This window comes from Dicentrarchus labrax, unplaced genomic scaffold, assembly GCF_905237075.1.
Source record: "Dicentrarchus labrax unplaced genomic scaffold, dlabrax2021, whole genome shotgun sequence".
Taxonomy (NCBI): domain Eukaryota; kingdom Metazoa; phylum Chordata; class Actinopteri; family Moronidae; genus Dicentrarchus; species Dicentrarchus labrax.
In genome coordinates, this window is record NW_026136708.1 from 2226716 (window position 1) to 2349285 (window position 122570).

Consider the following 122570-nt stretch of genomic DNA (forward strand, 5'->3'; position numbering starts at 1 on the left):
AATGTTGGGATTTTTTTTTACACAACAATAGTTTTCTGTTAAAACTGCCATAGATTTCACCTACAAAAGGCTATGTGCTTGTCACAGAACATTGACTGCTTCTTCAAGGACAACATCACATAAGTCAACTCTCGGGTTGTTTTATTGAACAGAATCTCAAGCGGAGTTGTTTTTATGTCCTTCTCTGCCCTGGTGCAGGGTGTGTAAAGCACAAATAAAATCAAACTATGTCAGTGAATTCAGTATATAATAAGTTGTTCAGTGTGTTCCCTAAGTAACAAGTTCAACTTTAACCTGCACATTTGTGCTGTTGACCATTAAAGCTGACATTTAAGGGAACTGACTTTATTGCACCATTCACTTTTATATGCATATATGCATATTGCAGCACAGTCTGCAGTTGATCTTGAGACATGTGTCAGTGGTACAGATGTGCCTGTTGAACTGTGTTATAGGCTGATAAGCAACTGACCAAGCTAATTTGCAGACTCGCAGACTGGCAGGCCGGCCATTGTGACTGACAGCATGTTAGCAGTTAGCTGGCCAGCAACAGTAGCTCATCAACTAGGCCCGTAAGTAGTCAGTAGATCCCCAAGTCTCCATCTGGACCTCTTTTATGAGGACAAGCACGCTTAAATAGGAAGATGTATTGGCAGAATATGGAATATGATATACATCATTATGTTTTCATTGGTGTATAATCACCTGAAAATAAGAATCGTTGGGTTTTTATTACCTTAGAATGAGCCTTTTATATCTACCAAGGCCATGGGTTGAGGAAGTTCCAATCTGCAACTGCATTGGTAGATGGCACTAAATCCTACACGCTTGGCTTTGATAGATGTGTGTTACTGGAAAGGAGAAGATGGCTCAGCTTCTCTTCAACTTGCCTCATGTTTTACTGTGAATGATCTCTATCAATATCAGAAACTTGGAGCAGAAAACAGAAGCAGCCTATGGTGACCAATCACAGTTGTTGCCGTCTTCACTAACTCTGTAATTGCCATAGTTACACATTTGAGGAAGCATATACCAGCTACAGCACTACCTACGGCATAGTTATGAAGCCCACACACATAGGTACACTGTAACCCCTTAAAACCCAGTGTGTAACATTGAAGAGGATCTTTTGTCAGAAATGGAATATAATATTCATAGGTATGTTTTCATTAGTGTATAATCACCTGAATTTAGGAATCGCTGTGTTTTCATTACCTTAGAATGAGCTGTTTTTATCTACACAGGGAGCAGGTCCTCTTCTACAGAGTCAGCCATATTGAACCGCAATGTTTCTACAGTAGCCCAGAACAGACAAACCAAGCACTGGCTCTAGATAATAATCCTTTGCCATTTCAGTTGGTTGCAATTTGAAATTTCACCACTAGCTTTTACTAAATCATAAACACTGGACCTTTAATATGAATCCAGCTTACCCCTTACTGCTTGAGGTTGCTCCATCACTCTAACATCTTTCCCAAACAAGTTCATTCCTATAGTGTGCATATTCTGGGGCTATGTCTGTAAAAAAAAAAAAAAAAAAAGTCTTTCAGGTCTGAATGTTGACCGTTAAATTGTAATATCTTTTTATTTAAGTGTGAACATGAAAACTGCAAGCAATTTAGGTTTTGAAGGTTATAAAGAACACTAAAAAGACATTGTGATTAATAAATGACTGCCCTCAAATGTCACTGTGGTCAAACACTGTGCAGTTTCAACTATTATTGCAGTGCTCGGTTTTATCACTTCCCCAGTCTGCTTGGAGCAGACAGACCTTCAGAGTCCACAGTCACTCCTGCACCAGTTGTTCTCTGGGTTTCATGGTTGGAGCCTCATGTGGGGGTGCCTCATTCCTCAGTAATCCCCCCAGCCCTAGTCTGAGCCGTGACCCTCAGTGTCTTCCACTGCCATGTGATGAGCACTGCAAGGACTTGTGGGTGCAGGCGCTGTAAATCATGGATCCCAGCTGCACTGTTGGATCAACTGGAGGACAAGCAGGCTTTTGTATAGTGTCTCTAACCGATTTCTTCAGGGTGACGAACACACTGGTTAGCCTCTTCTCCGGTGCATGCTCGGGCTGCATCGATTTTCACCAACTTGTAACAAGTCACACACTCTTGGAGACACCAGCACAGAGAGGTTGAGGTTCTCTTGGACACATGTTGCGATTCACTTCACGGACATGTGTTTTTTTCCATGGTTTCTTAGTTTTGTTTTTACCAACTCAAGATTTAGACTGTGAGGCAGGCAGCTGGAGCTCATCATTTCAGAGTCTAAAGATAATAACAAAGACGTCTGGTCCTGGTCATCCCCATTTATAGCCCCCTTCTGACAATTCAGGCCATAGACTTTTAATCAGCGTACAATACATTACTATTACCTGATATGGTGTATTATAAACTGACTTTGATTTACATGAGAAGTTTGAAATTTTCACTTTAAAGTATGAAGCAACTAAAGATTAATCTTCTTACAGTGCTGTGCAAGTCTTTATACTGCTGCTCAGTGAGGTAGATTTTTCATTCTGCTGTTGAATATAATCCAGCATTTGTTTTGTAAAACCAAACCAGGAAACCACATGTCTAAAATGATGATCCCCTGCTGCAGCTCCTCTCATTCCACATTTATTTGTATAATTTTTCAACTGGATAAATAGTTTCTCAGAGCTGCCTGATTTTGTTATGAATGACTGGATTTGTGTAAAACCTACTTGGCAGAATATCAGCATGTGTTCAGTTTGTGAGCAGCCCTCCATTACATCTCCATCAGCGTACCACAGGAAGGATATAGCCGACATGATGCTCAGAGAACTCAGTCACAGGAGTAAAAATCTGAGGTTATTGTTGAGGATATACCAAACTAATCAACCTGACATTAAGTGGGATATCAAAAGAGTATTCCATCTCACCAGACCCATAGTCCATGTTGTGACATGGTGTTACAAATACTATTGTGACATGTTCACATGTGACATCTATCAATTATTAGACCAGCAGAGCATTCTGTGATATATTTATGAATAAGATCCCAATGGCATAAGCCTTTTAGGAGTTAAAAACATGATGAGCAATGAAGAAACATTTTTTACTTTTATTTTCTGGTGCAAGAATGAGAAGTAATCGGACAGAAACTAATCCATGATGTTGTTTTTCATGGAGTTCCCCTATTGATTCGACAGCCAAAGGGTAATTCTCTGCCTGTTCAGTGGGACTTCTGCTCAGAGTTGTTCTGAAACCAGAATAAATTAATCAGAACTTCACATTGCTGCCTGGCCCCTGAGGAGCAGCCGGTGCTATAATCAAAACAGGACTCAGAGGGGTGCACTGTGTTTCCACAGGATCATCAGGAAGAAATCAGCATCTCCACTTATCACACCAGTCACAGTGGAGACAAAGCCAGCAAACTCCAATAGACTTTCCTAACTGGGTGATGATGCAGGCGTTTTGGAACGGCCTCATTCCATTGTGTTAACCAGTCTTCTCTCCTCAAAAATACTTTTTGTATGACACATAATGATGACTACATTTTTTTTTATCAACTTTCATATTGAACATATCTGCAAACTGTTGACTGCTAATCCTAAGTATTCACACTCTAAGTATCAGGAACATTGACTGTCAACATACAGTACCTCATTCATTTGCTTACAATGCCCGCTTGTGACAAGTAAATCATAATAAACAGGTTTATGGTTATATTCAAACAACTCAAGGTTCTTAATTGAGGATGGGGGAAGATACAAATGTACAGAGACAGAAGACATTATTCACTATTTCCCCAAAAATAATTACACACATTTTGGGAAAGACCCACAAGAATGTGGGAGTTACCAAATTTATGCTGTGATGTAAAACTGCTTACGAAACTGTTAGCATTAAGAGTAAACCATGTTATAAAAAGCATTATCCACCCAGACCAAACAGGGTTTGTCAAAGGTCTTAAATCATCTGATAACCTCAGTCATCTCTTACACATAATGTGGAGGGCCGAAGATCTTCCTTCCCATGCTGAGAAGGCCGGTTGGTTGGGACTAGGTGAATTGGAGCAAATCTGAGGTGATGCCTATCACCACAGTGCCAAAAAGAAGACTTGAATGAATGAATGAAGATTTCAATGGGTTTATAAAAATATGAAATATGTCGGTATACTGTCAAAGCCCAGGCTCGTCAGCATGATAAAGGATAACTGTGACCCACTCCTACAGAAGACCTAGCTTCTCTTTGAGTATTGGGATAAGCCTCTAATCTCCTTGTGGGTCTTCAGGTTATAAAAACGCTTACCGCCCCCAAATTAATCTGCTCCATAGGTATGCTGCCCTTGATCCCACCAAATATCTTTAAATTAATCGATAATATGGCAATTTATATAGTATGGGAAAAGAGCTAGAATGAAACTTGGCAGACTGCAGGCCTCAACGATGTCAATATTCAGTACTACCAGAAGACCTCAATAGGTGCCCAGACAGGCTCACTCTTCTCAGAAAGCAATGACAGACCAGTATGGGTCGACATAGAAGAGGAACTCAACAGCCCCTTTAGAGCAGCTGACTATTTAAGCCAAAGCTCCCAACTGGACAACCCAATGCATACTAAAGCCACATGGCACAAGATGCACACAAGAGAGAAACCCTGCTCCTTTTTAATCAAATAAGAATCTCCATGGAACAACCCTTTACTGACGATTGACGGGAAATCATTCTTCTGGAGGGACTGGGACAGCAGGGGTATCAGAAACATTGGATGTCTCTACCAGGACACTTGAAGGGTCAATCTAATTTGCAAAAAACAGACTTCTGGAGATATCTCCAACAGAAAGTGTCTACTTTAAAGTCTGTAAAGCTCAATTCAGACTCCCCATGTAGTTGGATATAGACAGCCAAATTGAAAGATTTTATGATATGCTTCATACAGTAAGCTTAATCTATACTTATCTTATATGCCAATAAAGCGTACGCACTGGAGGTTTGAAAACAGCATGGGGGAGAGACCTAGGAGTTACATTTGACAACGATGAATGGCGTACACTGGTAGAGCAGATGCTGCATCCTATGAGAGACGCTAGACCAAAATTGATTCAGTATAATATTCTGAACAGAATCTATTTCCCTGCAGCAAGGTTACAGGTGATGGGTCTGATACCATGCGGTCTATGCTGGAGATGCAACTGTAGTTTAGGTGATTTAGTGCATAGAATTTTTAGTTGCCCCTCCATGCTGATTTTCTGCCTTAAGTTCAAGTAGAAGATCAGCAACAGTCTGGGGACATTGATAGCTATCAATCCAAGCTTATGCCTCTTGAACATTACAAAGGGCATCAAAAGCGTGAGCGCAGAACATGCAAAGTAGTTAAAAGTTGCCATTGCCACTGGTAAGAGGGTCATACTAAGACACTGGAAGGAGACTGAACCTCCAAATTATTAAAAATGGCTTAATACCCTGGCAGAAACAGCTTTATATGAACGCCTCATCTATAAAATAAACAATAAACTGTATGCCTTCTCGGAATTCTGGGAACCGTTCCTGACACATTCCAGGGAGTCCAGCACACCTTAGTGTCCAGCTTGACATATCTTTTACACAGATCAATTACACATAGTCACAGTCCAGTGCTTCAGAGTGGTTTGGGGAAAGGGGGTGGGAGTAAATACAAAATATTGTCTCCTGTATAGTTTGTCTGCAACCTCTATTTTATTTTGTTCATGTTGATTTATGCTGTATTTAATTAGATTAGTCTGTTTTGTGTTTTGGTTTTTGCTGTTGTATTATCCTTTTATTTATTTATTTCTCAGGTTTAATCTACCCTTTTGCAAACACTCCTTTAGTTTGCCTTGAGTGTGCGGCATGTTAACATCTGTGTGCATTTGATAATGTGAGGGTTTTTAGCCTAACATCTGTAAATAATTTTATAAGGAGTATGGCCTATAGACCAGGGGTCTCAAACTAAAATTGTCTTGGGGCCACTGTTGGTATTGTCATTTCATAGGAGGGCTACTTCAAGTGCGACAAGAAAGGAAGATATTTCCATTACTAACATCTTACTTAATATAAAATGCAAACTGTATTTTCTATATATTTTAACAGTAATTTATATCATCATGATGGCCCTGAAACTTGCTCTCTTCTAATCAACCCTCTGTACACATTTAACACCTTATCCATTTTTGCACCAAACAAAATACATTTTTATTTTAATTGTATGTGAATGGGTAGTGTAAATTGATATGAGACAGTTAGATAAAAGAAAAAAGGCACTTTGTGATCCCTGGTCCAGACCCCATTAGTGCCCTGAGATAACTTCTGTTACGTTTTAGCTCTATATAAATAAAAACTGAATTGAATTAAATACAGTCATTCATGAGTGCATGATTAAAATCTTTCTACCATAGTTACATTAATATGAAGGCGTAAAAGCAGAATTTGAAGCGTGAAAATACAATGTACTCTCTATCTATCATATTGAAAAGCTCACCATTGACCTTGGATGGAGTCTGCCGTGATTAATATGATTTGTGCCATTATTCCAGCATGTCGTCAGCTCCTCACCCCCCATTAGTGGAAACAGATAATGAATCAGGAGTCACTCAGAGCCAAAGTCTCTTTTCAGTCCAGGAACAAGCAAGCTATTTAACGGCACAGACACGCTTGTCTGCAATGATGAAGAATGTCCTTGTAATCCTAGCTCCTAATTACACCAAAACATAAAGAAGATATATGGCTGTGCTGAACAACAAGCAGAGCATTCTCAGACACAGTCAAACACACAGTGATATGTGTGGCACTGGTGATCACTGAAACACACTCTCCAGAGGACTGCACTGACATTGTGGTGTAAACCTACTTCAACACTAGTTCAGAGACATAATGGCAGTCATTTATCATCAAACAATGTGCTACATGTTGCTGCTTGTGAGTCTGTCTGTGTCATATATATAAAGGGTACCAAAAAGTACTGGAAACATTATAAAAGAGGGGTGTAAAATGCCCTCAGTAATTAGGCGTTCCAAATGTATTTTCATTTCGTCCTGTTCATTATTTATTGAGTTGTCAAATATTGATGCATGGAGAAATCTACTGCCAACCTGGAACCATATGTGGTTTATGGGAATTGTTTCCAATGATTTCTGGGCCAGAATATGGAGCAGTTTTCATTCAAGAACTTGCAGTCTCATGCAGTAGAAAATATGTCTAATAGTCACGCTGTAAATTTGAAAATGAAACAAATCTTGGGATGTGGAGACAGAAGTGAGCTTACTAGACCTTTGTTGTAAGAGTACAATGTTAAATCTGTGGAAGGTCCATTGGTGTAAATTCCTTTTTATATACTCAGTGTTCATCAGGAGTCTCTTGGATAGTTGTAAACACTATGCGTTTAGGTTATGGTTATTGCTTTTAATTATTTAAACATTGTTTCTTAGAAGTCCTGATCTCTCCATTGGTTTATGTATGACAACTGGCTCTAAATACTACAATACCCATGGTATGGAGAAGAGGCCAGTCACTGGTGTGTATCAGAGCTGTGATAATCTCTCATGGTTTTTGTCATTGCATTGGGAACAGACCACAACACCATAACTGCTGAATTCATTTGAAAATGACCCAGAATCAGAACATGAGCTGATTTAAACTGATAACCGTATTATTAGATTTCTGCAAATCGTTGTCTTTAACCTCTGCTTGCTGTTGCCACACATCATAGATTATGTGGGAAGTACCCAGAAGTAATAGTGAGCACCCAAAAGGAAATCATACTGAACAGTGGACACATCCGGAGAATGATAACATCATGCAGTTAAGATAAATAAAGAACTGGACAAAGTGTCAAAGCAGTAACTGAAATAAACCTGCCACTCATTGTTTTACTTAGATTTCACTTTCTTGATTTTGTGTGACAGTCCCCCTATCTTTCAACTACTCAGTGGTTTCATATAGACAAACTCTGTCATTTTGCATCCTATGAGCTGACCTTTGTACCTTCCAGAGAGGTAGGAACCTCACTCAACTTTCTCCTTTCCTGTACACCTTTTTTTTTTTACATGAGCCGCCTTACTTGCTGCCTTATTAGTTTGGTTGGTGAGGTTTAGACATGAGGAATGAAACTTGTTAGGGTTTGGCTGAGAATGTCAGGATAAGCCAATCTGAGACCTAGTAGGGCGGGTCAAAATTTGCGGCCTAGCACATATCTAAGTACAGGAAAGAAGAAAGTTGACAGAGGTTCTGACCGAGGGTTGCTCTACTGTTATTTGAGCACAGAACAAACAGGGGCAGGACTTAGGAAGGGTCACTAGGGGAATGACCAGTCAGGTTACACCAGCAATGCCAGTGAGTCAACAGTGAGTAAGCCTATAATGGCAGCCTGTAGATTGTAGACAGGCTGTATAGACTGTAACACATCCTGTATCTTACTGGAACAAAATTGTGATTGTAAATTGTGATGGTAAAAATGAACAAAAAGCAAAGCAAGCATTGCGCATGTATCGAGAACTTAAGGAGTATGATCACATTATTGAAGCTACCTGTGGCACACAGAGTCGTTCACCATCCAGCCCTCAGGTGTCATTTGTTTGAGGCAGAGCCATTAGCTCAGTCAGTGACACAACACGGCAGTGAGTCTCCCGAGGGCAACTTGGGACCATATGGCTGATGACACCGGTCCCGTGTCGATTGTCTGAACCTGTGAGGGAGCGTGGTTATGCTGGCCTTGTTGTTATCTGAAGCCTTGATAAGAACACTTTAATATCCTCCTCCCATAATGGAGATCAGAAAGGAGGGGAGAGAGAGAGAGAGAGAGAGAGAGAGAGAGAGAGAGAGAGAAGGCTGGGGAATAGTGGTGGTGGGGAAGAGGGAAGGAGAGGGTTGCCAAGGCAACTGGTTACTCAGCGACAAGCTCACCATAGAAGTACACTCATGTTACATCAGTCTTATTACTCCACAACTCCCCTCCCCCATCATTTCAGACTGAGAGCTGTTTTAGTGAGCAAAAATAAAATGCGTAATTAGAGCCTTTAATAAGCCTTCATTTCTTTTAACCAACCTCATGTATTTATACAGAAGCCTCATCAGACACTCCCCACTTTGAATAGACCATGACTCCAGCATTTACTTAAAATATGCTGCTTCTTTATCTTTTTCCACGAGCTTTGAATCAAATATTTGGCATCTGAGATTGACAAATTCGAAGCGGCCCTCTCTCAACAGTTGTTTTGAAGGCACTGCATTTGTGGCATTCTTTGCTTTGAAGAACAGAAAACCTGCAAGGACTGCTTTGCTTGCAGGGGTTGAATAGTATTTAGGTTACCATGGAAACTTTGGGAGCAAAACTGAAATAAAGGGAGTGGAGCGCAGCGGCCCTTCACTGGGTGACAAGGGAGTGATACTCTCTTTGTAGAGGAGAGGAATGTGAAAGGCAGCCTCATCTGTATTCTGGCACATGAACCAATCCAAAGATATCCTATGCATAATTGTAGTCGCCCAAGGCTACTTTAGGGGTAGTGGGATTCTCTGCTTTCCACCCTGCTCCATTTAAAACTTCAACACCTCATCTCAAGTTATTTTTCCAGTAGAGCTCTTCCTGGACAATTAACAGATAGAGTAACAGCCCCACGCATAAACCTGAAACTTGTCACAGAGTGAAAAACAACTTCTCCAGACGTCAAGGGTACAAGCCACTGAGCGGAATAATGAAGTGTCTCGGTCCCTCCCTGGAGTCTCGCCCGTTTAGCCGACAAAATGTAGTCCCAGCCCTGAACTTTGCTGAATGGTGCCTGTGCGGCTAATTGGAACATTATCGTGGACCAGTGCCATTGTTAGTTGGATCTGAGTCACCTTAGTCTGAGCCCTATAAAAACCCAGAGCCCTATAGTAGTGATCTGACTGGATGAGGAGCTGCATCATTTGGATTCCACACTGTTGGCACACATGCATAAAAACTGAAGTGTCAAAACATCTCACCATGCCAAGAAGCCCTGCTTGTTGGTGTAATTAACTTTAGTGTGACAATAATAAAACATTGTTGACTGTGCAGATGGCAAATTGCTGACTTTGGTCTGAAGATGAACTTGATTGCATTAGCATAAGAAAGCATATTTCAGATGGGTTTTACCAGCCAGAGCCCTCTTACTGATCATGTCATTGGCCTCATTTCAGTATTTTTATTTGATTTCGATATGTTCTCATTTTAAGAGTCAGTTTACTCAGAATATAAAGAAAACATACCTCTATAGTAAGCCTTTTATTTGCCCAGTTTTTGAGATATCTATATCTTAGATTTCTTTACCACAATGGAAGTGACTGAAATTAAATTTCTGGTGCTAACAGTACTATAAAATGCCATTTTGATAAATTCAATAGCAACATCTCATTACAGACACAGTGTAGCAGTTTAAGATATAATATGTAATATATCTCTATTAAATGTTTCCAACAATGTTCCAATCCATAATTTTATTCTGTGGTGGTAGAAGCTTAGTTAGTAGTGAGGACTCACAACAGCTCTTCAATCTAGCTAGATTTGCTAACCGGCTAGCTCAGATTGATAATGGAGTAATAGGTTCCCAAAGAATCCAGCTCCAGCACTTTGGACCTCCCTTCTCATACCTCTCTCCTCAGGCCCGTCTCATACGGGATATTGTATTTTCTTTCAGAAGTCAATTTCCCAGTCATATAAGTAATACAATATTATATGAAATATACAAACTATGTTATATGACATATATGACTAGTGACTTTCAGCAGAATGGTTGCTTGTAGTGACGGCAGATGTTGAAAACACTAATACGTAGCCTACCTGTCCTCCTAAAAGCCTTTAATTACTTTATTCAATTTTAAATACACACTCATCTGTGTTTAATCTAAGCTAAACATTAATGTATGTTAAATTGTGCTCAGCAAGATTAATTCACAGAGATAAACAAACCGAATTCACCTGTATTATAGGGTACGGGTGAATTCCAGACGCATTCAGCCGAAAGCCATCAATTAACACACTCACTTTTTAAACCATAACACCGTTAGTGCAGTAGTGCCCTTACCTCATGAAAGTGGGAACAAACCTAAACTAGGCCTTTTAGATCTAATATGAGTGAAGATTCAGCAACTGGATTGCTTCCTTCTAGCCTAAAATGTTTTCTGAATCAGATTTTAGGTGCTGAGGTAAAATAAGTTACTCAGCTCACTCCATATGGAACTCTACTGATCATACACAAACCCCATTGGCTCACAGAAGTAGGGGTTTCAGGAGGGAGGACGGAAATTGAACATAGGTTCACATGGTTTACTCAAGATGTATTTGTACTGTCAATACCAAACTCTGTCTATGCAGTTTATACGCTGGCAGAGGAAGTTTAATCTTAACAGAACGGTGCAACAAGGCTAATGATTTGAGAGACTTGGCTGAAACGAGCAGCCTATCTGGTATGGATAATGTACTTTGTACAAGTGTCATCAGAGTAAAATGGCTGAGTCCTTACTGCAGAGGCTGCAGATCAAATCTGATCTATGGCCCTTTGCTGCGTGGCATTCTCTCTCTTTCCATCCCCCTTTCCTGTCACTCTACATCTGTACTATCAGTAAAAAATGCTCTGAAGCTCTGTTCTGTCAATAGTTTGCTAAATTATATAGCAACTTCTGATCAACCTATATCAGTTTTAGGCCTAAATTAATTAATTCTGTTTACCCATGCCCATTTTCAGTTCAAGCCCCGCCCATTCTGACTATGGATACAGATCATTTAGTTGATTGAACAGTATGTGTGGCTCTTGGTGATTGCCTACCCATGTAGTCAGACAATATATATAGCCTAAGTTATATTTTTGCTGTACTACATATTTGAGGCTGGATCATATGAAATGAAACCAAAATATTCTTCAAAAACCACAGTTCACCGGAACTACTTTCTACTGAAGAAATAGTCCCTGTTACAACATTGAGGTCTGTGGACTATCCAGAGTGACAGGGACACAATTACTGGAACGAGATGATTTTTCATTGTGATTATCTTAAACTGCGATCACCACAAACAAAATTCCGTTTCACAGTCTCATATTAGGGGTGGATGCAGTAATCTGGTAGATAGATATCTAAAATCATGGCAGGGCAGCGTAGTATTACCTCAGCTAATCACATTATTCAAATTACTCCGCCTTCCTCTTAACATCAAGCAGCGCAGACCGCACTGGTCTCCCATTTACTGTACACTCCCAAGCTTTACTAAAGCTACTGTAGAAAGAATATTCATTTTCACATTCCTTCCCTGGCATCAGTGCGCCACAGCCAAACAAAAGTGAAACTGGATCAAAGTTGTTCAGCAGACGTGTAATAAGCCAAAATAAACAGGCAGGAATTGGAGCCACTTGAAGCCAGCAATTGTCCAGGACCAAGGGCGGGTCATGTGAGATCTGTGTTTGCAAACTGTTGCAATTTCACCAATGCACAAGGCTTTTAATCTTCCTCAATTATTGTATTTCTTCGACCTCACATGAGAATTGCGGCAAAGAGAAACTGCAGGTATTGAGTTGTGAAGAAAATAATCTACTTCCTCCAGTCATGGTAAACACAGCCTTGGGAAGGGAGCCAACTGTGGAGAGAAAGCCAAGGCCCAAACAGGAACATCCATCCCGGAGATAACAGCGCACAGATGCCTCCAATTCCAAATATTTTCAGTATTAAATGGCTGCATTGACGTCAGGGCCACACATGCATACTTATCTCCTCCTGTACCGACAACTGGAACTGCTCTGTCCTGATGTTGCACTCCTCCTCCTCCTCCTCCTCCTCCTCTCCACTCTCCTTTCCCTGCTTTTTCACTTTCCCCTCTGCCCCCAGCTCGTGGTTGACCTACAGGGGGCAAATGGGTGACCCCTCTACTTTCTCTGGACACAATAGCCTTTGATACCCGATGGTGGGAAAGGGAGCAAACGGGGGCTCATTCCACATTCAGACGAATTTGGGCAGCCGGGGCCGGAGCGCTAGCAGCCCTTAAATGGATGCTGCCATTGATGGTTAAATCAATTTGGGATGGTGACAGCGTAGCAAGGCCCCAGACTGTAACAATTGCAGATTACAACAGTACTACACCCCTCCCCCAACACACACCCACCCTCCTCCTCCTTGCGCTGCCTTTTTAGATGAAGTGTGGGGACTTCAGAGGGGTTTAGGGGTGGGGTTGGAGGGCGAAGGGGGACTTTAGACAGGCGGGGAGGGTTTAGAGTGACAAAAGAGAAAAAATCTCCAGTGAAAGAGAAGAGGGCGAGCGGAGAATAGACACATTCGGTGCAGCTGAACGCACAATGCTGTTTCACTCTTTTCTGAAGAAGAGAGAAAAAAAAAAGCCGGCGCGAAACATTACTCAGTGATGAGAGAGAGCTGCTCCACTCAGCTGCTCTCTGTCCTTCTCCTCCTCCTCCTCCTCCTCCTCCTCCTTCGCTTTCCTTCCCCTTCTCGCTGCTGCGCACATGCATTCATGCATGCATACCAGCACACACACACAAGCAGAATACTTTTTTTTTTTTCAGTAGGTGATTTGACGGGTGGGGGTGGGGGTCAGTAAGGTTTAAATCCCAGCCAGGGACTTTTAGTGCTGGATGGGTGGTCCTACATTCATAGTGTGGGTTGTGACACAGCAGGTTTGCGTGGATTTTTATTTTTTGACAAGAATTGTCAACAGGGCTGCGCGAGAAAAGGCTCAAGCCTGCCCTCTTCAGATAAGAACAGGGGAAAACAAATGGGAGTTCTGCATTGCCATCTCAGCGTTCTTCCATCCCATACTCTGGTGCATGTGGTGTTGGAGAGAAGACGAAATGGTGGAACAAGCGTGGCTTTTACTCAAACTGACGTGTTATATTTAATAAGACCACATTAAACATTTTTATGAAAACATGCTGAAATAAATTCCTTTCCGATGCAGAAACACACAGTCATGCTACAAAAAAGCAAAATGGCAGTGTGTGTTTGTAAGGGGGTATTGGCTGACAGATGCACTAGAAGCCAGAGGTGGTCCATGGTTGCCATGGCAACTGTGTGGGCTGAAGGAGCTGTGAGCATATTGAGTATGCAGAAACTGGTCCCCTGAGATCTCTGAGTGGATTTAAGATGGCTGTCAGAGAGAGATCTGACTGGGCTTTCATTTGCTGTGATGACGGCACGAGGAGACACACTACAGAAGTATTATAACTTCATTTTAGTTGGATTTTGGGGCACTGTACAGACAGTGGCAAGCATATGAAGCCTTGTTTCCTTTTTAGTGAAAGATCTGTTGACGAATCAAGTTTCCTTTCATCTACAGGCGGCTCTTTATTTCACCGCCTCTCAGAAGAAACGTAGCTCAACTCTTGTTGAACGCTGCCTTTGCCCAGACCCCTGTTGCCATGGTCACAGTAACTACGTGACAAAGCAAAGGAAGTGGATGATATCTTCTCCAGATGTTGTCTTTTTCCTAACAGGCAGGAAATGAAAAGCAAATATTTCAAATGTGCTGATTTTCAAAATAATAATAAGAAAGAAGTGTGTTTACATACCAAAGAAAAGTCAGTGCTGTGTTTTCCTCTGATTCAGAATGAGCAAGAAACAGCTTGCGAGAAGTTGAGCTTTCAAAGCAATTTTGCTATGATTTACAGTTTCTTTGAGCAGTATATGTTTCATTTGATCTTGTAGTGACTCACAAATGTATTTGACTCAGAGGCAGATGTAAGTATACGGGAAAAAGGTATGAGGAAAACAATGTAGTTGTGGAGATATGTGATGGAAAACACATAGAGATGGAGCTTCACTGATACATAAACATTCATTCATGGTGTGTGTGTGTGTGTGTGTGTGTGTGTGTGTGTGTGTGTGTGTGTGTGTGTGTGTGTGTGTGTGTATTTCAGTCTGTGAAACTTGCCCATCCCCTGATAGCTAGCTACAGCTACATTCTCCAGTCATTGCTGAATAGCATCGCCATCTTGGCAGTCCTGACTCTGCCAGCTCCCGGCTAATCCAAAAATAATCCCAAAAAATGGGATTTATGGAGATTGACTCACTTTTGGAGCCAGCCTCAAGTGGCCATTAGAGGAACTGCAGATTATGTTACTTCCATGTTGGTTTTATTTGCTAGCCATGGAGGTTGCAGCTTGGTCTTTAAGTAAGTTTAAGTTATCTTATGGTTTTTGTATTGTATTGTGGACCATGTATCTAGGTATCAATTGCTGAGAGATAGAGAATCATATCCCTTATTAAAGAAACCAAATACTAGGCAATAGGCTATATTAAACAGAGGACACAAATCTAGGCAGACCAATTTTGTAGCCAACATCATTAGCAGCTGTGAGCATTATAGAAACACAATAAGGACAGAAAATATAGGCTATAGAAAGAAAATCAGTCAGTTGATCAAAAAAGAACCAATGTGTGTATTAAGTCATATTCGAAATGTAGGCTTTTCAAAATAGTGTACATTATATACAAAAAAATGTATATACTTGCAATGCTAGCTGCTGATAGAGGATTTTATTGCGTAACGTTCGTTTGCGTAATAGACAGTCAGAAATAAATCCTCTGTAGTTCCTGATAAGCCAGTTCACAATAGCAGCCTATTCATTTTTCTCATTGGTTGAGTTGAAAAAGTGCAATGTCCTTATAGAAACATGGTGTATTTGATCTTTCTGTAATTTAGGGGATAAGATGCTATCTGCTGGCTGAGAGGGCTCTGTAAGCTTTCATAGATGACTGCCAGTGAAAGTAGAAAAAAACGCCATGAAAATTCAAATTGATAATAATTAAAAACTGATTAATAATGACATTTCCTAACAGTATTTGATGTCTGCACTGTCTGCAACTGAATTTCCAGAGACAATTCAACGTGAAGATGAATGTGTGTGCATTCATCTGACATCATCAGGAGCTGCTGACAGGAGCTCTGCTGCCACGGAGACGCATACACCCGGGCAATAACCTCTATGTTAGCAAAGGCTGCCTCTTACATTCAGCTTCTTGGCAGCAGTCAGAACCAGAGCTACACATCAAACAGCCTGGCCCCCCATTCAGCACGGTCCACACTGTTATACTTATGAATTCATTAAGCCCCTTTTCAAACGAACCACCTCCACACCACTTCACATGTTCTCCAGGACTGTTTCCATCTGATCAGAGGGGTGAATGTGTGTGTGCATGTGTCTTCTTTCAGAGCAGGACGGTGAACAGATGTGGATGAGATTGAAATTTGTGCCAAGTAATATACAGTAGTTGGAGCATTTAGGCTTTGCTGGAGATTGAAAATGCAGGAAGGGTAATTTTTTTGGCCCTTTGAAAATCTGGATGGGGTGTTCTTTGGTTGAAATCAGGCCCCGCTAGGCTGGAGAATGTTATAAATGAGGTCCCTTGTGGCAAGAACGAGATAAGTCTGGGAGCACTCCACTTTGAACTTGAGAGAGCTGGAGTCGAGCAGAGCTACAGTGTGACAACAGAATGTCGGCGTCTCTGGCGTAGTTGTGTCTTTTAATTTGCTTCAAACACTTGAAACCACATGTAAGAAAATATTCTTCATTGAAAAGTGCATGTGTAATGATGCAAGCACTCCTCAGAGCTTGTTTTTACTAAGGCCAAACGTCTTATGTTATTCCAATTAGAAAGTTCTATTTTGGCATTTGAAAAGTTTCCACTCAGAAGATTAACACAACGCCAAAATAGCTGGTTTCCCCCCTGACATTGTGTGCCAACCAAGGCCACCTGGATCTACCTCCCCTGAGTTCCAGTCTGCTGCAAGTGGCCATTTTTACAGCACACAAGGATCATGAAAGGGGCCTTTCATCTGCAGGGTCTGTCTTGAACATGAAAAAGTTGCATTCACACTTCTGTGCATTGCTAAAACAGCTGTTAAGTTATGCTTTTGAGAAGAGCCTCTTTGTATCGGCTCAAAGCTCTCGGACACAAAACCGCACTTCCCTTTTATAGAGGGCTTGCGGTAGACAGAAACTTATTGAGTTGAGTACTCTGAATCCTTTTCTTCCTTCTGTTTGTCTGCCCTGTCTGCCTGTTAAGAAGAGCAAAGTACAAGCTTTTAAAATGTAGATTAAAAGCTTCATGTGAACCCTTCCTGCTTATTATCACTCCAGTATCTAGAATTAGGCAAGTGAATGAAAGATAGCAACGTTTGGTTCTCACATTCATCACTTGTCAGTGTGTCTGTTTTGTGGGTTGAAGGAGAGATTACTCCCAGTCTTGTGGTTTTTCCTCCAGGATAAAGACCCCCCCTACCTCCGTACTGACTATCTGTAGTTCCTCCCTGGATTCCATTCCACTTACCAAAGGTATGTCTCGCAGGGCATAACTAACACTACCTAAGCTCTCTGAGGTGTATACGTTTACTAAGGCATTGTTCATGGATCATGTATCATGTTAAGTGCCATGGGCTAAAGTCTGTTTGGCTCCTCTGCTCTGGTGTTACATACCTCTCAGCAGTTAGAATTATTTTGATGGTTTTGAATAGAGAAAAACTGCGACTTCTTATGCTTCTCATTTGGATTGTTTATTCAACTCTATATCAACCCTATAGCTACACAAGACCATCAGTACTGGACAATTGACCTGTCCTACGTCCCACCACTTTTTGCTCTATTCAATGTGCCAAATCAAAGTTATCAGAGACTTTTCATATAGAGCAGGTCTAAAATTATTTAGATACCCAACAATTCCCACCCTGAGCAAGAACTTGGTAACAGTGCCAAGGAAAAACCTCCATTTAGGAAGCAGAAACCTCTAAAATTGCTAGCTAACTAGCTATCTACTCCACGATGAATTGTTAGCTACATCTGATAGCTAATGTTAACAAAATGCTAGCTAACTAGCTAGCTAACTTACATCTATTGCTAGTTATCTAGCATTTATCTAGCACCAATCATGCAGTCTTCCTCTAGGGCTGTATATGGCCCCAGAAAGCTCCACCAAGAAGGTAGGGCAGCCTGTATCTTGCCTGAGAAGCAAAATTCAGGGCGAGCAAATTTTATGTACCACATGCTCCTGCTTGTAAAGCTTCTATCTGAAGGCGACTCATATGACTGCATTAACAGCCAGAAATAGGATTTGGATAGAGTTTCGTACTTAGAAGTGCTACGGATGTTTCCTCTGTAGGAGTTTTTCTTGCTTATAAATGACATCTCCATATCCAAGTAACGAGAAATAGTACTAACACTTCCACAACAAAAATGACTAATTCTGTGCTCACACTGACAAAGACCCGTTTCATTGCCCTGTTTTACACCAAAAAATAAGTGGATCTAGGTTTTCCACTAACAGTTACATAAAAGCTTCCATCCCAAGTATTAAGGCCACAAAACTGTCCATGATTTAATTAAGCAAAGGAACAACTCCCCTCTGCATTTGGCAGCACTTGATAGCCCATGGATACAGCTCATTAGCAAGAGAAATCTCCATGACATTGGAGAAAAATGTGCTTTCATAGGCCCAAGGGCAATGTTCCTTTTGACTGCTCTCACATAGTCAGTTCCTCTGTCCACCCTTTCAGTTCCTCTCCGGTCTCGTCTCAGCAGACAGCAATAAGTGGTCATGACAAATATCACATCTACATATCCATAGTTGCTGGTTTGGCTCCTTTCATTGTATAGACTAAAGATGGGCACTGGACCGTAACATTTGCAGATTGCGCTTTTTCCGGTCATCTCACCTAAAGTCTAGTCCAGGCTGAGAGTCAGCATTAGAAAACCATGAAACTGATCAGAAAAGAATGTATTGTAGCCTTAATACTGACTTGTAACTCCAATCTGACATCAAATCATCTGACCTTAAAGATATAGCCAACATGTTAGCATGCAACTGCCTGTTGAACACAGAAAATCATTTGCAATCAAGCCCAATATTCAATCTAGTTTTAGCTCAGTTTTGGTCTCCAGCAACTCCTGAGAAAAGTATTTTGCTCTTTAGCTGCTAAATGCTTGACTGCGTTCACCAGCTAGTCACTAACTTTATCTTTCCATGGTTTAGTCCTGAGCAGTTAGTGCTGCCTGATACAGCAGGAAATGCCGTTGGTAAGAGCAGTTTGCCGTAAAAACCAAAACAGTGGGTTGTTATGTTGTATGTTAGCTAGCTATAAGTTAGTTATAAGTTAGCTGGAGCTGACACTGTAGGGATGCAGAGAGTGAAGGTACTTGGGAGCTTGAATAAATGTAACATCCTGTGAATAAATCCGTCCACAGGTGACTGATAAGTTGGGGAAGGTCTAATTTTCAAGTTCTATCACAACTCGTTCACACATTGGCAATGAATAGTGATAAATAGATAAAAAAGAATACTTTAAATTCCTATGGAACCTGTAAGGATTATACCCTTGTAATAGGCAGCTTGTTTAGTGGAGCACTGTCCCTGTCACAGTGGTGTTAATGGGAACTGTTGCCTGTGTTGATAAGTTCAAATGTAGGCTAGCTGCAGTTACATGCGAGTTAAATTCCTATGACCCAGTAGTAAAAGCTTATTCAGTGAAAAACACATCTGTTACTGTGTCAAAAATAAGCCTCATCCCTCGTTTTTAACTTTTTAGTTAATTCAAATGCCAAAAGGTTTTTTATATTTTTAAATTTGTGTTTCAAAGTGCTTATCAAGAGTTGTTGCTTCCAGAAAAAAAGATAACTTTTGAAGAATCTACAGGGTCATTCTTCACCCTGGAAATAGCAGCTTGACTAAGAATTTCTCATTAAAAGGTCCATAACTTATTTGTAACAGAACTCAGGCATATTCAGTTGTTATCAAGCCTATAAGAAATCGAGTTAAATTATTAACGTAGAAATACAATTTATAATTAACACCACACAGAACTGCAAATATTATGTATAATACCTGGAACAGAAGTGGATCCAAAATGGTTCCAAGTAGAACAATATACCCCGATCAACCATAACATTATAACCACTGAGAGGTGAAGTGAGTAACACTGATTATCTGGTTATCATGGCTCCTGTCAGTGGGTGGGATATATCAGGCAGCAAGTGAACATTTTGTCCTCAAAGTTAATGTGTCAGAAGCAGGAAAAAATGGGCAGCGTGAGGATTTGAGCAACTTTGACAAGAACCACATTGTGATGGCTAGACGACTGGGTCAGAGCATCTCCAAATCTGCAGCTCTTGTGGGGTGTTCCTGTCTGCAGAGGTCAGTACCTATCAAAAGTGCTGCAAGGAAGGAAAAGAACCAGAGACAGAGTCATGGGTTGGACCACATGGGCCAGCCATCACTTCCCATGTGCATCAATGAGCCTTGGCCACCCATCAGACAATCAACTGTAAAATGTTCATGCTGGTTCTGATAGAAAGGTGTCAGAACACACAGTGCTCACAGTTTTCTGGTATGAAAATTAGATTATATAGATTAGATTTTACAATGTATTGACAGTTCTCAGTCCAATTTAAGGTGTTGTTAGTGTGCTGAGAGAGATAATGTGATAATATGAGATGATAATATATGAGCCTCATTAAGGACACAACCGATACAATTTTCCTTAAAAAGAAGATACAGAAATAATACTGTATTTGGACCCAAACCCAGACTGATACCTGCTTAGATTGGAGTTTGAAAGGGCTTCTCAGTTAGAAATGAAATGAGTGTTTAGGTGTTCAAGAAGCTTCCCAAACATGGTAGAGAGCAAGAGATAGCGAAGGAGAGACCACGGGTCAACGCCTTCCTCCTCCCCCCACATCTGTAGTTGTGGTTCTGCAGGCTAGTCAGTTCCAGGGCCTCCCTGCTTCCTGACCCTGAGAGTCAGGGAACTCCAGGCTGCCTGGGTGGAAAGAAAGCACTCACCCACTGTGAAATATCTGCAAAGTATTAGTATTGCCCGGCCACAATGGCAGAGGCCCGCACACAATGCTGAGAAGTTCTGCACAGCAGTGCGAGATGACACATCCGGTGTGGGCCAAAAGAACACATCATCCCATTGTACGCTATCATTGTGTGGCTGGGGGGTGCTCTTAGGGGAAAAGAGGCGATGTGTCCCCTTTGTCTTTATCTCTAACTGTCTTAATCCTTGCTCTTTTCACAGGGAGGCTGAGGTCCAGCCTGGGCCTGTGGAACAGTGAAAAGAACTCGACCGTTAGCAGGCAAGAAACTGGCTCCCAGACTCTATTCACCCCCTGTCATGACTTCTACTTTCACTTACTTTTCTTTTGAATCTGAGCCAACCTGAACTACCGTTTCATCTCGTCCCCTCCTCCTGAGCTATATTGTACTGCATCGCCAGAGAGAGATAACGCGCTGTAATAAAAAAGCTATTTTCCTGGCACTGTGTCAGTTTGGCCTCAGGTCAGGTGGAGATCCTGCTATAACAAGCTCTGCCACTTAGATAGGACACTGCTTGCATTCATAATGCATCACTAACAGTTATCATTATACAGTTAAATTCACATAGCACATATTGATCTGCAAGTCAGAGCCAATAGAAAGGTCCATCTGTACAGAAAATATTTAGTCACATCCTGTTTGTCATCACAAGACAGTACTCGGGCATAAAATTTGAGGGTGGTTCAGGATCCGGTTCAACAGGTAAATTAATGTGTCAAATGAAAACGTGGGAAAATTACACCCATGTCTCCATAAAATTGTGCAACAACTTTGTGTGGCACGGTTTCACACACTATAGGTTGCGTGTACATCCATGTGCGTTGTGTGGAATGTTTTTTAAGCCTCTTGAAATGTGTACATGTGGTAAAGCCCTTAGTGTAACTGGAACATTAACAGGAAGTGAATTATAAACTCCTCTTCCTGACAACACAGTACCAGCCACCTGCAAAAATCCAACTCGACAAACTGGAGCAAACAACAAAACTGTTAAACAAGTGCAGACGGGGCTGTGGGGTGCAGAAGGTTTGTTTCAGGCAATATCCTGGCAAGGACGAAAATACACAAGATACTCCACTCAGAGTGAACTGACGAGCATGTTATATAATAACAGAAAATGCAGCCTAATTCATTTGACATGCAGAATACCTAACAGCTGATGGATAAGGAGTCATTATGTTTTACTAAGGGAATGTTTAATATGGAATGATATTACATTATTAGACTTTTAATGTTGGTTCATGACCAACCAAGATTAACTACAGTTGCTTTAGTTTGATTATCATGTGTTTGACCAAAACATCTCAGATAATATGCAAACCACCACGCTGCATATATCTCTTAAAGGTCCAGTGTGTAGGATTCCCTGGCATCTAGCGGTCTAGTCTCTCGCTTCACCCTCCCTTTCCAAGCTCAAGCCAGAAATTACAGTGGACATGAACATGCAAACAACTAGCACACCCCTATCTAGAGCCAGTGTTTGGTTTGTCCCTTCTGGGCTACTGTAGAAACATGACAGACTCAATGCAAAGCAACCCACAGCGTATGTAGATGAAAATGGCTCATTCTAAGGTAAGGATTACTGCAAAGTTGTATAAACTGAGTGCTGATCCGGGCATCACTAATGTTTATCCATATAAAATTCCGTGGCATATTGGCCAGGACATAACTTGCACTGGACTCTATGGACAAAGACAGATCAGCTTTTTATGTTGCTATATTGATAATGTTAAGATTATGTCTCTGTAAAACTACAGAAATTTTATCAGTTTTGTTACATTTCCCCATGGTCCCTGAAAGCGGCTGATAAGGACTTCTTTAAACACGGACGTTTGCTGTGGGTAATGTAAGTGTTAAGCATTGAGTTGCTACTCTATCAGCATTTGGCCACACTGCTTGGTGCTGCACTCTGTCCTGCACTCTGAGCTATGCAGTCACGGGTCAGTAGAACCCTGTGCTACTCAAGTAGATGGCCTGGCCAGCCTGAGCGGGAACGCAGCCAGAGCAGCCCGGACGGCCGGGACTCCAGCCAAACATTGTGGCCAGCTGGGTGCAGCAGGAAAAACTAATTTCTCGCCTGTTTTGAATCAAACCCAAAACGGCCAAAGTTCTCCTGTTCTCCGACGAGGATTCAGTTCAAAGTCATTGTAGTGACACAGATGAATGGTGTTGTCGTTGGTGCACCTGTATAAGCAATGACGCTGTAACCAGAGACGGGAGAGAGCGCTCTAGCAAAACAGAAAATATGCTCATCAGCACGTTCTCACAATGAGTCAGCTATCAGGTGAATCAATGCTGTGATCTGTCTCAGTTATTGCCTTCATCATGTTTATCCTTATTTGACTTAAGTTCAGTCTCAGTAAGTGGTAGTTGAGTAAATATTCTATTCAGTTCAGTGATTGTGATTGAGCAGTAGGACAAATCTGATGACGTTAACATGGCAATCTAGCATGATGACTATATGATATTGTTTTGAATCTCTTAAGAAGAGAAGAAGGTCATTCTTGACCTTGCAAGGTCCACTTTTGACTTTGTCCTGAGCTTTCAACCATATGTCAAGGTCCGCCTAAGCTGCAGAATTATAATCAGTTTTACTTTTATGAGTGCTTTAGGACTTTACTCCTGTGCTGGCTTAAAATTTGAACATTACTATCCACTTAGTAACTTTTCTGGAGCTTTCAACCACATCTCAAGGTCTTCCTCAATGGGTAGAGTTGGTGTAATCTTTGAAGTAGTTTCAGGACTTAAAAATGAGGCGTGAAAATGAATTCTTGAGTATAACATTTGACACATTTTAACACAACATGTGTTAAAGCCATGAAACAGGGGAGGAATTTCACCATAAATCATGATGGCCATGGTTGGCCTGTCCCCTCAGTTTTACTTTATGCCCCAAAAAAAAGATATGCCCTGCAGCCATAGTGGTCTTGGTGCCTGTATTGCCTCAGCTGAATTTGCCATTTTCTACTCTGCCTCTTCCTGTCAATACTTTCTTTAGACAAAAGTGTCTTTTTTGAGATTCTGAATTCTTATCAGGCAACATAAAATGAAACACTGCGCACATAACCAGTGGTCAGTTAGATTTCGAGCCTGGTACAAACCACTGAAAAACGAATCACCAGAAGACTTTGACCTCGTCCTGATGTGCCAATGGCACAAAGCTTTGACTGAGTGAACTTCTGAGAGGAAGTAAGACAATTTGATCAAATTTCAAGCAATTAGGATAAGAAACTCACTTATATCACTACAATTCCTTTTTTTTAATTTAATGGCCTTTCTGCCCTGGCCTTTTTGCCACCTTGTGGGTAATATCTTTTTCCGCTCTTAATTAAATTTTCCCTCACAATTACATTTGGGACCTAAATAGCTACAACCCCATGTTTTTGGCTGCTGGAAGTGTGTTATACTGTTAAAATGTGAGGTGTCTTGCTTAAGGCTTAGCAAAGGTTTAACTGTCTGGTGGAAGAATCTGGTGTAAACTGTTACCCATGCATGAGTACAAACAACTTTCTGCTCATTGCCTATGTACTGTATTTGAAGTATTTATCTCAGCAAGCCCCGGAGTCCAGCCTCAACCTCCCCCTTTCAGAAGCAGAGGTCTCCTCAGGTGGTCTGTGACTGACAGCTACCTGCTGGCCCTGGCTAGACTCCACAAGCATCCAGGCTGCACCAGAAATAATAATATGAGGGATATTGATCCTCTCCCAGGCCATGTTTTCCTTCCACTGAGAGGATCTTCAAACACAGACCTCACAGCTGTCACAACAGAGCGGATCAGGAGAGGGTTCATATCGAGGTAAATGGACAGTATGGGCTGTCAAGGTGCCTTTGGGCAAGGTGAGACTGTCCTCTCCAGAAACAGCATCTGAAGTGTGTTCAAATGTTTTAAACAACGTTAACATGTTCCCCCCGAAAAGCAGACTCTTCTTATAATGCAAATAGTGACTGTCCTCTCTCAGAAGCAAAGGTAGTATCTAGCATGCAGTTGACACCTCTGCAAAAAGTCTTTTGACTACACAATATTTTTGCCTTTCAAAATAGTAAAAGAGAGAGTAAAACATTTTTGTCACGACTTGGCAGAGAGACATGGCAGACTACATGTTGGACTCAACCGATAATAGCTTAGTGTCTTTCTTCACTTGTGGGGCATACAGAGATGAGTGGTAAGGAGGTGGTGGGACCAACATCAGCCCTCTTCCACTTTGTCATGTTGTGCATAGATGATTGCTTGCTGCTGTGTGTCAGTGTCACAGAACCTGTCGATGTCAAACTAGTATGGCACACTAGTCGTTTTGTCGCAATGTCAGGTGAAGACCCAATCCCAGAATGCAGAATCAGTTGTTTTCCACTATGACACACTTCACAGGATAAAATTAGCAATTTTAACACCTTTCACATTCCCTCTCTCATCTTCAAGATCATCAGATCTTCATCTGTCTGGTCAGGCTAATATGGTGCTGACATCATGCGGTCTAATCACAGCATTAGGGAAAAAGTGAGGTGAAGCACATAGTGCCTAGTGTAAGCTATTTAAGTTTTTGTGCCTAATCTTAACTAGACTGCAACTGTTTTAATACATTAACCATGCAAATTATATTTTGAAAGACGACACATACTTGTTCTTGATAACTTGACTGAAGAGCCGGGCTCGTCCAGTGACCAAGCTGCAGTGTTTGATGAGTCGGGAGTGAGAACGTGTTGGAAGGCAAAGCAAGTTTTTTGCTAAAAAGAACATACTGTATGTTCTTTGCAAACTTGTCAAGGATAACTAAGGTTAGGAGTATGTCCAAACAATTAAATGATACATGTAATAGTTTATATACTATTACTATTACTTTAGATACTGAAGGACTCTGCTACATCTGTTAGGCAGTGAACTGTCTGCTAATAAGCTGTTTGCTGTACTGTTTGTGGGTTGGCGTTGGCGGGGAGGATTACAAGGAGAAGTGATAAATTGTCATCTCAACAGTTTCAGTTGTGTCCAAACAGCTCTGGACGAGCCCTGTAAGGAGAGAGTAATTGCTCTCTGGTGATTCTAGTGTCAGTGTTCAGACAGCCGGGAAGTGTCTCCTCTGGGAGGCAGCGGCTCATACAGTCGACTGCAGCTGGAAGTCTCTCTGCTGTCAGTCGACAGAGACCACTTCTCACTTTCTAATGTCTGACTTGGCCAGAAAAGAGAGATGTGAAACTGCTCAACACTTTTGGCTCAGTGTTACAGTACAGTACAGACTGTCTGTCTGTTTGCATTGTTTGGATTTGTGGTCGGACTTATGCTTTGAATTGTGTTATCGGCATAGAGATGGATACACCTTCACCTTATGGCTCTTTTTACTGTTTAACTCAGCAACCACACACATTTTCAGAAAATGCACTTTTGTCAGTGCTGTAGCTTTATCATCATCATCACCACTCATCGCACTTCACATTATAGCAGCGTGCTAGTGATAGAAACCAGGTGCTGTTTTCTTACATTAAGCATTAGCCAGGCAAGCCCACATGATTAATGGATAAATTTCCTTTCATCAACACTAGGATGAACCCAGGGAGTTATGGGAAATTTTGAGGTGGAGACAGTGACTGACCATCTAATGTGATTTCCCAAGACCAGGACAGTACATACGCCTATGCACAGTAAAATGTCCTGCATGTGGAGTTTTTTTTCCTCGGTTTTCGCCACCTCCAGTGTGATGTATCATGAAACATATATTTTCCCTCCCTTCCCTCTCCAGCTGTGAAAATATTTTCTCTGTCAAACATCTGTTGGAGGAATGTGGGGACAGAGCCGGCCTGCTTCCTGTCAGTAAAGCTGCCGAGTGGTACAACCCCCCACCCCCACCAGCCACCCTCCCCTCCGTTGGCTGCTTCCCATAGTGGGTTCCCAAACCTGCCACATACAACTCCCATAATACTCATTTATACCCACATATAGTTTCATATGTATGTAACATACTGTACAGAAGTTTGAACCAATATGACCACAGTGTGCCTGACTCAAATCAAGAATATGCCCTTTCTTTTCACCCAACAAGGGAAGCAGAGAACTGTCGTATCAAACACGGTCATTATGGGGACAACCAGTAAATTTTGTTTTCATGTTGACTATGCTCCTTTACTACAAAGACAATAATTGAACAGTCCATCTTTACATTATGACAATGTGAAAAGGTTAGGCAAATAAAGTAACTTTGGCAACGTAAAGATGCTCTGATCAATTTTTTTATTTCTAACGGATAAAACCACTATGTACTATGAAAGGTGACAAACCCAAACCCCACATCACCATACTCTGCGTTACCTCTCCGCTCTGTGGAGGTTCCCTTCCATTCAGGTCAAACAGAGTCATAGTGGTGCTATTGACTCTTCCTAAGTCCCGCCCCTTTTTGCCCTATGCCCCAGTGATAGTTGAGCAAGCCTCGGTCAACTTTACTGTACTTAGATATGCTATATGTTAGGCTTGTTTATATTGAAGGGACAACTAAATTTAGTAAATGGTTAAAGTTACAGATATGTACTCAAATCTTAAGTTACTAATCCTAAATCAGACGTTAGCTAGCTAATTAGCTAGTGTTGTGATAATATTAGCAAGCTTTCACTCCCTATGTGCATCAGTGACCCATGGACACCCATAACCCTGTCTCCGGTTCTTTTCCTTCCTTGCAGCACTTTTGATAGGTACTGACCTCTGCAGACAGGAACACCCCACAAGAGCTGCAGGTTTGGAGATGCTCTGACCCAGTCGTCTAGCCATCACAATGTGGTTCTTGTCAAAGTCGCTCAAATCCTCACGCTGCCCATTTTTCCTGCTTCTGACACATCAACATTGAGGACAAAATGTTCACTTGCTGCCTGATATATCCCACCCACTGACAGGAGCCATGATAACCAGATAATCAGTGTTATTCACTCCACCAGTCAGAGCTGATCTGTGTATACGGTCAATGGTTGGCTCACTGGAAAGACTGTGCTACACTAAATGGAACATTAATTAGTATAATTGGTAGCACCTGTGTTTACCCTATTATATCATGTCAAAATGGCCGCTGTGAAAAAGGTCTATTCGGTTTTCCAACCTTAAAGCTCCACTCTCATTAAAGCAGGAAGGTGTTTTCCGGAAAAGAAACACTCTAATAAACCTACTGTGATTAAGTTAGCGATTAGCTGGTGAACATAATTTAACAGGTAAATAGCAAGTTGAAAGACCAAAACAGACAAAAAGAGAGTGGGCTGCTGGATGTGTAAATAGACAGCTCTTTGCAAACAACTTGTCAATGCTTGTTATTGCAAGTGCAAATAGAAAGAAAAAAATCAGTAGTGCAGCTTTAAAGTTAATTGTTAAGTTTCCATGACTAAAACATCAGGTTGGGTTAACAAGAAATGTCGCTCTATACTCATATTACATACTTGTGGTTTAAACACAGTGTTACATCAGCTAATAATACAGCAGGGGACTCTCAAAGTGAAAACTACTGAGCATAACCTTAAACTCCTTTAATCCCCCAAAAACTGTACTGACAAAATATTTTGTCACAATATGTGTGTTGGTAGGCTCCACTTACTGGGAGCAAATAGCTACATTATAGGCATTTATTTATTTTAATTTTACTTTTAAAACGGCTGTGTGTTTTTATAGGAGTAGCTGACATTTTGAAAGGTTAATTGCTCATGTCATTGAGGCTTTAACTTAAGGCAAATAAACCAAATTTTCACCACGCCCACCCACAACCTGTTGACTGTGTCATAGACCAGGCTGCTAATAATCAAAGACAATATATGGAATTCAAGTATATTTGCCATAGATGTTAGTGTTAATCTGTTTGCCCGAGAGCAGCCTAAAATACTGTATCAAAGAAGTAAAGGCATGTGTTACCAAGCACTACTTACCAATACATACCCTAACCCTCCACCCTTCCCATTCCTTGTAAGGTAGATAAATATACTGTCATATGGAAGTAATCCTGTTACACCTTTGGGCTTTTTGTCACTAAACATACGCTGCAGGTAAAGGTTTCAGGCAAAGTATAAACACGTTTCAGTAATCTGATTTCCCTCAATGGGGGGAGCCATTATTGAACCATAATATTTTGTAGCCCTAGTCTAACAGTCTACAGCCATGCTAGTGGCTAGCAGTTTAGAATGCTATCATTTGCTAATTAGCAGTAAACATGAACTACAGCTAAGGATGATGTGGATTTCATTAGTTTTGAATCAATCAAAGTTTTTGCCAAATGTTGACCTGATGATGCCGCTAGACGAAAAGTTAAGGGATCACCAAATTTTATTTATCCTTAAGGGGAACATGAATATGTGTACCGTATTTCGTGGCAATCCATTTAATGGTTTATTGTTTTCACTCAAAACAATAAATGTCAACTTCATGCTGGCACTAGAGGAAAAGACAGGGAATCAGTCAGAAGGATTCATCCTCTGGGAATCATGAATACCTGTATTGAATTTCATGGCAATGCATCCAATAGTTGTTGAGACATGTTACCAAACTATATCTACACATAAGACTGCAGGAGCTTTCAGGATTTCTACAAAAACAAAAACTTAGACTGTAAGAATAATACAACAGTGGAAAACAGTAATATGAACATGATATAATCACACAAAAGTCATATATTTTGTCATTTTCTCTCAACATGGACTTGACTTGAAGCTTGAAGGCGTGTTGATGTTCAGTCTATGCACGCTGCTGCAATAACCCTGGAGTCATGAAGCACAGACAGTTTCTGTCAGTCTGTGCCATTCACACACTGACAGCTCTTGGCACTTTTATCACAGCAGGTCAGTGTCATTTGACTTTCTACCCACATGATCTGTCTGCTCATTCTGTCTCTGGCTTTGCTTCTCTTAAAACCACTATAGGCATGTATACACAGGGATTTGTATAGTGTATATACATTTTTATTTGCATGATAACCAGGTTATTCTGAGTGGCAAGAAGAAGGAAGTAGGGCAGTGGTTATAAGAACCAACTAATTGGAAACCAAAGGTATAAAGAGCTACATTTCACAATGACATTTTGTAAAATAGGCCTATGCATGGATAATTACATAGATCTTACTATTCTGATTGGGTTATTATTGGGTTAGATTTCCTGTTTCAGGTGTGTTTACTTTCAATTTTGCATGTAAAGTAAGTGTAACCTGCCTTAATTTAAGAATTATAATTTAATGTTTGGCAACTAAACACTTGCGTCAGGGTAAGTCTCTGGATATGGTTGTGTGTACTTCACTTCATAATGTTTTTATAGAAAAATGTCTGTCTTTTGTATGTATTTTATCTGTTGTGCATAAACCTTGTAATTGACACCAGGCTCTGAGATAGCTACAAAGTCCAAGTATCCCTTGCAAGGCTAAACAGAGGTCTTGCATTCACAGCCACTGCTCTCATCTTTGGCCTTACTTCCATTGTCTGAGTGACCTCCAAGGTCAGGCGGGCCAGGAAGCAGATGGGCAGGGGTCTGAGCTATCGCCACATGCTGTGGTCAGTTGTGATTGGCCACGTTCCTGTGTGGCTGGAAGATAACACAGTGTGTTATCAGAGAGTGTGAGGGGCCTGCTGTTTGGCTTTGGCTGTGCTGGGGCCTGACAGGAGCAGCTGGGCCGCTGCACAGGGTTCCCATTATTCATGTGGGGTCCTGGCGTTAGCACTCCTGCACACTGCTGCACTGGGGGTGCTGTACCAACTGCCACTTACTGTACAATTAAGTCTGTGGAAGGACATGGCGAAGGAGAGGGCAAGCCTAACCCTTTCCCGCCAAGAATGCTGAAAGACGGCCATGATACTCTACTGTATAAAAAGTAGTAATGCACAACATTAACTTACACTTATTGAACCTACGTTACAGCAGTTGTAATTGGCAACATTTACATATTTTTACCTTATAAAGTAGGTATTTTAAGCGTTTTGGCTATTGTTTTTCTGTGAGTGACCCACCTGGTGGCAGAAATGAACTATACAGTAATGTTGTGTGCTGTAAAACCAAAACATTGAGCTGAAAGAGTCTAAAAAGCTCTGTAGATTTGTGTGCTAATTCTTTGAGATTGTTGAGTTGCTATATGACATAACTGCCATACAGAGAACCTTTTAAGCCTAGTGTGGTTCTTCTGCGGTTCCTTTGGATGGTTGAGGTGCAACATAGCACCACTGCTGTACAAATAACGTGTTAAGCCCCTATGTGGTTCTTTAGTTGTTCTTTGCTGGTTCTTAGCTGAGTTTAGTTAAGTTGGATGGAATGAAAAAACTATTTGTGGATTTCCTGAGGATAAAACATTGAAGAAGTGGTTCTTCAGTCACACTTTTATAATCACACATAATCATCTGATCTTTTGTCTGTATAGTGCAGCTTTATTTTTGGTGGTGGCTGTGGCTCAGAGGTAGAGCATGATACTGAACTGAATTGGTCCCGATGCTGTGTCATCGGTCACCGGTGTGTGAATGTGTATGAATGAGTTAGTCTGTTCGATGGGCTTTGCCATCACTGTTTGAATGTGTGTGAAAGGGTGAATGTGGCATGTAGTGTAAAAACACTTTGAGTGGTTGGAAGACTAGAAAGGCGCTGTGAAATTACAGTCCATTTACCATTTACTTTAAGACTTATCAAACCAGTAATCAGTATGTTGTTGTACCTGCCAGTCTTTCCTTATATTGTAATGAAAACAGCCTCCTCTAGTAGCCACCAACAGGGTTTCATGCTGTTCTTCTGTGTTGTTCCTTTAAGGCTGAGCCTGCCGTGTCTACATATGACTGTAATGACTGTGATTCCAAGGATTTTCAAAATAGACCTCATCTCTTTATTGTCCTTGTTACACAACAGCGCAACTTACAAAGCCTGAGCCCAGCTGCAGCATCATCTATTCCACAGGGGCCCTGACTGATTACAGTTGTTGCCTCCTACTCTTCCTGTCTGTGAAGCACCAGCACTGGTCGGGCTCAATTCGTTGAGCAGCTTGTCCTCCCTTTGCCTTCCCCCTGGTGGGGTGATTAGCGTTTAGATGTGGACAGCGAGGATATGGCATTAAATCGGGGCTAATCACCACTGTCCCTCTCTTCTGCTCTCTGCACCTCAGCTCAGGATAATAACCTCAGACAGGAGTTATACGAGGATCCAGTATATCAGAGCACACTTGTAAAAATAATCTTATTACAGGGCCACTGAGCACATTAATTGGTGGAGCTGGAGTCCTTCATACCATCTAATCTCAAGTGCAGCATGGTGGTGATTGTCCATGGTCGGTGCCACAGTAATGCCATTTCGCTCTACTCAAACGCTGCATTATTTGGTTCGGGTGTTGTGGCACAGTCACAGTAGGCTGAGAAAGCTGCAGCACTATGTCCTCAGGGTGAGGGTGAGAAGAGAAGGTAAATCCATAGAATTCAGGGAAAGGTTAAGTAATGCTAAACTTTATAGAGTATGTCATTCTGAAATCATAAATCATGTGAATACACAGCAGAAAATTCCCTTCTGGGCTACTGTAGAAACACAGCGATTCAATATGGTAGACTCCATAGCAGAGGACCCACTCTCTCTGTAGATAAATTCCAAGGGAATAAAAACACAACGATTCCTATATTCAGGTGATTTTGCTCTAATGAAAACATACCTATGAATATTATATTCCATTTCTGACAGTAGATCCTCCTCAGTGTTACACACTGGGGCTTTAAAGCATTAGTTTTATTTTTTGATAAATATGCGTACTCATTTTCAGAATCAGAATCAGAATCAGACATACTTTAATAATCCCGTGGGGAAATTACTTAATTACTTGTCAATACTTAGTTGAAAAGTTTGAAAAGATTGTTTAGTAATCACAAGGTTCCTACTTCAATCCCAAGCTACTCCAGAGAGAGTGTTGAAGTGTCCTTGAGCAAGACACTGAACCCGTAACGGCTCCTGATGGCACCTTGCATGGCAGCCTCTGCCATCAGTGTGTGAACGTGTGTGTGTGTGTGAATGGGTGAACGTTGGCATGTGTTGTAAAGTCCTTTGAGTGGTCAGTAGACAAGAGAAGAGCTATATAAATGTAGTCCATTTAAAAAGAGATAGAGTGGTATCGATCTTCTCATGTAACTCTCAGCAAGGAAGTCAATAAGCATATTTTCCATGTCAAATTATTCATTCAACATTAAATATTTATCAAATAAAGGGGTGTGTAACAGATAAAAATGTTGTCACTGATGCATTTGGGTTAGAAGCTCCTGCAGTGAGCCATAACTTGTTATTGGGTAACTGCAGGTGGGGGTATTTTCAAATGAAGGATACCTTATTTTGGAACGAAAGTCTTTAGTTCCCTGTTTTGAGTCATGTCATAAAACAGGGTTAATGTTTATTCAGAGACCGAGGGTTTCTAACCAGAAACAGCTGTGTGTGTGTTGATTATGCCCCAGTGAATAGAAAACTGCAGTGGCCTCTGGTCAGTCCAACAGCTGGCCGTACTGTACTCTGTTCTTCAGAGAGAGTCAACTATTGAGGAGATTGTCAAGAACCCTCAGAGTATTTTGAAAGAGTTCTATCATTTGCAATTATGAACTAGCTCATGTTGTGTGCAGAAGTCTTAAATCTTTGCTCTTCAAGGTTACGTGATCAAAGCATTTCAGCTGGAGTTTGGCTCAGTATCGGACAGTTCTGCTATTGTGGCTTTTTCCAACTCCGTGTTTTAAATTGAAAAAGTGCTCCGAGTGTGTGATGTATTAAATGCATTTAATCATTCAAATGTCAACTTTATTACACATGACCTTGTCTGACAATGGGTTTTTTTACATGAATAGGAGTTAAAGGTGTATGGATTTTCCATTTGGACTGGGAGTGAATGGAAAAATGTGTCCCATCTCTGGTGAATTACAGTGTAGCATAATTTGTGCGGCTCTTGTACAAAACCAGTGTTACACAAACTGGAGAGCTGAGGAGCAAGAGGCAAGTCAATCCATCGCAGCAGGTTGCAGGGAATTGGCCTCGTTTCAAAAACTACTTGATTGAATAATGGTTCCGTAAATCGCTGTTTTGTGGGCATTCTGTAGTAATGTCAACACTGCACTAACCATGTTTTACAGCCTGCCTCCTCTGGAGAACAGCACACTGGGGCAAAACAAACTGCCTGACTGGCACAAAGGAGCAAGCACTATAAAAATGACTGATAAATTAAGCATTAATGTGGACATTTGATTGCTTATAAACTCATAAAATATGCGTGTAATCCTCACATGCTTGCAAGAATGTATGTATTTAGAAAAGGGCAGGAAGCACTTCAGACTCCAACCCCCGATACACAAAATGGCATGGACAAGATGCGCATGTGGGTCTGTTTAGGCTACATTGGGTGCTTGCACATATTCACACATGCAGATTCAGGTTATGTCAACCCCACATACACTGTAAATAAGAAAAGTCAAACTCGAACTTAAGCCCCAAAACGTTTTTGTCAACATATAATCTTTTTTTTCTGTGAACCTGATTTTTCATTATTAAATGGTTGCAATTGAAAATACTACATTATTAACTATTTTTGACTTTAATAAGTTTGACTTAAAACTCTTTGTAAAAACAGAAACTAACATTCATACACATTCACACACCGATACACGGCATCGGGGGTTTCAGTATCTTGCTCAAAGATACTTCGACATGTGGCACCAGGAGCCGGGGATCGAACACACAACCTTCCGATTGTGGAAGGACACGCTCTGCCTCTGAGCCACAGCCGCCCCAGAATCAGTGTGTAAAACACACTGTCTAACGCAATACCCCCATGTCCTCTTTTATTTCCTGCCATACCTTTTTTTTTTACCCAAAACTCAACATTTTTGTAGGTTATAATTATGTAACTGTGGGAACAAAAATGAATGAATACATTTCTACCATTTTTCTCTCTCTTCTTTCTACAGTAAAACTGACTTCATGAACACCTCCTGACGATGCCTTTGGAAGCCTGTCGCGGAGGTTGATATATAGTTGCAAAACCAGGCAGAAAATGTGGTCAGTGCATGCCACTATGGCCCCCACAACTGCTCAGTCAGCCTAGTACCCAGAGGTATTATGTCCATATTGGACAATTGCTTACCTCCAGTGCCCTATAGAGCTGCAGGAAAGAGTCCTAATACCCAGAAATTAGTTAGCATTTTTGCACTTCCGGTTCCCTCATCTTGAAGTCAGTGGGTTTTCTGGGTTTAATTGGTTAGATGTCTGAAATAAGGTCTGTGGTTAACACAAGTTTAAATGATTTTCAACCATGTGTTCTTTAACATAAAATATTTCAGTAAATACTCCAACTGTGAATTGTGAAGCTTTTACGTCTTTTTACAGAAGACAGTTGCTAACAAGTGGCTGAATGAGACTACAGAGGTTGTCATCTGGCTGAACACAATGTAAAGAACATAACAGTATCATGAATGTTTGAGTTTATTTTCTGCAATAATCTCAAATCCTATGGTCCACTCTAAAGGTGTGGAGGTTTTAGTGGTCGAGGGTCATGTAACATTTCTTACTCTCACACCAGAGACCAGAGTTCATGTTCCGTAAGGGACTTGATTTAAAGTGCGTTGTTATTAACTGTGACCATGATCATTTGCTAAACATAAAGTCTTCTAGTTGCATAACCCTAACCTTAACCAAGTGTTTTAGTTGCCTCAATCATTGTTTTTGTCTGGCAATACAATTGGCTCAGAGGAGCTGCAGTCTTTCCCATAATGGCCTTACAACTCAGCATGACATTTGCACTCAGTTGCACATTTGGTGTGAAAGCAGGGTGAGACCCTGCTACTAACGAGTCATGAACAACACATGCAGAGTCAACATGTGCAGAGATACATACAGTTGCATTGTTACAACTCTTAATGAGTTTTGTATGACCGTGAAGGAAGGAGCATATTCTCACATTAACAAGCGCTGGCAGTTGTGTAATACTGTAATGAATACACTGTGGCAGAGAGTGCAGGAGTAGCAGTAGGTGAAAAAAGAATAATTTCTCACTCTTTGAAAAAAATCTCGGCAGATAGAATAACCTGCAGACAGGTTCAAACAGAAAGAGAACGAGGTTCAGTGCACGGCAAACAAGGCTGCTTATTTGAGGACCTTCGACTGACTGTTATTACTTTGTCTTTTGAGAGTAACGCAGTGCAACTCAGGCAATTATTACAGCAAATATTGCATTACAGTCCCACTCCAGAGGCGATTTCTGATCCCAAGTCTTTGTATTTACGTGTCTTTGTATTTTGTTTCTCTCAGACTATGTGAGGACAGCCGCTTGTCTTTTCTACAGGTTTTGAAAATGCGGTTGATGTTGGAGAGAGAGAGCTGGAATACTATTCATTTTCTGTGTGTGGAGAGCCGCAGTAGCGTGTGGAGTACGACAGCAGCAGTTGTGTCTATGATCAGCGTGGAAGATTTGATACCCATGACCTCTGCAGTCACAGGGGAGGGGGTCGCTCCAGGGGAAAGATTAAATCTCCTCTCACATGTCGGACGCAGGAAGCACGAATGTACACAGCCATCAATTTGTTGTCGGTGTGAGCGGCGAGCGATTATACCTACAATGCTTTTTGCTGAGGTTTGTTGTTTTTTTTGCACCCACTGTCTTTACCACATCTGGCTGAATATGACTGATGCCTAAAATTTGAATATTGTATTATCATGGTCGATATTTCATAGCGCTTGCTTCCAAGTCAACCTTGACCTCCTCCCTTTCTCCTTGCGGAGTATTAGAATACAGATTAGACAGGAGCGACGTTGAGGGATGTATTCGTCATTACATGTCAGAGCTGGGCATCAGCACTGCAGAAAGTGTCCTTCTTCATTACCACTGGGTGTGGTTTTCCAATAAATCAGAGTTTTAGACTCACCAATGGATGAAATCACATGCTTGGATATTTGAGACGGACATTTTCTTCAGTGCAGGGTCTGTGACCTGGAGGAGCTTGGTTTACAGCTCAAGGAATCGGGAGAGGGACAGGCATGATGGGTTACATACAAGATTGATTATAAATTACAGCCCAATCACATGAGGATAGCCCCGCCCAGCCAAGCCCTCTTACAACATCTATCTGAATTCAATGAATAGACCCTTAAACGCAGATGCACAGTTTATGCACAGGTAGCTTGTTTGCAATCATGTGGAATTCAGATGCAGTGCTGGATCGAGTCAGTCTCAGACTTGTCCGTCTGCACTGCAGACATTTTTTCTGTTTCTAACTCGTTGGTATTGGCACTCGGACTTCGCCATTGGTTTTACAAAATATTCTAGTTGGTCTCCACTGAGTCTAGCAATATTTTTTTTTTTTTTAGGTAACTTCCTCTTTTAAAACAAAATCACAGATAAGGAGACCTCTTCAGAAAGCTCCTCCAGGATCCAAAATTCACTCAGGTTCTTCTTTATAAACACGCCTCACTAGAAACCCCGAAATCTTATATTCAGGTGATTATACACTAATGAAACATATTAATGTTAAATTCCATTTAATAAATGTTACACACTGGACCTTTAAAGACCTTCAGAATCTAGAATACACCCATATAGCCCTCCAGTCCTCATCCAGAGTTCTAGTTTTTCCTCAGAATGTAAAATATACCTCTGTAGATCTCCAGGGTCTAGAATAGAACTCTACAATCCCTTGAGGTCCATATGGAAGTGTAGAGGAATGCATTTGTTGTGCTTGGTTATCATTTTGCAGTCTGTACAGACAACACAGTCGGCTACAGATAAGGTTATCCATTGTGACGCTTTAACAAAAACCGGACCTTCAGGGAAAAGGACATCTCAAAGAATACACAATACATAATTCATAGTTTGAATACACTGGGCTTACTCAGCCTCCCAATGACTGGGCGCAGCATGCTTTCCTCATCATCTTTCATTTCTATGTAAAGCAGCAACACGACAGTTACACCTAGTGTGCCCTTTACCCCATACGACACCCCGAGAGGGAATAAAATGCGTCTCTGTTGACATAATTGCTGTATAGCTGCAGCCATAACACTCAGTAAGTGAGCTGTGCCAGATCTGCAGATTTGTGATCTGTCCGCTCTGCCACACAGGGGTTTTTTTTTGGTTTCACTCAGCTGGCAGGGGTCCCATCCTGCAGCAACAGGGAAACAAAAGAGGAAGAGAGCCTCCTTCCTCCACGCCAGGAGGCCCTGGGGAGACCCTGCAGCTGGTTCCTCTGCTTCAATCTGAGAGCAACACTGCCCTCTAGAGTGTCTGCTGCTGCAGCTGCAGCTTCAGAGGAGGGGGTGGGGAGGGTGGCAGACAGCTGGCCTGGTGTGTGCTGCCATCGGGGTGGCGGTGCTGAGGAATGCTGATCATGACAAATCAGATTGTTTATCCCCACTGGGTCTGATTTAGTGCTTTGTTTTCTCATGCAGATGTTGACTAAGCAGCAGCAACAGCGTCTTTGTGTCTGTGTCTGCATGTTCGGGGGAATGTACAGAATGTGTGTGTGTGTGTGTGTGTCAGGAGTGTCCACGGTGCAAATACCCCGTGGGATTTAGATTTTAAAGTTGCTCATTAGCGGAGATCGGGAAATTCTGAGGTTAATTGTTCATTAAGGATGATGATGATGACACACCGTGAAATAATTTCAAGGCGTGTACAGGGTTTCAATCTCAGCTCACCAGCTGATTTCCTCTGATTGGGTGACAGTTGTACACTCATTAAGCTGATTCAGTTCTCTTGTTTACAACTTCTACCAATTTCTTAAAATGCAGATTCAACCTTCAAGACTGATTTTCTTTTCTTCAAATGAGAAAAAACTCTACCTGTTTGACAGTTTAAAGTGTTATAACAACAGTTATAAATGTGTATTCTTGATCCATGAAAACTGTAAAGGTGTTTTCAGATTCTTAAAGGATGAAGAGGTTCATTTTGGATCCCAATAACTTGTGCCAAGTGCAGTTTCAGCTCTTTCTGGAACTTTAGGAATGAGTGATAGTAGGTTGATGCCAGTCAGATTAAGGTAGATTCCTACATTTAAATGACTCCACTGCCAGATATTTGTCACCTGATTAAGGAAATAAGATTCTCAGAGCAGACACTCTGTCCGGTTACGTAGTAGAACTGATGTTCTGATGTGCAAATAAATCCAGCTTTATGGCAGGGATTGACAGAAACAGATCAATACTCTGAACCTGACATTTTTTTAGTGGGAAATAGAATCATTTTTGTTCTATGTTTACATTACTTTGTCTTTAGTAGTTTAGTGGCACTTTATTTTGTTATATAAAACTTTCCATTTCCCATTCCAACTACATCATCAGTCATATTTCTGGAAATTTGGGAAATTCAACCATGTGAGTGACTTTACAATCTTTGAATTCACACATTGTAAAGGTAGATTCTAATATATTTTACATTATATATCTTAATTATCAGCAGAATATAATTTTCAGTTCTGTGTTTATCATATGTGCATTTACAATACACTAAACTGAAGCAGTCGTTGGCAATAGAATTCTTATTCTCAGGCTCCCTCCAACAGCACTCATACAGTATGTACAAAAGAAAATCACAGTAAGAAAGGGGGGGTTTTTTTTTGAAGTGATGGAAAGATGCCAGGTTTTATTTCATGGGTCAAGTTGCTGTACTCATCTCCAGTAGCATCTGTACAAACAAACAATATTGTCTCACCCCCTTTTCAGCTCCACCTTGGCACAAGACAAGGGTGTCCACTTTCACCTTTATTGTTTGCCATGGCCATTGAGCCACTGGCCATTTGGTTACGATCTGAGGAGAGGTTTGAGGGCATTTCTCGCCAGGGAGCAATACACAAACTGTCACTGTATGCGGATGATTTACTTCTTTACGTATCAAGTCTAACTACATCTCTTCCGATAGTTTTAAACATTTTGAAACAATTTGGTCAACTATCCGGTTATAAACAAAATTTTGGGAAGAGTGAATTATTTGCAATTAACAATCTACCGGGGCGATTGCCAGATAATATAGTTCCTTTCAAATGGGTGGATGAGGGATTTAAATATTTGGGAGTTTTCATTTCTAGGTCCCTATTAGATACTTTTAACAACAATTTTGTTCCTTTGCTCAAAAGAGTCAAGGAGGATTTTGGCATATGGTCTAATTTACCATTGTCCTTGGCTGGCAGGGTAAACCTCATCAAAATGTCGGTCCTGCCAAAGTTCCTTTACCTTTTCCAACATATCCCTGTACTTATTTCAAAAAGGTTTTTTGCCAAAATAGATAAATCAATATCAGCCTTTCTATGGGCCGGTAAGCCTGTGCGTATGCGGAAAAAGATACTGCAGCTTCCAAAGCGGGCTGGGGGGCTTGCCCTCTCCAATTTTTTACATTACTATTGGGCTGCTAACAATCAAAAAATGTTGTTCTGGACCGTCAAATCTACTATCTTGCAACCTGCCTGGGTCCAAATGGAATTTTCTTCCACTCAGATGTCATTGCGGTCATGGTTGTGTTCCCGGCTTCCTGTGTCTGTTACCAATGTCAGCACTAGCCCAGTGGTCACTCAGTCGCTTAAAATTTGGTTGCAATTTAGAAAGCACTTTGGCCTACAAGGTCCCTCTACCTTAGCTCCAGTGTTCCACAATCACAACTTCAAACCATCTACTATGGATTCTGCCTTTCAACTTTGGTCTGATAGTGGCATATAATCTATCAAGGATCTCTATGATAAGGGGACCTACATGTCTTTCACTGATCTGTCTGCTACATTTAAGCTACCATCATCGCACCTTTTCCGCTTTTTCCAAGTTAGGCATTTTGTTCAGAAATATTATCCTGACTTTCCTAATCTCCCCCCACAGACATTATTAGACACTCTTCTCATGATAAACCCCAATCAGAAAGGGAATATATTGGAATCATGAGCATTGTTTATTATGTCTTTTATGTTTTATGTTTTAAAAAGTTCCACCTATTCAGAACTGCCTACCCCATACTTAACCATCTACATTGTCTTTTGCTTATCTGTTTCTTATTTCTTGCTATGTTTTTTTCCCCCCCCCTTTTTGTGTGTCCCATGTAACGATAGCTAGTCCTTCGAGGCCTGCCCAGAGGAGGTGCCTCTAATAATTTAATGTATTATTATTATTATTATTATTATTGAATTATTATTATTATTATTATGTCATTCTGCTGTCCCATTGTGGATGTTTTGTATTATTATTGATGCTCAATAAAATATATATATTAAAAAAAAGAAAAGAAAATCACAGTAAATAAAAGACATAAGTAGTGCAGAAGTATAGTAAGTTTAACTATAGGAGTATCATATCATATCATGTCATGTCATTTCATGTCAAATATATTCATTCACTTCATTATACTAAAGTAGACTGGTGTGTCATATAACGTAATGCACACAAAATACTTAAATAATAAATAATAAAATTGCATTTATTATTTACCAGAATTACACACCTGATAATGAAGTGAAGGTTTTGAAACATCATTTAGGCAATCATTTTAGAGAGATAAAATTCACAGAACATTTTTGGCAGCCTTTATTTCTTAGGTGTGCAAGGTTCTGCAGGGGGAATTTGGACTTGTGATCTCAGTAAAGGTCTGTGCACTGATTCTGTTGGAGTTTACAGTCAGAGATGATTTTCAGCTGGATGGAGACAGTGTGACTTGTTTCACCCTAACATCTCTGGATGTACAATGAAGACTTGCCACTGTTAGTTTAGACTTGAAAAACATTGATTTTGCTTCAGCAATATTTATGTAATCTACCATCAGCTGTGGAATGCATTTTCAGTCATCATCTTGCAAACACACAGCACACAACCTTAATTTTAACACGACATTTAGCCAATAATCATGTCCTGTAGTCTTATGTCTCTGAAAATAAGCAAACCTATCATTCATGTAGTCTATTTCCAATAAAAATAAAGATATTTCAAGCATCTTTCTAGAATCATGGGTCACTTTAAAGATGCTACTCGAATCCATCTGCCTAACTAAACACATCTTGTTGGCTTGCTGCATGTGAGAATAATTGACCTGGTAAGATAGATCTCTTGCAGTATAGCTGCTTTATTTATTGCATTTTAACACAGACACTGCAGATGGCATTCCGGCACGTCGGCTATACATCAAATAGTTTAATCTAATTTATGAGTAATAAAGATCTGAAGAAACAGATTCCAACAGAAGGTGATTCATAAAAAAAAGATGAAACTATTGGGAAATCTTGGTTTATGTGCAGATTAAGCTGAAGTCCGTGTTGAATGCAGATGAATCATACTTATGAGTTTGTCTCATGCCCAGAGGAAACCATCTAATCCTTCAAACACTGTAACCATGCTACGTAAACTGTGATACTCTTGAACAAATATTTGGCCATTTTAATTGGTGTCTGTCTTTGTTTTGAGCCACGTCTCATGTTTTTGTTTCAGCTCTCTTCTCTCTCTGCCTCCATGTCCTCTATCAGTCTCGAGCATAACAAGATGCAAAAATTAACACATTCAGGCAAACACCTTCAGCAACAATGGCTGAACAACGGAAAATATTCTTTACATACAGCCTCTACTGTATATGAGTGCTTGCCTTGGGATAGACCACAGTGTATGGTTTAGTAAAGATATTTAAATCAACATTATGCCTAACTTTATCCAATTACAGAAACATATTTACCTACATATTTCCATTTAAGACCTGTGTGCTGGGGTTTAATATGCCACCCAAGAGGATGTAGTTCCAATAAAAAGAGAGAAATTAACCATTAAAGAATATCCAGTATATATAATAATGCTAGAGCAGACAAAATAAAACAACTTATACAACCTTAAAGCTGCCTTAATTGAAATTTTAGCCACATGAGGGCAGCAACAAAAACAATAATAAACACATCATTGACATATTATCTTATAAAGTTGTTACAGTGAACATGTTAGCAAAGACCTGCCTACATTTACACATTCAGCAGACACAGAGCAACATTAGCATTTGAATTCAGATTGTGTTTCTGCCCGCGTAATGAATGTAAGTCCAATATTCACTCTCCTTTTAACCCTGGTGTGGTTACAACCAACCCCTGAGTAAAAAAAACTATATCTAATTCTCCACTATGTCCACCAGTTAGTCTCTAACTGTGTCTGTCTGCTGTTGGGTGCTGAGCAGGTTGTGTATAGTAGCACATTTGTTAAAAACACCTTTTATTTTACTGGAAATTAGGTAAATATGGCAACTTATAACTTTTTATTATTCTGTAAACAGTTATCTTACTCTGATCAGAAACATTGCTGTAAAGCTAAATTCTAAGGTTGTTCTTTAAATATTTTTCTATTAAATATAGCAACTTCTGATTAATTCTCATCAATTTCAGATTTCATTTTCAGTCTAATTAGCCCCAACTATTTCTATGTCTGGTTTAAACCCCCAAATCATGTTGTGCTCTCTAAACCTTTGACCACTCTGGTAAGTTGGAGCTGCCTGCTCATCACAGTTTGATGGAAGTGTTCAAGACTGGGCAGTAGATGCAGGATTTTAAGGCGATTTACAAGCTTTTTGTGTGGTCCTTATCGTCCAGCATGTTCAGCCAGTGAATCTGTTTGAAGTGTGTGATAATGACATCTTCCACACACTTGTGAGAGCTGAACGCTTCTAGAATAAACCCCAAATGTGTCAGACAGTAATGACTTTGTCAGAGGGAGTCAGCTTGAGGGGCAGACAGTGCAGTCCGTCGGACTCTGAACTGAACCAATTAGATAAAGTGATACATATGTATGTAATGTATCACAGATGATAGGGAGGAGGAGAACAGAGACCTAATTGAGAACTTCATTGGATGGTATAACAGAAATTACCTATAGCTTAACACAGGGAAAACCAAGGAGCTGGTGCTGGACTTCTGTCACAACAAGAGGCCCCCCTCCCCAGTAGTGATAAAGGGGGAGAGGGTAGAGATGGTGGACACCTACAAGTTCCTGGGGGTGCAGCTTACAACTAAACTGGACTGGACGGACCACACAGAGACCCTCTACAGGAAAGGACAGAGCAGGCTGTTCTTTCTAAAGGAGGCTCAGGTCCGCCAACGTGTGCATGTTCTACCAGTCTGTAGTGGCCAGTGTCATCTTCTTTGCTGTGGTGTGCTAGGGAGGAGGCATCGGGACTTATGGTGTCAACAAGCTGAGCAAGCTGGTGAAGAAGGCCAGCTTGGTGGTGGGAATGGAGCTGGACAGTGTGGAGGCTGTGACTGAGAAGAGGATGAGAGGGAAGCTGAAAGCCATCATGGACAACCCCTCCCATCCTCTCTACACTGAGCTCAGGCAGCTCAACCACAACACCCAGTACCTCCAACCTCCTCAACCACAGCACCCAGTACCTCCAACCTCCTCAACCACAGCACCCAGTACCTCCAACCTCCTCAACTACAGCACCCAGTACCTCCAACCTCCTCAACTACAGCACCCAGTACCTCCAACCTCTGCTGATTAAGACTGCTTAACTTAAACCTGCTATACACAACTCTTTGCAACTTTCCTTGTAATAATTGCACAAGTCATTTATACACTGTTTCAAATGTATTTTGCACACCCCATTCCTTTTTTTGCATACTGCATATAGTGTATATATTTTCATTAGTGTACTACATTTCCCTTGTGCTGCTGTGTCAAACTTGAATTCCTTTGAATATCCCATCTTAGTAGGAGAGACAAATGAAGCTTGTGGCAGAAAAGTGAATGAAAGTGATTTGTTTTCCCCTCCCAGTGACGTGTGTGTGTGGGTGCACTGGAGGACAGGGTGATGGATAGTTGAGGCTGTCTCACAGCGAAATTTATCTGATGCTGCCTGGATTACACTGTCCTTTCAGACAGGTAGACAGACCTATTGTCCTCTAGAGACTACACTCTGATGTGTGAGGTGTTAGTGAGTCAAAGTCTGCTAGAGAGGCACCAACTCACTTGCTCTGAATCTCTGTTTCTTACTGTTTCTGTCTCTTTGTTTGTATCTCTTGCTTTAGTTACACTCACTACATGTGGTTGAATTGAGTACACCAGAGCTCTCCATGATATGATCAATGTCAAGGTTTGAGGGCAACGGCCAGTGTACACGGCATCCGGCTGTGTCATATTCTAGCCATTCTAGCTGGAGCGAGTGTCTCACTTGCATCTCTCTTCCCTCTTCCACTATGTTTACGCATCATGTTTATTTTTGCTAGAGCAGCTCTCACTTCTGAAGGTAGTAATTAATTAGTGAATGAAAGAAATACCTGTATTTATATTGGCAATTTGATTAAAGGGACATTTAACCACTGGAAAGATAGTCTTTTGGTAAAACTGGCCTGTCTATATGCAGTAGAAAGACCGAATACTTTGAAATTGGTGCTTCATTTCATGAGAAAAAGTGGTGTGGTATTCCATTTTGCTCAAATGAAGAAAGCCTACAACAACCAGAATGTACTGGACTGTACCCAGCAGGGAAAAATGCCACCCTGGTCACAAACTTTCATATTAAAGCTAAACAATACACAAAAATATGTTTCCTACAAGAAACATTTGAGAAGAGAAGTAAGCAACGAGGTAATAGATTCTTGATTCATATTTGATCACTACTGCCTAGTAGCACCTAGTAACCACGCACTCCCAGTCCAAATGTGTTTAAAGCATTTCAGTGACTTAAATTTTCTGTATTTGTCAAAGTAGCTGAAATGAAGCCACTGAATGCTGTTGAGCCAAGATCAGAATAGATTTGTAGAATTTAAAGGTCCAGTGTGTAACATTTCGGAGGATTTATAAGCAGAAATGGAATATAATTGTAATATAATAAGTGTGGATAATCACCTCAAAATAAGAATTGTGTTTTTGTTAACTTAGAATGAGACATTTTATCTACAGACTCTGCCTTCCTTCAGTGGAGACCGACATGTTGAATGTTTTACTGTAGCCCACAATGGATAAAAGAAGAACTGGCTGTAGATAGGGACGTTTGCGATTCTCGGCCACCATAGTTTCTTCCTCGCACTTGGAAAAGGAGGGTAAAAATTTTATGTCGGAACACAAAACCTGAAAATCTCAGATGTCAGATACAGACCCACTGTTTATTGATTATAGATTATTGATTGAATCAACTACATATAGAACATAGCTCTAGAGTTTATACATTGTTTATTGATTAGAGATTATTGACTGACCCACTGTTTAATGATTATAGATTATTGATTGAATCAACTCCATATAGAACATAGCTTTAGAGTTTATATACTGTTAATTGATTATAGATTACTGATTGAATCAACTCCATATAGAACATAGCTCTAGAGTTTATGCACTGTTTAATGAGAAAATATTAGAGGTTATAGATCTAAAAATCAATATCGGATGACAGACAGCAGCACTTTACAGCCACCATAATGTCTTACAGTCGTATTTATACTGGGGGATCTTTATTCAGACTCAGGCAGAAATAGGTTCAATTTTTATTTTGTTTTTATTGCCAAATTCTTTATGTTTTGATGGTTTTTGTTTGCTTTGTTGTTGTTGTTGTTGTTGTTGTTGTTGTGCAAAATTGTTTGTCTTTATGTTTTGTCTGCTGTATTTTTTTTTTTTTTTGTTGTTGTTGTTGTGGGAGGAAACCTGAGACCCAGGAGAAAACCCATGCAGACACAAGGACACAAAGGCAAAAGGGAAGGATGGGGGGAGAAAGGGGGAATAGGGGTGGAAAGAGGGGGGTAAAGACAGAAAGGGGGTAAGGAGAGAGGGGGAAGGAGGGGGTCAAGAGAGAGGGTGTAAGGAGAGAGGGGGTAAGGAGGGTGTAAGGAGAGAGGGAGTAAGGAGAGAGGGGGTAAGGAGGGTGTAAGGAGAGAGGGAGTAAGGAGAGAGGAGGTAAGGAGGGTTTAAGGAGAGAGGGAGTAAGGAGAGAGGGGGTAAGGAGGATTTAAGAAGAGAGGGGGTAAGGAGGGTGTAAGGAGAGAGGGGGTTAGGTGGAATGAAGGGGGGTTTGGCGAGGTAAAGGGGGGAGGAAGGAGGAGCTACTGTTTTCCAGCTTCCTCCACCTCACTGTCACTGTTGCCTTTCTTTAGCAGCCAGCGCATGAAACCCTTCTTCTTCTTCTTGGGTTCCTTCTTTTCTTTTTTCTTCTCCTCCTTTTCTTTTTTCTTCTCCTCCTCTTGTTTTTTCTTCTCCTCTTTTTCTTTTTTCTTCTCCTCTTTTTCTTGTTTTTTCTTTTCCTTTCCTTTCATTAGAGTTTCCGCCTTGGCTTTCTTTACTTTTTCTTTTTTCTCCTCCTTCTCTTTCTTTTTTGTGGCTTTATCCTTCTTGTTTTTCTCTCCATCTCTCCGTCCAGTCTTGCCGAAGATGTTGAAGCCTCTCCTGCTCTTCTTCTGCAGGTCTTTATCCACGAGGACTTTATTCTCCTCCTCCTGCTGTTGGACTTTCTCGGTCAGGATTTTGTTTTGGTCCTCACAGCTGTGAACCTGCTGTGTCAGGATTTTGTTTTGGTCCTCACAGCTGTGAACCTGCTGTGTCAGGATTTTGTTCTGGTCCTCACAGCTGTGAACCTGCTGAGTCAGGATCTTGTACTGGTCCTCGAACTGCTTGAGTCTCTCGTCCCAGCTCTGGTTTTGCCGGTCCAGGTCCTCAAGCTGCCTGTCCTGCAGAGCTCTGGACTCTTGCTGCCATGCTTTGTTGGTTTCCATAAAGTTGACTCTGGTCCTCGTGAGCTCCTTCTCGGTCTCACAGAGCCTCGCGGACAGACTCTCCTTCTCTTTCAGGAACTTTATTTTTCTTTTCTTCTCCAGTCTCCGTGTCTTCCTCTCCAGGGTCTTCTGGCCACTTTTCACCCACTTGTTGTGAGAGACCAAACCCCTGGTGTGGATGCTGAGCTCCTGGAGGTTCTTCTTCTCCTGTTGCACCTGTTGTAAGGTGTCCTCTTTCTCATTCAAGTTCTCCTGCAGAGCTTTGAACCTGGTCTGCCAGGAGTTCTCGCTCTGCAGAAGTTTTTCATTTTTGTAGAGCAGCTGGTTCAGGGCCTCAGTCAGTCTCTGAGACAGACCCTCGTTCTCCTTGGTAAGGTTAAGGACATGGTTGTCCTTCAGTTGGAGCTGCTGCTCCACCTGGTACAACTGGTCCTTCAGTTGCTTGTCCATTTTCTGGTGGTCCTGCTCCAGTTTCTGGTAGTCCTGCTTCTGTCTGGCAGCAGCCTCCTCCTTCTCCCGTTGCAGGCTGGCCACCTGCTCCGAGTGGGATTTAAGGTTAACATTCAGTTGGAAGATCTGCTGTTTGTAAGATTTAAGGGTCTCGCAGCTGTTTTTGACATCGGCTGCGAACTCCCTCTCCCGGAGCTCCAGCAGACCCTCGAGTCTGTTGATTTGCCACTTTAAATTGTGGATCTTGAAGCCGAACTTCTTCCTTTCGGTCACCAGGCTCTTCCTGTGCTCCACCACGCTCGTCAGCTCATTCTGCAGACAGTCGTTGCTCTCCTGATCCTGGTCCAGGTGGGCCTCCAGATGGCAGACGTCTGGGGTAGACCTTGAAGCCTCAACTTCGTCAGAAAAATAAACCCTTCTCTTTGGCTTATTATCTGGATTAGGCCCAGGATTGTTTGCTGGGACCTCTGTGTCGCTGATCAGGTCTGATCTGGTGAAGGTCATGCTGTGTATGAAAGTTGTTTGTGGATCCATTGTCACTAACAGTGTTTGCTGTGATAGACTGTGATTGTCTGTAGAGTGTCTGTAGTTGATCGACTCTTCTGGTACACGGTGCTTGTGTGTGCAGTGGAATGAGTTTAGACTCTGTGGTCCTCCTGAGGTCTCTCAAACAGACTGCAGAGTTCTAGAATGTGACATCAAAGGTTCTGTTCTGTCAGCTTTGATGTCACACGCACCAACATTCTAAAAGAGTTTTTTTTCTTTTTTTTTTCTTTTTTTTGGGTTTCTGTTTGAAAAGTGGGAGGAGCTTCATCAAATTCCTGAAATTCATGAATTGTTTCTTATTAATAACGTTAATTAACTGACAGCTGAAGCACTTCTATGGTTTTGGATCGAATAGACACAGTTGGCCAATCTCTCTGATTTTTCTTTCTGTGAAGAAAACTAAATAAAACAGTTTTTAAACGTTTACATTTATGTCTAGACATATTTTGTTAATGTTTTCTTCCTGATTATGTTTTTAGTAATATTTTATAAAATTTGACTGAATTTGATGAAAAAACTGGTCAAATTTGTCGTTTGTTTTATTTATGACTCAATTTCGTTACTTTATTAAATTATTATGGTTTATTGAGTTTATAACCTTAAGTCAGGTTGTACAGAGTTTAGGGATTCAACTAACCAAAAATATATTCATACCAGTTCAGTTTTAACTTCTTAAACCAGACTGCAGCAAGGAAACCATCCCCTATCCTTTAGTAGGCTACAATGCAAAACATGAAAATAATATAACATTAAGGAAAATTTGATTAATATAGTTATACATATCAATCATATACATACATAAATACACACAGTTTGGTATATATAATAATTATTATATAAGGATTTGCATTATATAAGGATAAATAAATTAATTAAATAATTAAATGAAACCCTACAAACGTGGCTACACGAGCAGATACCGGACTCCAACGTCACCATGCCCGGCTTCCAGACGGTTCGAGCCGACAGGGACACCACTGCGACCGGCATGAAGAAAGGAGGGGGACTGTCCGTGCTCATAAACAACAGGTGGTGTAACCCCGGGCACGTCTGTGTGAAAGAGCGTCTGCAGCCCGGACATCGAGCTCGTCGCCGTTGGACTTCGCCCGTGTTATCTGCCACGAGAACTTTCCAGTGGTCTTCATCATCACCATCACTGATTACATTTATGATGTCTTATTTATTCTCCTGTACAGCACTTTGGTCAACTTTGGTTGTTTTTAAAGTGCTTAACAAATAAAGTTGGATTGGATTGGATAGTTTGACAGTTCGAAGAGTTTTGTGAGCTGCCACTCTCTCCAGCCGTCTGTCTGTGGAGGCATGTAAAAATCTGATGTTTGAACAACAGCCCTAGATCGACAACTGAGCTCAGGCAACATGCTCATTTGCTTATACTACCTACAGTATAATAAGTAATTCCTAATCACATTTTATAGAGTAGCTAATGAGTAGTTAATGTTAATTTTAATGCTTATTTGCTTTCTAGATTAGAAAATCAATACCACCCTTAAATCTGTATGGTAAATATGAAACTAAGCTCTGTGAGAGAGAAATGGGAAAACACCTAGCATGGTTCATTCCAAAGGTAAAGAATATTTTGCCTCTAGTACCAAAATCTCTAAAGCTCACTAATTGTTATATCTAGGTAGTTTGATTCATAAGTGTAAAAACTTACATTTGATGGTTTTAATGGACGTTATATTACACTTGCTAAGCTTAGCTAATTGCCTCGAGCTTCATATTTACTGTTCAGATGTGAGAGTGGTACCGATCCTCTCATCTTACTCATTCCAAGAAAGCTATGTAGTTAGCTATGTAATATGTAGTTGGAGGGCTGTATAGTAGATAATAATGAGTTACTAGAGAACAGACTGGGAGACCCTATATTAATGAATCATGAGGTAATGAAGCATAATGAAGTAAAGTGGTGCATCATACGGACTACTACTTATTAAGGTTCCTTATTCGTTCCTCACTCATTTCTTAATTGACTAATGATTAACTAATTATATTAGCTACTCTAAAATTTGATTGAGAATTATTCATTTAACTAGTGGTTCCCTAGTAATCAGTTCTTCGTTTGTTCCCTGGTAACTGCTCAAAATGTTGTGTCCCCAGTTTGAGTCATGTTTTTGAAATGACATGTTCAGAAATTACACATGGGTGTGATGTCCATGTGTCCACATACTTTTGGCGTTCTAGTGTCCATAGACTATATGCAGTCTGTAACTTACTTATACTGTATGAGTGCTACTATATATAATTCACTGAATTCAAACTTATTTGTCAATGTCTAAAAAGGCTGTGGACCATGTATTTGGACTAGATCAGGAGGGTGATTCTTTTACAATTACAGTTATTAGCATAAAGTGTCTGCAAAGGGAAGACTTGTGGGTACCCATGGAACCCATTTTCATTTTGATATCTTGAGGTCAGAGGTCAAGGGATCCCTTTGAAAATGACAATTCTTCCCAAGCATGCCCACTGCAGCCTCTGAAAGACAGTGCAGAGTGGAAGAGGTTAGGATAATGTGGTGGCACTTGGAGTGTGCCAATCAAATTTCAAGGGTGACCATTGCCATCCTAGGCCCCCCCTATGGACACTTCCCTGTATCGGATTTTTTATCTGTTAGTGAAGGTTTTTCTTTTTCCCTGAATTGTAATTAGTTGTTTTCTTCAACTACATTTTGACAATAGTCTTCATATTCATGTTTACTACAGACACCAACCTGCAATGTCAGAACTTAATCAAATGTAACCAATTAGCTGTAAAATTGGCTGCCTTTCACTTTTCGACCACTAGGGTGCACTCATATTTACAGTGCAGTTGATCAGTCACATCAGTTTGTATTCACCCAAGCCCAGTGTGTACTAGAAGATATATGTCAGTGTGTGTACTTCTAGTGTTTGAGGCTGTGTGTTGGCAGGTGTGTGTGCATGTGTTTCCAGGCTCTATGAGTGTGTGTCTGATAACAGGAAACAGTTGTGTTCTCTTGAGGAGGGGGTTTTCCTGTCCCCCTCAGCATTACACAGCTCTGGTCAGTATCCACACTGCTTTCTGTCATGGATCTCTTCACATTGAGGCTGCAGCCGAACACTTCCTCTTTTTTACCTCTATATGTTGAGTGTTGTGCTAATGGACCGCATTCTGCTCTGGGTCATTTGGAGAGCACACAGCAGGCTGAGCATGGCAGAAAACTGAGCTTGGTGTCTGAGGTTATGGGAGTAAAGTTGGCCTGAATACTCAGTGTTAGGTCAGTGTGTACAGTTCTTTTTTTTTTTTTTTTAAGTATTTTTTTGAGGCTTTTTATTGCCTTTATGATAGAGACAGCTGAAGATAGACAGGAAAGGGGGACAGAGAGAGGGGATGACATGCAGCAAAGGGCCACAAGTCAGATTCGAACCCTGGGCCGCTGCAGCAAGGGCTCAGCCTTGATACATGGGTCGCCAGCTCTACCCACTGAGCTAACCTGGCACCCCCAGTGTGTACAGTTCTCACAGGAAGAAGTGTACAATGTCTTACCAGCAGAGCAACCACTTCTCAAAGCCACAACATTGTGCATTTAGCGGAGGGCTTCCAAATCCCTTGTCGTGTGACAGAGGTGATGTATGACAGGCAAACCATGTCTCTAACTGGAATTGAACAGTGGACATGTTGTGGCAATTCTGTTGAATGTGGTTGGATCCACACTTCCTCATACCTAAATGACTAGTACAGTAGCCAACTACTCCTGGATTTCCATTAAAGTTGTGATGGGTCCTTAGAGGACAGTTCCTGATATATGTGACCCTCTGACCTTTCCTCTAGTGCCACCCTCAAAATTTACCAAGTCTCCTGTGCAGCTGTGTAGCAGTATGGGACAAGAAACTTAACCTTTAAAGCTGCAGTAGATAAAAAAATATATTTTTTGTCATAACTTTCACTATATCCTGACAGTAGTACATGAGACAGATAATCTGTAAAAAAACAAATCAGGTTCCTCTGGCTCCTCCTAGTGCTCCTAATGGCATTTGCAAGAATCCACCGGGCCTGAACAAAAACAACGAATCAGAGCCGAGAAGGATAGTTGATTGTTAAGTTTTATTTCCAAAGATTCTGTATTTGACGCCCTCACCAATCAACTATCTCGAACGCTCTCTCACTTCTTACAAATATCATTAGGAGCACTAGGAGGAACCAGAGGAACCTGATTTTTTCACACATTATCTGTCTCATGTTCTACTGTCAGGATATAGTGAAGGTTTCAGTGAATATGACAAAAAATAGCTTTATAAAAGTTACCTACTGCAGCTTTAACAATAAATATTGAAACTTGTGACGTTACGAATAAACTAGAAGTTAAATATAAAGTGCTATCTAATTAAAGATAGCACAGTTAATTGGGGTTCAACACATTGTCCCTATAGCATTGTACAGTACTTGATAGCAGCACACGTTGGCAAAGCAAACACAAGTGATATTATGTTAAAGCAAAAAAAATGATTTTGATGAGTATGATGGAAAAAATATATGTGGAAAACTGGGTGTACGTCCAAAACAGATGGAGTTATGACGTAATGTGATGTGCTACACTTAATCTAAGTCACTAAATGTACAAGATAGCAGTGGAAAACTTGTTAGTGAGTCCTCTGAGAGCAGCTGTATGCAGATGTCTGGCTGTAATGTATATCACAGCCACAGCAGGTTCTGTAGAGAGCCACAGCAGCTGTAGTTGGTCCGGTCTGTGCTGCTGTAACTCAGCTTGTGTGGGCAGAAGATACTGTGTGAATACTCATATTCACCACTGCATCAACAGCTGGGCTATGGTATGCTACGATAACAAAGTGTATTCTCCACAAATTTGATTTTCCAGACTTTTTGAACACCAGTTTCCTTCTTTAATTTTCTTCCGTTCGATCGTTAAAAATCCAGTTTTCCCCCTTGGTCTCTTAACTTCTGACAAATTATCGCACTCTACTCCTCTGACAGTATGACATACTGTATATGCTGTTTCCTGTATGTGCTTGTTCCAGCTCTTAATTGAAGCTATGCTGACAAGAAATATGTGATTTTCATATGGCTGCAATAGTTCATCAAGTGGACATATTTTACACATTTTTTGCATCATGTGCTAGTGGCATGGCTCTAAGGATGTTCATTTTTGCTCCTTTTTTAAGCAGGAAAAAATGGCTGCCTGGTCACAAACCGTCTTGTAAGTTAAACAGTGAACTAAACTATATGTCTTTGAAACAATTTGAGTAGAGTAATAGTCAACACAGTAACAGAATCTATATCCATATCTGGATATCTGGTTTGGCTGCACAGTATTAGTTGTCAGGGGGTTATGTTAAACAACATCCACAATGTATGACAATATCACATTTGCTTGTTTTGTTAGTCATTTCATTTATATGATGCGTACAGTATTGAGCCAAGATGCATTTCTATGTCTGCACCATTACATTGGCATTCAGGATGCTGTGCTTTTACCAAACTTTAGTCTGACATATATTTAAGAAAACCTTGGGATATTGACTTAACTTTAAAAAATAACCTCTGTGGGTTGGAATAATACTTGCCAGTGGGTCTGGTACTCAGATAGACATCAATTGAGGAGCATTGGGACAAAAAAAAATTAAACTACAACACATTAAATCTAACTTTAATTAAAATTGCATATAAACGTTAGACTTTAATTTCCTTTCATTTCAACAGATCTGTTCTCTTGATATGTGAGGAATCTAGCCAGCTGAGGTTCACCTATTTAATTTCTTGGCCTCCTGTGCTGTTTTCCCATCAGTTGCCATGGGAAGAGTCTGGACTCAGAGCAGATGATGGGCTAAACTCACCTTTGGGGAAATGCACAGGAAATCACACAAGCACTGCCAACATTTACACATGTGATTTGTAGCACTCTTAGCTGTCGGATAGTTTCAGTTTTCAGCAAGGACAGCTTACGTGAGTGGAGATTGAATCATTCCATTTTCCCACCAAGTCAGACCTCTGCTCTACATTTTTCAAATCGTTCTCCTCTCACACCCCCTCCTCCTTCCATCTGTTTCTCATCAACACTCACTGCCAAGACCAAGATACACTTCTCCCTCAAGAGTCAGCTCACACACTGTAAACTGGACAGTACAGGATCCCACAGGAGAGCTGGATCTAGAAAATACACATGGCGGTACATGTAAGATTTTTGAGGAAATTACAGAGGAAGCTACACAAGATATTTATCTAAATGTTTACTCCTTTGGATGCTTACATGAATTTGGTTGTAAATTTAGAATATTAAGTACCACAGGAAAAGGACACTTAAATCTCTAAACACTCCTTACCACTGATATTGATACAGTCAAGTCCTTAAGGCCTAGGTACTATATCTAGCATCTTATATGTCACATTATGGTAGACATGGGTCTGAGTGAAGCTTTTTGGTGGTCTTTTCGGGGAGCCCTGTCAAAAGACCACTGCAGTAGTCGACTGAGTTCCCTGAGTTTGGTTGTGTTCGTAGAAGAAGATAACAAGCTGATCTTGTTACTGCTTTTATGTGGCTATTTAGACTAAGATCAGAGTCAACTATAACCCCAAGAGGGCCACCACAGCTTATAAGAGTCTAACTGAATATTTGGGAAGTTTAATATAGGTTAAGAATAACACACATTACATATTGCACCATATTATTACATTTCCATCATAAAAAAGTGCTACTCCCACAATATGAATTAATTTATTACAAAACGGGGAAATTTTGTTTGTTACACCATGCGGGTGTTGTTACATAATGAAGTGAAAATGTTTTACATTTTGTCACGTTATTACTTTCAGTTTTACCACCAAATTTAGATCAGTTTAGATCTGGCTAAAGTGTTGGCTTGTTTACAACCTGTCTGATTGTCTATTTGTGTTTCTTGCTCCATCAGACATTGTTAAGCAATATCGTTGTGTTGCTAGATCTCAGTGATCACTTTGGTGAGAACAGAGTTTTCATAACTGATAAAAGTATTGAAGAACAGAGTTGAAGTCCACCAGTGAACCGTTCCACTCTGCACTTATTGCTACATGTTTCTGAAAGATTCTGGTGATATAGATATTGAAGCTTAATCCAGTCGGTCTCATTCATGTCTATCCTGGCTGAATCTGTAAAGCATGAATGTGATTGCAAATCTTTTCCACACATAATACTTCGTATGGGCTGCTTGCTGTGCCCAGGGAGATTGTAGAGCTACCACTGGGGGTGATTGTTATGATAGAGGTTATAGTTTTCTCTGGTATGTGTGCGGAGTGTAAGGAGACACTGCGGGTAGGGAGAGCGCTGACCTGCTGGACCCCCTGACCTCCCAGTCCTCTCAGGAGAGGCCGCTGTGCCGCTCTCCTTCTGCCCTCTATCTGGAAGTAAATCTGAGCTACAGCATGCATGAGTTAGGAGCCATCTGCTTCCAGAATAAGTTTGTATAAGTGATTGATTCCTTGTTTTTCTTGTTGGGTAACTCAAAAGTTAGTTCCAAGGAGGTTGGTGTGTAAGCTGTGATTTTGCTGTTTGCTTTTTCTCCGCCCAAGTTTGTCTACGTGGGGGTTTGTTTAAATCCTGTATATCTGACTAGTGATGTCAGTATTTGACTAGAACTGGAATTATCCGTTACTATGACCCTTTGAACCCTGTAGATTTGCTTATTATTACCAGGCGAACAACAGAAAAATAAACTACAACTTTCATGAACACACTGTGGTTATGGAAAAGCCTTGTAGTGTATTAAGTAAGATCTTGTGATACTCTCACTGCATCACTGCTGATAGATTCCTCCCTGTTGCTTTTGGCTCAGAGGGCAGTGTTGCGCTGTGCCATGCCTGCTGTTTCACTCAGCTGCCAGACCTAGCAGTGGCCTTTGATCACATGAATGGCCTTAGCTGAATAAGCTGGCAAAATAGACCACCCAGTACAAACCCGTCCCTTTGTAGAGGAGTTAGGAAGATAGCACTGCTGCTGTGAAACCTCCTCGATCACTGAATACGACCCTGGTCTGTGAGTGATCTCTGGTGTTTATACTATGTGTTATGTGCTTGTGCGGAGAATACCACTGTGCAGTGGGCCAGACAGTCCTCTCCGTCTCAGTGAGCTGGTGAAGTAAACAGATTGTGGTTCAGCAAAGCCTAACATCAGCTTTCTGGTGGTAAGTGCCGTCCCTGTGCCATTGACATTGCATGAAAGTGTTTTATAAAGGCTGAAATTGAACCCAATAGTGCATAACTGGAGTCTACAGTTACTCCCAAGACAGCAATTAACTCTGTTATGGTACCACAGTCTTTTCATAAGCAGGTAATAGAAGGTTATAGAGACAAAATAAAAGAGCCTAGTGCTTTTGTTGGCCAAAAGCAAAGTGAATATGTTAGCTTTCAACAATATATATTTTTTTTCGATTTGCAAGAAAAAATAATAATTGTGTCCCTCTGCAGCAAAGTTTGACATTTTAATGTTTTAAATCAAAATAGATTCATTTTAGCTGAGACAGAAGTTATTCAGGGTGCCATGAATGTTTGGCACAGACTGACAGTTAACCAGCTGGGGGTAGACGTTATTAGCCATCCCATCTCGGTTTTCTCCCTCCCTACGTTACTGTGTGATGTCATTTAAATCCTGGGGTAAAGTATAGAGTGCGGAGGTTGGTCAGGTCAGTTGCTACCACCACAACTGGCCCCATAAAAGGAAAACAGCTAATGCTAACCAGCAAATCTCCTTTCCACTGTAAAAAGTGGGCAAAACACAAAATACTGAGTTTGCAGGGGCTGTGTGTGTGCTTCCATCCTCTTATTTTTATGTTCATTTTTAATTTGCAAGTAAAAAATTCTGAGTGGAAATGCCAGAAATAAAAAACAATCCTGCAAAAAAGGTTTTAGACTTGGCTGAGGTTGAAAGCTTAATATAGCTTATCTATAATAACAAAATGGGAGAGTGCAATGGAAACTGAGCAAATACAAGTACAAAGTACAGGAAGTACAAAGAATATATGTGCCTTAAACCCAATGCTTAAATGTCACTCAAGCCTCCACTCCACTGAAGGGATTAATATACTGCAGCAAACAAAGGCTACGTTCACTACAAGCCTTAGCGCTTAATTCTTATTGTTCAGATCAGATTTTTTTTTGTTTAGCTGCTGACATTGTTTCTTGAATGTGGGCCATATCAGATTCCAGTGTTAAGAGGTCACGGTCCTGAAGTGACTCGCATGACACCTGTCCGTCTAGAGTGACATTAAATGAAATGTGTTCACACGGGGGTCAAATTGCAAATTTATTTAATCTGATTTGGAGCACATATGAAAGTGGCCAAAATTTGAATTGACAAGATCAGATTCAGTGTGATTTGGACTGTTCACACTGCCATGAAAAAGTCACATCTGAGTCACATATGAGAAAAACCAAACTTATTTGAGTCGCTTTGGCCTGCAACCAAAAACATCAGATCCGTGTGAAGCGATGAGGAGACTGTAACCTTTTTCAAATGAATACATGAAATGCCATAGTTCTATCATCTTTTCATGGTTTCCTGTTTGAGGTTTGACTGGAGCCATGTCCTTGGCCCTCCTGGTGTAATGGCACCCAACTGAAGAATAAACACCACCAACTGTTTATCTTAATGCGACCAACTCCTAATATTCACATAACAGTAGTGTATGGAAACACATATTAATTCACATTTTCTGGAAATTCATTTAGGATTTGAGCCACATTTGAAAATGTCTGACTACAGACACAGCATGTAAAGAAATAGTGGGAATCACTGCCAGTGTTAACAAGCAAGGTTAACCATCTTCCTTACTTTCTGAATGGAATACAAACTCCAGTGTCCAGTATGTAGGATTCAGTGGCATCTAGTGCGCTTGAATACAGCTCAGCCACGTAGGAGAAACTAAAGTGAGAACAAACAAAACAGCTACAGCCAGTGTTTTGTTTGTCCGTTTGGGGCTAATATAGAAACATGGTGGTTCAACATGGTGGACTTGAGGAAAAAGACCCTGTCCCTCTGTAGATAAATTCATTCTAATTTAACATTTCGGCTAATCTCTATAAACGGATATCTGCATATGAATGCAGATTCCTTCTTTTAAAAAGCTTATTAAAAATTCCATTGTTGTCAGATGATAGCTGATGGGTTCTGCATTGTGGCCAGTGCGTTACGCCTCTTTTGCTTTACCTGCATGCAACCAAACGCAGCTATGTGATTGGTCAATACTGCTCGGACAAATGGAAACCAGAACACTTCAGATGACAGAATCTTGGTCCCTTGTCTACAGATCCTACATTCAACCTTTTACATAACCAAGGCTGTTTTGTGGGTTTGTTGAAAGGAAAAAAATGTCTTATCATGTTTAGAGTATATATTCGGTTATAACATGCTTCAGTCAGTAGAGCATCACGGAAGTTTACGGCACAACACCAGCTCTCAGATGTCAGTCACCTTCTTTCATGGGAAACCCAACCCCAGAGGCTTGAAGCTTTGATGCAGTTTCCACAAATATGTCCAAGAATTGTCTTATGCTCTTTTGAAATTTGGAAAAATAGATGCAGTAACATTACATAGACAAAAAGTGAAAGTTTCTAACCCATTTCGAATTGAACCCTGGTTCTGTTTGGAATAGTAAATATAGAGCTGCCTGAGCCCTTGTTTTGCTCTTGTGTGGATGACATCTCTGCCATACATAACTGGAATGTGACAACCTGTTTATTAGTCACTTGAGACATATACCTTCCACACGGTCCTATGGGCTAGCACGACATAACTTGGACGTATTTGGAACTGCTTACAACATGGTCTTTGTGGAGAAGTCACAACTGTCTTTGGACCCGGGTGACACACATGCAAATGGGCATTAGTTTCAGCATGTGCAAAACAACTTATAAGTGGCCTTCAGTATCCAGCAATTCAGATCTCTGAGAGCTGCTATTTTTAGCCTGTGACAATACGTCCTTTGTGCTGGATGTGTCACACTCAGGCTCTTCCTGTTAAGAGCCTCACACAATATCCATAAATTTAGCAGCGTTTGATGGTCTGACCTTGGAAAACAAAACAGAAAGCTCATGTCTGGGGCTGTGAGCTAGAGCTGGGCCGGGATATCACAGCAGCTGTTTCTTTTCCGCCTGCAGAGTGCGGAGTGAGTGTTGAAGCTTTAGACCCTCTGCCCACCCTAACCGAACAGAGGGGAAGGGGAGGGGGAGAGCAGAGGGAGGGAGTGGTGCTGCCTGTTGAGCCCAAGGTGAAAGGGTGCCACGGTCCTGCAAATGGAGATGGGGAGCTAACACTCAATCTGACTCTGCCAGTCAGGGGGAAGATATGCAGTCTGGATGGGTGCACTGTCTGCCTTCTGCTCAAGAGACAGAAGCCCTCTGTTGCTCATTTGCCTCTCTGTCTGTCGTTCTTTCTCTCTTTTTCTCTTCCCCTCTCACTCTTTCTCTCAGTTTCAAGCCTTCCCATCTGTATGTGATTTAGGCGCAGGCTCTGGGGAGAGGCAAGTCCGCTAGGGGAGAGGAATCAGTGCAGGGAGGGAGGGAGAGAAAGAGAGGAAGTCCACACAAGTTTGTTTAACAGGACTCAGCCCGGGCCGGGACTAGGCGCATTGCCGCATCTGGAGGTCGGAGCAGTGGAAAAGTGAAGCCAACGGGTGCAGCAGAGCAAGAGGAGCTGCCCAGAGACTTTCCTACGGCCAGGAGACACTGACAGAGACCCAGAAAGAGAGGGGGGATCAGTGCTCTACTGGGCAAACACACAAATATGGCTGCTAAATCTCTGTCCTGCCTCTGCCTTCTATACATCCTCTCAGGGATTGTCTATCAAGCTTCTGCCGCCAGGCTTGGGGAACAGCAACAGTCGGGGCTGAAAGTAAGACAGATTTGGTTTGATCTCTTTTTGGCTGGTAAACGGCATATTCTAGCATGGCTATGTTTAGTTTTAGGCTTTTTCTGAGGCTGCTGATCATGTAAACAAATGTTAAGGTGAAAACTGTGAAGGATGGGGTAGGTTTGTGAGTGTTTTGGGAGGGATTAGTTCTCTCAGGACTTCTATGTGTTGGTCTGGACTTCACAATGGTCCTGCTTTGCATGTGTGTGTTTGTGTCATCAGAGGTACCCCAAGGCTATAGCTCACATGGGCTCTGAGTTACTGTCTCCACCACTGTCATGCCCCTCCTGCCCCTCCCTTCTGACAGTTCCCTAATGGAAACCAGCTGCCAAATGTTGAGCAACACCCCAGAGAGAGAGAAAGACAGAGCACAATAAGGGCACAAGAAGCCATACAGGACCACTGGCCAATGTTCCCTTGGCTTTGTATAGCTGCAAAGGATGAGGCCCAACTTTCATCTGTGCAGAAAGTTTTCATTAGAAATTGAAAAACTATAGTTTTTTACTATTTTTTGGTATTTATGGCCAAAAATGTTTCCACAATTGCCATTCAAAGTATTTGCATTCTGTTATTGTATCCCCATATAGTAGTTCATTAGTTGCTGGTAATTCTGCCTTCCTTACACGGTTAAAATTGTGTCCATGCACAAAGGATTCACAGGAAACAATGCATTGGAAACAATTCAGACAAAGACCAGCGCTTGCATGCAGTTGACGTAATGCAGACAGCAACATTTGATCATGATTTCAGTATTATCGTGTTGCACAACACAGTTTATGTCTTCTTCTGTCTTTTTTATTAAAGCAATATTGCTTGATGAATCCTCTCCGCTCACTCTTGGCTGTCTACACTGTAAATAGATACAGTTTTTCTTCTTCTGTTGCATTTCTGACAGAGTTACTCCCAATGGTCGATACCAACCCCCAGGAAGAGTGGCGGGCTTTGAAGCCAATTTGACATAGTAGCCAAACCATGTAATTACAGCAATGGCATCCTTCAGGTGATGCACACTAGCCCCAAATATCTTCCCATGAGCTTACATTGTGAAAGAAACGGTAAAACAGTGGATAAATTTTTTAGAGCACCACAACCCACCGTGGAACGACTCGTTTCTCTATCAGAATTTGATCCATTTGATCTGAAAGAGCCGCACGATAAAATCGTTTTATCCCAATTAAAGTTAACAGTGGGCCAAATTGGAGGTTAGTGGCTATTTCTTTATTGCGTATTATGTAGGCACCTCAAGGTTTATGTTAATGCAGATAGTAGTGTGTCCTTAATGTAGCAAGGCAGAAAGTCAGGGTGTGGAGGCTGTGGAGCTGGATGGGCGTGTAGGGCATCTGTCATGCAGGAGACTTTTAACACTGGTATTGGACATAAAAATTTGGGTTTTGCTTTTGATCTTGTCTAACATTGGGGTTGTTATATTAACTCAATCCGAGCAAAACCATTATGAATGCTTTACTTTAGATCAACATCCTGCTCCCCAGATTGTGTGATGTCTAACACAGTCCTAATGAGCCAATGCATAAAATCTACTTAATATGATTTCTTTCTTGAGATTGATTGGTTGACAGCCATTTTCTGTACAGTTTTGATGTCATCACTGCTGCACATCCCTTTATACTGTACATGTGCTGACTGCCTGTAGCTTCAAATAAGTAGAACAAGATGTCAGCCATAGATAACTACAATTTAATGCTTTTACAGAAATATTCCATTACACTGTGACTGTCATTATGTGGCTGCTTTGGATGCGTTTAGGGTTGATTTGTGTCCATTGGCCCCATAGAGCTGAACTGGAGAGCCATTATGCTTGGCAACCAAGATATAAGTGGTTATATAGTGACTTTGCTTAGAACAGATCGGTATGAAAAGGGTCATGGGAAAACGGGCTGTAGGTCAAAAATGTCAAAGAGAACGTGGAGGTATTCAATCATCAAACTTGGGAATGCTAAACCAATGCAATTTAAACATTTCTTCCTCATTTATTTTCTGTTGTACATGTTTATTTCTCAATGTCTGAGTTTTTCTGAGTTGAGAGTCCCTGGAGAGGAGGACTCGCCCCTGCAGCCAGACTGTCTGTGCAAAGTTATTGAGTTACAATGAGATTCTCATGACCCAGGATCTGTAACGTTCGGAGGATGTTCGAGGGAGTTAGCATGACTAAATCCAGTGTCTGAACCCCTCTTCAAGGGCAATTTAAGTGCAGCAACCAGCTTCAGTTGGGAGGCAATTAAAGCGGAAATGAGATTCAACCTTCAAGCTTTAACATTAATCCGCTTAATTCTCCCACTGTGGGAAAACTCTGTCCATGGGCAGAGGTATTGTACATAAAAACACACAGAACACAAGCAAAGGACCAATCACATTTAAAAGTTATATAAAACAACATCTTAGAAATCAAACTCTTTTCATGCTTCCCACCCCCACACACACACTGCAGAGAGAGGGCATTGCCACAGACACGACCAGAGAGTGTGTTGACTTTGGACAGCACTCATCTGTAGAGCCAAATCCTGTTTTTGAGCTTGATACCAGCTCCACTGGCTCTGTATCGCATAGATAGATAGCCTTATGGTCTATCCTCTAAGCTTTCAGTCAACACACAGGAAATACACTGATAAATACTGAAGAGCCAGAGGAGCGTTGGAGGAGGCAGCTTCACATGAAAACAGAGAGTGGCTATATAACATGTTGAATGTCATCTTTGTTCTCCACTGTAGTGGGCACAGTGGGAGGGTTGCAGAAATAGTTCACATTACTGTGTGCGCTCATAGCTGGCAGACGGCTGCAAATGTCAATTGTTTGAATTTCCATGATAGTTAGGGATTCATTTAAGTGACCACCATGTTTGAAATTCCCATTCCAACTTTTCAAACTTCAGTTTCAGTATTACAGAGCTATCCCCAAGGAATATTTGTCTTGAATGAGTAGTTTAACATTTGGGGAAATACATTTGCTTTGTTGCTGAGAGTAAGGTGAGAAGATTGATATCAACCAGATGTCTGTGCGAGAACTGAGCTAACGGACTAGTTAGCCTAGCTTAAAGGCTGACGAGGAAACAGCTAGCCTGGCTCTGTCCAAAGTTGAAAGCATGGCTACCAACACCTCTAAAGTTCACTAATGAGCATGTTGTATCTGTTTTGTTTCTCTCAGTGGTTCTCAAACTGCCCCCCCGTCCCATGGCAGGGAGAGAAAATGAATGATTAATGGGGGGGAATGAGCAAACAATGACGCTTTCATGCTAACAAGGCCAGCAAGACTCAGGTTAGCAGCATTTATTTAGACAGAAAGACATCGCAAGCAAATATGTCTTTGTCAAAACCGAAATATTATAAAGCCCACATTAACTTGATCTGAAGATTGCCCTTTTTGTGAAAAAGTGGCAGTTTGGGCAAAGTTCTAAAAAATTCTATTTTCACTAAGCTAACTCATGTAATGGTAAACATGCATGTCACGTCAATAACAGTATTTCAGCTAGCTTGACTCATTTTGTTACTAATTTGCTAAGTGATATCAACATTTTAACATCTTATAGAGTTTGTATGCTAAGGTCTTAGCAAATAATTTCCTTTTTCACACATCCAGAAGGTACGGAACAACATTAGCACTGATTTATATGCATGTTTTTGGATACCCAACCAATGTAAGTCAACATACACTCTCCTTTCAGCTCCATTTTTGGTCTCCACCAAATCCAGAAAAAAATATTTGATTATTTAGCTGCTAAATGCTCCACTGTGTTCCCCATCTAGTTGCTAACTTTGTCTTTGTGCTGTTTGGTGCTGGAGAGTTAGCGTAGAATGCCTTCATCAGAGCTTTTTTCAACATTGTAGCTGGAAAGTATTGCTTGTATGGATAAACTACTGTTCATTAAAAAGTAGTTATTTTATATTTCTTTCAATGTTCGGGTTAAATCAATTAAATGCATTATGATAATTAGATTTTTAGAGCTGTTAGAGCTGTTAGCGCATTTTAAACCAGACAGATGTTTTTTTAATTTCAGACCACATCCTGATTCCAGAGAGATATCATTCGTTTCATCTCACCCTCAGAATGAAAGTGATTATGCTCATTTCCGCAGACTATTCCTATTCTTTGAACTATTCCTTTTAAGTCTTGATCTTAAATCATAAACGAAAAATGATTACTACACCAAGTCATCCAAACGTGGGCAGAAAAAAATTTTATTCCACAAGCTGTTGGGTTGTATACTTGAAATACATTTCATTTTAGAGCAGTCTAAGGAGTCCATGTTCACCTCAAGACCATCTGCTGGATCTCCCTCAAACCCTCAACCCCCTGCCCTGTGCTTCCCAGTGTATACACACTGCAGCTGTTTGACCCATCACAGACTGTCACACAGCTAATAGGTCTGAACCATTCCTAAACTCTTTTAAGTGGCTTTGCAAATGGTAAATAGCTCAGAATCTCTGTGGTTTTCCCATAAACTTGTGGTTTATTACTCCAAAAGGCCTGGACTACCATTTGGGGCCAAAATTTCTATCATTTTTCTGTGAGCACCAAACCCATTTGCAATATAAGCTGCTTTTTTAGGATGTGTTTACAAAGGTGCATAATTGAGTGTTTATATGGTAATGATGGATGGGCCAGGCATGAACGTATGTGCACTGTGGGTCAGGGAGGAGGAATGCAGGAAGAATCAGTGCTGCTGTTCACATGGTGTTTCACATTAGCTGGCTACAGAAGCATGTCTTTGTCTCTCGGTCCATCTGTGAATAAATCAAAGGAAAATGTGAATCATACTGTAAGTAAGCATACAGTACTTTATGTCTGTGGAATGTTACACAGCATCAATGTCTGATTGACTGAGTGGAACAAGGAGGTCAAACTATGGTGTTCTTACAGACTGCTGCGTACAAAGTGCTATTGTATGCCTCATTGAATGGTGCTGCTTCAAATGTTCAAAGATGTTCAAACGGCTGTGTGTGTGTGTGTGTGTGTGTGTGTGTGTGTGTGTGTGTGTGTGTGTGTGTGTGTGTGTGTGTGTGTGTGTGTGTGTGTGTGTGTGTCATGGCTCTGGACTCTGACATCGCACCATCCTGAGAAACCCTGGTGAACAAACATCAGACAGGATGCAGGTTTTAGAATGACATTCTGTAAATGGGAGGGAACTGCTGCAATAATTCCTAACAACTCACTTGGTGCAGTTTTAAGAAGTCGACCTTTTAGCCCGAAACATTTAGACCAATGCTTCAATCTAATGTAAAACTTCTACTACAAAAAATATTACCGGTGTAAAATGATAGCTATTTAGGTGTATCAGTGGTACATTCACAATCATTATCTTCGTCTAACAAGATTTGTCCATTAAGTGCTGTCCTCTTTCAGACATGAACAGATAACTATTGTTATATGTCCACAACTGAGCTCTTTAACTTTACAGCATAAAATGTTAATAACATTCAATTAATACACGGGCTCTGACCCTTTAAGCCCTTAGGCTTGTATCTGGCGGGCCTATTTGGTATTCTATCTACTGTATTCTTGCAGAACTATCTTTGTTATTCATAGTCCAGGCTGAGATTTATAATACCAAGGGTTGAAGAGTAAGTATGTTTCTGAGTATAGCAGAGTTTATATTGGAAAAACAGTATTATAGCTTTTGAGACAATATTCACTTTGATCCTGAGGGTTATTACAGAGCTCAGGCTGGCTCAGGGACAGTGGTTGTTGTAGGCCCATAGACCTACTCAGACTTTGTCTGTGACTTTGATGAATTAACCTTTGTTAAAGCTGTAACGTTTACTGTACCGGTAATGTTTATAAAAATAACCTTTCTCATTATTGCTGAAATTTTCACTGTGTTCTGACAGTAGTACATGAGACAGATCATCTGTGATAATCATTAGTGACACATCAAATGCAAACAAAACCAAAGTGATTGCTTGTATCTGCTCTCTCAGATAGTCAATACATTTAGATATAGTGTAAGGTCTTTACCCAAAAGGTCTAGCTTAACTGCAGCATGTTTGCCTGCTACCAGTGGGACCTAATGATGGAGACGTTGGTTAGCCATTGGGTCAGTCTGCTCTCCATTGTACACTCTGTCCCATAACGCAGTATATTAATAGTATTTAAAAGAGAGAAAGAGAAAGATTACCATGTGTGGGTATTGATGTTCCCCAGAGGATGTCTCCTAAAGAAAAATCTTTTGTTTATCAGGCCAAAGGTTCCACGCATCCTGTTGAAATATCCTGATTTGATTGGCAGATTTCCATGACCTTTACTGAACACGTACATGCTCAAGGTTCCCACATGTCTTGAAAAACCTGGAAATTTACAGACTATTTTTCCAGTCATGGAAACACTGATTGAAATGTTACAACTAGAGGAAAGCTACAGTCAATAGACTTTTTTCACAGCAGCCATTTTGACATGAAATACAGGTGTTACAAATTATGGTCACGTCCCATTCAGTTTAAACAGTCAGGGGGCATGTTGGCTCATTGGAAAGGCTCTGCTACACTGAGCTGAACACAGCATTAATTAGTATCATTGGTCATCTGTGTTTACCCTACTATTTCATGTCAAACTGGCTTCTGTGAAAAAGGTCTATTCGGAAAGCGGCTGTGGTGAGAACGGCCAAGAGCACCACAAAAGCGAGTTTGTGAGATAAACGCTGACAACTGTTTGTGAAATTATATGTGAGCCTATTTCTCACTGCAGATCAAGCATATGTAAGCCAGTACCGTTGGTGGTGAAAGCACATCTGTCCATGCACTACAGCAAGTGCTGTTCTGGATTGTTGAGAAAAACTCCTGGAAAAGGTCCTGGAAGATAATTTCTAAAAAGAGTGGATGCACCATATAATAATACAATCTTTCCAATTTGGACTCCCTTTTAACTGTTTATGAAACAGTCTCAATTTAATATTAATGCCTCTGTATGACCCCCATAAACAAACAAGACCATCATAGAGAAGACTGGCTGTTTCTATATAGTTATTCTTAATGTCTGCCAGTTCAGATTCCCCTTGAAATCAGTGAAACAAGGTGGTAGAAACACTACCGCTTTTTTTTTCAAAATTAAAGTATCTTGCATGGGCTGTAAGTAAGAATGTATATGTCTGTTCCCACTGCAGGTGTGTGGAAAGGGATTTTTCCTGAGCGAGCAAAACTTATGCTTACCATGTAACTGCAAAGGCCATGCAGACTACTGCGATGACATCACCGGTGTTTGTAAAGTAAGTTTCTGTTATCATGACTGTACCCAACAGATTTTTTTATAGACATATAGTACCATCATTTGTAATATCCGCTCTTTCAGAACTGCAGGGACCACAGTACAGGTGATTTCTGTGAAATGTGTGAAGATGGCTACATGCTGGCACGCAGCCTGGACGGACACCACAACTGCCGACCCTGTGCCTGCCCCCTCTCCGTCCCCTCCAATAAGTAAGCCAGTCCGTTCTTCTTTCTGCAGCCACAAGACTGCGTGTTGGCAAGCAGTGAGTAATGTCTGAAATACTTTCCCCTGTTTGTCCGGCCAGCTTTGCAGTGCACTGTGACAGAGGAGGTGCCATTCTGCGGTGCAAGTGCCAAGAAGGCTATGCTGGACATTTCTGTGAGAGGTCAGTGCTGACACAGCTTTGAGCAACCAATCAAGAAGTTATACAAATGAAACGTAAGCAATGAGGCTTTCGGCACACATTCAATAAAGACTGCAGAACAGTGGGCAAAGCTTCAGACTTCAAGCAGTCCAAGATTGTTGGTCACAGTGCAGGCCACTGAAGAATGCCTGCAACATGTAACTATGCAGCAACTGCTGTATCTTCCATCGCTGCTTAAATTACAACATCAGATTTTTTTTTTCAAAAATGTTTTAATTGAATTAAAGAAATGAACACAAAACCAATTATTGTAACTATTCAAACAGCTATGGGCCCAGTTCCTCATTTGCTGATATAACACTGCAACTTAAAGATATAATGTCTAATATTTTGTTGTGTACTTACATTATCCCAAATGTTTCCAACAATGTTCAAATCATCAACATATGAAAGATAGATATTGCATCTCCACTTCTTCCCATTGTGCAAAAATGAAGCAAAATATCCCAGATATCACTGCTGCCATCACGAACAGGGCTCAGCTGTCAATAATGACGTGAAACTCCCTTTTTATAGCTTCAAATAACTCATTAAAACTGAACTTAACATGACTAAACGTAATGCAAATAAAACTTTAATATAATGCCTGAGTCACGTCAGAAAGATTTTATCAGAAATGCTGGTTGTTTACTAATGAAGACAACAATTCCCATGATCCCATGCAACCTCACAACGGCATTAAACTACGTCTTTTGTTGTTTTTTTTCATGTGAGAGACCCCTTGGCAAAAAATGCCAAACTGATATACTGCAGGTTTAAAGTTGGGACCAAACCTGAAAAGCTCAAACCTGCAAAGACTGGACAATCCACACACAGCACAGCTTTTATAGTCTCAGAATCAATATGTGAAAGCATAGATGGTGATTGGTTCTCCACTGAAAGCCTCACCCCCCGACAATCCTGCTGTGACAATAAAATTGCATTTTTACTGAAGTGTGTGGCTACATGTAACAAACAATAAAACCCACAAATCCCCCTGACTGTGGATTATTAAAGCCTTTATGCAAGAAAGAAAGACGCTGTTGTAAAAGAACGCCTTAACTTGTTCATTGTAACAAGCAGTGATATCATCCCTTCCAGGTGTGCTCCAGGTTACTATGGAAACCCGATGGCGATTGGTAACTCCTGCAAGAGATGTGATTGTAACGGCAACTCCGACCCTAACTTGATCTTCAACGAGTGCCACAATGTGACGGGCCACTGCCAGCACTGCTGGGGAAACACCGGCGGTGCCAACTGTGAGAGGTGTGCCTCGGGTTTCTACGGCGACGCCATCAGTGCCAAGAACTGCAGAGGTGGGAGCAACGAGCAAACTATTGTTGTTGCTTTATGTTTATTTATTTATTTATTTTTTTTTTTTTTTGCACAGATTAGAATTACATTAAAAAACGACAAAGATAACAAATAGTGTAAAGTGCAGGGAGAGGCAGAAAACCCAGCTGGGCCTATTTAAAGCCTCCACCTAAAATTTCATAGTTATAAGGAACAGAAAATTGACATACAGAGAATATTATAACTACATAAAGTAATAACAAACTGATAATAGAGAAAAAGAATATATAAAATCAACAACAAATTATAATGACAACAAAATAACAATATAAAAACAAAAATATGAACATGATATAAAAGTGTGTTTGTGTGTGAATTAGAATTGTGTATGTTGTATGAAACCTGAAAGATTCAACCTGTGAACCTTAAGCCAGCAGCAAAGCCGGATGTATAATGAGGGCAGGAAATTTCATTGAGTTTGTTGACACAGTTGCTGTGGCAGACTGCTGAGCACTCCTGTTATATGCCAGTGACAGCAGTCCAGCATTCATGTCTCTGTAGTACAGCGCATGATGACCTGAGATATTATGTCACACTGTGTTGGAGTCAGCATATTAATAGCTTTGATGATTGATCTATTTTTTATAGCTTCCTGCCGATATGGGATTCTTGAGCCCGATACAGATTTAGAGGGTGAAAATTGACTGATTACAGATATGGCTGCTGATATAGTGAATTTTTAGGTGCATTTTACACCGATATTTTAGTTGACATTGCTGAGTAGGGTTGCAATAGATGTTCGCAGTACGATAACTGCCTCTTTTACTCTGTTCACCATATAACATATACAGTATTACACAATGATTATTATCGTTACTATTATCATCAGTTACAATGACCCATAAAGGAATGAAAAGACTTTTTTTTAATAATATTACTTTCTCCAGTAACTAGTAGTGTAACTAATTACTGTTGGTAGGGAGTAATTAGTAAAATAATAATACCTTTATAAAAAGTAATGAGTAATAAATGTAATATTTTGAGCTATAGGTCAAGATCATCATAGTTCTTTACCACATATTGGTTTGTTCTTCATCTCAGAGATATCAAACGATTATACTCTAAAAGTTAGAGTTTGTTTTTCACTATATCTGCTTGCTGCTCAGTGGAAAAACTCAACAAGGTCACAATTCAAGATCAAGGATTACCATATGCTTTCCGAGGCCCTGGAAGTCCAAGAATAACCCTTCCTATTGTGCTTGTGACATCATTTGTCCTCCAGTGTTCTAATCGTTGCATGTGTCCTGTGTCTGTCGCAGAGTGCGAGTGCAACAAATGTGGCACCTCTTTGTGCGACGACAGGACAGGAGTGTGCCACTGCAAGCCGGGCGTCACCGGACGACTCTGTGACCAGTGTGAGGTGAGAGGGACCATGTGACTCTGCTCAGCCCAACTGGGACTTCCAGTTTATTACAACCTGGGGCTTATTTCATGGTGTTGGTCATCATTACAGTACAGGTTCATTTCTGAGCTCTGCTTAAGTATGTAAACCCCCAGGTTAGCTCTTTTTAAAACTTTATTTAAGTTTTGCACTTGGAGACATACACTCGTATATACAAACATATGCAACTCACATAAACATTACCCCACATTGTACCTGCTCTATACTCAGTAAAAAATGGAAAAGTAATACCATTCATGTAAAAATAAGTGTAATACAGGTAGTAAATAGATTAAGAAAAGAAGAAGAAGAAGAAGTTTGGGGATCCTGTGTATAAGCATTAACCCTCAGGTTACCTTAAAGCTGCTTTAAGTGATACTTTTTTGTTAAAATAAGTGTTTAATATCTGTACATTGTGACAGCCATCACTGATATAGAGTGTTCAGTCAGTAACATGGGTCTCCCAGTCCCTCCTTTCTGCAGTAAACAGAGATACATTCTCTGGTATCAGAATTTCAGTGTGGTGACGAGGAGAGGACGGAGGGGACTGCTAACTGTTTCATTTAGATCAACTTTAAATTATTTGGAGGAGAAAAAGTAGAAAAGGCAATATATTTGCATGTTGAGTAAATGGTTAATGGTAAATGAACCTGTACTTGTATAGCTCCTTTCTAGTCTTCCAACCACTCAAAGCGCTTTTACACTAAGTGCCACATTCACCCTTTCAAACACATTCACACACTGATGCACAGCATCGGGAGCAATTCGGGGTTCAGTATCTTGCTCAAGGATACCTCGACATGTGGTGGGAGGAGCCCGGGATCGAACCAACAACCTTCCACAGCTGCCCACAGTCTACTTTGTTTGCAAGATTTATGGCATCAAACAACAACCCGTAATTAGTATCATTGGTAACACTTGTGATTACCCTAATATTTAATCTCAAAACGGCTGCTGTCTATTATCCTTTAAAGCAGTGGGTGTAAGAAAATATAAAACACATGCGCTTTAGGCCTATATATCTGCATTTTGTTAATTTTTTGAAGAAAAATAAATTAAATAGTTTGCTTAGATAGTATGTATGATTGTTAAAACAGTTCAAATACATAACAGAGCCAGAATTGTATAAAAAGAAAACCTACCTCTGATGTAATCAGAACCTGCTCAGAATTCACCCAAACTGCTTGTTTTACACAAACTTCCTGCAGCTGTTGCGTTCACTATTTAGGTTCATTGTACAGTTTATCAGGTTTTCTTTAGTGTTATTGTTATGCATAATATGAGTTATGCATCAAATGTGTTAGTTAGGGGTTGTCAGTTTACTCAATGATAGAAAAGGGGTAAAAAGGTTGGGAACCACTGATTTAAAGGTCCAGTGCGTAGGATTTAGTGGCGTATTTGCTTCTAAGCACGAAGGAAAAACTACTGTGGTCACGAAACACAAGAATACACCCATATCTGGAGCCAGTGTTTGGTTTGTCCCTTCTGGGCTACAGTAGCAACATGGTGGTTCAACATGGCGGACTAGATATAATTGTTCTAAGCTAACAAAAACATAACGATTCCTATATTCAGGTGATTATACACTAATCAAAACATATCTATGAATATTATATTCCATTTCTGTCAATAGACCCTCCTCAATATTACACACTGGACCTTTATAGTGCACAACAATAGGTTTCAAAGTGAACTAACAGTGTTTTTTATTCATGTACTGTAATCTAGGAGGGCTACTCTGGTTTCGCCAGCTGTCAGGGCTGTCGGAGGTGTGAATGCGGGCCAGCTTCCATCCGCTCCACCTGCCATCCTCTCACCCTCAGCTGTCCGTGCCGCCCGGGGGCCGGAGGTCGTTACTGCCAGCGCTGCCTCCCAGGCTACTGGGACTACAGCCCCTCCGGCTGCCAGAGTAGGTCATCTCTCCATCATACGACATGTCAAATGTTCTCTTGGTCTCTTGAGGAAAACACCCCCAGACCATTTGTCGAAATGCAGAAAATGCTTTCCCAGAGGATAGGGCTGTGCTGAGCACTCACGTTCCCACACCCACTACCACAGTAGTGATCTCAGACAGGCATCTGCCGAGAGCTATGACCCTATGGCCAGAGACTCTCTGCGGAGAGCTGCATGACATCACCATGCAGCCCAAATCTATACACACACAGCTGCTAAAGCCATCAGTCCCACACAAGAGAAGCCACAAGACAGATGTGCAGGCATCTGTTGGTCTTGATAACTGCTCTGACCTGTTTCCAGCTGTTGAGTTTACGCTGATGTGCAGAACTTTCTGTCTTACACTGTATGATTAACTGTGAATGCATCTGTTTTTTACAGAGTGTGACTGTGAGAGTGGCCACTGTGATATGCATACAGGAGAGTGCCTGTCAGAGGCTGCAGTCAACCTGTGCAACATCAGTAAGTGGAGTTAACAGCTGGAGCAGATGCTCCACTACAGCAGAGTGCACATTGTTTCAACCACACTCACCACTGTGCTGTATGCTGTAATCCACTCATCTCTGGTTTCAGGTTGTGATGAGTGCATTTGGCATCTGATTGGGGACTTGCGGCTGTCAAATAAGACACTGGACCAGCTGAAAGTCGGAGTGCTGAACATCTCTACTGGTGCTGCCGCCAACGACAGGCTCAAATACTACAACTACACTGCTCTGCGGCTGCAGGTATACACATAAAAGGATCAATGCAAAAGCAGATATAATTACAGCATTCATTAAAGATATAAAGTAACATTTCTGCATTAAAGTGTCTATAAACACTAGACCTATGTTATATATGTTTATGTACGTTTAAGTTAAAGCTACATTAATCAATATTTTATATCAACAATGAATCAAAGAACAATGTGTAATGTGAAAGTATCACTTGTAGAGACAAACCCATTGAGAATTTCCCTATGACTCTGTGGTCCCCCAGCCGTCCAGAGATTATTAGCCTATTTTAGCTCATTGTTTTGGTTTTATGGTTCTCAATAGTATTGTTTGGTTCAGTTTCACCACTTTCATCTACGTTACGTCCAGTCAGCATGCAGCAAAACAGCTCTGCACACTACCTGCCTGGCACCAAAAGAAAGACAACATTAGCAAGTGAAAGTGGATCATTAGCCTCCAAAGAGCCCAATGTTCTTCTCAGTAGGTGGAAGAGACCAAAACTAAGGAGTCCCTAAGGGGTCATATGGTAGAAAAATAATATTTTTTGATGTGGAACCAATTACCAATCGGCTTGCTAATTGCTCAACCAGGAGTGACGGTTCAAAATCACGTTATTCATTAGTTATTATTTATGAGTCATTTACTCAATGAATTTCAATACTGTATGTCTTTTTCTATTATATGACCCTTGGTGGGCTCCATACAAAACCGAGCTTGTCTGCTTAGTGTGTAACAAGAAATAGTTTGCTAACACATTAGCCATATAAGTTTACAAGGCCGTAATATGTCAAACGTTTTTAGCTTGGGGTTCGGACCCCATTTGGCCAAAAAAACAAAGATTAATCCAGTTGTAAATGTAGGAAATATAAGACATTTGTAATTAAACATGACAGGCTATGGTGAAGTGGATTCCAAGGTTTATCTTTTCCTTTTCCTTCACATGTTCTTTAGACTACCCTGAGCTTTTCATCTTTCTAATCCGCTGTAATGAATTTGCTTTGATCCCAGACTCAGTTTCAAGGCTGGAGAAACAAGTCCTCCGTGATGAAGGCCCAGGCTGCGGAGCTGGAGGAGGCCAAAGACGCTGTGGTGTTGGACATCAAACAGCTGGGAGAATCGGTCAGCAAAGCCATCATCCTCATTTAATGCACATTAACCATTTAAGGGAAGTCTCTGGAATTCCAAAGGCTTTAGAAGTTTAAGCCAATGTTTTTTCCCTGGAAATACGTTAAGCACACTTTCTTAACATGTGCATCCCAGTGACAGTCAGATGAAAGCCTCCACACTCAGAACTGTATATCTATGTGCTTCTATACAGTGTGTCAGTCAAATTCTATGCATTATTTACACTGCAGGGATTTAACATAATACTGTTCTTTAGACTAGTCTTAGTCTTAATCTTTGTACAAGACACCTGAGAGTCCCAGCTTGGTCTTTAGAAGCAAGTGACTTCAGCCACTGATTGATGAGTCATTGATTAGTTTCTGTTGTGGTTTTTGTAGGAGAGCGTGGTGAAGACTCTGGGGAACCAGCTGGATAACGACACGTTGGAGACCTTTACCCTGGCTGAGCAGCTCAGCACAAACCTCACGGATCTCAACATGCGAATCGAAGGTATCAAACAGCTCTGCTCAAGTGCAAATCTTTTGTCCTAGTGTCTCATGAAGTTGTCCTCCTGGTGAGTCCACACTTGCAATCTGAGTAATTTATGTGTTTTGTTTCCTAACTCATATATGTGTGTGTTTATGTACTGTATGTGCCCAGAGATGATCCATGACTGGGAGCTATACAGTGTCCACCAGGATGTGGATCCAGAGGTGGTCAGACGGAACTCTGAGGTGGCCCAGAAAATGGTGACCTGGATGAGAAAGCTGGATCTGTCCCCACGAGAGCCCATCGCCACTGACGAGTCAACTGAAGCCCACGAGTGTAAGGAGACATACAGTAACAGGCAGAAACATACTGCACACACTGAAAATGTCTTGTTATCCTCAATATAGGACTCAGGAAATTGAATCCAAATGACTTCGAAATTAGTCTTTCATTTTTTACCATTATAGTTGAGAGTCAAGTTTATAAGAAATCATCATATCCCAGACTTACACATATCAAGAAAGCTGTGTGCGTGTGATTAAAATTGATTGGTGACCTTCAACTAATTGAGCATAGCATCAGTTCAAGCAGCTCAGCTTACAGTCCCAGCTGCATCAGCTGATCGCAGCTAATCGTAAACAACCCACATCAGCTGACAGCTCAATTGGCAAATATCATACAGGCTGCTTTAGCCTTTCAGTATTTCAGAAGCATTTTCTGTTGTATTTGTTGAAATTATCTTTACATCCTGTCAGAAATCAATACATGAAATGCTCTGAAAAAAAAAAATAATTCCAGTATCTGTGGCAGTCATTACAATTATACTAACATTTGCTAATGTGCTGCAGGAATGAGTCCTAAAACCACGAACTGAGTTAGCATTGTTGCACCTCTAGTTCCTTCCTCTCTAAGTCAATGGGTTTTTTGAAACTATTCTAACTAGAACATTCCAACTTGTAGATTTTAATTACAAGATTTAGTAGTGGTGATGTTGAAGTCATGCGTGATTTGGTTCTTTTATATCCTAACGTTTGTTTTTTACTTCTGGTGATTGCATTTACACTTCATAAAAGTGGTGTTCATTTGTGAAGATGATCTTGCTAAATGTGTAAGTATCATAAACCTTTGTTCGCCACAGAGGCTTTTTTCTGCAATACATCATCACTGCAGCACTCTGTTAGCACTAAAGATAAAGAATGGGAAAGGCTAATTGACGTGTCAATAACTTTGTAAGCATTTGGTGATAAACCAAAGTATTGGAAAAAAGATGGAGGGAGCAAAGATCAAATAAAAGTCAGCAGATAACTTGTAATAAGTTCATGCAGAGGGGAATATAGATTTCCATGTCTAATGTTATGGCTTCCAATACTACTCGAGACCTTTCACTCTGAACCCAAAACCTGCTAGTGGCACTAGATAAAAGTCAGGGGGTCATCAAAGTCATTAATATCAGTTTTTGAATACAAACACTGCTATAAAAGAATATGTGTCGATATAAGTCCCTTTGCTTCCCATTGCTGTGTTACAAAAACACCATTTGAATGTACAATTACATATGGATACACAAACAGACACGCAGTATATATTTAGATACACATTGCAGCATCTGCAGGGGACCAATCACAAACATATATTTGATTTGAACTCTGCAACAGAGTAACAGAGATAGCCATTTTGGCCTGAGTGTCTACAGTAGCACCTCCTGAGTCACTCAAATGTGACACTAATGATGATAAAGTAAAGTAATGGCTCGTGTTTCTGATTGTGCTTCCAGTGCTCAGGCGTATCCGTCAGCTGGAGAAGAAGTTGATGATCACAGATGGCCGCCTCCCACCTGTCAGGGAGCTCCTGTCCCGCTTCTCCACCAAGCTGTCTGACGCTCAGGCTTTTCTACAGAAAGCAGCCAGCACCCTGCAGGAGACGGAGGACAGGAACAAAGCCAACATCCTCAAATTCCAAAGAAATGAGGTGATTTCCGTTAACCCCACCTCTCAGGCTCCTATGGAGTGCCACTCCCTTGTCTCATCTCTCTTCAGTTTCTCATTCTGTTTGAATGGATGGATGCATTAGTAAACAGTCCTGTTGAAGAGCTCCTTCATGCTTGGAGGGTGTGTGCTGCTCCTCTCAGTGCTGTCTGCTTTATCTCCTCTCACAGTGTTTCAAACAATGTTGAGTTCTGCTCCTTCAGACCTTGGTCCCTGGCCTTAAAAGACATGATCCCTAGCAATACACGGCATGGTTGCAAAAGCCTGTGAGAGAGAGGTCTGGTTGTTGTTTGTCAGGCATGTCAGAGAAGTCTATTTCTTGTGGTATTTAAGTGCTGAGAACAGAAACACAAAACCATCTGTGGGAGCTTTGGACTGTTACATTAGGAGGAGGCCAGCACAGGGGGTGGGAGCAATGCTGCAATGCTAAATTTTTTTTCCCATGATAATGTCCAGAGCCTACACACAGAAACATTACTTGATTTTCCCATGATACAGCCCACTGCCAAGCCAACACACAGAATTATTACTGTACACAGGAGGTTCATCTCATCCCAACCAAAACACTGACTGGCATTTAGGCTGCTCAGCAAACATTATTCAGTATGCAGATAGCAGAGGTGTAGTGGTGCGTATACACAGATTTACAGCAGCGTATACAGCATATATCCACCTCTGGCCAGGAGGATTTACCATATATCTGTCTGTATATATAACCAGAGATAGACACTCTATTAGTATCTGTCTTGCAGAAGTACCACCCTAAAGGCCCAGGGATACTAGTATTTAAAATGGTTAGATTAGTGGTGAAGTTTGTGGGGAAATTAATTCAGTCCAATGAAATTCCTGTAATGAGTGGATTCCCTCCGGTAACTTTGGTAAATACACAAACTTTACCATAAACCTTTAGAAAATCATCTTCACAGTGCTCAGCTCATGGAGGGATCTAGAGAAATATTCATGGTGGCAAGAGGGTGACATGGAGCCTTTAAGGGCTGGCAGACGTATAGGCTGATTTAATCGCAAACAACTGTAATAAATGCACAAAAATACAGTACTATCCAAGGTGGTGATATGTTGGTAGTTGTCAAAGATACATTTGACATTAAACTGGGGATATGGTTGGCAGACAGCTATGAGACTCCCAAACTTTCTGTCCCACCACTCTCATCCACCTTGTTTCCAGCAGCAGCAGCAGAGGAAGCTGAGCTCTTTGCTCTGTACAATGTACACTACTGCTTAGCAACAAACAGCAGACAGACACTGTTAGGGGTGGCTGGTGAACATAATGGAGCATTTAGCAGGTGAGGAGCCAGATAATTGTTCTCAGGAGTTGGTTGGATCAAAACAGAGCTTAAAGAGAGGGGAGCATTGTACTGGCTAAGGTTGGTCCGTATCTGCTGAATGTACTGTATACTTTACATCTAGTACACTGCCTCAGTGGTTCCCAAACATTGTGACAACCATACAATATTATTGCAATATACAACTATACAAAAAGTTATAAATTCATTCATTCAATTTCATTTACATCAGTACTATGTACACACTTTACTGTAGTTTCATTACCTCATTTTTATTTTGTGACCTATATGGTTTCAGTAGGTGTGTTGCTTCAAATGAAATCATAAATTATTTTTTAAAGGAATATTTCATGAGTGATAACTGTATTTGGCATTAATAAATGGAAATAAATGTTGACAGAGTGATAGCAGCATCAACAGGTCTGCCTTGAGATTCGGGTTTTCCCTTTGGTGTCCTTTGGGCAAAAAAAGTTTGAAAAACCACTGCCTTATCTTATTATATATATTATTATGTATGTTTTTATGCTATACTGACTCTTTTCCAAAGCTTCCAAGTCACCATTAGTGTCTCTGCATTTCAATACGGTACAAAAATCAACATGAAGAGACTTGAAATGGTTGGCAGTAATGTGTATTTACATTACTGCCAACCATTTCAAGTCTCTTCATGTGACTTAATTTGTAATGTATGGGATAAATCATGCAAAACCACTAGTATCTGCATTCCAGACTTTGAGTTTATACTCTGTATTTTAATGTCATTTTATTGTATTTGTTGATTTTCAACTGTGTAAGATCATGTGCAGTGGACATTTGGATCCAGGAAGACGTGACCCAGCCCTTGTCGTAATGCCATGGTTGACACTATGGGTCTGCTGTCCAGCCGAACAGCTGCTACTGGATTCTGCATGATCTCCATGATCAGTGTCTCTGCTGTAAATCAATGCCATGAATGGTGCACTAACCAAACAGGGTGCCTCTCCTAATCTGGGGCTCTTCCTAGCCTCGGTACAGACCGGCCGACACCAGCTGCAGCCGCAGTGTGCACACTGCTGGGTTACCACAGCCAATCAAATCATCTCGTCATTGTGCCATACTCAGTCATGCAGTCAAATGATTTAACTGGGGATGTTGCGGTTATATGGCATGCACCACTAGGCCACCAGGAAGCCCCATTATCAAATTTTTTCAACTGTCAATACAAACATGGTGGGAAATGTAGTAATAAGTTACCATAAAATGGTATCCAACAATTCAGGGTGAAAAGTAGAATACAAACAAAATCTGCTGAATCTGAAACTAGAAAAAAACAAAACGTTGTCACTCATAGGAATAGTTTGATATTTTCGTAAATGTTCTTATTTGCTCATACCAGTCTCTTGTCCGTGTGTTTTATACAGAGCTGGAGGCAGGAGGCTGTTAGAGCTGTTATCGATAGCGTTTTTTCCTAAATGAAAGTAAGTAATAGTGTTTCAGGGTGTATCGTTGGCCAAGGCCCTGGGGGGTTTAAGACACTAAACATGTGATTGCAACGTCCCCTATTGGAGTCCAGCTGTAGATTCACCTTCTCATTTCATATCTTTCTCTACTGTATCCTATCTAATAAAGGCAACATATGACACAGTAGTATTGGAATAAGTTATGAAGCTTGAATTGTGGCTAACTTTTATCATGTTTATTTCCTTGTGCCCCCAGGCGAGGCAGCAGAGGCTGGCAGAGGACCACACTGCTGTCAATGAAACACTGGATATAGCCAGAGGCTTCATCTCTGAAACAGAGAGGACTGTGGCTGAGGTGGATGCTTTAGTGCAGGTGAGGACCCATGATTGTCAGGAGGACCCATGGTGGTCTCCTAGGAAGGGGTCAGGGGTGAAAATGGAAAAATCTCTGCTGCCTAGTGATGCTCGGGTTTTTTTTTTTTATGGCTCACTGAATGAGGAAGTACGTATAATAATCTAATAGACAGTGATATGGGGATGCAGTATCTCAGGGCCTGCATCGAATTTATTCATGAAATGGATTCCTGAGACGCAGCCTGTGTCAGATTCTAAAGCTGGCCAATTTGATTTGGAAGCAATTTGTGGATTGCTAGAGATTGAATAAGCCGTGTTCTCCAACAGTGCTCCCTTTTTAGTCCAGTAGCTCTCTATTGTGTTACTCTGTGGGGAAATACAATCATCCTGAGGTAACAATGTTAGCTTGGATGTGTGTGTGTTGTAATGTGTGCGTGTACTTTGAGTAATCACAAGGTACCTGGATTCTGAAATGGGACATAAATGCAAAACAGTGGAATGTCCTTGCAAAAAGTAAATGAAATGTTAATGTGTATGTGTCTGCGTGTTTGCACGTGTACGTCTGTGCGCACAGAATGTGACCGAGTACCATGCAGCAATCGATGGCGCCAGCCAAAAGCTGATGGAGAAGACTGAGCGTCTCTCTCTGGCTGACAGAGCACTGGTGCAGAGGGCCGACGATCACGCTGAGGAGCTAGAGAAACACGCCAACGAACTGGAGGAGTGAGACACCTTTCTCTATTAAACCTATTACCTACAAATAATCATACATCGTGAAAAGAGCAACACCAACATTGCATTAGTCTATCTCTCAAGACTTCTGTTTGTGGCGCTGAGGCCCTAACCCACTAGTTCTCATTACCATGAACAGTGTGTGTGTGCTGGAGCTCTAAGGCACAGAAGCTTTATCAGGCTTTGATACACACACAATACTTGTTAGCAGATACATTCAGGGTTTTGGTCTTTGTGTGGGTTTTGTCAACAACAAGAAAAATATAGAACATCATCTGCCTTATTCTTAAATAACAGTTGAGGTATTTAGTAGGGATGAGCAAGTACACCATTATCTTTATCTGTTCAACCACTAAATTATCTGTATTTGTATCAGTACACGGAATGGGCAGGGCTTAAATCATACATGGGTGGTGCTTAAATCTGAAGTGGTTCAACTAAATCTGAAATTGATATGTGTTGAAAAGAAGTAGAACTTGCTTTATTTATTAGAAAACTATTTACAGAACAGCCTCAGAATTTAGTTTCATTGCATTAAACACATTGATATATCATCACTTTTTTAGGTTCTTTGGCATATGCATTTTATTATTTCTAATACTACTGTCTATTAGCAAGATATATTTTATTTAAATAACTTTTGTCATATTTGAAACTTCCTATATCTGACAGTTAGCACATATCTTTTTTTTTTTATTTTTTTTTTTTTTTTATTTATTAATTTTTTATATATATTAAAAAATAATAATAAAAAAAAAAAATAACAAAAATTTTATTTTTTTCTTAATTAAATTAATTTACATTTCCTTTTTTTGGTTTTTTTTTTTTATATGTTATAAAATAATAACCAATTAATCTAGCACACACGGAGCAACATTGGCAATTATTAGGAGTTGTTTTTCTGTCCACTTGCCAAATTTAATTTGAATATATAGATATACAGTTAGTGTACATCAGAGAGAACGGCTGGTTGCTGCAGCTTGAAACAAGGCTGATGAAACCAAACAGTAAAAAGTTTTGGCCCAAAAACCCAAACAATGAGCTGAAAGAGGCTAAAATGTTACATACAGCTGAGGGCACCGGAAGAGTCGTATAATAATTCTTTGAAGGTTTGTGACTATGAGCAATCCCTTTCACATTACACCTAGTCATTTGATCTACTGTTAATATAAAATTATTGATTAGTTAATATGATTTCCGTGAGCACTGGGAATTTTGATGCTATTATGTGCAATTTAGAAACCCTCAGACTAGACTGTAACATCTGTCATCCTGTTTCCTCCAGGGATCTGAGAGAGAGCGATGCCAATGGCTTTGTGCAGAGAGCCATAAGTGCTGCCAACGTCTACAACAACATAGTGAAATACATCGACGATGCCAATATCACCTCGCTCACCACCCTCAACTTATCCCAAAGAGCTGAAGATGTATGTTGTATTACAGAAACACACAACATACATCCACTGTAGTTCCCGTCAACATTCTGTAGCTTTGTTATGTGCTCTGTGTTTTAGGCCATCACTGGGATTAACGCGCAGCTTGGGTACCTGGTAAAGCAGAGCGACAATGTTTTCAAGCAGTCTGTTTCATTACGTTCAGAACAAATTGGTATGTGGCTTTCACAGAATGAAGAGTAAAACTGTTTTATTGTTCATGTGTCAATATTGCATGCCCCTTTGACAGTCTCTGTATCTCTCTGTGACAGAGGTAGAAGGTGAGGTGGCTGACAAGCTGAAATACATTGAGGAGACCAAAGAGACCATGGAGGATAACACCAATAAACTTGCCAAGATAGTGGAGAGTATCAGTGGAATTCAGACAGGTAAGACAATACCTGGTTATATTAAAGTAACAATGTGATGTTTTGCTGTCAAAAAACTGCTAGCGAGATGGAACTTGCTAGCAATTTCCCCTGTCAACAAATGTTGTTCCTGTTAGACTGCTCTTTTAAGCTTTGAATTAAAGTGGCCCTTTGAATTAAAGGTTTGAGATATGCTGATGTCTTGCTAGCAGTTTCCCCATTCACAAGACTAGTTCCTGAAATATCTGTTATTTTAAAGTTTGAATTAAAAGGCTTTGCTTAGAAGAACAACAACAACACCAAATCATAATTTCTCACTTACTAGAGGTAAGTCAGGGTAATTCACAGGCTCACTGGGAACAGATTTCCCTGAACGAAATGCTCTAAACCTTGACATATCAGAACTTTCTCTGGCTCATCCTCTGCATCCATTTTCAGACCGAACACCACAGCGACTGGAGTTCACCCTGAAGGTGGCTGAGGGGACTCTCAACCGCTCCGCAGAGGTTCTTCAAACCGTCACCCCCATCACCAGCAAGGTGGAGGAGTGGGCCACCAACATGAGGAACAATGAATACTCTACAGATGCTTATGAGCAGGCCGTCTTGTCTGCCGGGGAAGCAGGTATTATAACTGCTGCAATGTTCACGGCAGCACATAGATATTAGATATTTTATAGATCCTTGGTGGAAAATCTGCATTTTTAGTACCATATAACCATTTATTAAGCCTGCGAGTAATGCATTTGCTGCTCACTTTCCCCAGTTTTCTCATATTTGTTATCCTGTTTAAATTCTTGTTCTACTCTCTTTCAATGTACTTTATAGTGGAGAACCTGAATTTTCTCGTTCCTGAGCTGCTGGACAAGCTGAAGGTTGTCGAGGAGAAGAAGCCTGTCAACAATGTGACCACCAACATCATCAGAATCAGAGAGCTCATAGCCCAGGCCAGGAGTGTGGCCAAAAAAGTTAGTTCATCACTTTGAACATGCTTACGATATGGTCAATTTAGGACAGTCAAATCAAGCCCTCTTTTTTAAATCTGTTTCCTGTTTACTAACTAGCACAGACCACATTGCCACAATCTCTTGATAGCTTATACATGGACATTTCCACGATTTATAAATGTAGCAAATGCTGGAAACCACAGAAATGACTTTTTAGAGGTGAAGCCTTTGTCCTTGCATAACTAAATCTTTTATGCTGCACATAAACTTTAACCCTATTCATAGACATTAAACCTTATTAAATCTGGGCTCTGGCCAGATAGTGCTAATAGCTAATAGGTAGGTTTCCTTCTTGGGATATAAAATATTTTAGATTTTTTGCAATTCAGTTTATAGCACAAAGAACAGGTCCTCTTGTTGATCTTACCATTAAGCTCTTAGTCATTGTGGTTTGTTTTTTTAACCCACAGGTCCAAGTGTCCATGAAGTTCAATGGTCAGTCCTCAGTGGAGGTTCATCCTCACAGCAACCTGGAGGAACTGAAGACAGTGACGTCCATCAGCTTGTTCATGAGAGTGGACCCTGACAAGGATCCCATAGAGGACCGTTTCATCTTATACCTGGGAGACAGAAATGTGAGGAATCCAGGAAAACCAAAAATGGTGGAATTTGGGATAATGAGTTACTATAAAACTAATGCCTACCAGGAGGAATGCTAAGTGGATACAGATGGGAGCCATTACATCAAGTAAAAACACTTATGGGGAGCAACTAGGCATGCACATTTAGTTCAGCTCAGCTGTTGAATGGGTGCTAGTTAGCGAGGAGGTTTTAGGGTGGGTATGTGGCCCAGATCTGCTGCTGAAACTTCACAAACTCGCACCCAGAGGCCCAGGGCAAAGATGAAAGGCAGAGAGCAGCTTGTGGACATGAATAGTTTGTTGTGATCATGGAAGCAGGAATGACAGGCTTTGAAAGCACACAGTTGCTCCTTTCAAAAGGTCTCCAAGAGACGCCTGTGACAATAGTGCATGTGTGTGCCTTCAAAGTTGGAGTTCATTTACATGAATACCGTTAACTCCGCCCACTGGGGAACAGAAACAGTGCAGCTCCCCGATGTGAGGCCTCTCTGTTCTCTTTAACGACACTTCACCTTGGTGATTTCACTGCCACTGTAATCTATGCAGTGGTGATTGGCTACAGCTTTTCAGGGTGGAATAATAGCCTCAGCATGAGCGCTATTGGTACTCACAAATGAAGGATGTTTATGTTTTTGAAACCACTATATTTCAAGGTGAAATAACATAAAATATTATCATTTGCCTGTTGGAAACTCATACCACAGTGTTAAACTGTTGTAAAATGACAAAAACAAAGGCCATGATTGGAAAAAGAAGAGGGCATGAACTTATCATGATGCGACATACAATGAGGATTTTCTGCTGTTTTGTGCTCACAGGGTAGGAAAGACTACATGGGACTGGCCATCAAGAATGACAACCTGGTGTACGTGTACAACCTCGGGGATGAAGACGTCGAGATCCCACTGGGTTCAAAGCCTGTCAGCCAATGGCCTGCAGTCTTCAACTACATTAAAGTGGAGAGGTAATATCCATGAATGAACTTTAGATAACAGATTCGTTCAACTGGCACAGTGGAACTAGTCAGATAAGCAAACCTTCTTTTCGAAACCTACAGTTTCGGTTGAATTTGGAATTTAAATATGTTACTGCAATCAATGGAAATAAAAATGAAAGGTTCCAAAACCACACCACAACTACAACGGCAAATGAAATCGTTGGGATCACTTTCAGAGCGATTTGATGAACGATAATGTGGTATGCAACTTATCAAACGTATATATATAACATAATTTTAGTCTTACACATAAAAAACATAGTTTCACCTGAAACATACTTCCAAACATGCACTGAAGTCCTTAATGATGTAAAAAAAAAAAATGGATTGTTTGTTATTTCCCCTCATCTTTGTGAACACAGATCCTTTTGGTTTTCTTTTTGTTTCTCAATGCAACATACAGCAGTAACCATCAATAACTTCATCAGCCATTTTGATATGAAATAGTAGGGTAAAGTTGTTTACGATAAACTCCACAGGGCACCTTTAATGTAAAATGTATAATCTGTTAACCATGGCTTGCCAATTTACTTAGTTTGGAGAATCTTTCTTTTGTGTTTGTTGTGTTTTGGTTTCCCACAATAGCGCATCTACTCATGAACAGGTGGTTTTCAGTAAGTTCAAACAAGCAATTTTGACAAGTTTGTGCAGTCAGTAGAGTTTGCTGAATCTGACTTGTGTAAGCAGGCTGATAAGAATACAGAAAAGTTCTTGCATGAGGCCCATTGTCTCACACACTGATGTCTCTCTGTGGTAAAATTACTTTAATTGCTCATGCTTTGTGCTCTTTTCTTGCAGGCTGGGCAGACATGGAAAAGTCTTCCTCACCATCCCCAGTCAGAGCTTCACAGACGAGCAGAAATTCATCCAGAAAGGCGAGGCTCCGGGCTCTGACTCACTGTTTGACATCGACCCAAAGGATATAGTGTTCTTTGTTGGTGGCGTCCCACCAGATGTCAAGGTATTGCCTTTCACAACAATACAAATAAATCCTTATTTAGTTCTCTTGCTTTTTCCTACTATAAATGAGACCATGTTTTTTTAATTCTATAGCTTCCACCTCCTCTGAGTCTGGCTCCTTTTGTGGGTTGCATCGAGTTGGGTTCGCTGAACAACGACGTGATCAGTCTATACAATTTCAAAGAGACTCACAAAATGGATGTAGTTGCATCAACACCGTGCCCCAGGTACACATTTGCATGGCTGGATTAACCTGTTATAGGACAACAGGGCAAAAATTTACTGTTGGGGCCCCTACTGAGCCCCTCACCCCCACCTACCACTCATTTTTCTATCAGACAAACTAACAAAACCATTGGCATTCAGTAAACCAAGGACTTTTGGTGTCCCTGTGGGGGTGGGGGCCCTGTAGGAGTTGCCAGTTTTGCCCATTTGGTAATCCAGCTTTCCAATTCTCTCTGAATTATCTGAGTATTATCTGAAAATGAGTGTTTCAAAATGTCAAATAACATTTCTCTTTCTGCCGTCAGGTACAAGTTGGCGTTTTCCCAGAGTCGTATTGCGAGCTACCTGTTTGATGGAACAGGTTATGCGCTCATCAATAACATTGAAAGGAGGAGCAAGTTTGGTGTTGTCACAAGATTTGATATTGCAGTGCGAACTGTCGCAAACAATGGCATCCTTTTCCTCATGGTCAATGGGGTAAGTCTACAGACCACAAAATAAGATTTGCACGCATCTCATCATATTATATCACATTTTCTTCTTTCTAGACATAATAGCTGATAATAGAAACATATTTAGTTGTCATTGTTCAGTGTTCAGCTGAAATGTCAAAGACAAACCTTAATGTATTTTGACCTCTTCTTTTCAGGATAAATATTTCCTTTTAGAGTTAAAGAATGGCTTCCTGCGCCTAATGTACGACTTTGGCTTTAGCAGTGGGCCACAAATCTTTGAGAATAACTTGCCCAAGCTGCAAATAAATGACGCACGATACCATGAGGTAGGTTCTTCTCATTTAGCTGGTTAGACAACTTGAACTTGAGGCACATGTTGCTGTAACTGTCGGTGTTGGGCCCTTTACGCAGGTGTCCGTGATCTACCATCAGTCAAAGAAGGTTATCCTACTGGTGGACAAGAGCCATGTCAAATCCATGGAGAATCCAAAAACCACTCTGCCTTTCTCAGATATCTACATAGGAGGGGCTCCCTCAAGCATTCTCAAATCTAGGTGAGTTAAATACACTAGCAACTAAATGTTCACTCAACATTATATAGTTCATGTTTGAAAGTCCAGCTTCTCTGGATGACACAATTGCCCTGCCTAAGCTGTATGTATTATTGAATTGTTTTCCCACTTGGCGATGGTGGAACAAGCTGTAACCATAGTACTGACATACCGTATATCACAGTTTAAAATAGTTTTGGCGGATGTGTTAGCAAACAGTTGTCATTTCCAGCAGACACAGAGCAACATTAGCCTTCATTCAGAGTTGTGTCTCTGCCCACCTGATGAAGTCCAATATTTACTTTCCCTTTAACTTTTTTTGGTCTCAACCATCTGTCTCTTTAGCAGCTGAAGGCTCCATTATTCACTAGAGAGAGGGCTTAGCAGAGCTTTATTACAGAAGCTTAGCTAATCAATATATTTAATTTTATCAATAAATCAAATGATAGATCACTTGCAGTGACAAACCTACAGACAATTATCACCAAACTCTGCTGTTTGGAACTTTTTAGCCTCCTTTAGCTTATTGTTTTGGTTTTCAGCTCTGATCAATTCTTTTTCCAGCAGCAGCTGTTTTGAAAAGGGTCTATCTGCTGTATCAGAGACTACACAACACACCCACTTTGAAATAACGTCCTGTATTAACATAATAAAAAAAAAAAACCTGAATCAAGTAGCTTTGTTGCCTAAACCTAACCAAACTCTGACCGTTTTGACGACGTGTCATGCAGTTGGCGTGTCCGGTACTGTGGATAGACCTACTTGGCTGTTTCCATCAAGAAAAGCTCAAAAATCACTGTAAACACTGTACACCCCACGGCCCACAAACAGTGCCAAGTTAGCAACTAGCTAGCTAACTAGAAGTTGAACATCTAGCAGCTAAAGGCCAAATATTTTTCTCAGGAGTTGGTGGAAACCATCAGAGCTAAAAGTGAAGCTATGTTCGACAAGTGGCCAGAAACACAACTCCAAATGGATGTTGCTTGGTGTCTGCTGGATGTGTAGAAAGGCCCTTTGACCCTTTCCTAAACCATAACAACCATTTCAGCCTGTTCTTGGAGTTCTTCTGCCCCCAAGTGGCCAAAAAGTCTGCTCATTGCTTCATGCTGGTCAAGAGATTTCCTTTTAGTAACTATACCTGACAGCATACATTTGGGGCAAATAGAGTCTAGATATGGGTAAGCTCCATTTTGCAATTTGGCAGCATAAGAAGGATGTTTTACACATAGATTCCTTTGCCAGTGCAACTTGTTATTCCACTTAAAGATGGTGACACCGTGTGTATTACCACAGGCCCGAGCTGTCTGCTGTTGAAGGCCTGAAAGGCTGTGTGAAAGGTTTCCAGTTCCAGAAAAAAGACTTCAACCTGCTGGAGGAGCCTGGCACCATTGGCATAAGCAGCGGCTGCCCTGAGGAGTCATTTGTAAGTGCTTCACCATTTCACACACTGTCAGTGGTAATGCACTGCTCTCTGGAATCAATACCAAATATGGACACAGAGTGGATCGCACACACAGTCACACACACGTCGGCACACAAACTTTCACTCTCAATTGAGAGAGAATAAGTGGCTGTTCTAGTTCTACAGCTTTTACATGAGTCAATCGATATTTCCATTGGGGGGTCACTGAGCTTTAAGCTGAGTGGAGCGTTGAGAGGTAATAGGTGATGAAAGTGAGGTGTGTTTTTGTCATGACAGATGTCCCGTAAAGCCTATTTCACCGGAGAGAGCTACCTGGGATCCACGGCAAAGATTTCACCCTTCGACAACTTTGAAGGAGGCCTCAACTTTAGAACACTGCAGCCCAGCGGACTCCTGTTCTACCACAGTGAAGGGGTATATACTATTCTTTGTCTTTATACACATGGAAAAAGGGATATAATGATTCAAATGGTTGGGTGTGAAAATTAGTGTTTAGTGGAGTTTCAATTACTATAAGAAGCACAATTACAAGTCTCATTTGGTCATAAATCAACACAAATCAAGAACTGATTTGGATCCTCTCCTTAAGACCGCTACTCCTCCTTTGCCGCTAAGCAATAAAAACATATTTTCTCTCACTTCAGTCTGATGAGTTCAGCATCTCCCTGGAGAACGGAGCAGTGGTGCTGAACTGCAGAGGCACACGAGTTAAATCGCACAAAAAGCAATACAGTGACGGAAGGACACACTTCTTAGTGGCCTCGGTGAACAATCAGAAGTAAGTATTTGAGTCCAGCTAACAGCTGGGTTTTGTGCACGTGTTGTGATTTGAGTGTAGCTCTGCATCCTGTTTCCTCTATGAAGTTTTGGACACATGGAGATTACAGAGCTCCTTTTACATAGAGCACCTTTTCCATCCCTGTCAGTTAAATTTCAAGATTATTTGATTGCTTAACCCATTATTTATTTGATTGCTTAACCCATTTATATATATTTATATATATGTATTTATACCAATATCCCAAACCCAAACAATGGGACAGAAATAAATTAAAACTACCTACCAGAACCGTTTCCACAGTCTTTCCAACAATTCAATTAGATTTTTGACTAGAGGGGGACTTTAATAGCACACCCAAAGGATCAGCACACCCAGCATGGCAGTGTGAACCAGCACAAACAGGAAATCCTGTTAGCACTGTGGCTTTATCGGACGTTACAGCCAGTTTGTCACCATGAAAATAGAGATCTGTATCTGTAGAATCCAATAATTATCAAATGCAGATCTCCAAAATAAACATTAGTGCCAAGCAACTTATTCACTGACTCAGCACCTATCTGTCATGATACATTTATGAAATGTGTTGCAGACAGACAAACAGGTGGGTTGGTAAACAGATAATAGGCTATGTGGGATGGTGTGTACAGTAAGTGTCAGAACTGAATGACTGACTGTTCGCCTTAGGTATTCACTGCTGGTGGACGACAAGGACAAGCAGGAGAAAAAACGTCCGGCATCAGCCACAAGATCCTCATCGGATACTGCCGTAAAGACCTTCTACTACGGAGGGTCTCCGAGCAGCAGCTTCAAGAACTTCACAGGCTGCATCAGCTACGCCTACGTCAACAGGTAGATAACCACGAACACCGTTACATCTTTCCAGATTGCAACCGAGACCACCCTGAGAGCTCTCTAACTGAGGATTTGGCTCTGGTTGCTGCTTAGTATTAGGCTTTCTCCCTCTATGTGAGGAAGAGTCACAAATAAAGCTGTGAGCTGAGTAGCTGAGGACATGGAGTTGGTTGCCATGGAGACATGTTACTGTGTTGAGTGCTACTCTCTCACTGTCAATCCTTCTGCCTCTATTTCTGTAGACAGGACCAGGACATTGAGCCTGAGGACTTCCAGCGGTACACAGTGAAGGTCCAGACCTCCCTGCAGGACTGTCCAGTCCAGCGCCCCCCTGCTGCTTTGCTGTCAAGGCACAGGGAACACACTTCTAGAGCCAAACAGAACCAATCGCAGAAGGTAAAATGAAAAGAGTGCCTCCAGTATCTATCCTTTTTCTTTTGGTTGAAACAATCTGGCCCATCCTGACATCCAGTAAACACTCTCATAGGTAAGCAGGGAGTCTAGCCTCCCTCTGGGCCTGATGGAACTCAAAGGTGATGACCAGGAGCCATCAGAGGTGAACATCGAACGCTGCTACCTCTCCTCAAGTCCCAGAGCACTCCGTCGAGCCTTCCACTACGGTGGCATCGCCAACAGCAGGCAGCACTACACAGACCTCCCAGACTCCTTCTCTGAGCGGTACGTCAGTCGAAAAACTCTTTACAAGTAACCCCAAGGTCAAGTCTGTTTGAAAGCTCATTCTGCACATGTAGGGTTTCTTTGTCTGCACGCATGACTAAATGCACCTACCACCTCCCAGGTCCCACTTCTCCTTGTCCCTGAAGACCCACTCATCCTTTGGCCTCATCTTTTATGTATCTGACGTCCAAGAGGACAACTTCATGGCTCTCTTCCTGGCCCACGGGAAGCTCGTATACACCTTCAATGTGGCGGACCAAAGAGTCAAAATCAAGAGCGAGGAGAAATACAATGACGGTGCATGGCACAATGTAAGTTCTCTCAATCTGTATGCATGTTTGGTTATGTGTTAACAGTTTCTACAGTGACGACCTCCTCTCTTCTCCTTCTGAAGGTTATTTTTATCCGTGCTGGGAGTATGGGGCGGTTAATAATTGATGGGCTCACAGTGCTGGAAGAAAGAGCTCAGGGAAGCAACATCTCCTGGCATGTCAACAGTCCTATCTATGTGGGAGGAGTTCCTCCAGGGGCAGCCCAGAGGAATGTTCAGGTATGGGTTGAACTTTATGTGGAAGACATTTAACATTAAAAACATACAAAACATGGGTCTATTGAAACACATGAATATTCTATCAAGGTGTTGTCGCACTGAATAAAACAGTAACCTCTTACAATTCGCTGTAATTTATAACCCTTGGGACACTTTTTCAGAATATCGCCGGCACTGTATCATATTTTACAGGAGAGCCAAAAAAGATTTTGATGTTGCCATGTACTGAACACAATAGTTGATCTTTATGTATTATCAGATTACTATAAAAACAATATTACTACATTTTAAGTTGAAGACTATTTATGAAACCTTTCAATAAAATGACAAAAGCTTTCATTTGAACACAGCACGACACTGTGACTCTGAGGCAGAGTCATCCAGACATCCTGCTCAGCTCAGCTCAGGCTGCTGTTCCCACAGACAGCAGGAAACCACCATTGTGACCCTGTTAGAACAGGAAGTCATCCTCTGATTCTTTTTAAAGCAGTATTCTTTGATTCCCCAGCTTCGTGAGTTTCGTGAGAGAGCAATGAGAGAGAACTAAAAACAGTAAAGTTGTGGCCCGTGAAACCAAAGCAATGAGCTGAAAGATGCCAAAAGGCTCTACAGAGCTGAGAGAGAACAGCAGAGTTTGGTGATGATTCTGTGTGGGTTTGTCACTACAAAGGACCCCTTTCACATTACACATCATTAAACCTATTGTTAATATAAACATTTTGATTCGTGCAGCTTTGAGACCTTTGAGCTCTGTAATAGCAATGGTCAGCCAGGGCCTGCATTGGTATTGTTGCTAATTGTGATGTCATTTCTTGGAGTATCTTGAAATAATCCATATCCCTAAAATCTGTACAACCTAAGCTAAAAGGTAATATAAGTCAATAGACGATAATTATTGAAAAAAGTATTGTACAATGTGATGATGTTGATTAAGGCCTTAACTTTTCGCTGCAAAAAAATGAATTGAGTTTTTATTCGTTTTATTAGTAGTTTTTTTTTTATTATTGATTTTGACCGAAGAAAGCAAAGAGGGGCACCTGCGGGATGTCTGCTTTTAGAGGGTTAAAGACTGCCTGTGTGACATTCGTTAAACAGTGGCAATTACTGGTAAATACTAAAATGCATCATAATAGCAATAGCAAGTTTATTCACATAGCACATTTTGCACACAGGTTATTCAGTGTGCTTTAAGCAAAAAGAAAAATCGATATAATGAATATAACTAATAATAAGACTAAAGAATAAGAATAAACTCTGCACATACATCATTCACACATCACTCTGAAGGAACAAAAACAAACACTGATTTTGAGGAGGGGGGCTTTGGATATCTAACCTGGGATTTTTAAGAATATGCCTGTATGTGTCCCTGTAGAGAAACTCTGCATACAGCTTCACCGGCTGTTTGAAGAACCTTCAGCTCAACGGGCAGTGGCTGTCCTCCCTGGCAGAGACTTTTGGGGTCACTCCATGCTTTGAGGGACTTTCAGAGGCAGGAACGTACTTCTCAGAAGAAGGAGGATATATCGTGCTGGGTACATTTCTTTTTTTTAATGGAACAGGCACAGGCTTGCTTTCCCTACAGCTTCAAACTGGAACTAAGAAATTATACAATTATATGAATCTAAAGTGTTGATTTTGTGCAGTCTTTCCCAGATGTATCGCCATTTACATTTGGCAGGATCTGCAACTCTTTGCAAACTGAACATCTGTTATATTACATGGCTCATTAGATTTCCTTTTGGAAAACTCACAAGCCCCTCTGGTCTTTCACCATCCCGTGTGCATGGAGACAGTTTGGTTGGGTGAGGGAACGTGATACCCTGAGTGCAGCTGTGGTGAAATTGTGTCTCTGCTGAGGTGGGGGGTGAAGGCCCCAAGGAGCTTGTGAACTGAGCTGCAGCTGTTGATCGAGTCGAGTAATTAACATGTGCACGCACCACAGAGAAACATGGCTGATTAATGCGGCAAAAAGGGTGAGGTCCAGAGCGGGTACCCAGAGGTCACTTCATCTTGCGCTCTCTGCCTCTCTCCCTCAGATGAAATGTTTGACCTCGGGCTGAGGTTTGAGCTGGTGATGGAGGTGCGCCCCCGTGTGGCATCCGGGGTGCTACTGCATGTGCGCTCAGCACAGGGCTATTTCACTATGTACATCCACCGAGGGGAGGTAAGTCACTGGCACACCCATCTAGAAAACTGCACACATTCAGCATGGGTGCCGGAGGTGGGGGTGCTGAGGGGGCGGAAACACCCCCTAAAATCATTTTTTGTTGTTTTTGTTGTTTTATCAACTAAAACGTTATAAACGTTGTGTAAAATGTTGTTAATAACTATTAAATTGGCTATGAATTTCCTGGAAATTCAAACAAATAAAAAAAATTTAATGCATTTAGCATTTAGTATGACATCATTATATAGACATACTTTCTCTCAGCACCCCCGACTCTGACTGACTTCCAGTGTCGCTGACATTCAGGTGAGGTTTTGTTCAATAGTGTGGATACAGTATTGGTGTTTGTTCCCAGGCGGTGGTCCTCGTGAACGATGGGTCTCGTGAGTTCTCCACAAAGGTGTCACCGAAACAGGGTCTGTGTGCTGGCAACTGGCACAGAATCACCGGTGAGAGCTTGCACATTAACACTCCAAAGCTATTTAAAAAAATAAAGTTGTGAAGAGTCAGTAGTGGCTGTGACTTATTGCTCAGATCTGAGGAATTTGTTAGACACGTCACACTCCATCTTTAAATGTGGCCAATATCTGATGCCAGTTTGAGCAGGTCACACTGAATGGACCTGCAATTATTATACCACATATATCACATAAGTAGCAAACCAAAAATATATGTATATAGCACCTTTATAGAGAAGACCAGGGTGTGAGTATTTGAAAATGTTGCATTTTCAGTCTCGCTTTTAGATGTGTTTTTGGAAAAATACGTATTATATATATATATATATTAGATATTGATCATACTGTAACGACTACTGTTGGTTTTCCTTTTTCAACAATTACACTCATTATGGAGGATACATACCAAAAAACAACAAAGGGAAGTAATATAATGACGTTTCAGTCCTGGTTGTGCCTTTGTTAATCACCTTGTTACTTTATTTCCTGTCGTCAAACTAGTGGAAATAAACCCTAAATTCACATGAACGTCATGCTGTATGGAAGAAGACTGTAACTAGAGACTGAGAACTTAAACTCATTAGAAACCTCATAAATCTCAGCTCATAAATCAAGTGATTCTCCATAAGTCTGCATAGTATCAGTGTTTTGTTGCAGCCAATGGAGCTCCTACTGCTGGCCATTACGTAGAATGCAGGTTTAAGACACTTACTTAACAGACCCGGAAGCTATGTCCACTATATATACCGTCAGTGGGCTAAACTGATGCATTCTGTCCTTCTTGATCTCAGTGATCCGGGATGCCAATGTTGTCCAGCTGGATGTGGACTCTGAGGTCAACCACGTGGTGGGACCTCTGAACCACAACTCCACAGATACCAAGAAGCCGGTGTTTATCGGTGGAGCTCCAGGTGAGCCAGGAACACACATTTCTGTTCTCCTGTTATACTAACACCACACCTTTCTAACCATGTGACACACTCTTCCTCTTCCTCCTCCTCCCAGATGTCTTCCTCCCAGAGAGAATCGCCACCAGGAAGGCCTACGTGGGGTGTATGAGGAGCCTGACCATCAATAACAGCCAAGTGAGCTTCAGCAAAGCTGTTCTGGTCAGTGGAGCAGTCAGCGTTGGAACCTGTCCAGCGGCATAACACTTGTGTCCATGCCATCACTGTCCCCCAATACAGCACTGACCAAACACATTAAAACTCTCTTTCTGTAAAACATAGCCATTAAGAGAGGCATTGTCACTGTTCTTTTCTCTCTTGGTCAGATGTCTGACCTGTCTTTTACTGTAATTTGTCTCGTTCATTGTTTTTACATGAAAATATCTCATGCCAAGAATACGACCAAATGACCCTGAATTTTAAAATGAGCAGAAAAAACCCCATCACTTATAAGAGAATGTGAACAGATTCCAGGTCCAGAGCCATCCTGAGGATCCTACAGTGTATCCATGAATTAGACTTTAATAATTTCTCCATAATACAAAGTCTTTACTTCAGTTCTTTATAATCTCACTGGCACATTTTTTCTACAAGCTCATGTTCAAAACTTTCCTTTTTGTACTGTTTTATTTCTGATAAATAAAAGATATTTTACATCCACATAAGCTTGTTTTTTTTTTCTTGTTTATCTTAGGGTTGTACTGATTCTCAGTATCTATCGGTATTGGTCCGATAATCACTGGATTGGATATAGGAGAAAAAAAGAATCTGATACGATCCATTAGCTCAAACAATTACATAAACTTTACTTTAGGTTATGTATTTCTTCCTTCATGGGAGTAGAATATTAGTTGTACAGTTTGAGCAGTTTACAGTTTAGATAGTATTGGATTGGGACCGGAATCGGCAGATACTGACAGTATTAGACATGAAAAAGAGGTATCGAGCCATCCCTAGTTCATGTTCAGTATTGCAATGTTTTAGAAAAAGAGGAGGAGAAAGCATACTGGGTTTTGTCTTAAATACAAAACTAAAACTACAATTTTCATTTGTGAATTGTGCTGACAAGGAAAGTTATCTGTGGTTTTACAGTGTATTTTGAATGTTGGTTCGATTTTTGTTGCATCAGCTGCTTCCTGGTTAATTGTATTCCTGTTGTAAAATCTATACTGCTATACTATTACTTGTTCTTTATTTCCGTCTGTTATATACTGCAGTGGTTCCCAACCACCAAAGCTTCATGGGGGTCGTGAGGCCTTCTTAAATTTTAAGAGGTGTAAGAAAACTTTAACATATACCCAGTTGGCCAATAACTCTGGTCCACTTCAGTGAAGAAAAGTAAAAAACTGCCAAAAACATTGCGGTTACTGAGTTCACTGTTTGGGTTCATTGTAGAGTTTTGAATATAATATGAAATATCCATAAAATATGTAATTGAGTCGGGGGTCGTCAGTTTAATAAATGATAGAAAAGGGGTCCCTTAAGGAATAATGTTGGGAGCCACTAATAGACGGCTTGCTACTTGAGATAAATACGGAAACACTGCCCTCTGCTGGATATAAGGAGGATTTCTCCAACCAAACACAGGTTGAGGAAGAACAACAGTGTGAAGTTGAGCAACATGGAAGTAATATGTTTTTTATGTTGAGCTATTGGTCCTAGCATAATGTTTATCTTAGGTGATGAATAAATAGTGTACGACATACAGAACACGTTTAACTGTATTATTTGGCGAGATTCAAAAAGCAGGCACGTAAAACGGCGAAGAATACGCCGTTGCCATGGTAATACGTCATCAGCAGTCGCCCAAACACAACGGAGGCGCGAGTCTGGAGACGCGTTCAAAACTACTTTCAAGAACTTCGATTAAATGAACGGTTGTGGACAAATGTGAACAGTAAATATGACTTAGGTTCGCGTATTAATCGGGTGTGTGTGTTGCTGCCGCCATGACACAGTCAGTTGTTGTCCAAGGTGAGTAAAACCCGCGTGCAGCTCATTGAACTGAAGGAGCATTCAGAAACGAGCTAGCAGCTAAAGTTAGCCGTCATTTGATATAACGTTACCGGAGTTAGCTTCCCAGCTTGTTGGGCTGCTTTACAGCCAGTTTAACGAAGGGTTGACACGGAGGAACATTTTCCTGAGTGAACTAAACTTTGAATTCATGTTCTGCAGTCGGACAGTGTGGCAACCAGGTTGGCTGCAGGTTCTGGGATCTGGCTTTGCGAGAACACGCTCATGTCAATAAAGTAAGCGCTAATATACACACACACACACACACACACACACACACACACACACACCCCACACCAAATGAACCAGTTCCACGGGCCGCAGCAGACATTGTGAGCACAGCTGTTTTAATTACAGTAACAGTTACTGGGACTCCAGAATGAAGCAATCATTAATTCACGGCATTGCTTTCAGCTGTGCTTCTGTGCTTGCAACTTAATACCGTGAGAAGAGACAATACAGCAGTAGTAGTACACGCTGTTATATCATAGTGTAATAATATTGTGTAATATAGTGTTTAATGTGCTTGTGATCCTCAAGGCCCCTCTTTATCACCTGTTATAAGCCTACACACTGCTCTTTCAATTTTTCATCAGATTACAAATCCTATCGTGATTGGAGCTGCAATGAATAAATTGTTTAGTTAACAACTATTCAATTAATGGCAACTATTTTGTTAATTATTTTAAGTGGTCCATGTTTTCTGATTTTAATATTCCATAGATCTGACCTATCCAGATTTAATTGACATCACTATTGCTAACAACAACAACCACAACAAACAACAGTTCTGACTCGTCACATGTTCATTTAGTTTTTCTTGTAAAGTTCAATAAAACATTTACAAAACACTTACAAAAAATACGTTTGCTTTCATAGAACACACAAGCTATCATTTGTTTAGGATAAGAATTCAAAATAAATTATTATTAATATCAGCTGATAAGTTATAATATAAATTTCCCATTGTCGGCCATAATCCCAATAGTTATTATGGATCTCTACATGTGACACATTGTTAGATCAGTTAGATTCTCCACAATTCAATTGTTCAGTTCATTTTACAGGAACCCTGAGCATCCAAGTAATAAATGTTTAAATGATTGATAGCCAAATTTATATACAAGTAATATTCATACTGGTTTGAATGGACAATCTGATAGTACTTCCCATCTTTGCTGTGCACAGTTTTTTGCAAACCTGTCCCATATAGAGGCCTCTTCCAGATAAAGGCAGGTTGAGTTCAGTGACTGAAGCAAATAAAAGCCCCGGCTATTAACTGAAGTTTTACAGTATGTGTATTTGCATAGTTTAACTGCAAGTCTACATTTTTGTTATTGTTATTTTTTTTACTAATTATTCATACATGCTTTGGCTCTCTGTTTCCCATGCCAATAAAGGCTCTTTTATTTGAAAAAATAATTGATTAAATTGTGATTTTCTGAAATTGAACAGACCAAACAGTTAATTAAAACAAAAATGTACAGATTTGTGTTAGTAATGAAAGTAATTGTTAGTTGCAGCCCCAGAACATGGTCTTACTCACATTATTGGACATGTATTTGATAAATGTAATGATTTTAATAGTCACTTAACTGATTTACAAAATGTCACTGAAAAAAAACCAATTAGGCTCTTCAGTTGAATCACCCACTAACGAATATTACGCATAAATTGAGTTAAATCAAATCATTATTGACCCACTCAGTTTAACCCTCATAATGCATAATTTCAAGAATAATTCCAGTTTATTACAACCTGGGTCTTATTATTGTAGTTTTTTTGCCTTTGTTCCTCTCAGTTATGATAACATTGCCTCAAAATAGTTGCTGAAAACTGGGAACACAACTACATTGCTACACAAAGTCTGACAGATGATGTCTATAACTTCCAAAATAAAACCTGTTTACATAAACCTGAATAATTCTTTAAGGGAAGCCCATTCTTGTGAGACCTTTTTAAGACTTCCAAGGCCTAATATCCTGTGTTTTTCTCCTATTCAGAAAGGGTTGTATGATGAAGCCCTTAGCAGCTTTTTCCGAAATGTGGACTCGAGGTAATCACACATACTTTCATCCAGTGACTGCTACATGTGTTGAGACATGTCCCTCCATACAGTCCAAAAGTGGCCCTTCTTATATTTGCTGTGCTGTTTCAGGAAAAGCGATGGGGGAGCCTGTGGCATCGGTGGGAGAATCCAACATCTGAAGGCCAGGGTGAGTTCTGCACACTTCTGGAAAGCAGCGTGAGAGAAAAAAAAAATATCTTGTGCTCTTCACAGCTTTTTTTAGAGTAAAGGTCAGGGTTGGATTCTGTGTAATGAAAGGTCTGGCATCTATTGGTTAAGGTTACGAAGAGGAGTTATGGAATGGGAATGACAGCAGGGGGTCGTGTGCTCTGCGTATAATGGAAATGAAATATATGTGCTGGCCTCATACTCGCATATTTGAATCCACAGGCGGTGCTGGTTGACATGGAGGAGGGTGTGGTCAATGAGATCCTGCAGGGCCCGCTGAGAGAAGTGTTCGACAGCACTCAGCTCCTCACAGACGTGTCGGGTTCAGGCAACAACTGGTGAGAGACACCCTCGCTACGGGATGTTGGCTCGCAAGCTCACATGCCAGGAAGCAACTGCTGAAAACCAAAACTTAAAAAAACCCACCTTTGTTCACAATCACACGTGCCGTTATGAACAAATAAAGCATCACTCGTGGCTTAGTAGTCTCAGCAATTCCACCTCTCTCTCTCTCTCTCTCTCTCTCTCTCTCAAGCCTACATAGTGTAATTTGGAGGAAAGGTCACTATTATCTTGACAGAACCGTGTGAATATTGTATATAATAGAGTTGTTGTCAGACACAGAGTGGATTTTTTTTCAGCATGTTAAAGGAAAGGATAGATTTGGCCCTCAACAAAGGCCTCGTTCAGCCTCTTATTCTGAAATTCATGTGCAGGAGATTAACTGTTGTATACTGTAATTAACAGTTCTCCTGTCGCATAACATGCAGGCACTTAATGTTCTGTGCTGTAAATCAGTGTTGGGTGTAGAGCATTACAAAGTATACTAAGTTTAGTATTATTGTAATCACATTACATTTGCCTGTAACTCGATAATGGAACTCACTCCTGTTCCTAAATTCAACTTTCAGTTAGTAATTAAACAATTATCTTGTTATGTGCATTACAGAGGTTAAATGCAGTTCATATTACGTATCAATCATCTGAGGCGAGGTTTTGCTTATGGAATATCCTGCACATACCACACCAACTCAAAGTGTGAAAAATGCACATTGTTGTTCTCTCTTTCTCTGACAGACAAACTTGTTCACAGAGCTTGTTACTTACAGGCTGCACCTTTACACTGCACAGCAACATTTACATTCTGAGGGCTGACAACCCGAGGACCCTTAAAAGTTGTTTTCATTCATTCTTCATGTTAAACATTTTAAATGAATCCATCATTCTGGAACCAAAGTTCATTTATACATAATTCTTCTTATCACAAAAAAGACCTGCAAGAAAAACCAAGAAATTGTTTTACACATTAGCCTCCCGTTAATACCGGTATGCTGCTTTTTCTCCAGGGCGGTCGGACACATGACGTATGGCTCAGCCTACAGGGAGCAGATAGTGGATAAGCTGAGGAAGGCAGTGGAACACTGTGACTGTCTGCAGTGCTTCTTTCTCATACACTCTATGGGAGGAGGTGAGGCACAAACACAGTTTTACTTCATCCATGCATGGAGGCTTTGATGCTTGAAGAAAGTCCTTGACTCAAAGTTTGACTGTTAAATGATCACCGTTGTACCGATGGGAGTGTGTGCCATGCTTTTCCTATCATTCTACATTAAATCTCAGCTGCAGCAACAAGTCTGCTACAAGTCTTTATTTGGTGTTCAGTGATCTTTAGTATTAATGATACGAGATGCTGCTTTCTGATTTTATTAACGTACTATGTAGGAGTATTTCAGAGCATTTAGAGTGACCATTGAGAATGAATGTGTCTCAATTTTACAAAGCCCCGGTTACATATGGGCCCAAGAAATGTTTTTTCTCTGAGGGACATTGAGGTTCTATAATCATCTACATTAATTATGTAAACCAGGTTTCTGCTTTACGTGATATTGAAGAGAACAGTTTACAGTGGTAAGTAAATGCACTGATCTTGACTTTGAGGTACGGGCTCTGGCCTTGGCACCAGAGTGCTGAGCCTGCTGGAGGAGGAGTTCCCTGAGGTATGTCGAATTGTCACCTCCATCTATCCATCTGCTGAGGACGATGTCATCACCTCTCCCTACAACAGCGTCCTGGCCATGAGGGAGCTCACAGAGCACGCTGACTGTGTCCTCCCGATTGAAAACCAGGTTTGTTTGTGCGTTTGTCTCCCTCTGCCAGCATCTCTGCATAATGCACATAATTGAAATCGTCAATTTTAACAAGATTCTGTTCTCCTTCACTTCCGCTCCTCCAGTCGTTGGTGGACATTGTGGACAAGATCAAACGTATGTCTCACAGTGGAAAGCCAGGGTTGGTGATCAAGAGAGACAGCACCATCATCTCTGGGCAGGGCGGGCTCAGTGGGGCGGAGAAGCCCTTTGATGCCATGAATAACATTGTGGCTAACCTGTTGCTCAATATTACCAGGTATAGTATCACTGCTTGTTCATGTACAGTAGACCCTTTTCTCACTATATTTATTTTACCACTAGGCGTGCTCCCATGCTACTGGTGCTGTTGTTTGTTTATGTATGAACACTAAATCCTTTTATTTTGAAGACTTTTTTTAATACAAAGAAACTTACTAAATTGAACCTTTACTTCTAGTTGTGGGGTCACTAAAAATAGTATTTATAGTTAAGGACCAGTGTGTAGGATTTACTGGCATCTAGCAGTGAAGTTGCAGATTGCAGCCATCTGAATACAGCTCAGCCTTCCATGAGTGTAGGAGAAACTACGGAGGCCGCAAAACTCATGCGGGCCTCTGCAGAAGGAATGGAAACATACCTATGAATATTATATTCCATTTCTGCCAATAGATCCTAAATGTACATACCTTTTAAATCACAATCCCCTGACTCTTTCCTTGAAGGTTCAGGGCAGCTTTGTACTCTAATACAGTAGCTTATAAACTCTTTGTGTTGTGAGGTGAAGCTCCCATTTCAATTTCCCACCAATACTATATTGCCTGTCTCTATAGCCTACCCCTATGCCAAATGTTTAATATCTATTTATGTGCAATCATTTAGTCCAGTACCTATTTATTGTTCTGGTTGTGTGGTTTTATTTATGTTTTATTTATTTAGGATGTTTGTTTTTTTCATATTCCAATGTTTGAATATGCTGAAGAATTAAAAGTTCATTGTTCTTTAAAAAGGGTGTACTTTATTACATCAGCATTATTATGCTTATCATTAAATCAGTGGCATAATGTCTTAAAATAATAATAATAATTTCTGGTATAATATATAATCCAACAAAAGTAGTTATTGTCAAAGGCCTAGTTTATAGGTAAAAGTTGACTCTCAAATGGACTCCATACTTGAATTTTTGACTACCATCTCCTGTTTTTAAACAAAAGAGTTAAGCTTGAGAAAATCTTGGGCTAACATCTGGTGACTGAGAGCCATAGCATATGATTGTATTTGTTTGTTTCCATGCTTATCTAGTTTACTTGTTCTTACGTTTGGCACCCACCTTGGTTTTTGAGGGAACTGCCTGGAGTTTGAACATGCATTTGTTTCAGTAGTTATTACATTGTTATCCAGTGAGTGTCTGATAGAAATGCCCTTTACTGCTAAATCAGCATCACCATGCCTCTAAATGTTGCTTATGCATCACCTGGAATTTCCTTTGTTGCAGCTCAGCCCGTTTTGAGGGCTCTCTCAACATGGACCTGAATGAGATTGCCATGAACCTGGTCCCCTTCCCCCGTTTACACTACCTGGTGCCCAGCCTCACCCCTCTCTACACGCTGGCAGATGTCAGTGTCCCAACCAGAAGGTCTGTTGGCGAGCTGTCACTGCTTAATGAATTACAGATAGGCCTGAGCAATATGGTTAAAAGTCATAATACACAATACCTGCAATACAAATATGAATATGGTTTCCAATTTTAGTATATTATGATATTGCAAATGTATTAAAATAAATATAAAGTGATGTTTAGTTCACTGAACTGCTGGAACATCAGGCAAACCTACTGATACAGAACAAACATTTCAATAAGTAACTTAGTTACTTCTGGTTCAGAGTCATTCATTTGGACAATTTCATTTACTTGTTTCATAATTTCATAACTTGATAGGTAATGACAAATGTTACTTGATCTGAATCAAATGCGAATTAAAAACAACATTAGCCTTCCCAATATTACCCTGAGAGATGATGAAAATAATCTGTGAAGAGCTTCCAAAACAGCAGCTTCTTTACATTTATCTTTCTTGTTGCCGGTCAGTGCACCCCCAGTTTGGAGATTCAGACAGGAGTACTAAAACAGACGTTAAGCAATGTACTGTTGTGGACAGGGGCAGCAATGAAATGTATTTTAGCCAAATAAAAAAGGGCCACCTAAAAAGAATCAGTATTTAGACTATTTTCACCGTTTGACCTTAATAAGTCAGGCTATGTGAGACTATAGTTACCCCGCTCTCTCCTTTACTTTTCTTTTGTTCAGTATCCATCTGCACAAGTTCTTCTTCTGTATACTCTGGTTTACAAAGATATCCTCTCGTTACCACAGTGAGCCGCATTTTGTTGTTGCTTTCATAATCACTATTTTTATTTACTTCCATTTCTTTTCTCTTCTCTACACCATTGTATCGCCTGTGGCATCATATAGTGCATGGAACAGTAGGCGAAGGAATATGGAAGTTCTACCGTTGAGAAAATGTAGTGCCAAAGGAAAGGGCTGTCTGACAGCAAAGTAAAGCAGTTAAATATAGTATATATGTGGAATGTGATATTGATTTTTTTTAGGCTAAAATAAGTTTTTCTGCTTCCCCCGTCCACAGCAGTGCATCGCAGAGCTTCTGTTCTGGGACGTCTACTGCATGTACACATGACTTCACTGTCTATGCATAAGTACCTCATAAAACCCCTCCTCAAAAAACCCAAACTATCCTTTTAATTGAAAACATGTTTTGGTCTGATCAGTACCATCATTTAAACAGGAGGCCCCACAAAGCTGGCTTTCATTTTATCAAGTGGGATGGTGGCAACTTCAAGTTTAGAGTTGCAGGCTTGTGACAGGAAAAGCACCATTTGATCCACCACCCTCCCTCCGTCTCCCCAACAACCAGCAATGAAAGTGGCCTTGTGTGAACCATAGGCCTCACTTGCTCCAGAGGGGCTGCTCATTGGTCAGAAAGAGTGGTGGTTGTATTGGGCAACTGAATGTATGGGACTGTATGAATGTGAAGCAGGGTGTTGCTTAAAAATATCTCGCCTGCTCAGCAGAACTTGCCTGGATAAATAATGGTACAAAATGTTTTTCTCTAATGTTGCCCTCTTGGCCCCCAGTCGAACTCACCTATACCTGAAATCCCTGCAAGCCCATTGCAGTTGTCAGGATGCAGATGTAATATCTGGAAAGAATTTTTCTCCACTGAGCATTTAAAAAAAGTATTTTTAAGTATTTGTCTCCACTAACTGTGCCCTCTAGACTGGATCAGATGTTCAGCGATGCCTTCAGTAAAGACCACCAGCTAATCCGAGCTGACCCGAAGCACAGCCTCTACCTGGCCTGCGCCCTCATGGTCAGGGGCAATGCACAGGTGTCCGACCTACGCAGGAACATCGAGAGGTCAGAGCGCCGTCCTCCCTCTACGGCTCCCCCTGCACCAAAACAGCCGACACGTCAGTCCATCCACTCTGATAGGCCCATACATGACCTTCACACTCCCTCTCCCAAATAGTACCCCCATTCAGCACCGACGGCAATGATTCATGACTGGTCCATTCAGCACCCACCTCTCCTCAACGCTCCCTGCAGACCTTGTTTTCATGTGGCATGTTGTCAAGAGGAACTGAAACAGAAGCTGCTGTGAGAGCACATATTTGTGCGTGACCATGGTGTAAAAGAGGAGGAAAGGGAGGGAGGGGGAGGAAAAGCACAGAAATATTGCCTACCAAAAGGCTCTTAAGGGCTCACTTAATCACTGGCTGTATTGCAGCATATTTTTATGTTGGCTATGTCGGTCCTTTTTTTCATACAACAAATGACAACTTAACAGGATTCTTTTTCCTGTACATTTTTGTAATACTTAAGAAAAGTTCATCGCTGACAAAGTTTAAATTGTTAGTCATTTATCAAACAAAAATATCAAACATGGCTGGTTTCAACTGCTCAAATGTGAAAACTTGCTGCTTCTCTTTTTTTTATATTCTCGTAAACTGAATATCTTTTGAGTTTTGAAAAGCTGGGTGGACAAACAAGACATTTGAAGACCTCATCCTGGACATCACTCACTTTTTTTATTTACTGACAATTTTAAACCTAATTATTAATTTGTTCAATTGAAAGAAATTATCAACAGATTGATCAATAATGAAAGTAATGCAGCCTGAAGAGTTGAGGCCACTGGGTCATTTACAATGTTTTTAGTGGCACTAACATTGTTTTCTACAAATCTCTTCTAGTCCCAAGATAGAATGATCGCACAAACGGTGCTGTTATAAGTGTAACCAAGATTCTTGTATATTTTTACACCAGTGAAATGTACAATGTCTTCCCGTGTGCCCCATGAATTTGTGTAATTTTCTCCCTGCTCTAGACTGAAGCCTTCGCTGCCCTTTGTCTCGTGGAACCAGGAGGGCTGGAAGACAGGCCTGTGTTCAGTGCCTCCTGTGGGTCACTCCCACTCCCTGTTAGCGCTGGCCAACAACACCTGTGTGAAGCCTACATTCATGGAGCTGAGAGACCGCTTTACCAAGCTCTACAGGAAGAAGGTGAATTTTAAGCCATTCCATGTTTTTAGACCATCAGAAGATTCAGCAAATTAATTTATCATTTATCAAACATAAAATGTACTCTGCTTACACCTTGTCAAATGTGAGAATTCATTCTTCTTTCTTTTCTCCACTACTTATCAGAGAAAATGCAATTCCTTTTGGTTTTTTGATAACTTGTGGTCTCAAAATATATCTCAAAATGCCAGATAATCAGTCGCCCAATTAACTGGTATCTCACTGCTATAGACAAATAGACAATTAATTGAAAAAATAATACCTACATTAATTGATCTGTATGTAATCAATGGAAGGTGTCATTAGTTATAATCCTAGTGAAAGCATATGTATAATTTCCAATTTATTATTATCTTTATTTAAAATGAGGGTAAAGGTTACAGGAACGAATACACTTTTTCACTGTCATCAAAGTGTTTTCCTGCCAAATTAGCTCTGGTTCTTGATTGAATTCTGTTCAAGTTTCTTGGAACTTTGATGCTATCTACTGAACCAGCCCACCAGAACCATTGTAATCAAGGATGCATTATCAATGGAGGGTGTTTCACAATGCACAACGAACTGCAGAATACACGCCCACTTTGGGTCTTCTTTGCTGCGCAAACTGGAATGGAGCAGGTTCCCTGTTGGTGGAAAAGGCCTTTGCCCACTCGTCTCATTTCATGAGAAAATACATAATAGTAATATTGCTTGCTTGCTAAGAACCTTTTTTTTGGTTTTCCATATTGCCACATGCTTTCTTTAAAGAGTGTGATGGAGGAGTCTAAACCACACTGAAATACTTTCAGACTTAATGCCTTACAGCACACTTGTACTCTTTCTGTGTTCTTTGAAGGCTCACTTACACCACTACCTGCAAGTAGAAGGGATGGAGCAGAGCTTCTTCTCAGAGGCCACCAACTCTCTGAGCTCACTGATTGAGGAGTACCACCATCTAGATGCCACCAAAGGGAGACTCATGCCTGACGCACCCAGACTCAGCATCGCCAGATGAAGGTCCACTCTGTTGTGTAGCTTTCTCTCTGTAGCAATGATTGTTTTTCAAAAAATGACTTCACACAACCAAGTCTTTTGTATATACCTTTTATAAGTTATATATCAATATTGTCTAATTTATGACCTGATTAAATGTTTCCCTGTCTGAAAAAATAAGCAGGAACAACATGTAAAAAGAGTTTAACTCAATCTGTAGTATGAGCTGATTTGGCTCCCTGACCATAATAATATGAGGTACTGTTAATGAGTCTGCTGTTACAGCTACTGCACTGGCCATGCTCCTTGTTGTTATTGCACATATGTGTCCTGAAGACGGGGTTCATAAAAGCTTTTATCATAACTACAACGTATTTCTTCATCAATTTAATGATCCCAGCCACTCTTCCTTATGAAATGAGGTTGTGTAGTTTCAGTTTTGTCTTTTTTGAGATTTTTTGAGGCACATCGCCACTGCTGTGGATAGCTTAATAACCAAACTATGCATTTCAGTCCTTAGTCTGTCCCAGCAGGGCTCGTCTCCTGTGTCTGTCTCTGGATGGATTCCGTTAGAGCAACCGCAGGTCAGAAAACATGTCACCTGGATCATTACACTTCCTCTGGCACACGCAGGACGTTATCCACTGCATCTTCCACTGTGTGTTGGAGCCTCCCTTACACGTGAAGTTGACCTTGATCATGCGTGACTTGTTGGGGACACAGCAGCGCTTGTCTGTGCAGACACCACAGTACGTGGGCTTAAACTTCTTGGTACTGGTGCAGCCAGAGAGTGTTAGCTTCTCTGCTTTCTTTGCTTGGAATTTAGGCCGGCATGTCTTTCCCTTTGGCACCTATTGGAGAAAACAGTGATTTTATCAGTATATTTTTGGTATTATATAAAACTTTTTCAATGCTCAAATAGTACTTCACCTTAACAGTCTTCATCACACTCTTCTCACACGGTCGCAGCAGACACAGGCGGCGGTCCTTCCTCATCTCACATTTGCCGTTGTCGTTGTTGACCCGCACAGAGATGCCTAGACCGCAGGATTTGGTGCAGGGGCTCCAGGGGGTGGTCTGGATCAGACAGTTCTTCTTCCAGGCTAAAGGAGGATCCCTGTAAGCTTTCAGTATTACAGTTAAAGGGCACTGTGTCAACAATACCCTACACAAAGAACTAGTCTGTTTGCCACTGCACTGCCAAGCAGAGCAACCAAAAGACTCAAATACCACAAGATCATTCTTTTTCTGCCACCAGTTGTATAAGCTCCTAAAATGTGAAATGTTTCCTTTAGAACCCAACTGACATTGGATTTTTGAGACTGATACCAATTTTAGAGGGGACACCATAGATTACCAATATGACGGCCAATATTCCACTTCTATGTGTATATTTGCGTAGTTATTACTCAGCAAACATACCCAGAAAGCTGCTTTCAACAAATAACTTTATTTAGAATATTTAAGTTAAATAATAATTTAACATATACATCCCAAGACAGTTATACGCAATATAGATATGTGAGAATTCCAAATGAATCTTATCAATTTTGGTATCAAGGTGCAAAGACGCCAAAGAAAGGAAATATACATTGTTTGGCACAGTTTAAATCCTATCTCAGAAATAAAAACACATTCTAGAATTTGCTAAAGAAAATAAAAGAGAAAATATATTTTATAGAAAATCTTTTTCAGTGATAATTTATCTTCAGTCTCATTCTGTTAAAAAAAAATCATATTGTGAACTCAGTATTATAAAATGTATTGAATCATTGTTACACCCTTATGATGAGCGGCTTCTTCTCTCTTCTTCTCTCTTACTGTGTGCTGCTTGTCACAGTATTGTAAATCACAGCACACTCTGCTGGACTAACTTCACTGATATCAATATATTAAAACTAAAGAACCAGTTGCTTTTCAGTGAAGGAATACATTGCCAGATCTCTTGCTGACATTTTAGACCTCCCAAAAAGCTTTCTGTGACCTTGCGTGGATGTCAGCTCTTGATATTTAAATCTAAACGATGTGCTCAGTTTTTCCACAGTGACAAATTGAATTAGTGTTTCCCTGAATGCAACACATCATGATATTTTCTTTCATGCCAAGCAAAGCAAACAAACTATGCTGCTACAGCAAAGTGGAATCTTTGATGCTTTTAATAAAAGTTGAGTTGTCCCTGCTCTTGTTTATAACTGGAACCATTCGTTTTTCTGTGTTCCTCTGTGAGGCAGTCTAACCACAGCCAGCCACACCTCACTCCCCCCCCCTCTGCTCACACTGCCACAGTAATGAAAGGCCCACTCTGCTTCCCCATCCAGATAACCTGAACAGCAATTAGCATTCCAGGCTGGAGAGGCTGGCCCTTCTCCACAAGTTTACTCTATAAACACACCTGACATGTAGGCAGTGTCCTGCTGGTGCTTCTTTGGGCTCTGGCCACTGCGAAGGCCAGCTGGCATGTTGCCCATCAGCGGGGCGGGGCCTAAGAGACTGGCAGGCTTCTCAATGAAAGCAGGGGTACAGCCGATGGCTCCAGCAATACATGTGCACTTATAGAGGGGGCTGGGCTGGAAAGCTTCCCCGTTCTCATAGTGGGCCCCATTCAGGTCACAGCCCACTGCCATCAGGTCTGAAAGAAAGAGGGAAACATGGCGGGGCTCTGGTAGGCACTGATGCTGGCAATGCACCTCTCTTGATGTTACTGTGAATCTTAAAAGCTGTGTAAGATTTTTACATAAATACATTTGGCTGATCCAAGAACTTTATCACACAATTATTTTGACAGGAAGCAAAAGGAGCGTGAAAGTACTATAAATATATCAAATCATTGTGATCTCTTTTTTTGATGGTGTATTAAATATTCAGAATTGTGACTCTTAACTTAATATCATAATTGCTGTGTTTTAGTTGTTAGCCCATACAGTTACATTTATTCCGAATAATTGAGTCCATTATGAGCACGACAATTCAAATGCACCAGATTTAAATACAATCTGCCAATAATCTCTTTACAGAACTGTATGAATTCATACAATAAAAGTAAATGGAAATGTGGAAATGTACACATCAATGTTTTGTAATATACTGTACATATTTATTGTAGTGCTGTTGTTTCACAGCCCAGTACACAATCCCTGTATTTACACAGATAAGCTAGAAGGAAATAGACTTTAAGGCTAAAAGCACGCTTCAGGTTGCAGGTTGAAATGTGAGTCTGTTATGTGTAGTGTGTGAAGTGGTGGACTGAAAAACATGTGTGGAATGCGCCTGGTCTATACCATGGATCTATTAATGTGGGTGCAAGAGCTCCATCTACACAGATTTGCGTCAAAAGTGAATTATTTGTTCTGTCTGAAGGTATGTGTCCACAGGGAGGGGTTTTGGACTCGAGGGGTGTCCCAACCTCATTCTCAGGACATTTTTTTTCTTATGTAAAAACATCTACGTAGTCTCACTGTTTGGCTTAGTTTGCCATGTACCTTAAAATTTGTCCCCCCCCTCTCTCTGCAGCGTTACCAGCAGGTTCTGACTCACAGCAGAGGACAGGAGGAATGACTGATACTGCCTGATGTTTGGTTTTCTTCATTCTTTATTAACTTCTGTTTCCAATTAGATATTGAGTTTATAGTGACTTTACTGTTGGTGTGCTCTAGGAACCAAATTTAGTTATATTTAAAATAGGTCTAATCATGTTCTGAATTTTTGAGGGTTTTTTTCCATATATTATTTTGCCTCTAATTGACAGTGACAGCTGTAGAGTGACAGGAAAGGGGGGAGAGAGGGGATGACATGCAGCAAAGCCCACAGGTCAAAGTCAAACCCATGGTACATGGGGCATCAACTACCAGGTGAGCTAACAGTGTGCCCCATTTATCTTTGGTAATAAAAAAAGAAGAAAGAACTGTTGTCCAGGATGTGTGGCTTTAAAAAAAAGCTCTCAAAAAAACAGCACCCATGTATTAAGGGCAAACTGGATTCCACATTAAAGATGTCACTCACTAGGTGCATATGCCAGAAAAGCCCTTCACTGGCTTCTTTATGCATCCGTGTTTTTTGAGTCCTTGTCAAGCCGTTAATCTTCCTGTTGGCTCCTCGTACACATAATGATTTACTGTTCTTCTTTCCAAATGTTACTGGACCAATTAGATCAAATTCTGATAATACTAAGAGTCATTTTGAGGGGTTTGTGGTGCTCAGAAACATGTACTCACCATTTATAGCCCCTCCTTTTCCAAAGATTTTGTATGGGAAAATAGCTTTTTGGGCCAGTGGTATGCTAAAGCTCTCCACAGGGAACCTGTGTGTAGGATTTAGTGGCATCTAGCAGTGAAGTTGATTTCTGTAGATAAAAACATGAAAGTCCCCTATCTAGAGCCAGTGTTTGGTTTGTCCGTACTGGGCTAGTGTAAAAACATGGAGGTTCAACATGGCCGTCTCCATAGAAGAGATAAAAACAGCTCATTCTAAGATTCTTACATTCAGTTGATTATGGACTATAAGAGACATAGCTTTGAATATTATATTCCACTTCTGCCAGTAGATCCTACTAAATGTTACACACTGGCTTTAAGTAGGCTACAGCTGTATCAAATACATTTAATCAACATGTACATATACTTTCAATCTGAACATCTGGTAACAGCATGCAGAACGCTGCCCAAGGCGTAAGGAAGTACGATATTTAGATCGAAACAGAAAATGATTGAATTTACCCACCCTATCATGACTAGTTTAAGAAAAGATGAGAGCCACTCACATGCACACACTCCGACCTCATATCTTGGCTGGTCCGCTGAGAAGTCGCAGTACATGCTCTTGTGTGGGTCACAGACGTCCCTCTCATTGCACGGTTGTCCAATCTGCCTGGCACAGCTCTTGCAGCAGCCACACCCGTCCAGGACGGAGCTCACCCCCGGGGCACAGTGAGGTCTTTCCCGACATTTGCAGGGCCACTGGCAGAACTGCCTCCTCTCAGCCGCAGCCCGTCCATCTCTCTGAGCCAGCTGCCCATTGTTCTGAGCCCTGCTGAAGCACTGGGTGAGGAGGACAGAGAACGTGCGTTTGGCTCGGTGTGCTTACAGTGCGTCCGGAAAGTAATCACAGCACTTCACTTTTTACACATTGTGTTATGTTACAGCCTTATTCCGAAATGGATAAAAAAAATTTCCCCCTCAAAATTCAACACACAATACTCCATAATGACAACGTGAAAAATGTTATTTTTTTATTTTTTTTTTTTAGCAAATTTAATTTAAAAAAAGTGCTCATCGTACACCAAATATCTCTGAGAAAAAAAGAATCCACATTTGTATTGTATTTTGCTTCATTCTGTTTTGCCAAGCTTACTCCAAACCTTAATGCCACCTCTTTGAATTTAGACTTGGTGAGTTGTATTCAGTATGTAGTAGGAAATGTTAAATGGACAAACTGTAACACCTTTGTCTACATCTATGTACGTATTGCATCTGACTGCATGACATTTGAGAACTGAGAGCAAACAACATGTTTGCCTGATGATTGCTAATGATTTTGGAGGCCCAGATCAGACCAGGTCAACGTCCCTCCAAGATCCAAGATTTGGATATATGACAGGGTATCTCAAAGATTGATTTCCTCTCGTCCCACTCTCAGGCCAAAATGTCAAGCTTGCATATAGGATACCTCATAATCTAGCACAGATTGTGATGAGCACATTCATGCCCCCAAGAGAACCATGAGAACCTTCAGCCTATGTGTGCACACCAGCTGTGTGTTAGCGTGGTTATAATGTAAATTATTACTTAGTTGTGATTTATGCATTTCTAAAATAGAAGTGGTTGCGCCACAGAGATAAGTTACAACATAACTTCAAGTACAAACTAAATGGTTACACATGCCCCTAAGGTGGTGTAAATCATCAAATGTCACAGAATAATACTCACTGATGGTAAAACAGCAGTTTTTCTGCCACACAGCATCATTACTTCCTTGCAGCCATTGTGCAACACAGTAATCGAGTAAAGACCTAATTTATTGATATTATATTTCAGTGTGCTTTAAAGCCAAGTGGCTCATGCTAGCCAGAAAGCTAATGCACATGGTAACCATGGCGATGGAACTCTATCTTTGATAATTGATTGGTCACTTGCCTTAGTTATGACTTTATGTTCAAACTAGTTGTTTAGTTGCAATCTAACTAGTCGTTTCTGAGCCTCTAGGGTCGACCTTTAGTGCCACCCCACTATTTATAATGCTCTGAGAATAGTAGTTTGTCTATATTGTATTCACTATGTTTATTCCAACCAAAACTTTCATATTGTTGGCAGTTGGATTCTTGTCAAAGGGCTTCATTCCCATGTAGTCCAGTCTTATCCCTCCCACCTCCCCATTAAGCTACATTGGAACTTGGCCAGTCAGAGCATCTTATGAGGTAGTTTGTTTGAATTGCAGAAAGCTTACTGGGACACCCCAAGATAACAAAATGCCTTCTCAGACTCTAGGTCAGATCAGAGTACAACAGGTGAGTGAGAGAAAGATCTCTCATATCCTAATCTGTGTCAGATTATGAGTTCTCTAACTAGTTACGAGTACACAATCCACTCCTCAGGGTTGTTTGTCAATGAGATTTTCACATACAAGGAATTTGATTTGGTGCATAACAATAAACAGAGAAAATCAAAGATATAAAAAATGAGTACTGCAAAAGTCAAGAAGCATAACTAGAGGGTATCAAAACTGACTGATAGTAAGAGTCCGTGTCAGTGGGGCTCACGGGCCTTGTTGATGAGGCCAGCTGCTGACAGGAAGAAACTGTTCTTGTGGTGTGAGGTTTTGTGAATAACCGCAGCCCCCTGCCGGAGGGGAGTGACTCAGAAAGTTTGTGTTGAGGGGTGGGAGGGAGGGGTTGGCCACAATCTTTCCTGCTCGCCTTAAGGTCCTGGGAGGAAGAGCTGGTGGTTGGAGTCACGGGGGATGGTGTCAGGACTGTCCCATTGTTCAGAACCAGGGTCAGTTACTGCCGTTGTTAAGCCTCTCTCACCACCTTGCTGAACCTGTATTTCGCTTCTTCCTTTTACAACCTTAGCTATCTGAGCTTAGCTGTAAAAAGCAGGGTTTGTGTTTGTATACAACAGTCCGAGAACAGAAGATGCTCCACAGCTTCACTGTTCCACCCATTTGACATCCTCACAACTGGACCCTGACGTGGTCACTGTGTTCCACTGCAGTGCGATAAGACAGCGTGATAAACACTGCTGATTGTATAACAGTGAACCAAAGTATTTTCTCTTGTCAGGTATTTAATAAATGTGTTTGGCAATAACAAGAAAGATTCCAGATCAGGATTGTAGAATCATCAATCATCCCTCCCTTCTACAGGCATCTTTCCTCTGACCCCTTTCTCCAATGTGAAACAAATTGCATCCAACAATGGATTTATGACAAGCTGCCCCAAATACGCACCAGAGTGAGTACTACAGCTATAGTGACCAGTTTCAGGAATTATGAAACCAAGTAAAACTTAACAATTGTAACCAGTCTTTTAAATGATGTATGTCCTCAGTATGAACATAAGAGAGTAGGGGAGTAGGAAATAATGTAGCAGTCTTTGAATAGCAGATGCAACAGAATTAACCTTCTGGTCATGAAAAGGGAAACACACCAGTGTAAACTGTGGGAAGCACAATCAGGTTACAGCTCTAAGACTGACGTCTGCAAATAATAGTAATGTTAAGTTGATGTGCCAAGTTGAAGAGGCAAATTAGTCTGGTCTTAGGCATTCTCATGGGGGCAGACCAAAATTCATTGATATGTCTGAATTAGGGGTACAAGAAAATATGGCAAGTGATATTGTAGTGATTCTCAAAAATACTGTATCTGCATTTTGTGTTTAAATCCCCAACTGTTTGCTAACAGTGCTGTGATGTTGGATGTTACAGTGACTGTGATAAATACAGTGCAGATCCCGGTGTTCTGGTTGCATGAAAAATATATTGTATATTGTATATTCTTTGTACTATGACAGTTTTCCTAAATAGTATTTAAAAATAGCAATATATCACCTTGCTTAGAGTATCACAAAATATTGCAATATATTGAGTTGTAACCCCTGTATCCTGATGCATATCATATTGCCAGATTCCTGCCAATACACAGCCCTAGTCTGAATGAGTGTTGCTATTTTTTACATGAGAATTTGAAAATACAAGGAGTTATTAGTCTATTCAAATATTTGAAAAAAACAGGAAAGGCCAAAGTCGTTTTTAATAAACTTGTTGATCCAGCATTGACTTTGCCAAAATAATAATAAGAAGAAAAACAATCCGGTTAAAATGAAGAAGCATGACCAGAGAAGCTACTGCACCTGATTTGTTAGTGTGAATAGTGTCTTTTTACTATGGGCATGATGATGTCAACCGATGTGGTGGATGGGCAGTGTAGTTTTGTGGCTCTCCTTGGCCTGAGCAAAGAGTACCTTGCTGTGACCTGTCATGCCTTAGCAGATACAGGGGTTGCGCAGTGAGACTCCTTTGCTGTGACTGTTATGGGGGTTGGTAGGGTAGTGACTCTGGAGAATGCAAGGATGATGGTTGTACTGGACTCAATGTATCCCTCTTTCATGCACTGGAAGAGTAGGCTGGATGCTATCTTGCATCAGCAACTTAATACATCAAATTCACCACAACATATGTAACATTCAGTATTAGATCACAGTATCAGTGTATATCAATCCTTCAGACTGACAAATGTCACAGCGAGACACATATCGATGAACTTCTGTCTTTCAGGTCATCACCCATTACCCATCAAACAGAATGGCTGGCAGGGTCTGCCATCCAGATGATGAAAACAACTGGCTTGATATTTAGGCACAAGGACCTTGTGGAAAATATCAAAGTTAAAATTATTAAAGCTAATTCATCAGAGTCAGATTGCAACCGTATCTCACTGTTCCTGTTATCCATCTTTTCAGCTACCACCAACCATTCTCTTCCATTACTTGCACTGCAGCTGCTATAGCTGTGAGAGGAAGAGACCCTGCCTTCCAGCCTTTGCTTTTTATCCAAACAGCATACTATTTTCAAAGGCTGAGCAAAATGGCCAGTGTTCCTGAACTCAGAAGCAGATACAGGCAAAATGCTGCTGGACACAGGTGGACACCTCGGGGGAGCGACTGGCACAAACAGCAATGTCTGGAGAAAGATGGAAGAGCTTCACTTGTCAGGTATATATACAGTGTGAATATATGATGGCAGCACTGTCCTGTAAATAGTTTTACATTCATAATATTTCAAACCTTGTTTAAAATAATTGTAATTCAATGTTCTCCTCATCTTTTGCTCAAATGTATTTGTTTTTATCTTCACTATGTTTCTTAGTTAGAAAACATTTTAAGTGCTAGTTTTCTGCTCAGTTCTCACTTAATTTATGTTTCATTACTAAAAGTATATTCCGTAATAACCACATATATTGTTCACCTTTTAAATTAAAACACACCAATAACACAAGCATCAGTTATGCCAGCGTGATCCAGATGCATTCAGAATGAACAAGTGATAAAACGTCTCACATGTAATCAGTCATTTATTTAGGAAAACATAAAATAGAACCAGCCATTGACTGACAGCCACAGCAACTGTAAACATCACTCACACTGAGGTATATCAACTAGAGGTCTTTGGACTTGTGTGTCTTCCAAGGTATGCTTAATATCTCCTCTTCACCTGTTGTGTCGCTTCCCTCCATTTTTTCTGTTTACTAACTGCAAAAAGATAGTGATGGTGTGTTCAAGGCGCCTCGAAAACACGGGTGCAGAGGAGATAAACTATGTAATAATCGATGTAACCATGGGTTTTACCGATGCAGACACGCAAAGAAAGATACATTGCGCATTTAGCCGGCAGTTGTATCCGATGCACACTGAAGCTGCCGGTGCTCTCGCATAGCAAACATCTGTCTCGGACCACCGATTCAAATCGGTGAATCTCTCCATCCCTACTCCACACAGGCATTGTAGTGTCTTATGCTTAAACAACAATGCCACATATTCTGTACTAGACTCCCACCCTTGTTCCTAAGTGTGTGCATCCATTAAGATGTAGTCTGTGGATCTCGATATTGAGCCTGATTTAGAGCTGCTGTGTAGTGTTTGTACCTGGTCAACCTAATCAAAGTCAAAGTAATCTTTATCTGGCAGAGAAAAGCTATTGTGACGGGAAATAAACTAACTGCTGTCAATGTCATAAAGTAACTCACATATTTTTAGAATGTCTCTTGGTTGTAGTATAATGCCTGAATAATGTAGGCCAAGTGTCTTTTATAACAGAATCAATAATGTCAGTGCCAAACTCAGTGCAGGCTGTCTTGGTGGTGTGCAGATGTACGTTTTTCTGAACCGCAGTAGTCCTCCAACATGTCCCTGATCAAAACATAGTCTTCAGATTGTACCTCTCTACATTTAACATTAGTAGAAACCTTTTGTTGCAACAATTTGTACTTTCAGATGTATACAATCGGCAATCGCTGTCCGGGTTTGAAGCTTTGAACTGACTGTACAAGGCTTTTTAAGCAAGTTCTACCTGTTTCAAGCAATGCTCTAATTACCCTATCAATCCTCGTAGACTGATAGCATTAACAACAGCATGTGACCGAAACCCATATCTGCTCATCCTGCTGGCCTTGACCGTGGGAGCGGAGCGAACAAATAGCTCTGTGATTGACGAGGAAAAATTGTCACCACTCCACTTCACATGCTCTGCTGCCAACGTGCTGAACAATAGCTTAATCCTCCTCTGGTAGACCGTACATCACCACGTGTGATACGTTGGGAAAATTGAATCCCAACCCAAGAGCTGTTTACAATAACTAGTGACAGCACTCTGCTTTTGTCCAGAGGGAGTGTCTGGCTATGAAACATGCCTATAGGTAGGTTTCAGTCTTATGTTCATGGTCTTTGCAAACCCAAGCATCTTCACCTGGTTCTGCTTTGCAATAACAGAATACTCTAACAACCTTTAATATTCGCCAGTAAACAAGGATTGGAGACATGGAAAGGCCTTTGTCTCTAACCTCCCTCAATCCAATCCCACATATGACCACACACTGGAGTAAAAGCTTAATGTTGCAGGGGTTGCATTCTCTAAATGCAATTGCTTCTTCACCCCTGCTCCTGATCTGAAAGACAAGTTAATGCAACACCGCATAAAAAACAAAGCCATGTATTATCTGTTCATGAGAATTTTGTAAGTAACATCTAGACAACAGTGTGTATTTACCCAAGATGATTATTGTAAGTATATGTTACTGTAGCTATCCTCTTTAGTAAAAAACAATGAACATGATAGGCATGTTAGCAAGTCAATTTCAGTGCTCCGAGGCATAGACAGGAGAACTCCAGAGGCCGTTAACTTACCAGTCAACTTGTATGTAAGCTTGTTAGATCCCATTGGATCGTACTTTAGGGAAGCTAGTTAGCTACTACTATTGTTAATAGAAAGATCAGCATGAATCGCAGCCTGCTGCTTAGTTTGTATTGGCGTTGTTATGTCATCAACCCAACACTACGACTACTAGCAAGCTAGCTTCTGTAACTGGTAGGCTAATAGGCTAAGTAGCTGGCTTCAACATCCAATTCATTTGGCTTCTAGTTCAAGACAGATGTTTGGCCTGATGTGATTTAGTAGCGTAACACTTACCATTTGTACATAATGTGAACTTCCTCCACGACAATCATGGATTTCTTAAGGTAGAACTGGATACAATGTTGAAGTTCAGTCTTATGGAAGCTGCTGAGTGGCGCATGAGCAAAGGAAATTAACCGCAGATGCAATCTTCCGCATATGTTTCCGCATTGCGGGGCACATAGAGCAAACACACCAGAGACTTCTGCCAGCTGAGCACGGCCGAGCCGATAACCTCCAGCTTAGCCCAATGCTAACTTAAACGGGGATCGTGCAGCTTTTCTAGGCTTTTGACGCTAAAAAAAAAACGTATCCACCATTTTAGAGCTAATTCTGTCACAATGTGAGCTAATAGAAAAAATATTTTAGGGCCAGTGTGCATCACATCATGGACACCATTGCTGTAATCATGGCTTTAAAGCCCAGCACTCTTCCTGGGGGTTTGATGACAATACCCAAAAGGTTTTCTTGGAAAACCATGGACACTTTAATCTCTGTTCTTGCTGTTCAGCAGCCAGGACGCTGAACTACCAAATAAAAGTTGGCAACATCCGCTGCAGATTTCTGCCTCATCGTGAATACACTTGTCCCTAAATTGTTCCTCCATGAGGGTGACCAGTAGAGGAACAACAAAAGCCCTGGGGGTTTCACTTAGGTTGGCTAGAAAAATGTCTGAACAGGAGACGACCAGGTACATCTGCCAGAGCAGAGAGAATAGAACATGAACTCACAAATGAATCTGGTTCCCAGGCTAAAAACAATGAGTTAAAAGATTCTAAGAGAGCTGAGAGGAACTGCAAAGAGTCAGTAATCATTCTCTGTGGCTTTGTCACACCAAGCAACCCCTTTCTTGTTACACATAGTCATTTGTTCCATTGTTGGTATAAAATGATTGATTAGTGCAGGGCACTGATTTAAGGGCACGTGTGCACTAGTTGACCTACTTGAATTTTGCTCCTTGTATCTTGTTCCACAGAAAATTTTTTCCCATTTTTTGTATTTTAATATTGACTTTGTGCAGTTTTCAGACCCTGTTGTGCTGCTGTACTTGAAAGGCAGTAGGTCTACTTTCTCACACAGAGCTGCATGCAAGGGTTAGTCAGATCACTTATTCATTACTCCCTATCTAACAGGCAGTAGTGTACTCTAAGCAGTAAATTGTGATTTGACACTTTCTATATCTCACATCTTCATAGAGTCCCCAAATCTTTGCATCTGTAAAATGCAACATATTGCATTGTGGGATTGTTGGCAGAGAGTAGTGATATAGTATATATAATACACCATACAGTAAATGGGCATAGTGAAATGTTGGCATAACTAAATATGGAGCCTGAGACTGTGCCAGAGGCTGACTTTCTTCTTGGAGCATTTAAGTTATTGCTGGTCGGCTTCATTTTCAAGAGAATTTTCACCAGAAAACCACACAAGGGCTTAATGAAAAGTAAGTAATGGGTGTCTTTGTGAATCAGACCTTTCTATGCCACATCACAGTTGTGATTTATTATGATACTAAATCTGACAAGGGCATGCCATCCATTTCTCGCCTCATGTTTCTTTTAACTTTCTACTGTCAGTTACAAGAATTTAAAAAGTAAAACAACTGGCATAAAAATGCAAAAAGCAACATGAAGTTGATAGCCATGTTCAAATGTCTATCAAAGTGTTGTAAACCTTCAGCTTAGCTCCTCATATATTAAGAAGGAGAGGAGAATTTAGGTGTAAATTGAGGCAAATAGCCACGAGTGTATATTCTGGTGTTTAGTCCTGTAGCCCTAATATTTTTACTTTGCTTTGTATTTGCTTTGATGCAGTCTATGCATAGTCCCACTTGTGCTTCAATTCCCCTGACTACTCAGTGCTTCGAAGGGTCACTGAAGGTTATGCCAAAAATCTGAAGCCTGTCTGCCAGGTTTACTGAATGAGCTCATTTCATGGTGTGAAAATGGGTCCACAGGAGCTTTAAATACAAAGTCCTCAGACTTTGCTCCCCTTTGCCAGTCTTTACTCCTGAAAGAAAGACTAAGCTTGAGCCACATAAATTACATTACCAATAAGTCTAAAAATGAGTCTAATAATGAAAAGGCAAATCAATAATGAAAGGAAGTCCTTTTTTTTGTTAAATGTCTTTTGTCAATATAAAGTACATTTTAAATAGCTGGGTGCTCCGCTACTGAGAACACCTAAACAACTCAGTTGTTTATTTTCCTGTTGTTCCATATGTGGCAGGTGTTTAGTGCCTTAAAGTGCTGTCATATCAGAAACCCCAGTCTACCTGTGGTGTTAGAATAGAAAAAGATAATGCTCCTCTTACCTGTTGAGCAAGGATGAGCAGGAGGGAACGGCAGAGAAGCGATAGCATCTCTTAAGTGAGAAGGTTTGTGTGAGCTCCAGGAGGGCGCAGGGGGACGAGGGAGCTGGAAGGTGGGATTTAGGGAGGAAGACTGGCAGACGCAGAGGGAGAGAGGAATGGAGGGGAAGAGATTGGGGGAGCTGACCTGTCGGAGAAGGGGACAAAGCACCCTTCTGTCTCCTCTCCAAACACACCTTTCCCCGCCTTACTGATCCAGAGGGGAAATATTTGTCTTCATAACTGCTGGGCCGCTCCAAGGCCTTCAAGTCCTGCCCACTTGTTTATTCTTAGTCTGCGGATCTGGCTCACAATTATCTGAGTGCAACTAACAGTTAAATCTGTAAACCTTGTGTTACAGGCTACTATATAGCACTCAGCAGCGAAGATTGCAAGAAATACTGTAGTTAATTCTTTAATGAACAAAAGCTGAATTCATGAGTAGAATTCTAGTTTTTAAATGCGTTCACTGTATGTTGTTTGTTTAATATGGTGCCTAAGCTGTATGGTCCCACTTAATGTGGACTGACATGTATTTGAGCTCACATTCCATTATTATTGACACTGAGTAAAGAGGTCCCTCTCAGAGGCAGCCCACCACCTCCATCCACGTAAAGCCAACGCCCCTCTGAGAATTCATTTGGACAGACCAGAAAAAAACCTGCGTACCCACTAATATTACTGCGCGGCCACCAACAATGAGAGCCCACACAATACTTAATTATTGAGGCTAATATCAATATTTGAGAAATCTGCTGATTTATCAACCAGTGTTCAATTTTTAGCCACGCTAGCAGCATGGTTCAATGGATGGCAATGAATAGGAAATACTGCTGACTGGATTGCTATCAAATTTTGTACACATTTGTCAACTTCATTGTCCCTAAAAGATGGATCCTAAAACATGCTCAAATAAATTAATATGGTAAATAATAAATGTGCTAAACATCAGCATATTAGCATTGTTATTATGGCCATGTTGCCAAGTTAGCATTAGCATAAAGCACCGCTGTGGCTTAGTACAGCCTCACAGAGCTGGTAGCATGGCTGTAGACTCATAGTCTTAGTCTCTCTCAACTGAATACTACTCGTCTTTGTATTTAAGGACCTGGGAATGAGAATGGGCTGTCAAGTGTGTAGGAGAAACTGTAGTGGCTGCAACACACAAAAAGCCCTATATAGAGTCAGTGTTTGCTTTGTCCGTTCTGGGCTACTGTAGACACATGGCAACCCACAGGTCCGTAAATAAAAACAGCTCATTCTCAGGTAACAACATTTATTCCAGGTGATTATACACACATGAAAACATACCTATAAATATTATATTCCATTTCTGACCATAGAACGTTACATAATGGGGCTTTTAAAACTTTGTTCCCAGTTTGTAACAGAGGCCTTCTGTTATGAATTTGTTGTCAAAAGGTTATATACAGTAAGGGCACAGAAAACCCAGATGACATCATCAGGGTTAGTTTCTCACAGATGCAG

At 40.8% G+C, this 122570-nt stretch overlaps 3 protein-coding genes across 5 annotated transcripts; 2 read left to right on the plus strand and 1 right to left on the minus strand.

Annotated features, from left to right (window-relative positions):
• The first annotated feature begins 59611 nt into the window (after positions 1-59611).
• On the plus strand, positions 59612-95794 carry lama4 (laminin, alpha 4). Its single transcript, XM_051409869.1, has 40 exons — positions 59612-60254; positions 67381-67482; positions 67566-67693; positions 67789-67869; positions 68989-69203; positions 70500-70600; positions 72350-72530; positions 72956-73036; positions 73148-73299; positions 74296-74406; positions 74790-74901; positions 75052-75216; positions 76655-76848; positions 79865-79981; positions 80537-80685; positions 81980-82121; positions 82209-82302; positions 82400-82516; positions 82934-83119; positions 83323-83462; positions 83912-84076; positions 84901-85046; positions 85878-86040; positions 86133-86266; positions 86570-86741; positions 86914-87045; positions 87131-87273; positions 88564-88693; positions 88970-89107; positions 89338-89471; positions 90159-90323; positions 90569-90722; positions 90814-91004; positions 91126-91315; positions 91399-91554; positions 92930-93089; positions 93594-93721; positions 94080-94173; positions 94974-95093; positions 95188-95794. The coding sequence occupies exons 1-40, from the start codon at positions 60147-60149 to the stop codon at positions 95331-95333; spliced, it is 5637 nt and encodes a 1878-aa protein (XP_051265829.1). The 5' UTR covers positions 59612-60146; the 3' UTR covers positions 95334-95794.
• A 1126-nt stretch (positions 95795-96920) lies between these two features.
• Positions 96921-107439, plus strand: tube1 (tubulin, epsilon 1). The gene is made up of 12 exons (XM_051409932.1): positions 96921-97103; positions 97305-97378; positions 99146-99198; positions 99301-99358; positions 99601-99716; positions 100725-100846; positions 101317-101504; positions 101612-101784; positions 103000-103140; positions 104800-104940; positions 105911-106085; positions 106939-107439. The coding sequence occupies exons 1-12, from the start codon at positions 97079-97081 to the stop codon at positions 107095-107097; spliced, it is 1425 nt and encodes a 474-aa protein (XP_051265892.1). The 5' UTR covers positions 96921-97078; the 3' UTR covers positions 107098-107439.
• On the minus strand, positions 107171-121216 carry ccn6 (cellular communication network factor 6). 3 transcript variants are annotated; one of them, XM_051409948.1, is made up of 5 exons: positions 121047-121216; positions 111832-112108; positions 109468-109704; positions 108006-108178; positions 107171-107926 (listed from the first exon to the last, which is right to left on the minus strand). In XM_051409948.1, the coding sequence occupies exons 1-5, from the start codon at positions 121092-121094 to the stop codon at positions 107645-107647; spliced, it is 1017 nt and encodes a 338-aa protein (XP_051265908.1). In that variant the 5' UTR covers positions 121095-121216; the 3' UTR covers positions 107171-107644. The 3 variants fall into 3 exon arrangements, with proteins under 3 accessions (XP_051265908.1, XP_051265907.1, XP_051265909.1); XM_051409947.1 differs by having other exon boundaries at positions 108006-108199; positions 121047-121214; XM_051409949.1 differs by lacking the exon at positions 121047-121216 and adding an exon at positions 118748-118830 and having other exon boundaries at positions 108006-108199.
• Positions 121217-122570: the final 1354 nt, after the last annotated feature.

Coding starts and splice junctions, on each gene's coding strand:
- ccn6 (XM_051409947.1), bottom strand. CDS start 121,094: ATGCTATCGCTTCTCTGCCGTTCCCTCCTGCTCATCCTTGCTCAACAG. Junction 109,705..111,831: donor TGAGGTCGGAGTGTGTGCAT/GTGAGTGGCTCT, acceptor TCTTTCTTTCAG/ACCTGATGGCAGTGGGCTGT. Junction 107,927..108,005: donor GTGTGATGAAGACTGTTAAG/GTGAAGTACTAT, acceptor TTTCTCCAATAG/GTGCCAAAGGGAAAGACATG.
- tube1 (XM_051409932.1), top strand. CDS start 97,079: ATGACACAGTCAGTTGTTGTCCAAG. Junction 97,379..99,145: donor AACACGCTCATGTCAATAAA/GTAAGCGCTAAT, acceptor TCTCCTATTCAG/AAAGGGTTGTATGATGAAGC. Junction 99,199..99,300: donor TTCCGAAATGTGGACTCGAG/GTAATCACACAT, acceptor GTGCTGTTTCAG/GAAAAGCGATGGGGGAGCCT.
- lama4 (XM_051409869.1), top strand. CDS start 60,147: ATGGCTGCTAAATCTCTGTCCTGCCTCTGCCTTCTATACATCCTCTCA. Junction 60,255..67,380: donor AGCAACAGTCGGGGCTGAAA/GTAAGACAGATT, acceptor TTCCCACTGCAG/GTGTGTGGAAAGGGATTTTT. Junction 93,722..94,079: donor TGTACATCCACCGAGGGGAG/GTAAGTCACTGG, acceptor GTTTGTTCCCAG/GCGGTGGTCCTCGTGAACGA.